This window comes from Pseudorca crassidens, chromosome 10 (assembly GCF_039906515.1).
Source record: "Pseudorca crassidens isolate mPseCra1 chromosome 10, mPseCra1.hap1, whole genome shotgun sequence".
NCBI classification, from domain to species: domain Eukaryota; kingdom Metazoa; phylum Chordata; class Mammalia; order Artiodactyla; family Delphinidae; genus Pseudorca; species Pseudorca crassidens.
Window position 1 is genome coordinate 61,324,413 of NC_090305.1, and position 144,179 is coordinate 61,468,591.

Consider the following 144,179-nt stretch of genomic DNA (forward strand, 5'->3'; position numbering starts at 1 on the left):
CGTTTATGATAAAAACCCCCAAGAAAGTAGGCATAGAGGGAACTTACCTCAACATAATAAAGACCATGTATGACAAACCCACAGTGAATATCGTTCTCAATGGTGAAAAACTGAAACCATTTCCTCTAACATAAGGAGCAAGACAAGGTTGCCCACTCTCACCATAATTCAACATAGTTTTGGAAGTTTTAGCCACAGCAGTCAGAGAAGAAAAAGAAGTAAAAGGAATCCAAATCAGAAAAGAAGGAGTAAAACTATCACTGTTTGCAGATGACATGATACTATACATACAGAACCCTAAAGATGCTACCAGAAAACTACTAGAGCTAATCAATGAATTTGGTAAAGTAGCAGGATACAAAATTAATGCACAGAAGTCTCTTGCATTCCTATACACTAATGATGAAAAATCTGAAAGTGAAATTAAGGAAACACTCCCATTTACCACTGCAACAAAAAGAATAAAATACCTAGGAATAAGCCTACCTAAGGAGAGAAAAGACCTGTATGCAGAAAATTATAAGACACTAATGAAGGAAATTAAAGATGATACAAATACATAGAGAGATATACCAAGTTCTTGGATTGGAAGAATCAACATTGTGAAAATGACTCTACTACCCAAAGCAATCTACAGATTCAATGCAATCCTATCAAATTACCCGTGACAATTTTTACAGAACTAGAACAAAAAATTTCACCATTTGTATGGAAACACAAAAGACCCCGAATAACCAAATCAATCTTGAGAACGAAAAATGGAGCTGGAGGAATCAGGCTCCCGGTATTCAGATTATACTACAAAGCTACAGTAATCACGACAGTATGGTACTGGCACAAAAACAGAAATATAGATCAATGGAACAGGATAGAAAGCCCAGAGATAAACGCACACACATATGGTCACTTTATCTTTGATAAAGGAGGCAACAGTATACAGTGGAAAAAAGACAGCCTCTTCAATAAGTGGTGCTGGGAAAACTGGACAGGTACATGTAAAAGTATGCGATTAGAACACTCCCTTACACCATACACAAAAATAAGCTCAAAATGGATTAAAGACCTAAATGTAAGGCCAGAAACTATCAAACTCTTAGAGGAAAACATAGGCAGAACACTCTATAACATCAATCACAGCAAGATCCTTTTTGACCCACCTCCTAGAGAAATGGAAATAAAAATAAACAAATGGGACCTAATGAAACTTCAAAGCTTTTGCACAGCAAAGGAAACCATAAACAAGACCAAAAGACAACCCTCAGAATGGTAGAAAATAATGCAAATGAAGTAACTGACAAAGGATTAATCTCCAAAATTTACAAGCAGCTCATGCAGCTGAATAACAAAAAAACAAACAACCTAATCCAAAAATGGGCAGAAGACCTAAATAGGCATTTCTCAAAAGAAAATATAGAGATTGCCAACAAGCACATGAAAGAAAACTCATCATTAATCATCAGAGTAATGCAAATCAAAACTACAATGAGATATCATATCACACCAGTCAGAATGGGCATCATCAAAAAATGTAGAAACAATAAATGCTGCAGAAGCTGTGGAGAAAAGGGAACACTCTTGCACTGCTGGTGGGAGTGTGAATTGGTACAGCCACTATGGAGAACAGTATGGAGGTTCCTTAGAAAACTACAAATAGAACAACCATATGACCCAGCAATCCCACTACTGGGCATATACCCTGAGAAAACCATAATTCAAAAAGAGTCATGTACCAAAATGCTCATTGCAGCTCTATTTACAATAGCCAGGAGATGGAAGCAACCTAAGTGTCCATCATCGGATGAATGGATACAGAAGGTGTGGCACATATACACAATGGAATATTACTCAGCCATAAAAAGAAACAAAATTGAGTTATTTGTAGTGAGGTGGATGGACCTGCAGTCTGTAATACAGAGTGAAGTAAGTCAGGAAGAGAAAGACAAATAGATATGCTAACACATATATGTGGAATCTAAGAAAAAAAACATGTCATGAAGAACCTAGTGTTAAGACGGGAATAAAGACACAGACCTACTAGAGAATGGACTTGAGGATATGGGGAGGGGGAAGGGTAAGCTGTGACAAATCGAGAGAGTGGCATGGACATATATACACTACCAAACGTAAAATAGATAGCTAGTAGGAAGCAGCCGCATGGCACAGGGAGATCAGCTCGGTGCTTTGTGAACACTTAGAGGGGTGAGATAGGGAGGGTGGGAGGGAGAGAGATGCAAGAGGGAAGAGATATGGGAACATATGTATATGTATAACTGAGTTACATTGTTATAAAGCAGAAAACAACACACCATTGTAAAGCAATTATACTCCAATAAAGATGTAAAGTAAAATAAAAGGTAATGAGGGCTTCCCTGGTGGCGCAGTGGTTGGGAGTCCGCCTGCCGATGCAGGGGACACGGGTTCGTGCCCCGGTCCAGGAGGATCCCACATGCAGCGGAGCGGCTGGGCCCATGAGCCATGGCCGCTGAGCCTGCGTGTCCGGAGCCTGTGCTCCGCAACGGGAGAGGCCACAACAGTGAGAGGCCCGCGTACCAAAAAAATAAATATATAAAATAAAAGGTATTGAGAAATCACAGATGTAGAAAACAAACTTATGGTTACCAGGCAGGAAGGGGGCGGGAGGGAGGGATAAACTGAGGGATTGGGATTGACATATACACACTACTATAGATAAAACAGATAACTAATAAGAACCTACTGTATAGCACAGGAAACGCTACTTAGTACTCTATAATGGCCTATATCGGAAAAGAATCTAAACGAGGATGAATATATGAATATTTATAACTGATTCAAATTGCTGTATACCTGAAACTGACACAACATTGTAAATCAACTGTATTCCAATACAATTTTTACTTTAAAAAATGACAAAAAAAAAAAAAAAAGGTGAGGAACCCAGCAGGAACCACCTCACACAACAGGGCACACATAACAAAGGGGATGAGGAGCACAGCAGGAACCACCTCACACCAAAAGGTCCTCATCACAAAGGGGATGAGGTACCAAGCAGGAACTACCTCACACCATATCCCACATCACAAAGGGGATGAGGATCCAAGCAGGAACCACCTCACACATAAGGGCCCACATAGAGGAGTTGAGGAAAATGGCAGACGCGTAAGACGCGGAGATCAACTTCCTCCCCACAGACACATCCGAAATACATCTACTTGTGGAACTGCTCCTACAGAACACCCACTGAATGCTGGCAGAAGACCTCAGACCTCCCAATAGGCAAGAAATTCCCAACGCACCTGGGTAGGGCAAAAGTAAAAACAATAAACAGAGACAAAAGAATAGCGACAGGACCTGCCCCAGTGGGAGCGAGCTGTGAAGGAGGAAAGGTTCCCACACACTAGGAAGCCCCTTCGTGGGCGGAGACTGCGGGTGGCAGAGGACAGCACAGCAAGAGCTGTGCGGAGGGAAAAGCGGGCAGATTCCCGCACAGAGAATCGGTGCCGACCGGCACTCACCGGCCCGAGAGGCTTGTCTGCTCACCCACCGGGGTGGGCGGGGGCTGGGAGCCGAGGCTTGGGCTTCGGTCCGATCGGATCGCAGGGAGAGGACTGGCGGTGTAAACACAGCCTGAAGGGTTTAGTGCACCACGGCTACCCGGGATGGAGTTCGAGGAAATGTCTGGAGCTGGCAAAGAGACAAGAGACGTTTTCTTACCTCTTTGTTTCCTGGTGCGCGAGGAGAGGGGATTAAGAGCGCTGCTTAAAGGAGCTCCAGAGACGGGCGCCAGCTGCGGCTAACAGCGCGGACTCCAGACACGGGCATAAGACGCTAAGGCTGCTGCTGCCACCACCAAGAAGCCTGTGGGCGAGCACAGGTCACTGTCCACACCACCGCTCCCGGGAGCCTGTGCAGCCCGCCACTGCCAGGGTCCCGTGATCCAGGGACAACTTCCCCGGGAGAACGCACGGCGCGCCTCACGCTGGTGCAACGTCACGCCGGCCTCTGCCGCCGCAGGCCCGCCCCGCACTCCATGCCCCTCCCGCCCCTCCGGCCTGAGTGCGCCACAGCGCCCGAATCAGCTGCTCTCTTAACCCCGTCCTGTCTGAGCGAAGAACAGACGCCCTCAGGCGACTTACGCACAGAGGCGGAGCCAAACCCAAAGCTGAGCCCCAGGAGCTGTGCGAACAAAGAAGAGAAATGGAAATTTCTCCCAGCAGCCTCAGATGCAGCGGATTAAATCTCCACAATCAACTTGATATACCCTGCAACTGTGGAATAACTGAATAGACAATGAATCATCCCAAATCGGGGAGGTGGACTTTGAGAGCAAGATATATTATTTTTTTCCTATTTTCCTCTTTATGTAAGTGTGTATGTGTATGCTTCTGTGTGAGATTTTGTCTGTATAACTTTGCTTTCACCATTTATCCTAAGCTTCTGTCCGTCCGTTTTTTTTTCTTTTCTAAAAAATTTTTTTCTTAATAACTATTTTTTATTTTAATAACTTTATTTTATCTAACTTTATTTTATTTTATCCTCTATCTTTCTTTCTTTTTTTCTACTTTTTCTCCCTTTGAGTCTGAGCCATGTTGATGAAAGGCTCTTGGTGCTCCAGCCAGGAGTCAGTGCTGTGCCTCTGAGGTGGGAGAGCCAACTTCAGGACACTGGTCCACAAGAGACCTCCCAGCTCTATGTAATATCAAACGGCGAAAACCTCCCAGAGATCTCCATCTCAACACCAAGACCCAGCTTCACTCAACGACCAGCAAGCTACAGTGCTGGACACCCTATGCCAAACAACTGGCAAGACAGGAACACAACCCCACCCATTAGCACAGAGGCTGCCTAAAATCGTAAAAAGGCCACAGACACCCCAAAACACACCACCAGACGTGGACCTGTCCACCAGAAAGACAAGATCCAGCCTCATCCACCAGAACACAGGCACTACTCCCCTCCACCAGGAAGCCTACAGAACCCACTGAACCAACTGTAGCCACTGGGGAAAGACACCAAAAACAACAAAACTACGAACCTGCAGCCTGCAAAAAGGAGACCTCAAACACAGTAAGATAAGCAAAATGAGAAGACAGAAAAACACACAGCAGATGAAGGAGCAAGGTTAAAAAACACCAGACCAAAACTATGAAGAGGAAATAGGCAGTCTATCTGAAAAAGAATTCAGAATAATGATAGTAAAGATGATCCCACACCTTGGAACTAGAATGGAAAAAATACAAGAAACATTTAACAAGGACCTAGAAGAACTAAAGAGCAAACAAACGATGATGAACAACATAATAAATGAAATTAAATATTCTGTAGAAGGAATCAATAGCAGAATAACTGAGGCAGAAAAATCGATAAGTGACCTGGAAGATAAAATAGTGGAAATAACTACTGCAGAGAAGAATAAAGAAGAAAGAATGAAAAAAACTGAGGACAGTCTCAGAGACCTCTGGGACAACATTAAATGCACCAATATTCGAATTAAAGTGGTCCCAGAAGAAGAAGAGTAAAAGAAAGGGACTGAGAAAATATTTGAAGAGATTATAGTTGAAAACTTCCCTAATATGGGAAAGGAAATAGTTAATCAAGTCTAGGAAGCACAGAGAGTCCCATACAAGATAAATACAAGAAGAAACACACCAAGACACATATTAATCAAACTATCAAAAATTAAATACAAAGAAAACATATTAAAAGCAGCAAGGGAAAAACAACAAATAACACACAAGGGAATCCCCATAAGGTTAACAGCTGATCTTTCAGCAGAAACTCTGCAAGCCAGAGGGAGTGGCAGGACATATTTAAAGTGATGAAGGAGAAAAACCTAGAACCGAGATTACCCAGCAAGGATCTTATTCAGATTTGATGGAGAATTTAAAATCTTTACTGACAAGCAAAAGCTGAGAGGGTTCAGCACCACCAAACCAGCTTTACAACAAATGCTAAAGGACTTCTCTAGGCAAGAAACACAGGAGAAGGAAAAGATCTACAATAACAAGCCCAAAACAATTAAGAAAATGGGAATAGGAACATACATATCGATAATTACCTTGATGTAAATGGATTAAATGCTCCCACTACAAGATACAGACTGGCTGAATGGATACAAAAACAAGACCCATATATGTGCTGTCTACAAGAGACCCACTTCAGACCTAGGGACACATACAGACTGAAAGTGAGGGGATGGAAAAACATATTCTATGCAAGTGGAAATCAAAAGAAAGCTGGACTAGCAATTCTCATATCAGACAAAATAGACTTTAAAATAACGATTATTACAAGAGACAAAGAAGGACACTACATAATGATCAAGGGATCGATCCAAGAAGAAGATATAACAATTGTAAATATTTATGCACCCAACATAGGAGCACCTCAATACATAAGGCAAATACTAACAGCCATAAAAGGGGAAAGTGACAGTAACACATTTATAGTAGGGGACTTTAACACCCCACTTTCACCAATGGACAGATCATCCAAAATGAAAATAAATAAGGAAACACAAGCTTTAAATGATACATTAAACAAGATGGACTTTATTGATATTCATAGGAAATGCCATCCCAAAACAACAGAATACAAATTTTTCTCAAGTACTCATGGAATGTTCTCCAGGATAGATCCTACCTTAGATAACAAATCAAGCCTTGGTAAATTTAAGAAAATTGAAATTGTATCGAGTATCTTTTACGACCACAATGCTATGAGACTAAATATCAATTACAGGAAAAGATCTGTAAAAAATACAAACACATGGAGGCTAAACAATACACTATTTAATAACGAAGTGATCACTGAAGAAATCAAAGAGGAAATCAAAAAATACCTAGAAACAAATGACAATGGACACACGACGACCCAAAACCTATGGGATGCAGCAAAAGCAGTTGTAAGAGGGAAGTTTACAGCAATACCATCCTACCTTAAGAAACAGGAAACATCTCGATAAAACAACCTAACCTTGAACCTAAAGCAATTACTGAAAGAAGAACAAAACAACCCCAAAGTTAGGAGAAGGAAACAAATCATAAAGATCATATCAGAAATAAATGAAAAAGAAATGAACGAAACGATAGCAAAGATCAATAAAACTGAAAGCTTGTTCTTTGAGAAGATAAACAAAATTGATAAACCATTAGCCTGACTCATCAAGATAAAAAGGGAGAACACTCAAATCAATAGAATTAGAAATGAAAAAGTAGAAGTAACCAACTGACACTGCCGAAATACAAAAGATCATGAGACATTACTACAAGCAACTCTATGCCAATAAAATGGACAACCTGGAGGAAACAGACAAATTCTTAGAAATGCACAACCTGCCAAGACTGAATCAGGAAGCAATAGAAAATATGAACAGACAAATCACAAGCACTGAAATTGAAACTGTGATTTAAAATCTTCCAACAAACAAAAGCCCAGGAAAGATGGCTTCACAGGTGAATTATATCAAACAATTAGAGAAGAGATAACACCTATCCTTCTCAAACTCTTCCAAAATATAGCAGAGGGAGGAACACTCCCAAACTCATTCTACGAGGCCACCATCACTCTGATACAAAAACCAGACAAAGATGTCACAAAGAGAGAAAACTACAGGCCAATATAACTGGTGAATATAGATGCAAATGTCCTCAACAAACTACTAGCAAACAGAATCCAACAGCACATTAAAAGGAACGTACACCATGATCAAGTGGAATTTATTCCAGCAATGCAAGGATTCTTCAATATACGCAAATCAATCAACGTTATACACCATATTAACAAATTGAAGGATAAAAACGATATGATCATCTCAATAGATGCAGAGAAAGCTTTCAACAAAATTCAACACCGAGTTATGATAAAAACCCCCAAGAAAGTAGGCATAGAGGGAATTTTCCTCAACATAATAAAGGCCATATATGACAAACCGACAGCCAACATCATCCTCAATGGTGGAAAACTGAAAGCATTTCCACTAAGATCAGGAACAAGACAAGGTTTCCCACTCTCACCACTCTGCCCACTATGTTGAATAATTCAACATAGTTTTGGAAGTTTTAGCCACAGCCATCAGAGAAGAAAAGGAAATAAAAGGAATCCAAATTGGAATAGAAGAAATAAAGCTGTCACTGTTTGAAGATGACATGATACTATACATGGAGAATCCTAAAGATGCTACCAGAAAACTACTAGAGCTAATCAATGAATTTGGTAAAGTAGCAGGATACAAAATTAATGCACAGAGATCTCTTGCATTCCTATACACTAATGATGAAAAATCTGAAAGTGAAATTAAGAAAACACTCCCATTTACCATTGCAACAAAAAGAATAAAATATCTAGGAATAAACCTACCTAAGGAGACAAAAGACCTGTATGCAGTACATTATAAGACACTAATGAACGAAATTAAAGATGATACAAATAGATGGGGAGATATACCATGTTCCTGGATTGGAAGAATCAACATTGTGAAAATGACTCTACTACCCAAAGCAATCTACAGATTCAATGCAATCCCTATCAAACTACCACTGGCATTTTTCACAGAACTAGAACAAAAAATTTCACCATTTGTATGGAAACACAAAAGACCCCGAATATCCAAAGCAATCTTGAGAACGAAAAATGGAGCTGGAGGAATCAGGCTCCCTGACTTCAGATTATACTACAAAGCTACAGTAATCAAGACAGTATGGTACTGGCACAAAAACAGAAATATAGATCAATGGAACAGGATAGAAAGCGCAGAGATAAACACACGCACATATGGTCACCTTATCTTTGATAAAGGAGGCAACAGTATACAGTGGAGAAAAGACAGCCCTTCAATAATGGTGCTGGGAAAACTGTACAGGTATATGTAAAAGTATGTGATTAGAACACTCCCTAACAGCATACACAAAAATAAGCTCAAAATGGATTAAAGACCTAAATGTAAGGCCAGAAACTATCAAACTCTTAGAGGAAAACATAGGCAGAACACTCTATGACATAAACCACAGCAAGATGCTTTTTGACCCACCTCCTAGAGAAATGGAAATAAAAACAAAAATAAACCAATGGGACCTAATGAAACTTAAAAGCTTTTGCACAGCAAAGGAAACCCTAAACAAGACCAAAAGACAACCCTCAGAATGGGAGAAAATATTTGCAAATGAAGTAACTGACAGAGGATTAATCTCCAAAATTTACAAGCAGCTCATGCAGCTGAATAACAAAAAAACAAACAACCTAATCCAAAAATGGGCAGAAGGCCTAAATAGGCATTTCTCCAAAGAAGATATACAGGTTGCCAACAAACACATGCAAGGTTGCTGAACATCACTAATCATTAGAGAAATGAAAATCAAAACTACAATGAGGTATCACCTCACACTGGTCAGGATGGCCATCATCAAAAAATCTACAAACAACAAGTGCTGGAGAGGGTATGGAGAAAAGGGAACCCTCTTGCACTGTTGGTGGGAATGTAAATTGATACAGCCACTATGGAGAACAGTATGGAGGTTCCTTAAAAAACTGAAAATAGAACTACCATATGACCCAGCAATCCCACTACTGGCCATGTACACTGAGAAAACCATAATTCAAAAAGAGTCATGTACCACAATGTTCATTGCAGCACTATTTACAATAGTCAGGACATGGAAGCAACCTAAGTGTCCATCGACAGATGAATGTGCTGGCAGAAGATGTGGCACATATATACAATGGAATATTACTCAGCCATAAAAAGAAACGAAATTGAACTATGTGTACTGAGATGGATGGACCTAGAGTCTGTCATACAGAGTGAAGTAAGTCAGAAAGAGAAAAACACATAAATATGGAATCTAAAAAAAAAAAAAAAAAAGGTTCTGAAGAACCTAGGGGCAGGTCGGGAATAAAGATGCAGACATAGAGAATGCACTTGAGGACACGGGGAGGGGGAAGGGTAAGCTGGGACGAAGTGAGAGAGTAGCATTGACATATATACACCACCAAATGTAAAATAGATAGCTAGTGGGAAGCAGCCGCATAGCACAGGGAGATCAGCTCGGTGCTTTGTGACCACCTAGAGGGGTGGGATAGGGAGGGTGGGAGGGAGATGCAAGAGGGAGGAGATATGGGGATATATGTATATGTATAACTGATTCACTTTGTTATACAGCAGAAACTGACACACCATTGTAAAGCAATTATACTCCAATAAAGATGTGAAAAAAAAGGTGGTTGGTTACAAGCAAATCAGAAAAACAAAAAAACAAAACCAACCAGCCAATCCTTCACCACTGAGGGCTGAGAAGCAGCACAGTACATGTTGTTAAAGTCCCAGGGGCTTGGCTGGCTGTTGACACCTGGCTAAGACCCTTGTATTCATCCCTGTGTCATCTGCTGGTCAGAACTCTGGCCTTGAGAGGGCAGCCTCAGTGGGGCCCAGAGACTGGATATGAGCCGACGGGAGTGGAGGTACCTTCCTACCCAGTTCCTGAGCCAAGCAACCGTTTCTGTGGTGGGTCAGCCGCTCATACATCCGAGCATGCAATGCAGTTTCTTCTCCAGTCACAGACTAGTAGCCCAAGGGTGGTGAAGGCCACCGGTGGCTGGACGTCATGTAACCAGGAGAGTCAGGGGTCACATGCTGTCACTGCTACTCTGGGCCTTAGTGTCACAGGTGACACATAGAAGCCCCTGGGGGGACCAAGGGTTTATATACTGGGGGGCTTGGGAGAACGACACACCTGTGGCTTTTCTCTTCTGAATAATGTCCGTAAACTTTAGCCTGCAGTTGGGAGTCTCTGCTACCGACGGCCCCCCAGTACTGCAGCTGCCTGGCCCTAGAAAATCCTGCGGAATTCTGCCCTGCCCTCTGTCTTACCTCAGACGGGGGCTCTTCGAGAGCAGACCAGTTTTTCCTCGTAGTCAGGCACCCTGAGGCAGGGCTGTGTCTTCCCTCAGAATGTGGCCCCTCAGTAGCAGTGCTGTGTTTTCTGAGAGTGGTTTCCTGAGGCCGGGCTGTTTCTGTCATCAGACTAGGGCTCCCTGAAGTCACGGCTGTGTCTCCCCTCAGAGTATGGCTCCCTGAGGCAGGGCTAGGGCTCCTCTTTTTTCTTTCTGGCCATGCCCCTCATGGCTTGAGGGATCTTAGTTCCCTGACTAGGGATTGACCCCGGCCAGGGCCAGTGAAACAGTGAAAGCGCCGCATCTCCTCCTCACTGTGTCTCCTCAAGGGCGGAGCTGTGTCTCCTCAAGGGTGGAGCTCTGTCTCCTCAGCCTGAGGCTCCCTGAGGCGGGGCTGTATCTTGCCTCAGGCTGGGGCTTCCTGAGAAAGAGCTGCGTCTCCCCTCAGACTCAGGGTTTCTGAAGCAGGGATCTCTCTCTCCCTCTTTGAGAGCAGGGCCGTGTTTCCTCACACTGTGGCTCCCTGAGGGTAGGGCGGTGTTTCTTTCAGTTTCTGGCTCTCTGAGGAAGGGCTGTACCTCCCCTCAGAATGGGGCTCCCTGAAGTCGAGGCTGTTTTAATCCTCAGATTTGTTTGCGCTCCCTGAGGCAGCTCTGTGTCTCCCCTCAGATTCCGGCTCCCTGAAGGATCGCTGTATCCCCACCTCCTCACTGTGGCTTCTCGAGGACGGGGCCGTCTCCCCCTTAGACTGGAGCTCCATGAGGCCAGGGCTGTGTTTCGCTCAGATTCGGGCTAAGGAAGGGCTGTATCTCCCTTCAGAATGGGGCTCTCTCAGCAGGGCTGTGTCACCTCTCAGACTGGAGCTCACTGAGAACAGGGCTGGGTCTCCCCTCAGATCTGGGTTCCCTGACGGAGCTCTGTGTCTCCCCCTCACTGTGATCCTCAAGGATTGCAGGGCTGTGTTCCCTCATAGTGCGGCTTCCTGACTTAGGGAGGTGTTTCCCCTCAGAATGGAGCTCCCTGATTGCAAGCCTCTTCTTCCCCCTCAGCTTCCCGCTCCCTGAGCCAGGGCTGTATCTTCCCTCAGCCTGGGGCTCCCTGAGCCAGGGTTGTATCTCCGACACAGACTATGGCTCTTGGACAGCAGGGCTGTGTTTCCTCAGACTGGGGCTCCCTGAGGGTAGGGCTGTTCTTCCATAAGATTTTCTGGCTCCCTGAGGAAGGGCTGTATCTCCCCTCAGAATGCACCTCTCTGAAGGCAAGGCTGTTTTTTTCCCTCAGATTGGGGCTCCCTGAAGTCAGGACTGTGTCTCCCCTCAGAGTGAGGCTCCCTGAGCGAGGGCTGTATCTCCCCCTCAGACTGTGGTTCTTGGAGAGCAGGGCTGTGTTTCCTCACAGTGGAGCTCCCTGAGGTAGGGAGGTGTCTCCACTCAGACTTGGGCTCCTTGCAATCAGGGCTGTGTTTCCCCTCAGAGGGGTGCTTCCTGAGGCGGGGCTGTCCCTTCCCGCAGACTGGGGCTTCCTCAGGGAGAGCTGTGTCTCCCCTCATCTCGGGCTTTCTGAAGCAGGGCTGTATCTCCCCCTCAGACTATGGCTCTTCGAGAGCAGCGCTGTGTGTCCTCATGGCGGGGCTCCCTGAGGAAGGGCTGTATCTCTTCTCAGAATGCAGCTCCCTCAAGGCAAGGCTGTTTTTCCCCTTAGATTCGCACTCCCCGAGGCAGGGCTGTGTCTCATCTCAAAGTCGGGCTCCTTAAGTCAGGGCAGTGCCTCCCCTCAGAATGTGGCTTCCCCAGGTTCCTGTCTTGCTTGCTTTCTCTGAACAGATACTTCCTCCAACTCTGGATTCAATCATAAAGAATAAAGATTATTTTTAAAAGGAAGATGTATTAAAAGTGGGGTGGGTTAATTTCAAAAGATGGAAATACCGTAACATAGAATTTTTTTTGTAAACTATTTTAAAAAGGTGATTTCGGGCTTCCCAGGTGGCGCAGTGGTTGAGTCTGCCTGCCGATGCAGGGGACATGGGTTCGTGCCCCGGTCCGGGAAGATCCCACATGCTGCGGAGCGGCTGGGCCCGTGAGCCATGGCCACTGAGCCTGCGCGTCCGGAGCCTGTGCTCCGCAACGGGAGAGGCCACAAAAAAAAAAAAAAAAAAAAAGGTGCTTTCCTCTGTCTCCTGAGTGTGGCAAGAGGATATTCGAGGTGGTTTCCTCCCCATTCTACACTCAGTTTTTTCACTAATGCCCCAAACCTGTGTGTATGTCATGCCCTTCGCTGTGAATGCCTGCCTTGGGTTCACCTGGTGAACTTAGACCAGGCCTCATGACTTTCCTCAGTGTCTCTACTAGGACAGCTGCCTGCCTTGAATTACTTTCCAGGGAAAAGCACACCCACCTGATTTTAGGATTGGATCATCAGGGCAGGTTCCTTCAGGTCTTCTGCTGTCTCCAAGTGCCCTCTACAGGCCAAAGAAAATAAATCCTCCCAGGATATGGTGTTTTCCAAATGTGCAAAACATTAATTTTTTTCTAAATTTGACTTAACCCCTATTATGATCTCCCAATCAATTCAGGTAATTCAGAGTAACTTTCTACCTCCACCAACTTCTCCCCAGGAAGCACCTAAGTTCTGTGCACCGGCTCTCATTCGAGCTTGGGGTAGGCACGTGTCCACTTTCTTTATCCTGTTGGGAAGCCCCCAGACCATACCTGCCTCTGCTCCCAGGCAATGTTTGGAAGTGAGTCCCACATTTGCCTGGTGCTAGACGCTTCAGGACCTCCTGCGGATATTTCCACTGAGACCCACTTGCTGCCACTTCTACTCTCCCTGTGGTCACTGCCCTGTGATGGGGGTGAGGAGCTGCGCAGGGGTTCTGGAACATCTCCACTTTCTCAATCCCCTCAGGAAATGAGCTTGCCTGTCCTTGGATCCCCACACTCATCTGGGGCTTCCCCCGGACCCTGGACTTGGTTCAGGGACAGGGAAGGCGAAGGCTGCCGCAGCAGCTCCCTCCTTCCTGCATCAGCTTGGTGAACCTGTTTGGGCCCTGGGAGGCATGGAGTGGGGCATGGGGGAGAGGCAGTAAGCAGTAGAAGGAAAAACTGCTAGGTTTTCCATCCAGATCTTTTTGTCCTATGCCAAAACAGATACTCGGCCTTTTCTTTCTTCGTAACTAAAAACCAAGACTTTGACATCTTTATTTCCTGGTCCTCTTTGAGAACTTCCCTTTGGGCCATGGTGCCTCTTTGAGAACTTCCCTTTGGGCCATGGTGCCCTCCGGTCAAGCTCCCTGGGCAGGGGGCAGGGCTCAGATATACAGAAGGAATTTCGTCATAGAACAGGGAGGGGAAAACCAAACCACCTCGAGCAACCCTCTGCCACAGTCACAAGACGGAAGAATGCATTCATTTTCGTATTTACAAAACATATATAGTACGAGGGTGCTTCCCACCTTTTGAGGGTTCCTTTTCTTGCACCTTCCTTTAAAAAAAATTCTTATTTGCTTTTGCAAGAAATAGCTGAAGGTGACTTGCAGAGAGGCAGCAAACCCCTTTATTTTAACCCTTTGGCTAGTCTCTGCTAGGAAATAGGACATGCTTTCACATAGAGTACAAGGACTGAATTCAGGAAATTTAATATTAATACAATATTTTAAAATATACTCCCAATATTCAAATTTCTCCGATCATCCCAATCTTTTCTTGTATAGCATCTTTTCCAATTTGGGATCATGAATTGCATTCGTTGTCCCTTTATTCTGGAACAATTCCTCTTTCTTTCATGGCATTGATGTTTTTCAAGGGAACAGGTACATGGTTTTATAAAATGTCCCTCAATTTGGGTTCGTCAATTTGCCAACTTCATGATTCAGGTTTTGCATTTTTGGAACAGCTGCATAGAAGTGCTGTGTCCTTCCCAGGACATCACACATGAGTGGTACCTGATACCAGTTTGTCCCATTTGGGGAATGTTCAGTTGGATAACTTGTTTAAAGTGTTGCCCGACAGGTTTCTCCACTGCAAAGGTACCTCCCCAGCACTTTGAAAATTAATAAACATCCTATGGGAAGGTACCATGTGTGTAAATATCCTGCTACCTAACAAATTCTTACGCAATAGTTTTAGCATCCACTGTTGTCTAAACGAGTTCGTTTTGCAAAACTGTGGCTTTTCTAACTCTATTGTCCCTTCTACTCAGCATTCTACTTAGAAGCATGCATTCCAGGCTCCTTTTCCCATCCCTCCTCCCCTTGGAATGCCCTCCCCACTTGGCAAATCCTGCCCATCCTGGAAACCCAGATCCAGGGTCACCTTGTCTCAAAGCCTTCCCCGCCCCAGCCGGTAGATTAACCCACCCATGCTCTCTCTCCACTTCAAGCAAGGTGGCTACAGCTACAGCTATCTGGCCTCCCTGAGCCCGAGATAGGGAGACACCGGGGAGGGGAACCCACTCCTCCCACGGCAGGACTCCCACCCGAACTCCGCCTGATCGAGCACAGTGGTTCTCAGAGCCTAGTGAGCCCCAGGACCCCTTGCCGGGCTTGGTGAAACACATACCTGGACCCTACCCCCTGGGATTCTGATGCAGCACCCCAAAACCTCACTGGCTTAACAACAAAAGTGGGTTTCTCCTTCAGAGCATATGTCAAATGCTAGAGGGCAGGGAGTCTGGTCCACACAGAGACCCAGGATAATGGTGGCTCAGCCAACTTGTGATGCCATCATTTCAACATGTGGCTTCAGAGCAAGAGAAGAGCAGAGAAAATCATGCATGGACTTTTCTCTGCTCACAGCTCACTGGCCAGAACGAGTCCTGTGCCCTGCCCACTGCAAAGTGACTGGGAAACATGGGGATCAGAAGGGCCATTTGGTGACACTGGTTTCTCTGCCGTAACCATGCTCCCCTTCTCTACTGGCACACAGCCATGCAGACCTTCTCTCTGTTCCTCAAACACACCACATGCTTTCCTACCTTTGGGCCTTTGCACCAGCTGCTCTCTCTGCCTAGATGCCCGTGTGCCAGCTCTCACATGGTTGGCTCAAATGCCACCTCCTTGGAGAGGCCTTTCCTGACTGCCCAAAGTAGCCAGCCCATCTCTCACGCCAGCCTATTTCAATTCTCTGTTGAAATAGGCCTTATTATGCCATGTTTGGGGTCATCCCTCTCTTATTAACAGTTTCTCCATGAGAGAAACTGATCACTTATCACCATGTCCCACAGATGTTCAAAACACATCTCCCTCAGCTCATCAACCCTAAGGTGTATTACTATTCCCATTTTACAGGTTAAAAAAATGGAGGACCCAAACAGAAGTGGCTTGCCCAAGGTCACACCACTACCAAATGGTAGCACCTGATTGAAATCCATGCCGCCACCACCCACTACTGTTTGCTTGTGTGATTTCACTGCTCCCAAATATTAAGGTGGCAGAAAATTTTATTTTATCCTTTTGTTCTCCATATGGTGATCCTCCACTGTGCTTGGTTTTTAAGTCTCAACAAGTTCTATGGGGGGCAATTTGGCAACATCTATCTGGGAATATATCCTACAGATATGCTCATGTATGTGGAAAATTACACATACGCAAGACTTTTTCATTACAGTGCTGTGAGAGCAAAAATTTGGAATTAACTTAAAAGTCCAAGGGGGTGGGCTTCCCTGGTGGCGCAGTGGTTGAGAGTCCGCCTGCCGATGCAGGGGACACGGGTTCGTGCCCCGGTCTGGGAAGATCTCACATGCCGCGGTGCGGCTGGGCCCCGTGAGCCATGGCCGCTGAGCCTGTGCGTCTGGAGCCTGTGCTCCACAACGGGAGAGGCCACAACAGTGAGAGGCCTGCGTACCGCAAAGAAACAAACAAACAAAAAAAAAAAAAAAAAAAAAAGTCCAAGGGGGTGTGTATGTATTCACAGTGGGCATGTGCACGTGGTGGAGTAGTATGCAGCCCTGAAAAGTGAGAAAGAGCTTCAGGTTCTGATTGGAAGGTTATCTAAGGGAATGTATTACATTAAAAGAAAGGTGGGTTACGACAGAAGTATATGACTTTCGTTTCAGTTCCCCCAAGAGCTGCATACCTTCAAGTCTTTCATAGAGATTGTCTCCTCAATGAAAAGAACAAAATACAAATCAGAATAGCAGTGTGCTTTCCATCATTTGAACTTATTTTATTGGTACTCACTAGCAAATAAAATTTAATTGTTGATTTTGGATGCATTACAACACACTTTTTGGTAGTGGGTGCACAATGTTGATCATTTATTAACTATACTAAATACTGCAACCTCCGAATCGTTGATTTTTACACGGGTATTTCCTTTATGATGATGGGTGGCCCCTCTCTCTGAATACATAAAATGGTCCGTTCCATCCATGGTTTTCATATTCCTTTGTTATTCTACCTACGGCTTTAAAATACATTCAAATAAAAAGACATAAGTTCCTTGCAGTGAGTGCACACATACCACAGCGAGGAGAGTTGAAAACACAATTAACCAACACCCTCGTGTTCAGAGAATAAATAGCATGAAATCATAGGACCAAAGCTTGCTCCTGGGGACTTTCTCGAAGTATCTTCAGTGGACGTAAGGTCACACTCACTCAACTGAAGGATACGTCTTTTGCCAAGGGTGGCGGGAGGAGGGTAATGGGGGGTGCAAATGACAATTTCATTTTCCTATGGTGCTATCCTTCCATAAATGTCTGGAAGAAATGGCCACAGAGCACCGTGATATGCAGTGCAGTCCTCAGATCAGAATAAATAAATGACCTGCTTGGATTGGAAAGCCGCAGGCGCACCGTAACCGAGCTGGAGAGGACAGAAGATGTTTGTTTAAAATACAGCACACACAAATAATAAATAGAAGTTTGAAACTGAGTCAGTGACGGCGATGGGACCAGACTCCCTGTCCGTTCATGGTTCTTCTCACAACACCTCTACCTTTTCCTAAGGATGAAAAGTGGTACAAGGACACAAAGGGCTTTTGGGGACCGCTCTGTTCTGAAACAAGAGGGCAAAACGTGTTCTGAGGGCATCGAACGGCTGCAGAAGAAGACCACAGACATGAAAGCAGGCTCACCAGTCTAGGGTCCAGAACAAGGACCAGAACAAGAGGACCGCCAAAGCCTCATTTCTCTGTGAACCAGTCTGGTGTTACCTTTGGCCGCGGTTCTTCTCTTTTACTGTTGACAAAATTTCATCCACCACCTTTCCCCAACCCCCTTTCCTTATGATCCTATTGTTAAAATCGCCTTGGTCTTAATTTGGTTGTGACACTGGGTCCCAGAAATAAGCTGCTATCTCATGAGCGGCTTGGTGTGTCTGAAACTTGTATTTTGGTGTCACAGAACCACAGAGAGAACATTCACTGCGACTTCCCATCTAGTACCATTACTTCCCTGCATATATTAAAAAAAAAAAAAAAAAGCAGAAAAAGAAAACAAATCACACAGAACACACAGGGGCTGCCAAACGGGGCAGCAGGAGTGTAAATACATTCTCTTTCAGGTCAGACGTCTGGCCCGACGGTGGATTACAAAACACGGAGGGATGAATTCAGGTTGAAGGCATGAGAAGAAAAAGTCACAGCTCAAGAAAAGAAGCGACCGTCCGTTGGGGCCGAGCCGTGATGGTCTTGAAGAAGCTGGGACCCAAGAAAGAAAGAACAGCTCTCCCATCGTGAAAGCTACGGCAGCTGCACGTGGCAGCGGACGGAGGCCCCTTACGCTCTTACAGGGAGGGTGAGACGAGGTGCCCAGTGACACCAGGCGGCACAGCCACTGTGCTACGTGACAGCTCAGGATGTGTGGCTCCGGCAGCCAGCCACTTCACTGGTTTCCTATCCATGGGATAAGAACACACGTGGGGGTTTCAACGCTTCTCAAAGGAAAGAAGGAGGAAAGACACCAGGCTGCCCCTGCCCCCGGCCAGCACGGGCCAAGTCCTCAAGAGAGCGATGTCGGTGCTGGGGTGCTTCCCGTGGGATTCGAAGGAAGGGCAGGGCAGATACAGGTCTCCGAGTCCTATGTACACATTATACAGAGTCTCCACTCTGCCCCCATTAGGCACGAGGTTGATTTGTCTAGCTCAGGAGGGGATGGGCAGAGGAGAGCAGAGGAAGCGTGCGCAGTGAAGGGGGAGGGGAGGGAGGGGAGAGCAAGACTGGTTTCCTCTAGGGGAAGGGCCTTCTCCCAGCCTCACCGTAAGCTAGTTTGTTTGGGGAGTTTAGCACCCATCAAGATGCCCGAGGTGAGCGTCACGGGGGCTTTCATCTGCATGCTGGACCCCACCATGGTGGGGAAGCTGCGGTTCCGTCGGATGCCACTGTTGAGCTGGAGCCCGCCGATGGCACTGGTGACAGTGGGGCATCCAAGGGGCAGGCCCTCAGGTACCAGGCCTCCGGGGACAAGGGCCTGCGTGGGGCCCGGGGGCCCACAGAGGAGAGGTCCCTGGTCCTCAGTCAAGGTGGGGACGTGGGCTCGCCCCGAGTTCACCACTTTGGCCACACCAAACCTCCTAACTTTGTCCACGAGGTTAAGGTTGGAGACAGACACATCGGTCTGGCTTTCGCTGCTCCGGACAGGCTTCTTCTCCCTCACCTCCCTCAGGATGGAGCTGGCTGGCTTGGAAGCCAGGAAGTTGTCGTAGGGAGGGCTCGTGCACTTGAACTCGAAGGAGGGCGGGGAAGACATGGGCGACTGCATAGGCGAGTTGGGCGGGGTAGAGGGGATCACGGCCATCCTGGGGGTGTAGGAGTGTAGGAGAGAGCCCCGGCCGGCCCTGTCCCAGCTCTGGGGGTCGTAGACAGCCGCGGAAATGCCCCGCTCCTTCAGCAGCCACACCAGCCCCAGGGATGTGCTCATGGTGGTTGTGGACTCACGGACGTTAGTGAAGGATTCGGCCAGGCTCAGTCTCCGCGGAGTGCACGGCGTGGCCACCGGCGTGGACTTCAAGTGGCTGCTGCTGCCACAAGCTGGAGTCGGGGCCGAGTTAAGGCTGATAAGAAAAGACAGGTCATTGATCAGAAAACGCCCATGAGCACCAAGGAAGCAGTCCGTGGCCAGCCGCCTGCAGGGGTGCAGCGCAGGCCTAGGACATGCTAAGGGGACTCCCCCAGCCCAGGCTCCCCAGGTGCCTCTTTCCATGTCTGCTTTTCCTCTCACCAAAGGGGCCATGGATTCCCCGAAGTGGGGACGTGGTTTAAGTTAAGGAAGCTGCATGTGATTTCCCTCTTTCAGCCCTAGAGGGTGGGTACAACTGCCCCCTTTGCAGGTGAGGGAACTGAGGCTCAGCTTAGGTGACTTACTCAACGTCACACTCAGCTACTCAGTGGAAGACCCTGGATTTAAACGCAAGTCTGAGTGACCCCAAAGATAAGGGGAGGAAGGCCTTCAGCAGAGAGGCTTTCTGTCCCTACCAAATTTACTCAGATTCCTGCCCTCCTTCCCAGTAGCCGCTTCCCTGAGGCAAGACGTTAACCAGGGCTACGGGATATGGGAGTTTATCCTGGGAATGGCCGAAGCAGGTGGGACATCTCGGTGGAGGACCCTAGGACCTCTAGTCCTTCTCCCGTGGGTGCCCAAGTCCACCTTGATGAGTGGAGTTATTGGGACAGAGCCACGTCACGTACTATCAGACCTTCATCTATGGAACCAGCTAGAAAAAGGCCCACTGGGTGTATGAAACCTGGTTACTAAAGGAAAAGTGGGAAGATTCTTCTACTCATGCCATGCTGACTGAGGACCCACTATGTTCCAAAAGCTGGTATCCAGCAGTGAGGGAGTTAGGGCAGAAGGTGTAACAGAGGGGCAGCAGCGGGGAATGCACTGCTGTCTGCCTGAAAACCAGGAGAGATCCACTTTTAACTACTTCAGGGATGGAGGGAGGCCACCCAGGCACAGAGGCCCTGAGCTGCTGCTGGATGAGCAACTGAGCGGCACAGAAAACACATCCCTCCTGACGGTCTCATGAGATCTGCCCTGGCACCTGCCTAAGGACGCAGCAGGGGCTGCAGGTGCCCCTGGGGACAGGCAGCTGGGTGGTCTGTGGGAGCCGGGGGATAGAGCCCTCTCTCCCCAGCCTGACAGGGGACAGGCCACATACCTTGGACAAAGCACCAACTTAGGGAAAGGGGAGGAAGGGGATGGGCTCTGGAGCAGGTCCTTGGAATGAGTGGAGCAGGGCACCCTCCTGCAGGAGGGACAGGTCAAGGGCAAGTACAAGCGGAGGCATCACTTGGCTGCACACTCAGGTGACCTCACCACTGGCCAGTCTGCACAGGGTGAGGAACCCAGAACAGGCCTGTCTCACACAAGCTCGGGACTGGGGATGCTGGTGGGTCGGGAGTACTCAGAGGAACATGGGATTAGAAACCACAGCAGATTCCTAAGGTTAAAAGGTGGATTCTTCAAAAGGCACAGGTGGGGCTTCCCTGTTGGTGCAGTGGTTGAGAGTCCACCTGCCGATGCAGGGGACACGGGTTCGTGCCCGGGTCGGGGAAGATCCCACATGCCGCGGAGCGGCTGGGCCCGTGAGCCGTGGCCGCTGACCCTGCGCGTCTGGAGTCTGTGCTCCACAACGGGAGAGGCCGCAACAGTGAGAGGCCCGCGTACCGCCAAAAAAAAAAAAAAAAGGCACAGGTGGAATTCTACAAAATTGACCTACAAGCAATAGAGGGCCCAAAAAAATCTGGACTTAAAATCTTGTTCACAGAGCCATTCCTAGGGAGATTCTCTATTTTGTTTCAAGCTGCCATTCTTTCAAACTCAGGTAAAAAGCCTTTTCTTACTACTGACTTCTCAGGCTTTTTCATCCCTGACGAGGCCAGAAGGACTTAGAGAAGAAGGCAGGAGTGTGGTGCTGAGTCCTACGGCTACAGTCAGAAGGGCACCAGGATGCCAGCCTCTCCCAGGGCGAAGCTCTGTCCAGTGGTTTTAAACACGATCTCTTCAAACATAAAGCTGAGGGATAGGGAAGCCGGGTTCTCCAGAGGCAGGAAGGGAGACGGAGAGACAAGCTAAAATTTCGAGGTCCCCTTCCGGTGAGAACCTCAGTTAGACCTGTATTAGTGCTGGCACTCGGAGTGACTGGGGCATTTAGACAGGTTAGGGGTATCCGTTGTCAAGGCCGAGTTAGCCAGGCACAATCAGAGACACATCCACGCCTACATCGTGGGTTAGTGGCGGCCACGCGTGTACACACAGCTCCTTCACGGGGCCCTGCTGGTGGTGTTCTCACCCCCTGCCTCGCCCGCGGGCTCACTCTCTGCCCTACATCTGCTCTCAGCTCAACGGGGCCTGGGGCTGCTTCGTCGTCCTCCTCACATGACCTGCGGAGAATTATTCATCATTGAAGGTGCTCCTTGGGGCAGCTGCTCCCTCCGAGCTGGCCCTGCTCGCCTCTCTCCCGTAAGTTACCTTCCACTCACCCTGCCACCTCGTACCACAGAGAAATCAGCTGATGGGGTCACGCTACCACGTTGGGGGAGACCATTTTCCCTTTTACTGGAAGCTCTGAAATCCAGCCAAGCAGACCGCACCCCACCCCACCCCCGCCCAGGCCATACAAGTCCTCTCGTCCTATGGTACCAACTCTTATCACTTCTCGGAGGTGCCCAAGGGAAATGGACCACGCTGGGCATGTGGTTCCATTCAAGTTTTATCATTTCGGTCATTACAGGGTGGCTGTGATGCATGGCCCCTGGGGCCATCGCCAGAGGCATAAGTGCTACCACAGGGCTCAGTAACTCCATTCCGTGAAAGAACACGTTCTACTGACAAACTTCGGGGCAAAAAGCCAACAACTTGGACTTAGGGGCTGTGGTAGTGCCCTAAACTTCAGCTGGTTGAGAAGGGACGTAAGAATCTTCCACGGCCAATAAAAGAGCAACTAAAAGTGGGTCCAGGTCTCTCTATCTGTGCTGGATCTGAATCAATAGGGGTCTTGATTCAAAAAGAAAGAAAGAAAGAAAAGAAGATGGGACTCAGAACAGGCGACTGCAGTGCTTGGGAGATGCTTCCACTGGCTGGGGGCAGATTTGAAGGAGCCTCTCTACTTTGGCTTTCCTCAACGTTAAGTCTCACAGGGAGTGTCTCAACCTCACCCCACCCTGCCCACCCCCCGGCCGGGTCCCTTACCTTGGTGTGACCCGCGTGAGCTCGTCTGAAGGGTGCAGGATGCGACAGGTGGTGAAGGTGAAGGTGGAGTTTGTCTGTGACATGCACTTCCCAGGATGGTGGGCTAAATCGGGGTGGGGGGGGAAGGGAGGAACAAAATATAGTCCTTGCATCCAAGTACACCCATGAGAAAAGTCAAAATCCCGCATGACCCTGGACAGATGCAAGAAGCGATGGGCTACCTTGTGAACTGGATCTGGGCGAGGAAGGTGAAACGCAAATGTTCTGGATCGAAGGTGGTCCCTCAAAAATAACCACACTTTTGAGCACTGGTGTGCAGAGCATCGAATTCCAGCTTCCAACCCAGTCCAGACAGGGTTTCCCATCAGCGTTCTTTGGCCAGTAGTGGATCCAGTTTGAAGGGCTAATGGGCCCTTGGGGGTAAATTTGGGTTCCCTCCTCAGAGGTCCAAATCGCCTTCCTTCTTTTGTTGCTTTACTTTTCTTTTCATTGGCAAGTAGGTGCCAAACTCTGCCAAGGGGAGGGGAGAGGTGCAGGGCAGGGAGGGGCACTCGCGCCTGGGAACAGGGCAAGGCTCACGGGCTCCCTTTTCTGTTTACACAAAAAGGGGCTTGAGGAAGCTGGCTCCACTACTGTCTAACTGTGGTCGACAGGGAGGGAGATGGGGCCTCAGCTGCCTCAGCAACAACGTGGCAGGAGTCCCAGGGCCTGGGTTCTCCGTGGGACTGAAGTCCCAGGACCTGGGCTGGGCTGACACACAGCGGTGCAAAGCAGCACCAGTCCCCCTGGGCTGCTTTCTTGCCATCTCTAGGATGTCTGCTTTCTGATGAAAATGAGACAGAACAAGTCGTCCTCAACTTATTTCCTCTGAAAGCTCCAAAGAGTTGTTAAGGCAGCTGAAAGACTAAGATCTGGAGCGAAGTAAATCACAGAAGCGTTAGGACCATGCACCAGAAAGCCGGCAGGGGATAAGGAGGAATAGAGTCTACGGGAGACATCATGATTGTAGAGGTCATCCTCATTCATAACTCAAATGTAAAAAAAGAAGAGAGAAAAAAAGGAAAAATGATGCTGCTCCCAATAGCATGCAAGGTGAGGTCTGGGTCAGCCCCCCTCCCCACCCACTCCACCCCTGTAGCCTCTCAGCCCCCAGAGACCTCCTTGGGAGACAACAGATTAGGATATTGGAGGCCATGAGCACGCTGAAGATTCGAAAGGCTGGAACTAGAATCTTCTAGCTCTTTATGGCAAGTTTTCTCTTGGATTTGACAAAAAGGAAAACAAACCAGAAGAGATCGGTGCCCCGAACCTACAGATCCACACACGGGTGATTGTATCTTAAAACAAAAAGAAAAGAAAAGAAAAAACTAGAACCCAGATGAAACAAACGAACAAAAACATATTGGAGACACGCAAATTGAAGGCAGGCAGGACACAGCCAAGGCACAAAAATGGTGGCGGTGACTCAAGAGCTACGCAAGGCTGGTTTCCCGATTATTGTGGTCCAATCCATGTCTTTGTGTCAAGGAAGGCTCCCGTGGCCCCTGGCATGGCAGCCAGCACCACGGCCACAAAAGCAAACTCTCAGCCACTGGGAGCTCCAGGCAAAGCAGGAGGGGGGTGGAAAGCACACGTAGAAATAGCCTTTATGCATCTTGGTTTCTCAAGCAAAAAAGTAATGGTTTAGGAACTCAGATAATTGAGAAATGACTGCAAGCAAAACAAAAATGTTAGAAGCTATGAAGAAAAGGCAACCAACCAATCACGATTCTCTGATTGCAATAAGGTCTAGAAGCAAAAGCAACAAAAAACCTGAGAAAAGCATTCCAAGTAACAGGCGTGAGGGGTTATTTGGAAGGGAGGAAAGAAAAGTGCAGTAAGTAGAAGTAATTAAGACAGAACAGTTGAAAGAGAGAGAACATTTTTTTAAAAAATCAAACAAAAGCAAGGCTTGATTTAAACTTAGAAGTGTACCCCATTTAAATAAATACATGGCCAGAATATCAAATCAAAAGGTCACACGTGTTCACCTTCTCCACCCCATTACATATCGGATCTTCAATCGCAACAGTTAGTGTGAGATGGACATTTTAGAGAGACAGTTGCATCAGCAGAAGCAAAACCCATCTTATTGCAAATGGGTTTTGGGAATAGGAAAAGGCTGCTAAAATTCAGAGGTCATCATTCCCCAGAAGCGATGGACAGCTTTAGAAGACCAAGGAAAATCAACAACAAGGATCAAAAGTGCCAAAGCCAGAGGTTCGGCCCCTCCGCAATACCACTGGGACGCCTGGACCGGCCAGCTCTCCGAGTCACCACTGCCCACCGGGCCGCTGCAGCATCTCCCTTCCTTGGGACACAACACAGAGACAGTGAGTCACCCGAGGCTCCTTGAGCTCCTGGGGGCTGATTCCTACAGTTCTGTGAACAGGAGAGAGCAAATTCCCAAAGCAGGAGGCACTGACAGAGTCTTCTAGGCAGGGAGCAGGGGCTCAGTGGGAGTGCTCACTACTGCAGTCACCACTGCACCCCAAAGCCCTGCCTTAGGTGCTGTGGGTTGACCGCATGCTGCTCGCCTGGGGCCTCCAAGGACAGGGGTTTGGGATTTAATGTTCTGACTTCCTACTTAAATCCTCATTCCTTTTCTCGGTCTGACTGGAGGACTGCAGTGTCGTGAGCCAAAAGTGTTAACACTGACAAGTACTTTCATCAAGTATTTTATTTAGGAACGAACTTGCATTTCACGCCCTCAAAAGACCCTAACCTTTATTATTTTTCTTTGTTCCTCCCGCCGTGGGTTCTGAAACTGGTACAAAATTCTCATCTGTCAAAGAGAACCTTTAAACTTAATTAATCCTTGATTATTCAAGACCGTCTACGTTGGTGAACTGCCTACAGGTAGCTACCGTGTAGATTTTTTGTTCTTTAAAATGTGCCACGCAAGCACACACCCTGCAGCCGAGGTGGGGTTTCGGAGGGCTGTATAAGGAGGACAGTGCCCCTGCCCACCTGCACTCTGACCGACCCCGGTGTGCTTTCTGCCCAGAGCAGGTGCACTTGGTAAATGGCTCTGACTGGCTGTGCTCCTCTGGGGGCACATGGTGCCTGGTACCGACTGCAACATTGGGTGCTTGGGACCTTGCCGCCGCAGCCAGTCGTGAGGGAGCCCTGGCCCAGCCCTGAGTCTCCAGTGAGTTGGGGCTTCCTTCTTGGATGCCCTGAAGCCCACGCTGGGGATTATCTGCAAGTGTGCTACCCAGACCAGGTTGACTGCTGCTTGGGGGAAGGCTCGGGTCTCCAGGGAAGATGGGCAGGAAAGCCCAGGGCTCTCCTCGCAGCCCAGGAATCCAATGGTGAGAAGAGGAAAGAAACACGGATAAGGTTGGGTATACCGGCAGGGACCTGCAGGGTGACTGGGCTCTGCAGCCTGGCCGTCCACGCGACGAGATCTGTTCACACGAGCTCATACGTGTCGGTCAATTGGAACGATGCTTTCCTTCCCCCACCCACAGGGAAGGCCAGGCTGGGAATGTGCTGGGGAGACCAGAAACTTCTCTCTCTAAAGGCCATCGTAGCATCGTCCTTAAAAGAACCCTCCCGGGAACCCACACAGCTGTCAGGATGCAGCTCACCTACTGAACTCTATGGGGAGCTAGGACCTACACACACACACACACACACACACACACACACACACACACACACACACCTTCCAAGGGGATCTCTGAGGACAGAGGAATGCTGGCCATGCTACACATCCAAGCTATTTTTTGGCTTACAGAAGTAACTTATTAAAATATTTTCTTCAAAATGACAAATCCATCCCAAAATCTTGGAAAAAGGGGTTTTATCTTTGTGACATACTGAGAGCCTTCCACATTCTTTTCCCTCTCTTCATGGGAAGAGGCCAACTTGTGTAAAATAAACAAAATGCCTTGACCTTTTTCCCCTTTTCTTCATTTGAACATGTCGTGTGAAGCTACCATCACACGACTTGGATCTGCTCTGCCATTTCTATAAACTCATTCACCAACACACACACACACTCCCCCCACCTCCTTTAATTCTAGTAGCTGCCACCACAGCAACAGTGGCATCCACCGGCCGACCTTTTCCGTCCAAGAAAAAACAAACCTATTGAAAGTAAAAGCATTGTCCATCCAGCTTAAAGGCATGGCTTGAAAGCCCTGCAAACATCAGCACTTTTTTTTTTTCATCTTTTTACCAGCTTCTAATGACTTTGTTGTTTTTGCTCAAGGAGTAACCACAGTGGAGGTGGGACGCGTATCCTTGCCTGTCAGCTACATGCCCCCTTTTTTTTTTTTTTTAAAGCAATGTTTTAGAATTCTTCCTAAAAAACTAAACTCTCAGGGCATAGAAAAATGCTCTAAAGACTTTTTCTATCACTTCTTTATATAACTCTGCATGTGAATTTTTCTGGAAAAAAAAGTTGATGAGTCCATGTGGGAAAAACTCCATAAAACCTTTGTTTGCCGTGTGCTTCATCATTTACATAAATGTTACATAAAAGGGATTAATGTGGCTTTAACAAGTGTTTTTCTCTGGGAGGGTAGGGAATCAAGGGCAGTTTCAGATACAGCAGTACAGCTTCTTTTCTTTTTTTAAAAATAAAAGTGATATTAAACTACACAGTATTACAAGATGACATTTTTAAGCCCTTAGTTCCAGGCTTAACATGGGCCTGTGACTCTTTTTCTCTGCTTAAGCATTTCTTTTATACAGCCCCTGTCTGGTCCTGCAGCTCTAGGGATCCCTGAGCCCCCATGCAGACATCCAGCCCATAGGCACTGGGGAGGTTTCTGGCACAGAGATTGCGAACCACATCACAAGATCTCTTCCTGGTTTCTGTACAACTTGTGTTTCCTGCAAAATTTTTAAAAATAAAAAGTCTACTTGTCCCCCTACACCAAGCTGTCTACTCTGTTTCATCTAAAAAGTGACTTAACAGAGGAACAATCTCACGGAATGGCAAAGAGAGGACCAGAAATTCCCTCAGGTGGCCCTTGGGGTATCTTCAGGAGATAAAATGACTTAAAAAAAAAAAAAAGATATATTTATTTATTTTTGCCTGCGGCAGGTCTTAGTTGCAGCACGCAGGATCATTGTTGAGGCATGCAGCGTCTTAATTGTGGTGCCCGGGCTTCTCTCTAGTTGTGGCGTGTAGGTTTTCTCTTCTTTAGTTGTGGCGTGCAGGCTCCAGGGTGCATGGGCTCTGTAGCTGTGGCCCGCCGGTTCCAGAGCACATGGGCTCTGTAGTTTGCGGCACGCAGGCTCTAGCTGAGGCGCGTGAACTCAGTAGTTGTGGCACGCCAGCTTAGTTGCCCCGCGGCATGAGGGATCTTAGTTCCCTGACCAGGGATCGAACCCATGTCCCCTGCATTGCAGGGTGGATTCTTTACCACTGGACCACCAGGAAAGTCCCCAAATCACTTTTTAGAACGCTGTTAAAATATCAAAAGGGCAAACGCAAGAGTCTCTTTGGATCCTTCGGATGCCAACAAAGCTGGACCCTGCGCCCTCTGCCTTCATGTCCGTCCTGTGGCAAACACCAACAGGTGCTGGGAGCGGGCCTGGCTAAGCGGCCGCAAGTCCATCATCCAGCTAGTGCTACCAGAGCCTGTTCAAGAGCGTACTTCTCCCGTGCGTCAATAGGCGGCGCAACTGGACAACTCACCGGAACCTCAACCCGCACCCACGTGCTACCTCAAGGGCCCTCCACTTTAGAAGAGGCATTGTGCAAACAAACGCCCACTCAACAATCCAAGTGGGTGCCCCTTGGAGCACGGCAGTGCCCTCCTATGGTTTTCAGAGGTGAGGTTCCATAGAAAAAGCGACTCCAGCAAGCGGGCTTGTTCTGGAAATGTTAAGCAGGGTTGACTCCGAGCTGTTTGGGACGAGTCAATTACGTGATTCTTCATTCATTTCTCACTTTGGGCTGCACTGGCCTGGTTCCGGTTTACTATACATTTTGATGCAAGAGCACAGGGCTTCCTCAGCATCTCCTAATACAGGGGGGTGAGAGCAGACCCCAGCTTTGTCCGTAATAACCAAACTCCTGTCACTGCTACACACCAGGGTGGGGTTGAAAAGTCTTCTCATTAGAGTGGGATCTCTTTGTCAACTCCCTGGGTGGAGATAAGAAGGAACCTTCCCAGAGGGTCTGTGAATCGAATGTATCAGACTTTCCCTTCTACCTTCATCAGGTCCTCACGGCCAACGTTCCCTCACAAGCCCCTTTGGGTCCTGCTTCTGCAGTGGGACTGACAGTGCAAGAGGATGCCCACCCGGGGCTTTGCTCACACCAGCCCCTGCCCCAGAGGAGGCTGGAGTGATACACAGTTCCTCGAGCTTTCTGTCTGCCTCCTTTCAACCACCAGCTGTTCCCTTCTCTTCACGTAACCTCTCCTGAACAGAGCCTGGACCTACGTATCAAATAAGCAAGCTACAAAAGAAGCTAGTTCCTGGCTTTTGCTTCTGGGGGCCCAAGTGCTGCAGCTTCAGGGATTTTCAAGGGCACTTTTGACCAGATGTGATTTTTGCCTTCAACGCTCAGCCTCAAAAATGACACACAGCTCCACTGCGGCACCACTGCCAGATAGGCTGCCATGATTTATCGGAGCCTGTTTTAGGATATTTCTCCCACTGGAAATGGTCTCCATGTGTATAAGCATTAAGTAAACTGACCTTTGCTTTCTTCTATGCCTCTGTCTCTCCTTTAAGAATCAAGGCATCCACGATAATTCACCTGGACTGTCCATCCAACCATCTGCTGACCTAACGGTGTGACTTTAAACTCGGACCTTAATCCTTTACCACACGCAGCCTCTTCTCTACACATAAATACCTAACATTCAGAACACTGGCAGTACGAGATTATGTCTATTTCTGATAAAAGTGCACTTTCTATACGACTTAAAACATAAAATATATGACTGAAATAAAGTAAAACTGTAATCTAAAAATTGTTTTACATAGTCCATTTTAATCATCTAAATTATTTACAAATATAACAAGGATTTATCCTCTTTAAAGACATGGGATTATAAAAATCAAATAATGACACAATAATACATTAAAATATATTAATAAATATTTTTCAGTACTCAAAATGTTTTCTCCATGAGAGCAGGCTCTAGACAAAAGTGCCTAATATACAAGTTTTCCCAATTTCCTCCCATAATACCAGTTGTTAAAAAAAAAAGGTTAATCACCTTCTGTCTTCAAAGGTTCTCCCTACTAAGTCTTGCCAGGCAGATGGCAGCTCCTGGAACTGTGCTGTTTGGCAACAGGAAAGGGCAGACCAAGGCAGGAACCAGGCCAGCAGGCGGTACAAATTCCAAGACAGAGGAAGCCCCAGGCTTTCCCAATGAAACTTATCTGTCTGCCTGTGACTCCAAGATTGTGTGCGTAATGCCACTCAGGGTCCCTGGGATGATGTATGTAGAGTGACGTGCTTCTTACATTCCTAGAATCAAAGTGGTTCTGTCATTCCCCACAGGGAAAAAAGAGCCAGATCATTGTCCGTGTCTTTCCCTCCTGCACTGAGCTTTTATCAAGTCTTACCCAGAAAATAAGCTCGAAAGAACCTTTGCCGAGATGATCAGACCTTCCCTAAATTACCTTCAGCAATCTATATAATTCTTTCTGGTTGCACGCTACCATTGTGACTCCTCTGTAGTTTCCACTGTACGTCTGTGTGCCTCTCCTCCAAGTTGCTGGTATGGATTTGCTGCAGGTTTGAGGAAGGTGGGAAGAAGCAATGGATACGCTTTTGTGTGTGGTAAGGAAAATGGTTAGGACTTAGCTCCTCATAACCGGTCCCCTTGCTCCCTCTGTCCTCAGAGAGATATTCTTAGCTGAATTGATAAGCTTTAGTCCTTCTCTACAATTTCTCCAAGAGAAACCGAATGGTGCTTCTTTAAATTTACAGGATTCACCTTCTAATCCACCTGCAAGGCTGCAGGGAGGGGTCACCACACTCAACACGATGCCTGCCCCTTCAGCCACAAAATTAGCAGACAGTGTCTCCTGTACCACGGTCTGCCTTCCAGAGGGGCACCAGTGCCGATGACACAGGGAGGTAACAGTACCGGAGGGAAAAGGGTTCCTTTTCTTAAGTGAGAAGACCCTAGATAATGTGCATTTTCATTCCCTTGCAAGCTTAATCTGGTAACTCAGTGGCTAAAAATTAAAATAAGACATAAATAAACCCAGGTGCTAAATAATCCTTTTTACTTGATGATACGTCTAAAGTTTATGTCAAAGAAAAAAGAAAAGTTCCTTGGCCAGAGGTGTGTGAACTTAGCCAGGGGATGGGAGACACCACAATGAACCTCAGCTCTCTCCTGCCCTGTACTCTATGGGGTGTTGTACCTCTCAGGAACGAAAATTATCAGTCACAAAGATGAACGGCCTCTCCTCAAATCTGGTGGCTTGGGAATGTCATGAGGATGACGACATTGGGTTAATTCATCTTTTTCTGGGTCTCTCCCCTCAGCCCAAGCAGCCAGGGGGTCCAGGAAGTCTGGGGTAAATAGTAAACCACGTGACCCTGTGATGCCAGGGCCCTGGGCACAAAGCTTTTCATCCCAGTGAGGCCTAGGATGTGTACTTCTGCAACCTCATGGTCATATCTTTAATATTGGGGTGGAGGGAGGTGGGCACAGAGATCAGCCAGTGCTCTTTCCAGATCCATCTAGAGTTCTCTCTCTAAAAAAGCTTACTGACATCCTCTCAGGGTTTGCTGGATTAAGGAGTATTGCTAAAACACTTAAAAAAAAATCTGCTTTGGGGCTTCCCTGGTGGCGCAGTGGTTGAGAGTCTGCCTGCCGATGCAGGGGACACGGGTTCGTGCCCCGGTCCGGGAAGATCCCACATGCCGCGGAGCGGCTGGGCCCATGAGCCATGGCCGCTGAGCCTGCGCGTCCGGAGCCTGTGCTCTGCAATGGGAGAGGCCACAACAGTGAGAGGCCCGCGTACCACCAAAAAAAAAAAAATCTACTTTGAACACATGTATAAGCTGGAAAGAAAACACATACGCCTTCACTGCAGTTAGGAAAGGGAACAGGCTGATCTATGAAGTGATCTCTGAGATCCCGAACACTTTCTGGGCTTCTTCCAATTTTAATGCATCGTGTAGGTAACAGATCCTCTCATTCACCTTCTGAACGATCCAGCACTCATAACTGCCCCTAAAACTGCCCAACTCAGCTCAGCTCAGTTTGGAAGTCACCAGGGGACCCGAGAAGCTGCCTTTTAGACAAGGGGAGAGAGCCAGAACAGGAAGGGGGAGCTGATGCTCGGGGCGGGTAGGGGGCAATAATCCACTTCTTTTTAGCAGCCTTTCCTGCTCCCCTTTAAGAGCCCACCGGGCCATGCACCTCCAAGGTGGGCAGGGAGCCGCACCTATCTGTTACAAAAGGAGGCATCAGACTCTATTAAAAAACGGAACCGCACAGTGGGAACGCTTTCATCATCACCCACACAGACGAGCAGAAGCTACAGACAGAGAGCCACTACGGATGGCGCTTGGGACAGAAGTGAGAATGGCCCGGAACTCTGCCTCCGGTAGAGATGCCAGGTTTACAGGAGTGATCGCGATGCCCTCACCAGACCCCTCCTCCTCCTCGGCCGCTGGCGGCTCCTGCATCTCCTCTGGGAAAGCCTGAGGCCGGCTCGGGTAACTTCTGCTGTCTGAGACAGTCACGCGTGCTCGGGACCTCTCACCTGAGGTCTCTGGGTGCTGAACTGGCGTGGAGGTAGCTAGGCCCGGGAGGGAAATGTGGTCACCTGTGTCATCTTCTTCGAAGTCGTTAAGGCAGTACACTTCGTCCAGGTCAACGTCCAGCGTCCGGAAGCCCTTGGTGACCACACCAGGCCGGGGGTCCAGGATGCCCCCGAGGTGAGGCTGGGCCAACTGCTGCCAGTGGTGAAGGGTGGCAGAACCTTGCAGGAGAAAGGGCAGAGGGGGCGACAGGGAGAAGAGAGGGTTAGGACGGGGGTCTAAGCGGATGGCTGTTCACCACCCTCCAGTGCGGAGCGTGAGCCCCAGGGGGCCCTGGGTGCCACAGGTGGACTCTGGTAGGGACACCCATTGAGCTTCCCTTGCCCCTCCTGCTGTGCAGCAGGTGCTAATCCCCTTCCATGCCTGGAAGGGGCACCAATTAAGGAGGAAAATCAATTTTTTTACAAAGTAAAATTAACGCCATACTATGTGACAAGGATGTTTGGTGACAAACTCTTTATTTTAATCAACTGATGTCAACCCCCAAATCCAACACAGAATCACTTTAGGAATAGAAGAGGAAAAGATAAGTGAGGCAAGCACAGAAGAGGGGTGGGAGGGGGGAATATGTATAGATTCTATACCAAGTACACACAGCTGGGAACAGGGAAGACAGAGCAGAGGCAGAATAAGACGATGTCAAACCAACTCTAGGACCCACAACAAGAGAAAAGCAAAAAGAAATTAAAGGAGCACACAGAGAAGTGGTGGGCACGGCCGTTACCTCCTTTACCTAGGTTTTCTGTATTCCGCCAACAAGCCTGACAGGCTGCAGGCTTTGGGGAGTGGGAACTGGCTTAAAGAGACGTGATTTAAGAACACATTAGTCCACACAGAGGTCTGAAGCAGAGGAGCCCATCTCCTGGCTGACACCAGAGCCTGGGACTCGGATGACACCAAGCAAGGTCTGTAATAACACCGGAGTGCGTCCTTGAGGACCTGGAAGGTAAACCCGGTGCTCCCAAAGAGAGGTGTTCCAAGACCAAGTCTGCTTAGGAAACTTTGGTTAAGAAGTGTATTTACTGAGGCACTACATCTCAGAACCTTTAGCATGTTACTCTGTGCCGGGATTCTGCCCAACCCATCTGCTAGAGCAAACCTTCTCCCCCTTAGGACACTTAATACCCCTCACATGGCCCTGGTACTGTGGGTGCCCCGCCCGTGGGCATTCTATCCCCATTCCACAGATGAAGAAGCTAGCCACACCAATAACATTCCACGCTCAACAGAGAGACTTTGAGAACAGTTCTCAATGAACTCCCAGACACTCACTGTTGGTTTCCCGAGGGCATCCTCTGTTGGGAGGGCAAGAATCCCTCCCGACTACCAGCATGCCCTGGGGAACGTCAGAAAGGGGAACCAGGGATGCCAGGGGCCAGCAGCTCAGGAGTCAAGATGAAAGAGAAGTGAAAGGCAGGCAAGCAGGCAGTGGGCTCAGGAAGTGGTCCAGGAATGTAACTGAACTCCCCGACCCTCCCCTGTGCCCAGTGAGTGCACTGCCTCCAAAACACTGCTGGGAAATAACTCTTCATGGGGCAGTCTCGGCCGAGGAGTCTTGAAAGGATTTTGCAAATGGGCAATTTCAAATCCACTTAAAAGAGAAAAAACTGTACACACTTAGGTGTCTCTCCCGGTTTTAAGTGTCCCAAGTACGATAGCAATCTACGTAACCCCAACCTATTGACTATAACTAGAAAGTACTCTAAATGCAAAAAAGAAAAGAGATGCAAGGTACATATAATGAAACAAACCTGTGCGTGGGATCCTGAGTCCCAGGTGCCACGGCACTATTTTTTAACAAGCTACCCTGTATGGAGGCATACCAGCAGGGCAGTTTGGTTTACACGTTATCACCTAGACTCACTCCTCAAAATCGCCCTGCAAGGTTAAGTATTATTACCCACACCTCACAGACAGAGGTTCACTGAAGTTACGTAACTTCCAGAGTCACTGAGTTAGCGGCAGCATAGCCAGGGTTCAGTGCTAAAGGCCCAGTTCTTTCTGTAAACTCATCCTGCCTCCCTCCTCAAACCATAGGTCTGAAAACTAGCCAGGAACCTGGGCTCAGTGAGAATATGGAGGAATAAATGGCGGGCAGGGCAGCTTCCCCGTGGGCGTCCAGGGCCTGCCAGGAGATGCACACTCTCCCACCAGTGGGGTTTCTCCTGCCACTCCTGGGGACCTCCACGCATAATAGTCCAAAATGGGCCCCCGGTTTGTGTGTTCACTGTTCACATGTCCACATTCCTGGCAACAAAACTGCACTGGGGAGAAATTTTAAACAAGGCAATACGACACCCAGCTTGGGGCGGTGCATCCAGGTCTTAGAAGGAAGATGAGAAATCCCCAGATGCAATGTGGCCATGGCCACACTGGGGAGGGGACTAAAGGGAAAGTCAACACAATGCAAAGTGAAGAACCATGTCAAGGAAGTGGCAGATCTCCTCATCCTTCTGAAGGGGGTTCTAGATGTTTACAACGCACCGGGAAAGAACTCATTGAGGCTGGAGGTCTGGGCCCGGAAAAGAGTCCTGTGGGCCTCCATTCTCTATCTGTTTAACAGGTTGCCCCACCTCTCCCCACCCCATGCATGAGTCCGAGAGAGAAATGAGGCTACAGAGAGTTGCTATTTGGAGTTAAAGAGGCTACAGAAGTACATGGAGTTTTTTGCATCCCTGAAAATGCAGAGCAAGGAAATCTAGTGAGATTACAATGGAAAGGTTATGCGGAAAGATGCATAACATGTGCCTTTTTACCCCACGCCTCAGGCCTCCTTTACTCATGGAATAGCCAAACTTTACTGAGCACTGAGGGCCAGGCTCTCTTCTAAGACGCCTACACTTACTGACTCAGTCATCAGGATAACCCTGCCATCCTCACGTTACAGATGAGGAAACCGGGCGCAGGGAGGTAAAGTGACTTGCCAGAGGCTGCACAGCCAGGCTTTAAACCCAGGCTGGCTCCAGTGCCCAGCCTCTTACCATAAACACCACCTCTCAGACAGCACTGAGGAGGCCTCACATAATGTGAGCCTCAGAACTCAGGTCAGTAACACACGTGAATGGTGTTCTAATTCTCAAACAGGTGTTTTCTATTCTACAAAAGTGACTATTGGTGAAAACCTCTGTAAACACGACTGTCATGTGAGTTATGCCATGCAGGGAGCTCATGGACCATCTCCACTCCCGACTGGTTCTGAGGGCCTGAGCAAACGTGGTGGTCCAGGCGTGGCAGTGGATGGGAGGTGGAGTGTGAGGGGTTCTGCCTTATTCAGAGCCTTTGTTGTCTCTTTCCTATCCCGTTTCCCCAGCTCCCCACCACCTCCCGTGCCCACCCCTCCTGGCCTCCTTTATTTGTCAAGCACAAAGCAGGAGGATTGCTGTACTATTAGCTACCTCCCATTACCATCACCTTCTCCCACCCACATGAGAATGAAGCTGGGGTCAGGCAGGCAAAGAGGGGAACCTTCATGTTCCTAGCTGGCACCAGGATGGTCTATGGAGCAGGGCGTGGACAGCGCAGAAACGTAATTACGGTCACTGCCCCTTTCCTTCTGTTTGCTTTCTTTCCACACCCCACTGTTCTAACTAAAAGGTTTTCATGTCACCAAAGGAGAAGAAAACTAAATCCATGTATGTCAGCAGAGCACCTAGGGCTTAAAAGTTAGAACTAAACCTGCTGGATAATGTACAGCTTGGAAGTGTATGCTTTTCCCTAATTACATATTAACTTGTTTATATTTGGAAATACTATCTGGTTATAATCAATCAGAAAGGAAGAGCAAAATAGAGGGGAAAAATACTGCCTGATTCATCCTTTTAATGCCGATATATCTCTTTCTAGTTTGAATATTTTGTTTGTCCTTTACCTGCTTAAAACGTGTAAGATAAGATGAAGAGACAAGAGTGCTAGCATTCTTAAACACCTAGCCCAGTTATTTTGGCTGACACCAATGAGCAGATAGCAAGATTAATTAAATAGGTAAGGGAGACACAGATGGACGACACAGATTGGCTATCTGCTATGATCCCAGCCAACATTCTCCAGGGGCCTCACCACAGGTACATTTACCTGGGCCACTGGAGAGCATGGGAATCCTATCAGCTTCTTGGTGGCAGTGGAAAAGGATGTAAGAACACTGGCCCCAGCAAAATACTGGTCCAGGTCTCAACACTGGTAAGGCTAGCCCTTATACCTGAATTACTGGAATAGGGGCAAGTTCAAGGAGCCTACAAGTTAATAAGCACCTATCAGATGCTGGGCACGATAAAAACACATCACATTTATTCCTTGACACAATCTTGTGTGGCAGATGTGAGCCCTATTTCACAATAAGGGAAACAGGACTCAAAAAGGTAAAGTAACTTATCCAACACCACAGTTAGAGCTGTAATGAACCCAGCATCAGGCAGACTTCCATGTCAGCACTTCACCATATCAAATTAAACATGGTAACACAGAAGTAATTGTAGAGGAGAGGAAGAAAAAAAATATTGGTTGTATTTTAAACAACTAAGAAGTCAGAGCACTACAAAATGGAGCCAGAGGGACAGATCTCTATCATGAGGATACCTTACAGTCCATAGTGATAAGACATGACTTTTTAATGGTAGTGATATGGGTTCCTAGTGAGCAGGGTACTAGAGTTGAAATTTATCTTGCAGATCTAATGGGATTTCTTCTTATTCTATTATCACAAAACTACGGCTATCTACGTCACAAGATTAAAAGAGAAAAGGATGAATTGGTCAAAATAACTTTTAAAAAAATCTCTTCCTACAAAATGCTTGGAAAATGAATCCAAAAACATATCCTTAGATGATCTAATGAAACACAAAGTAAAATATAGAAAGCAGACAAGATAGAGATGATAAATTCCAATGACCTCTGAGAGACAAAGGAGAAAAAAGAAAAGAAAGGCAAAAAGTAAAATTGCAGAAATGGAAGATTTTATTGAAAGAAAAACAGACATAATTATGGATCAGAAAACAATCACCAAGCTTACAACTGAATAAACAGTTAAAAAAAGGATGAGCCATCCCTCTTCTGAAATCTAAGAAGGACCTAAATTATACAATTAAAAAGTAATTATGAAAAAAGAATGTTCGCCCACCCTCTTCCTTCCTTTGGAGAGTTACGGCATCCAGCATTTCTTGGGTCTTTTACAAGTACAACCTCATCTTACGGCATGCATCCTAACAGGGGTGATACTGCCCCCCAGGGCTGAAAACTGGGTCTTCTGGGGTGAATAACTGTACTCTCTTTAGGCACAGATACACATATAACACATATATCTATGGCATTAACTTTTCTGGGGGGGGAGGGATTGGGAATTCATGTCTAAAATGGCTTCTTAAAGAGGGTAATAAAAAAAAGGTGAGAAATACTGCCTTACAGAAATTCTGATTTGGCTTTGCGTTAGATACATAGTAGAATTCTGAAATACCTTCTCAAACTCTCTTGGGTTTCCAAACTAAAGAAGAAAAAAAAAGAAAATTACAAGCACTTAGTGGCTCTCAGCAGGGTAGCGGGAGGTAAGGGGAACACATGTTATAATGCCTAAAGCAAAAAGAAGGAAAAAAGGGGAGTTTTTCCATGGGGTTAATCATCTAGGGCGTCCATGACACTAGAAACTGAATTGCCCCTGGAAAAGGTAGGCTTAAAGAGGGACAGGACTCACTCGCCCCCACAGCCACCCCCTTCCCGGCCCCCAAATTGTGGAGGTCTACAAGCCTTGCTCAGAACACTGCATCTGCGGAAAGCCACACCCTCTTTATTTGAAGACCAAAGCGGAACATGTGAGTCAACAAATAGCAAACCGCGTTCACCTGGTTATTGAAAAAAGCAACTTACAGCGTTTGCTTTGCACACCCCCTCCCTGACACCAAATTTTTTGAGAAGTCAAAGCATCAATTGGCTACACTTCTCACACCTCCAGGCATGTCCTGATTAACCTCTGAGGATGTTAGGAGCGCCTCTGCCTCCCCAAAAGATTTGTACTTCTAAGGTCCTAAATGCAAGAGAAAGAGAACTAGGAAAACCGGCGCCAACACGTTTTCTTTTCTTTGGCTGTGTTGGAGGTTAGTCTGGGCTGCCTGTGTGTGCATTTCCAAACCTGCACCGGGAGAGGTGGAGGCCTGGGCACTTAGAGGAACTCAAACCAGCAGCGCGGGTGGCTATCTCGGAAGAAAAACGAGTAGGCGTTACAGAGGTTGCCAGCTTTCCGGTGGTGGATCAGGGACCACAGAGAGTCGCTGAGGAGGGCAGAGAGGGGCCGAGGCCCCTTGTGATCACCTTCCAGCGGCTTGACGATCTGCAGCTTCTCGGGCAGGTAGGAGCGGCTGCTGAACGACATGCCAGAGAAGCCGGTGAACTCCGAGAAGCGCGAGTGCGTGCCCAGGGACATGATGCTCTCGGTGGGCGTCAGGGAGCCGCTGAGCAGCTCGCCCTTCTCCGCCAGCTCCCTGAGCTTCCGCTCCTGCTCCTCCTCGAAGAACCTCCTCTCCGAGAGGTAGTTCTCCCGGCGGAGGGACAGCCGCCGCAGCGCCGTCTCCAGGTCGTGGGAGCCCGGGGTGCCCGGCGTGCCCGGCTTCTTGCTCCGCTCCTCGTTTCTGGAAGGAGGGGAAACGGGGTGGGGGTGAGCGCGGAGCACCCAGCAGGGGGCGCTAGACAACAACGGCCTTACTGCTGGTTTCCAGGTGGCAGCTGCATCTTTTAAGGAAACCAAGGCAGTTGAAATTTAGGCTAAAACGGGGAAACAAATGCCTGTCCAGAATGACAATTCCCTCTGTTGGTTCTTTTCTTCCTCAGGGAGGTGAGGAGGGAGCACTAAGGTGCATTGCAAATTTGCACACACTACATAAAATCCAACCCCTACAAAACATCTCCCTCATGATGCCTTAGGAAGAAAACTTCTTCAGGCTGATAACCAATATTTTATAATAACTCTAAGTGGGCTATAACCTTTAAAAATTGTGAATCACTATGTTGTACACCTACCTGTAACTGACATAATATTGTACAGCAACTATACTTCAATAAGAAAAATGATAAAGTCCAGAAAAACCCAAAGTTCTGATAGAGCAGTTTCCAACTGTCTAACCCATCAGTCAGAAAAGCCAATTTTGTGAAGTCACAGGAAAAGGATGGACAATGAAATGGCGGTGGTGCTGGGGTCCTGCAGAACTTCAGGATGAGAGGGACAGACCACCACTGAAGAGGACCCATCCCAGTAGACACCCTGCACCCCACCTCCTGAAGCGAACCAGATTCTGCTCACAAGACCCAGCCTGAGTCCTCCTCAGCCTTTCAGAATCCAAGCTACAAAGGGGTTCATGAAACGAATGTCTGGTCTGTAGCCTAACAGATAAAGGTTAACAGAAAAAAACTGTCATTTCTCCTCTCCTCCAACATTTTACAGGAAAGCCGACTTCTGGTGCATCCTGTTATAACTCTTTAAACTGGTTAACACAGCAGCATCAAGATAAGCATAAGCTCAGCCGGTTGGATCACAGATTTGAGAACTGAAAAGTCTACACTTTTCAGGCGACTCTTATCAGCCCCCCTTCTTCTGATTACCGAACCTGTGTTCAATCCCCCCTACCTGTCCCCAAAGCAGAAAGATAAAAGACCCTGGCTGGCTCACCCCAGGTCTGCTGACTCTGCTTCCAGGATGATGCTGTTGGTCTTGTTGTCAAGGACGACACTGCTGACATCGCTGCCGTAGAAGCTGGACCGGGGGGTGCTGACACAGCTGGACAGGAGGGAGTTCATGGCCGAGGACTGGTTGGAGCCAGGGATGTTCATGGGGGACGGGGTCAGAGACCTCTGCTTGACGACCTGGTTGATGTTTCTTACGGTCTCAAAGACTCGCTTCTGGTGACTGGGGAGAAGGCACAACATCATCCATGACTAAGCAAATGCAGGAATGACCCTGGAGTTCAACCCTCCAAACACTATCCACTGAGAAGCCAACAGGCAGCTGGCCCACTGTGACCCCCAAGCAACCCGACACCCTGTGCCTTTCACGTGTTTCTTAGGGTGTTGGTTGGAATTCAAGAGACTCAATACCCACAGAATTCAGGGCTCCACTATGTGGTTGTGTCCTAAAGTTGATACTGCTTCCTACCGGAGCACAGGCTCCGGATGCGCAGGCTCAGTGGCCATGACTCACGGGCCCAGCCGCTCCGCGGCACGTGGGATCTTCCCAGACCGGGGCACGAACCCGCGTCCCCTGCATTGGCAGGCGGACTCTCAACCACTGCGCCACCAGGGAAGCCCCTACAAATATATTTAATGGTAACTTTTGTCTCCCACCTAGTTTTCTTCTCTCATGATAGTCTCTAGAAAGCAAATTCCAGGAGGGCAGTGTTCACTGCTCAACACATAACAGGGCTCAATAAATTTTTGCAGAATGAGTCTTTGTTGACCATTCATATTAAAAAAAAAAGTAAGACTTAAAGTTAGTCTTAAAAACTTCTATAATGAGATGATAAACACCAAATTAGTCTTTTTTTATTTCCTGGAAACTGCCATTTCTAAGAGCAGAACCACATTTTGATGCTCATTTGTTCTCTTTTAAGAAGAAAAAGGTAGGTATGTTTCTATAATGGCTGCTTCTTTCTGGGCTGCAAAGGGTTTCACATACGCACCGAGGCTTAGGGACTGGTCACTTCCAGGATCCCGTTTAAGTTCTGTCTATGGGATTTGGGTACAGAGAAAACTTGATGAAATCAGATCCACAGGTTCCTTACACCTCTGAGCAGGCCAAGTGCAAGGTCTTAAGTTAGGAAGAGAGATGGCACAGGCCGGTATGTATGCAGAAAGGAAACGGAAGCCTTGCTCACACCCCATCCCCCAAAGAGCCCTCTGTATCTCAGATTGCATCTTATTTTTCTTTTCCTGACAGACGTCAGAATTTTTTTAAGTAACATTTTCCACTGAAAAGAAAGATAAAAATGAGCGGTGGTGTCAAGATGGAGCCTGTGTGAAGAGAGATGGGAAATACATCCGTCCTTCCCTAACTTTCTGCAAGTTCATAATATATATTTAAAACCCAACCAGAGGAGGACGGGGGCTGTCAGCAGCATTCTCTAATTTCCCTTAGTCTAGACTGTCTGCGGAAGGATCACAGCGATCACTGCTGCCATCTGAGGCCCACCCCACAGTCCCTGGGAGCTGAGAACCAAGGCCGTACGCGATGTCTGGCGACTCGGGCTCTTCCAGCTGCAGCTCCTTGCGCATGGTTCCCTCGATCTCCGCCGCCAAGGAGTCCTGGGAAAAGCCGGGAGACACACAGTGAGTGAGCAGCAATTCAAGTGCTCTGTCTTTAGAAGAGGCGCCAAGACAGCCTGGACACAGCATAAACCGAGGCCTCGGAACACAGGGTGACAGCATCTGCCACGGGCAGAATGCCGGGCTGAGCGATCCCCATGGAGCTGAGTGTAAAGCCCCTTAGTCCTATGAACTGAGGGTCTGATAGCAAACCCTACGTTCCCTGGGCTAAACCATGGAGCTGTGGCGGTGACCACAAGAAGAGGCAGAGAGCTTGCGGGGGAGGACCTGAGTGATAGGTGCTGTCATTTGGGCTCTGCTCTTGTGATCCCCGGCCTCCGGCAGGGAAAGCTCCCGTGCCCACCAACCATCTGCGGCCCACCCACCTTTAACAACCGGCTCACATCTCACTTCCGCCAGGAATCCTTCCTCTCCTCCCCAAGGAGACAGCAAACACACGAAGACCTTGCCAGTTCTCTGAACACTCCACTTGCGTCTTTCTCTAGCCAGGTTGTGAATTTGTGGGTCTGGGGAAGACCAGTCATTGAGGACTTCTCACCTCCTGGATGGGCCAAGCCCCAAGCTCAGACTCAGCAATGGAGGGGCCTGCTGAGTACCCCTCTCCCTGAACCGCCCACCAGGCCAGGCCTCACTGGGCGAAGCGGGGCCTGACAAACCATCCCTCATGCTCATGCAGGTGGATGCCGACAGGACCAGGGTGTGCAGAAAAGCACCCGCTGAGGCCTCAGAGGAGGACACCACCTAGGAGAACCTGAAGAGAAGGGCTAAATGCGTGCTGAACAACAGAACTTCCTGCGGTGACGGGAATGTTCTCTTTCTGCACCATCCAGTATGGGAGACACTGGCCACACGTGGCTACTGAGCGCTTGAAATGTGACCAGTGTGACTGAGGAACTGAGTTCTTCTTTTTTTGCGGTACGCGGGCCTCTCACCGTTGTGGCGTCTCCTGTTGCGGAGCACAGGCTCCGGACGCGCAGGCTCAGCAGCCATGGCTCACGGGCCCAGCTGCTCCGCGGTATGTGGAATCTTCCCGGACCGGGGCACGAACCCGTGTCCCCTGCATCGGCAGGCGGACTCTCAACCACTGTGCCACCAGGGAAGTCCGGAACTGAATTCTTAACTGCACTAATTTTAAGTGATTTAAATTTACATAGTCACTTGTGGCCAGTGGCTTCCCAGCTGACAACGCATGGGGCCTCCTCCAGGGTTTCCACCTCCAGGGCCCCCCAGTCCACTGGGGATGCTCCCGTCTGGAATTTGTAGTTTTTAAACTAGTTTATTTTTCTTAATACTGTTTACATTCCAAGTTCTGCACAAGGGAAGGACCTTCATACCACTTAAGAGAAACAAGATACCAAACTACTAATGACACTGCTGTTCTGAAGGAAAGTCACAAGCAAGGTCTGTGACATTTGTGGCCATGATCCCCTCTGGGCCATCTGGAGATGAGCATGGATCCCTTCTCGGAATAATGATCTTAAATGAATAAAATAATTAGGATTAAAGAGGAAGCCAGATATACTGAGTTAATTACTAAAATATTAATAACTGCAAGTATGATAGAGTAACACACAGGATCGGGTTTCAGGACTGGTAATGACTGAAGCGGAGATTAGCACAGGTGGTGTCTTGGGACATCTGTGGCCACTGACATGTGCTATGAGAAGAGCTGTGATTTCGATGGATGACAAAGTCACGGGGATGCTAATATCGCTGTGGTTTGTTACCTACCTTCATGAAGGAAGGAAACACCAAATACAGTTAGGGATTAATGAACATATAAGATATCATCCTCCCTCGACGTTCAAGGGCCCACTGAATCCTGTCTGTAGATCCCAGATTAAGAACTCTTGGCCATAACGCAAGAGAACTGGGAACATACTTGAGCAAAACCTGCTACTCACTGTTTTATTCAGCCGTTAGAAGGGCTGGGAGCAAGAGAGGCAGAGCCGAGTGTTCTGCTCCAGAGACACAGGCATGATGCAAGTTTTAGATTGCCTTAAATACCTTTCATGCATAATGCACTTTAAAAATAGCCGTCTTCAAAAACTGAGCTCTGCCAACAGCAGAAAACGGGCAAACAAAAGGTCCACCTCAGCAAATAATAAACACTGAGAATCAATCTCTCCAGAAGAAACCCAAGTGCAGACTTTCAATTCAACTTTTCTTACATCCTGGTTTAGCTTTAAAGGGCAGGTCTGTCCTTGAGAGCAGGAACACAGGAGAGTGAACCCCAGGCATGCAAGAAACAAGACAGCCCCAGGAGATGTGAAACCGGGAAGGAGGGAAAGGGAGGCAGGGAGTGTACAAAGCTACACGGGCCTGTCTGTGAGCCGAGCATAGGCAGCTCTAGATGGGGATTCAGGGGATATATTGTCCTTTGCTGCCTTCACTGGGATTCTTGGAATCACTGGATCACCAATCTGCTTCTTGGAAAGCTGACTTATTTACGTTGTGTCTTTCTTTTTGGTTTCCCTTAGATTTCAATCAGGTGGAGAGAGAGCGCCTGACTTTATATACGAAATCAAAGAAGAAAAGGAGATCATGATTTAGAAAAAGTGGTTCAGACAGCAAGGGGTTGGGTGACAGTGTCTGCAATGGGGAGGGGGAATCTGTGAAGAAAAAAGAGCCCTAAGTAAAGGTCAATTTGAAAGGGACCAACTTTCACAAACATTTATACAGCCCTCCACTCCTAGTTCACTTAGGGGAGTTTCTCTCAGAAGTTCTTCTCTCCTCAGAGAGAACTGGTATCTCATCAAAGCATGGAAATGGAGCCTGAAAAGTTCTTGGTGGTTTGCTTTTCAGTCTGTTGATCCAGTCATCCAGATCTAATACCTACAATATACCAAGCACTGTGCTAGGTGCAGAGTATTAAAGAGAGGGAAGGAGGAAAGAGCAAATAAGACATGGTCCCCACCTTCAAGGGGCCCTAGTCTGACAGAAGAAGATAAAATGAGAAAGTTCCCCAAATACTACTGGAAAATGACCAGCAGAGGGGCACCACCCTGTGCTGGCCATAGGGAGAGGCCAGCCTCCTGGAAAGCCCCCTTCTCAACCACATTCCCCTAACGCTTAAACACGAAACAGATCAGGCCAGGGTGAAAGAAATAGGATTGTGGGGAACTAAGACGAAAAATATAAAAACGTCACACCCAGCATAGAGGGAAATCTTTTTTCAGATCACAGATGCCGAAAGCCACCAGAACGGTTAATAAGCATACAAAGAACCAGCGGAAGCTTAAGGCAATTTAAGAATTCTCGAATGCGCTTGTGAGCCCAAAATAGCACATACGCTAAAAAGCTGGGGGGGGGGGGAATAATGTAGACTGCCTTCCCAATACCTGAGGTGCCTACTAAACCTAGTTCCTACTAAATTTATCTTCCAAGGGCAGGAGTAGAAAAGACAGATTCAGAGGGACGGAAAATAAAGGACCAATTCGTCTCACGTGGTTAAGAAGCCAGGGGCTGGGCTCGCGAGCCCTCACCTCAGATCCAGATCCAAGCTGCAAAAGGAGAAGCCACCTGCAGAGGCTCAGCTCCAGACCCGCCCTCCTCCCAGGAGCACCCGCTGGCCTGAGGGTGGGAAGTGGGGGTCAGGCAGCAGGCGAGCACTCACCATGGGAAACAGGCCCAGCGAGTGGTAGCGCCTGGACGTGGTGTTGGGCATGGTCTTGTTCCGGAGGTTCTTGAGCTCTTCCTGGGCCTCATGGAGCATCTCCATGCACTCGGCGTACTTGTCCTCCAGCTCGCGCAGCTGCGGGACACCAGGAAAGAGCAGAGGGCTGGGATGTGAGACCTGGTACCGCCCACCCACCCACCAGGATCACTACCAGAGGCTCCCGCCCTCCACAGGGACCAGCTGCCCTGTGTCCTGAGGCCAAAGAGTCCTCAAGGCACAGTTTTTCTTTTACTTGCAGACTCGGAAATCTCCTAAAACACTAACGAGCAACTGAGAGAAAACAAACGAGAGGGCGAATCATCACTCCCTCGTTTCCTGCCACGTCTTTGAACGGGGCTCCTCTGACATGGCGTGCTCTGTGTCCTTTCCCTTATTGGAACGTTTGTCGGGAGCCCGTGAGCGCCGGGCTCCAGGCTGGTGTACAGCCCAGCCTCCCAGGTGCTCACGACCAGCGTCAGCTCAACTGGGAGCTGCCTTAGGAGTAAGAATGACATTCAATTCAAAATCAGAATGGTTGTTAAGATGGACGGGACCCACACAGCCTGCTGGAGGGAGGCTGATGTACCCCAGCTGGGACCGGGGCCCTGATGAAATGAGGGAGAGCCACTCACCTCGGCCGTGAGCTGCCGCTGGGCATCCTTGGCGGCCCCCAGGTGTTGGACAAGTTCTTCATTTTCCACTGCACACTAGAACGTGGCAAAGGGAAATCAGCTTCTCTTTTAAGACACGTAGAAAAGTCTAACTTTTCCCCTCTTATTCCCTGATCCGTTATGATCCTATCACACGTCCACAGGGAGATTTTATCTTATACTGGAGTAAAATTTTGTCTTTTATATAGTTTGGAAGGCAGCGTACTTCCTGTGTCGGCGTTCATTCCCTATCGCTTACCCCTCCCCTCCATAGTCACAGCCGCTCTCTGGAAGCATTTCACCTCAGGCTTCTAGCAAAGGCCTGACGTGGGGAAACTTAATTGTTTTTCCGCTGCTTCATCTTAAATCTAAAGGCGACAAGGTTCTACTGCAGAATATACAGATGCCCTAAGGACAAATACCAAACGGGATCATTCAGACTTTGAATTCCCAAACTCTCTGTTTACAGCCCCTTTACCTTTCTTAAAGAGTTCTATTCATTTGCAGATTTTTCTTCGGAGGTAAGTGGTGATAAATGTGATCCCCTTGCCAATTCAGGGCAACAAATTTTATGCTATTGAATCCGCTAAGCTTTAGCAAAAGCTCTAAAGGGACGGCACAAATTCCTAAAATATGAATCTAAAGGGCACTGTCTTTGGGGTAAATGCCCCTTCTCGATCTCAGAACAGCTAGTTTTGCATCGGCCAGAGAAACAGAAGCCTTACAGCTTTTGCCTTCTTCTGCAAATCAACTATTTGAGAGAGCAGGTGTGTGATCTCCTCCTGCTGGCGGGCAGCATCTTCCGTCTTCTTGGCCAGTTCCTCCGAGATACTGGCAATCTGCACGTTGGCGTCCCCTTTGACCAAGAAACGACAGTCACAAGAGCCAGAGAGAATGGTTTCTTTGTGGTTTGTCCAAGAAAACAACATCTTTATTACAAGACAGGGGGGAGTAGTGGAGAGGGCACGTGAAGATGGCTTGGAGGGAGAGTCCCCATCTTCCTATATGGGCTCGGTCTGTCGTGAGGAGGAGCCGGCCCACCGGCTGTGGCTCGCAGGCTCTGTGTGGGTCCTCACCCCACTGCCCAGAGCCACCTCCCCAGAGAAAATCGGGCAGGCATTCGCAGTCAGCCCGGAGGTGCTATAGCAAACAGAAGACGCCTCTGGCCAATTCTGCACGTTCCACACAGGAACACACCCCCATCAGTAACAGGAACCCCTGCTGCACTCTGTTCTAGAAAGGAACTATCGCCATGCACAACACAATTCCCCTGGGCGTTTTCAACCCATATTCAGAGCCGTAACTCATTTGACTAGATTTAAACATAGGGTGCGTTTCATTGACTTAGTGTTTCGCGGACACTCAGAATACTGTGTTGCCCGTTTGTCTTAACGTGTAAACTTATAATGGAGAGGGTGGGGGGAAGCACATCGTATTTGCAAAGCTGAGAACTCTGGCCTCAACGTTTACACATCAAATTACTGATACTATAAGGCTGTTCTTCCACATCTTCAGCTCAGGACTCCGATGCTGGACCTAACTCAGACATTCGATAACCAATATTCCAGCAGAAAGCCAAAATTAAAATTAATTTTAATTAATTGCGAGAGACTGGGAATGTATGGCTGACAACACCGCACCCGCTGTCTCATACACGAGGGTGAAGGGAGCCACACAAGATCAGGGGAGGCCTCTAGTTTTCAGAAAAAATGCTACTGAGCCCAGGCTGGCAGGAAGACCACACTCTATCAGGGGATGCAAATCCGTCTGGTCTTAATGATGGCAGGTGGGCAAAGTAAAAGCGGGGGACAGGAGGGGCGGGGGGCAGGCCATACTCAGCTCCTTCACGCAGTCGTTGACCAGCTGCTGCTCCTTTTCTTCATAGGTAATGGTCTCCGTCTTCAGCTGGCAGGCCTGTGGACAAGGCTCAGGTCAGAGACCCCACAGTCGCACCTGGACAGCCTAGGGGATGCAGCAAGGGCTAACCTGGGTCTGGAAAGCTGCCCTTCAGCATCTCCCCAGCTGTGACCCACTGAGCCCTCAGAGATAGAAAGTCAATCCCAACCACTAGAGGGCACCACACGAAGCAGCTGCTGAAACTCTTGTGAGCGCCCCCTCTATCCGTCGGCCTGTCTATTCACGTGTGTCTGTCCTGGCTCACAGTCATGGACCCCCTTGTGACCCAAACAGTGGCTATGACACAGCCCTGCCTACCGTGGGCATTCTAAGGATAATCACCACCACAAGAATGGCTAACACTTAGCACACCTACTACGTGCTGGGCACCATCCTCTGAGTTTCTGAGTGGGAGTTAGACCTGTTGTATTCAGCTGAGTAAAAACAGGGTAGAATATGAAAGCATTAAAGTTCAGAGACCCAAGAGCTACCCCTCGGACTCTGGATGGCTTTGCTCCTGGCTGAAAAGGTGGGAAGATAAGACACCTGAAGGCCCCAAGAAAATGCCCCAGTTAGAGAGGTATCTCTGAGCCCTCAGGTCCTGGCCCCAGAGATGCCACAGTCCTGAAAGCCAGATGCAGGAGCCGGAATCTGTGGCTGGGATCAGATTCCCTCCGCTTGCTTTAGGGGAAGACTCCGACACAGGGACAAATTGCTGTGTGCCTGGGGCTAGAGCATTTACTTGGGACAGATGCTGGAACTCAGAATGGGGAAAACTGGACTGTCGTCGTGGCTCAGCCACTGCCTGGCAGAGAAAGCTTGGTCGCACTGGGCTTATGTCTCCCATCAGTAAACGAGAGGCTGGAAGAGTTGATGGCTAAGAGACACGAATGACCCTTTCCTCAGGCAGAAGAGCATCCTGTTAAGCCCAGACACGAGGCTCTTCCCAACACGTGAGGCAAGTTCGAGGTGACAGGTGGTCTGCCCTACTGGAGGGACTTTGGGGAGCCCTGGGCCAGCTTAGGTGAACATGCAGCCCAAACTTGACAGACAAGGGCCTGATCGATAGGGCTGTACCACACCTCTGGCTAGAGAGCATAAACTCACTGATAATTAAACAAAAAGTACTAAATTTGCATGCATCTGTATTTCTGGATGGGGTAGTGGGTGAAGGGAAATAATGTGGGGTTTGGAGCCACAGAGACTTACAAACCCTGGCTCTGTTGCTCACTAATTTGCAAGATCTTCGGCAATCAAAACACTTAGTAGGGCTTCCCTGGTGGCGCAGTGGTTGAGAGTCTGCCTGCTGATATGGGGGACACGGGTTCGTGCCCCAGTCCGGGAAGATCCCACATGCCGCGGAGCGGCTGGGCCTGTGAGCCATGGCCGCTGAGCCTGTGCCTCCGGAGCCTGTGCTCCGCAACGGGAGAAGCCACAACAGTGAGAGGCCCGCGTACCACAAAAAAAAAAAACAAAACACTTAGTAGCCTGGGTCCCGGTTTTCCCTACTGTAAATGAGAATCAGAGTAACCGGCTTCCAGCCTTGTTGTGAAGATTTTTTTAAAAAAAAGAATGCAGGCAAAGTACCCACCACAGTGACTAGCCAATCAGAAATACTCAAAAGCACGGGTTTCCAAGCTGCCTCACTCAGTTCAACCTTTTTAAGTTAACTGTCTAAGAAATATGTCTCCAAGTTCTCGGGTACTATTAGGGCACATCTGACCTGCAGTAAAGTGAAAACGAGGCTTTCACACCAGGCCTCCAAGTCACTTCTACGTCCGAGCTGGAGACCACCACGGCAAGGCCCCACTTTCCAGGAGCTTTGGCCCTGACCGAGAAGGAGAAGGGTTTGCCACTCTTACCCAGCCTCACGCTGCATAATTCGCCAGTCCGTCTGCTGCAGCCCGGACAGTATGTGCTGCCCTTTGAAGACAATGCCCAGCTCATAAATGAGGCACGCCCTCTGGGCACTTGGTGTGGCTGTGACCCCAGGTCCACATGGCTCTTTCATAGACCATCACCCTGGAGGATGGCGGGGCTGTAATCACTGCTATTCTCACCAGACATGCAAAACGGGACCACCACCCTTGCAGAGGGGACGAGGGCAGGGAGTGCACTTCACCTCTGATCGAAGTACAACGTTCTCCTCTTCAAGGTCCTTCAGCTTCTTCTGGAGAGAATCCAGATGGAAGTAATTCTGGACGGAGGAGGACGACTCATTCCTCTTCAACCTGGGGGAGAAAGTTCACTTTCTAGGGAGGGAGGCATTTCCTCCGACCACCTGGCAAGCCATGGAGAAGCACAAAGAAGGGCCGTTTCAAGGAAAGCTCATGAAAGGTGCAGGGGTAACAATGACCCATCAGGCTGCTCCCTCACCACCAGGAAAACAGCACAGGCTTACAACACTTCAGAGCCACATCCCAACCCTTTGCTGCCACTTTGCCTCAGGTTTCGGGGGAACCAACTCTATTTGAAGTCTACACGATCTGGGATGCCTTCTATGTGCCAAGAACTATTTTAAGTACTCTACGTGTATGAACCCATTCAGTGCTCACAGCCCTAAGAACTGAGTACTATTATTATGCCCACTTTACAAATGAGGAAACAAGCACAGAGAGGTTAATAACTTGGCCATGAGCCACAGAGCCAAGATCTGAACTCAGGCCATCGGGCTCTAGAGTTCATGTTCCTAATAGGAGACTCTGCTGACACAGAGAAGCCCCTCCCCCCAGGCACCCCCCAAGGACCCACCACAGCACTGGTGGCTCCAAATGCAGAGTCCAGCCTGTTACTCCTTAACAGCCAGGCCAAACCAATCTGAACTGACAAATAAGCAGTAAGACCCAGGAAGAGGAAAACTAAAATCCCATCAGAATAGGAAAATCCATCTGTCGGAGGCACTCAGAGATGTCTGGCTGAGAAGGCTGAGAGCAGCTGACCTGTGCTGCCAGTGAAGGTGATGCTGTCTAGGCAACTCCAAGCACATGGACCACAGCCAGCCAGTGCTCTGGCCTCTAGAGACAGGCCCTTGGGTGACTTACGGGGTGGAGCACACAGACTCCGGCTCGCTCTCCTCTGCGGCGCTGGTGTAGAACTGAAGCAGCTCATCCTTCATGGACAGTTCATGCCGGAGCTGTGACACCTGCACAAACACAGCCCGTCACGCGCTCTCTAAATGTGACAGCATCCCCACTCGTGCTTAAACACTTATTGCTCACTGACAACATTTTTTAAATTCCTCATTCAACGTGAAGGCATGCCACTGATTTTGTGCTATTCAAGGAAAACAAAGGGTTGAGTCTGATCCCATTCAAGAAAAATACAATCAATTACTTTTTGGCAAAAATCCCTCTGTTTAAATTTGTAGTTTTTACTTTGGTACAAAGAAGAGGTGAGAGGGGACTAGAAGGTGCTAGAATGATGGCTGGGGTGGGGGGGGGTGGGCAGCAAGACAGCAGAGGGGCTTTGCAAGTAAATGGATGACCAGCTGGGAAAACACTCAGAGAAGCGGACCATGTTACCACATGGAGGAAGAGGCCATTCACTTCTGCCAAAACCAAATCCCATCTCGGACCAGGACCCCTGGTGATGTCAGTTCCGGGTGGGCAGCTACAAGCAGCGAGCCCGGCAACCCTTGTTCTCCCGGCTTGGAAAATCTCCTAGCGCCACCCTGTGACTGCTACACCCTCACAGGAATTCTGGCCAAGCTTGGCCAGACCTTGCTTTGTACTCAATGACTACAAGATAGGCATTCCAGATACAGGAAGAAAAGAGGCAACCATGAGGAACTGGCCGTACCGACTACTCTGCAAGGATGGCTCTGCAAGTCGCACTTATTTATACTTCAGGTTTAAAATAAACCTGAGCCATAAAAATTTTCACCTGCCCTTTCACCATTCAGCACCGATGAATAGGCAACCAGCACGGTGAGCGAGGATCATAATCGTTTTAATTCTTTCTTGTTTCTAATTTGATTTGGGGTCTATAGTTTATCCCAACTTTCCTACACAACACCGTGAATATATTTTATCTTCCATGGAGAAACCAGCTTTATGTGCATAAAGGCTTCGGATTCAACACCTAGACTGATCATTTAATGACGTGCCCAGGGGAAACAGTTTTCAAACTCCAAGGTTTCCCAAGGGGACAAAAAGTCACTTCCACCCCCAAGCGCAGGATGCACTTTGTGTGAGGAAAGGAAGCCCCAAGCAAGGGCAGCACCTTGGAGAAGTAGCGCGTGAGGGGCGACGGGTGACCATTTACTGGTTCCTGATGGCATGTCCCTCTGCTCAGAAGGGGCCAAGTAGGGGGCCAGGCTGACCTTCTCCCATACTTGGGAGAAGGGAGATTCAGGTCATGATGCTGGAGGCCAGGAGAGCAGGGGTCAACTTTATTTCTCCTTGAACACGACCGTATCTTACCTCATCACCTTTTAAAGAAAGCCCAGGATTAAAACTTGCCTTTATACAGTGCTGTACATCACTTATATCTCAGTAACACCGGAAGGGGAAAAAAAATCAATAAAAATTACAATAAACCCTTAAAAAAATGTTTTCTTATCGAGTGGCTACTCTGTTTCATCACATTAAATGATTGGTAAACACAGACAACAATAGCTGGGAATATCTTTAATGAGGAAAAAGTCTGAATACGTCTTAGGGACATGAATAAGGGCATCCCCGTCGCGCCCCCCCCCCCAACTAAGAAAGTTTCTGATAGAAAATAAGGGAGAAGAAATGAGAAGAAGGAAAGCCAATCAAAGTCCTCACAGTTCAGATTCACTGTTCAAAGGCCAGTTAGGGGGTTTCCCTGGTGGCACAGTGGTTGAGAGTCCGCCTGCCGATGCAGGGGACGCGGGTTCGTGCCCCGGTCCGGGAGGATCCCACATGCCGCGAAGCGGCTGGGCCTGTGAGCCATGGCTGCTGAGCCTGCGCATCCGGAGCCTGTGCTCCGCAACGGGAGAGGCCACAACAGTGAGAGGCCGGCGTACCGCAAAAAAAAAAAAAAAAAAAAAGGCCAGTTAGGATGATGGCAAAGACACTAGCAAGGGGGGCCTGGCTGTAAGCTCCTAATGCTGGTTGTAGCAAACCCGCCCGACTCTGCAGCCTTCCTCCTCCCGACCACACCGTATTCCTCCCAGAAAACCAGTGCCGCTCCTCTGAGACCTCAGCCCCTAAGTTAAGCCTAAAATGTTCTTCCCCTGCCCCCCACCCCCCATAATGATGGGGGCTGAAGATATAGACCAAGATTTGTATCATTAACATAGTAGGGCTTCGATCATGAAAACAATAGGCTATTTTTGGTTTTGTTTTAGAAACACAAAATTATATTGTGCTGATGAAGGGGCAGTCACTGCCTCACTCTGCAGCATGGCTGCAGTTCCTTCTCCGCCTGCCAACGCCCACCCCGGCTCAGGAATCTCCGCTCATTGTTGGAATAGCCTGTGTGCCCTTCAGCCAGCTCTGAGTGTCTTTCTCAGCTGACATGATGATCTAGACTCTTGGAGGACACGGGCTGTAGCTGGTCCACACTGGGGGCCTACTGACCATGTGAGGGCTGGTCCCAGCCTGGGTGACCCATCCACACTGTCGGAAGGAGACACAGATGAACAGGAGGGGCAGCAGGAAGGCAGCTCTCCATGTCCGGGGAGGGCCTTCCCCAGCGGGATGCCGTGAAATCATCACCTTCCTCAGGCACGCCTTTTGCGGCACCCAAGCCCCTGCAGACGCCCCTGCTGGCAGGTCCTCACCTCCTCCCTGATGTGTTCCACCTGCTCCTCCAGCAACTCATTCCTCTCGGTTAGTGTCTTGTTCTTCTTCAACAACGACTGGCCGATCCGAGCAGCCAACTCTAGATCCCGCTCTTTCTGTGAAAGGCAGAAGCGAGAGCAGAGGTTGAGAAAACCCGTGCTTCCAGCAGGAGCCCACAGAACTCAGGGTCAACTGAGGAAAACAAGGGCGTTCAGCAAGGACAAGGGAATCAACTAATTCACCATCCACGCACCAGCGTCTGATACCTGTTCAAAGAGGAGCTCACTCAGCTACCAGGGCCCCAAGCAATGAAAGGGAACCTTCCGATCTAATGAAAACAAGTCTCTTCCTACAGGAAAGACATGCTTCCAAAAACCTTTCTATCCAACTGCTTTTGGTCCTTGTGTAATCATTTGATAACCTATCTCTCTACCTGAAGGGCTGAGCTACTGTATCGCCAGCACCCAGCACAGGGAGACACTCGGTAACTATTTGCTCAATGAATAAGTGAATCCAGAAATTCCAAAGTGCACTTAAAATAGCCAAGGCAGCCTCTCTGGCACACGTTAAGCTGGAATTTACTGAGTTCCTTAGATTTACCGCGTATGAAACAAAAATGTTTAAAGTTACTCTAAAACAGGATACAGTTATGTTTCTTTTACTTACGGAAGGTAGGCTACTTAGGCTTTATTTTTTTAAAAAAATAGCTTTAAAAACAGAGAAACAATGCATAACATTGCCCTACTTCAGAAACAAAGACTGTTGCAGACAGAATTTTCTGTTAGCTCAGTTGCTGACATTTAGAGCACAGCAGGGCACAGAGGAAAATCTTTACTGGCATACAAAGATACAGCTGCCTTTATGGGAGGAAAGTTGTTGCCTGACAGTGGGGACAGCGGGGTGGATGCCGTCACCAAATGCAGACTCACTGATCCTTGCTGGTGAAACTGCTGGCCATTACGAGTAGATGCACTTGCTCACTTTTAGGCGGGGATTGGCATGGGGGGGAGAACTCCGGAAAATGAAATCCTTTTAGAAGCCTACGCTAATTATTCTGCTCATCTGGTGTCAAAAAGCAGAAGAAGAGGGACATGGGGTTTTGAGCAGAAAAAAGCTGGGGATTCAGGAATCCCCGCTTCTGATAACCATGTAGTCTTATGGCTTCCACTCATCCCAAACACAGACTAGAAACCATCAGTAGGTTGAGAAGCATTTTAGTCATGGCAACCGCCATTTTGTTTTAGATGACATTCAACAGCATAGAACTGAAATACCAAAGTGCGTTCCACATAGTAAGGTTATCACTTCATGCTTAAATTTTGCTTGTCACACATTTACCGACAACCTAAGAGGCATTTCTTATAGCAGGTACCCGTCAAAAGTTTAACTGCTCCAGGTGAACCGTTCTACCCTAAAATTTGAGAGTCTGGGTTCTGATTCAACATCCCTGGGGCCCAGTTCCCTCGTCTGTGAGATGAGGTAGGGTGGACGGGCAGACTTGCTGAGGGACCCTTGGAAGAATCTTCTAGCGCTATGATTCATTGAGTGGTAAGATATTTCAAAAAGCATCTTTTGTTTCTAACTTTTTATATATCCACCAAATTATACCATGCAACAGTAGCACACCTTCCTTTGCTCATCATGGGAGTTTGGCTGAATTACGAGCAGAGCACTGGAGGTCAGAGCATGGTTTGGGGGGACTGAATCCAACAGCGATTTGGCTCTCTGGAGCTCTTGCATGAATGATGGTCTCTCTCCCCTAGGTCTTCCATGGTCCTGAAACCTGTAACTGCTGTCCCAGAAGCCAGCTGGGTGTCAAGTGAGCCATAAATTCCTCCAACTCTTTCCCAATCTGTGCCTCCCCCTCATGCCCTCCCAGGGAACAAAGGGGACCAGTGAGTCTGCCCAACGAACCGAGACGCCCCTCTCTGTGCATTCATCCGTGCCGGCTACTGTGTCTACCAAGGAGGGTCCTTATCTCAGCGGCCCTTTATTACTTTTCAGACACAACGGTTGTGCGTATTTGGTACTGGGAGGAAATGACCCACAGGGATTGTGTGAGGGAACCCACTTCTCCAGGGGCCGTCTCAAAATTAGCAAGTAGTGCAGGTGGTTTCAGCTGGCTAACTCTCCGTGAAAACTGTAGTACCACCGTCCATTTCCCTTTGGAAGTGTGGTCTCCATAAAGCTCTCACTCCAGTCAGTTAGATCTTTCTACTAGAGCAAGCCCTCAGACTGAATACCCAGCAGGTGCTTCACGCTCGCTGGTTCACTGCCTACCGTTCTGTGCTGCTTGCCGTCATGCAATCCAGCTGCTAAGCTCCAGCACACACAGACATTTCATAGGCAGATTTCAGTGCAAACGAATCAAGCCAGAATCATAATGATGAAGACAGGCTGGGCAAGGCACCGATGAGCACGTGAAGAATGCTGAAGGCGTCCCACGGCACACAGGGGCCAGAACCCAAGAGGAATGGGACGCAGGCAGGGGAAGGAAACAAATGCTGAGGGGCTCGACAACGAAGCCCCTCCCCACTATACCCCAATACACGTCAAATCTCAGACTTGAGGGCCTCCTTGCCCTCCGGAGGGGACAACTCTCACTGTGTCTACACTCAAAATCTAATCTGTATAGTAACATAAAGAAAATGCTCTGCTGGAAAAAAAAAAAAAAAAGGAAGTTAGAGTAAAAATATTCAGAGATGAAATGAAATTCTTAAACAAAAAAGTCATCAGAAGGTCTCTGGTTTTTCAAAGGCAAAAGGCCAGCTGGGTTTCTCTTTAAGAATTTCAGTAATCGGGCTTCCCTGGTGGCGCAGTGGTTGAGAGTCCGCCTGCCGATGCAGGGGACACGGGTTCGTGCCCCGGTCTGGGAAGATCCCACATGCCGCGGAGCGGCTGGGCCCGTGAGCCATGGCCGCTGAGCCTGCGCGTCCAGAGCCTGTGCTCCGCAACGGGAGAGGCCACAACAGTGAGAGGCCCGCGTACCGCAAAAAAAAAAAAAAAAAAAAGAATTTCAGTAATGAAAAGAGTCTCATTTCTTACAACCAGCCAACATGTGATAAATATTTACTTCGAAAACCAGGAAAACAGCTAGGAAATGACCACTGGATCAAACTCCAGTGAGAAAATGAGACATAAATAAATCTCAATTGGGAAATCAGCTATTAGAAGAACTGGTTCTTTTATTCCCCAGGAGATGGCGGTCAGGTGGGGCTCATTCTGGCTCTCCTAGCTCCCTCTCCGCAGCTATGTTTCGCTGAAAACTTAATGCACTGTAGGATATACGTATCTGTATGGCTGATTCATTTTGCTGGGCAGTAGAAGTTAACACAACCTTGTAAAGCAACTATACTCCAATAAATTTTTTTTTTTAAAAAGACTGTGGCTTGTGTCTCAGCCCCTTTTAGCAATGACCATGAACACTCGAGCCGCCTGGCACGGCCCCAGAGACGGAGAGCTGCCTGCCTCCCACGCTGAGCAGCTGACTCATCTCATTCACCCATTTGGGGATAAAAAAGCATGACTAAGGAGCTCCTGGAATAACCCTCTCCGTAACTGGGGAGGAGACAGCTTTGCCCAAAGGTAAATTCCGAACAGCAGCAGAAGCCAGGGCGAGCTGCAGAATCCTCTTTAACCCGAAAGCAAACTCTTCACATTGGCCAAGGGCTGTGCTCCGGCATCCCGTGCAAATCCCGCCAGCACCCCGCCTGCCTGCGGCAGCCGTGCAAAACCAAAGCAAACGACCAGAGGAAACGGAACCAAAGCCAAGAAAAGCACAGCATGGCACAACCTTCACGCGACTGGGGCAATTAGACTTTAACCAGAAAACCCGCCTAGTTCCAAAGAAAGGCAGCAACTCAGATGTGATTCTCATCAGGAAAAGGAGAGGCACAGCGTTGTATATAAAACACGCTGATGCACACAGACCATGGCCATGGTGAGCTGTTAAAAATAAAACAAAAAAGCACAGCAAAGAGCCACCTGAAGAGACTGCCCCACAAATATTCTTTTGAGCAACTCAGTTTTTTTTTAAAGATGACAGCATACTTCTTGATACAGTGACACTCATTTAAGCAATGAGCTATGAAGTGTTGATGACCAGGATCTCCATACAGGGCTGGAGTCCCAGGCTCCTCTGACGTGGTCCTCAAACATCCAAGCAGAGACGGGTCTGGCCCTGCAAAGTCCTCACCCAGCCCTGCCAGCTCACACCCGGCAGAAGCCAGGAAACACGGGCCATGGATACTCACTGAAGCAGCATCCCATTAAAAAAAAAGTTATCCAGTTCATGTTTTTAAAGTAAAAATGTCTCATTGACAATCAACTCACCATACTCCCCAAAACTAAATAAACAGGGCAGTAAACAACTACAGCCAAAATCAACAGGGCCACGTGCATAGTGGTTAAGGGCCCGGGCTGGAAGGCAGCTGAGCCACCGGGTGTCGCCTGTCCTCTCAAATGTAGGTCCCCTCACAGTAGGATGGGGGAAATAGTGGCACCTACTTCTGAGAACTATCGCAGAATTAATGAGATGATGCACAGACGACATGCAGCTCTCAAAGTTTACCCTTAATTTTAAGCGTGACCACAGAGGCAGACACTTATCAAAGGCCCATCATTTCCAGGATTAAAAGGGCGAAAGAAATCAGGACCCAACAGGGTCCTCGCCTTGGAAAAACTTCTAACCAATCCAGTTGGATGAACAAAGCCAACAGAATGACAGGGTGGCTCCCGAGCTCAGGGCTGGCTGGGGCACGGACTACCTGGGGCTGGAGGAGTGTGAGAGCTTCAGAGATCCCCAATGAGCCCTGCAGTATGACACTCAAGGCAAGAAAAGACAGAGGGGCCAAATGGCGCAAAAGGTCACAGGTGGGAGAGCAGGAGGCAGGTCCCAGTGATGAGTATTAGGAGGATTCAGGAATGTGATCAAGTGTGTAGCCTTGAATGCCATGCCAAGGAGTTCTGAGTGTCGCGGGAAGCCGAGGTCATTAAAGAGGGCGTGGGAGGGTGGCAGCTGCAGGGAAGATGACAGCAGAGAGAAAACTCAAATCTCACTGCCAAGGCTCCAGAAGCTGGAGTGGTGGCCTTGGAAAAAAAATAATAAAGGTACAGACGTAGGACCTCCCTCAGAAGACTTGAGGACTAACTGGGTATGGAGTGAGGAGTGGATTAGAAACAGGACAGTGTTGGGGAAAATTGACACAGCAGGAAGGGGGAACATGGTAAAAACTATTTTCAAAAGTTGGTGGTGCCAACCAAGCTAGCCTACGAGGTCAATAATGCCAGCCGCCAAGACGGCTGCAACTGGAGAGTCACCAGAAGGCCAGTGCCCTAAAATGCCTCACCAATGGCCCTGTCACACGGCCAAAAAATCTAAACTCACTTATTCGGGGCTGAGGAGTTTGTAACTTCCCTGACATGCAGGTGGTCAAGCGGGTCTCGGCTCCTGCCCTGTCTCAGCTTCACTGGGTCTACCCGTGGGTGGCCTTCAGGAGAATGGGAGGGGAGTGTGTAGCAGGGCAGGTGAACCCTCAGGAACTTGAGGTAGGGGTAGGGGAGTATTGGAAGGGTCCAGCCCTCAGAGCAGGTAGGAGAACACTGGATGTGCAGAAGGGAAAAGCGCAGGGAAAGAGAGAGACATAAAAATGGGGTGAAAAGGGCTTCCCTGGTGGCGCAGTGGTTGAGAGTCCGCCTGCCGATGTAGCGGACCCGGGTTCGTGCCCTGGTCTGGGGGGATCCCACATGCCGCGGAGCGGCTAGGCCCGAGAGCCGTGGCCGCTGGGCCTGCGTATCCGGAGCCTGTGCTCCGCGGCGGGAGAGGCCACAGCAGTGGCAGGCCCGCGTACCGCAAAAATAAATAAATTAATAAAGGGATGAAAAGATGCCCCCCACCAAAAAACCTCAGGTCCCACACTCCTGCTTGGTCCTGTGTTTCAACTTCGTTCTGCCACTGGCTGAAAATGATGATTTCTGTGTCTCTCATATCTTTCTACTCTCTTCCTCAAGAAGGGCTAATGAAGAGTCACATGACCCCAAATCATTCTAGATTCTAGAGCAGAAACCAGGGTCTAAAAGTCAGCACCTCTGGGACTTCCCTGGCGGTCCAGTGGTTAAGACTTCGCCTTCCAATGCAGGGGGTGTGGGTTCGATCCCTGGTCAGGGAGCTAAGATCCCACACGCCTCAGGTCCAAAAAACCAAAACATAAAACAGAAGCAATATTGTAACAAATTCTATAAAGACTTTAAAAATGGTCCACATCAAAAAAAAAATCTTTAAAAAAAAGGTTAGCACCTCTGCATCTGAGGTCTGATTTTGTGGGGAGAGTGGGAGGTAGTGCTTTAAGATGGGCACTTATTCAATAAATACTGAGAACCTACCATGTTCTGGCCTGTTGAAGGCATGGGGATACACACATTACACTCATCTGCTTCCAGAGGCCACCAAAGCACCTTAATTCTCAACTGTCAACAGAATGCTGAGAAGAAATTGAGAAAAGCATAGTCTCTAAACTAACTGCAGCTCATCTAATCCCAAGCACGTTTCCTAAATTTTCCTTGCCATGCTTGTTTTGGTTATTTCCATGCTGACACCGCATAATAATATTCCCTTAACCTGATGTAAATAAAAACATAACAAAATACAACTAAAACATTACAAAGATGGATAATGATGTATTTTTCTGACATTTTTTGTATACACTTAACATATATCATTAGTATATATTTTAAGGGTTTATAAATCTTAAACAGGGTATTCTACAGCAAGCATTTAAATGCCACCCTATTCTGTGTCATTAATACATTCCTTTTAAAATCCAAAATACCTCGTACAAAGTTACAGTGACAGAAGCCAACATAGCTCTCAGTTCAAAAGATAAATAAAATAAAGCCACTGAATTCTACCCTGAGAGGGCTCAGTTGCTGAGATCCTTCACCGAGAAAGATAGTAATGTATGCTTTAATTGATATAAATTATAATCAGCTATAAATGACTCTTTGCCTTGCCCCAAATCACTTACCTCCTCAAGAAGCCGAGTTACAGAATCTATGTCATTATATGTCTTAGTCATCTGGCCAACTCTTTCAGCACATAAAACTGCAAGAAATAAAAACGACAATGAAACTACTGATGCTGCAAGCCTGCCAAACAAACAACCCACCTAAAAAAGTGACTAAAGTCGTACTGGGCATAAAGGGTGATTGGTTTTGCTGGGTTCAGCCCCACCAGGTTTTGTTCCCCGGTTCCAGAGAAAAGATTCAAGCTGTGGGGTGAGGGGGCAGGGTCTACTGTTCACTGCAAAGCCTTGACGCCGCGTGTGTGTGTGTGTGTGTGTGTGTGTGTGTGTGTGTGTGCGTGTGCGTACGTGCACATACGCACGTGCACACTCGGGGGTGGTGCTGAGGGCAGGGCGCTGGAGTGGAAGGGGGTCTGGCTTCGTATACGGTCAGCAAACCAAAGTGGGTCAGCAGCACAGCGACCGAGGTATGAACCGACAGAAAGATCTAGAGGATCTCGAACCCACTCACTGTACAGACCCCACTACGTGGATAGGCTGGGTCCTTCCCAAAGCAGCTCTTGGTATGATTATTAAACAGCCTTAGCTGATAATTTCATAACGGCACACAGCCCACTCTTCTAAGGCTATGCAACCGGTTTCCAAACCGTGAAAACCAGGGTGACAGATTTTGTTTTTTTAATCCACACTCCCACCCAATACTCTCACATATGGTATTTCATGACATATGCCATTTGCTTAAGAGGCCTTAAGAGGCGGTCTGCGGGCCACTTTAGGACTGTGTTCTTCCACTGGAGAAAAAGGGTGTGCACTGAAAGGAGGTTTTAGTCTCCAGAAAAGTCTCAGGGTGGTTTTATTTTAAATCAATGGCAAGGAATTGATTTGTAGTCCAAATACCATGAAGGTAGCATGGGTTTTATTCTGAGGAGGAAGGAGTGAAAGCAAATGGATTTAGGGCCAAAGTGTAAAATTTTTTGAAACCAGCCACTTAGGGGCTACATAATAACTTGTTAGTAACTCCTCATAACTAAGACTCTAGAAAATCATTCTTTTAAGCGTAGAGGACTTAGCTTTCACAACAACCCACTTGCAGTCACAGCCCATGCAAGGCCTTTGGGAACTGAAGTGTATTGCTAAACCAAACTCAGTAGCGTTACTAATGGCTAACTGCAACTGGAGAGCGATAGGTCTCTAAATATTTTATAAATCCAAGTAGAGATCATCCTGGTGGGTGAGCGCAGAGAAATCTGATCTGTTGGAATGATTTTCTAGCTTAAGGAGGAGACCTGAAATCTGGTTCCAAATCTGAAACCCTCCCAACACAGGGCCCGCAGAGCTGGGGGCTGGGGGGATGAGCAGAGGTTCCTTTGCTGGCCTCTCCTCCACCCAGTTTATGGCAGGAACCCTCCAGCCACTGGAGGGAGCATTGCCTCAGGCATCTTCCTTCTCTTCCCACAAGGAAAAGCAAGGGAGATGTACAGGGTTGCTTTGAACCAGAATTTAATTTGATGGAGATGGAGTCCAGCTCAAATTGCTCTAAATAGATCATCAGCTCCAGGTCACAAGAAATCCTTAAGTGGAGATTCCTGTGCCTCGGACAGGAGGTGGTTTTCATGCTGCACAGCTGTGATGCTCTGCAACGGTACAGCCAAGACCCGGGAGCCCTCTAGCCAGGTCCCTCTAGGATGAGCATGGCGTCCCCTGTCATCTACCGGCGGGTACAAAGGCCTCTCTGTTGAAGCTTGTGCTGCGACTCTAGGGCCAGCTAATGTCTCCCTTGCTCTCCTCAAAGGACCAAGTCCTCTGCTTTCCTGGAAAAAAAGACAACCAGGCTACATTTTAAACTAATCTTGGTTCTGTGTCACCCTAACATAAGAGAACAAGATTCAGAGCAGCTTTTTGCTCTGGGATTGTATTAAACGGAAATTACACTTATATTTTTGAAGCTATTTTTTTTTAATTGAGATCACTGTCGTTAATCACGTGTAGATAATCAGATGCAGATGTCAGAAATAACACAGAGATCCCATATACCCTTTAAGTGTCACCCAACAGTAACATTTTGTAACACTACATTCACAACCAGGGTACTGACATTGCTACAATCCAGGAACCTTACTCGATTTCCCCATTTTACTTGAATGCGCACGCGAGCGCACGTGATTGTGAGTGTGCATGTGTGTGTGTGAATATTAAGCTCTAATGATGTTATCGCCTGTGTAGTTTCTTGTATCCCCCAGCACAAGGACCCCTTGTGTCGCCCTTTTATAAAGCTAATTGTAGAAATATTTAACATGCTTTAACAATTGAACCCGATAAAACGTACACCTGGGCCAGGGTTTTTTCCAGCATTAACCAGTCAGGCACATAGTGTCACCACGTACACAGTGACCGGAGGCTTGGGGTGCAGAAGATGCAGGGAGAACCTCCGGGAGGTTCTGAGGTCTTTGACAGAGCCCACTTACAGAAGTCAGAGGCAGAAATGAAAAACTCCTACGGAAGCATGTGCACTATTATTCCAGTTATGTTTTCAAAATACATATAATCTCACCGGCGGGGGGGTGTCCGGATTTACAATACACACAAGAAAACAGCAAAGCCATTAAAAACACTGATATTTGGATAGAACTTACCAATTTTAATATTCTTTTTTGTGCTTAAAAATTTTTTTTTGTAGTGATCATGCACTGATGGGGAAAACATTACTTAAAGTATTTTTCAAAAAATATGCAGTTGACTACAACAGAGGGTCCTTCCTGAGGTAACTTTTAAGAGAAATTAGTAGCAGCAGCAGCCTACTTTTACCAAAGCATGCTGTCTACAGCCTGGCCTTGTTCTTAGCCCTCTAGATGGATTATACCATTTATTTCTCAGAGCAATAAATACTACAGGGTAGGCACTCACATTAACCTCATTTTACAAATGAGAAACTGAGACCCAGAGAGGTTAACTAACTCATCCAATGTCACACAGCTCGCAAATGGCGAATTTCAAAATAAAAGGAGACTCCTAGCAGGGGCAGCAGCTAACATTTATGGAGGCCCTGCTACGTCCGGGGATTTAATGTGCTTCTTTCGTTTACTTCTCAGAACTATCTTGCAGGGTAGGCGCTGTTATGATGACTACTCCATGGATGAGGAAACTGAAGCTCAGAGAAGTTAAGGACCCGACCAAGGTCACAGCAAATGAGGTTGCATATGGAGGGAACTGAACCGAGGCCAGTCTGGCTCCTGAACTAAACTAAGGAGCCACAAAGGACGCCAGGGCAAGGCTGAGGTCAGCACAAATCAACAAAGTTTAAGAAGCACAAAGAAAGCAAAAAGCATCTGCGGTGTAGGTCAGATCCCTGACTCTGTGGCCCTGAGGCTGAGGTTTTCATAGGAGACTCTACCAAGGTCATGAGGCCCTGGGCAAACTCCTGTAATTGTGTGTCTTGGGTTTCTCTTCCGAGAAATGAGGAATAACAAATGACTCTTTAAACAGGAAGACAAACACAAGCTGCACTTTTCAAGCACCAGTTTTCTAGATACTCAATCTAAAATAAACCGTCACAAGTTTCTCTCTCCAGGAGAACAGTATTTCAAATAGAAGTTCCACTTCTGACCAAGGGAGCTCTACCAAATAAATCCACTTCCCCCAAAAGGTGTCCAAAACAAACGAAAATGTTATGCTCAGTAGAAGCTAGACATAAAAGACCATCTATTATATGACTCCATTCATATTAACTATCCAGCATAGGCAACTTATAGAGACAGAAAGCAGATCGCTGGTTCCCTGAGATTAGTAGGAGTAGGAATGGGGATTAACTGTAAACAGGCACGAAGGATCTGACAGGAGGGAGATGTGTATGTTCCAAAACCGAATTATGGTGATGGTTGCCAACTCAGTAAATTTACTAAAAAACACTAAACTGTGCACTTAAAATGGGCGAATTTTACAGTATGTAAATTATACCTCAATATTTTAAGTTACCACCAAATAACATGGAAACAAGCATCCCTGAACTACCTATGCCATATTCCAGCCACGTCCCCATAACAGGACAAGGTAAACACATTCTTCCACGATCTCATGACGGAGCCTTCCTCCGGCCACAAGAATGTTCTCAGACAGCAAAACTGTTTAGGAATAGCAAATCATCCGTTCGAAAAATCAGCATGATGAACGGCACATAAATGTACTAATCTATCTCACACAGACTATTTTTATTTTTTATTTTATTTATTTATTATGTATTTATTTTTTATTGGAGTATATAACTGCTTTACAATGTTGGGTTCGTTTCTGCTGTACAATGAAGTGAATCAGCTATATGTATACATATATCCTCTCCCTCGTGGACCTCCCTCCCACCCCACCCCCCATCCCATCCTTCTAAGTCATCACAGAGCACCGAGCTGAGCTTCCTGTGCTTTATAGCAGGTTCCCACTAGCTATCTATTTTACACAGAGATAGTTGTCATAAATACTTGCTCAGATGGCAGAAGAATTTCATGATACGTCCATAAGAAAACCGAGAGCCAGCTCTCTCCAGTTTTACTCTTCCACCCTTCTCCCAAGTTACAGCCACTTCTTGGAGATTCAGCCATGCCCTTCCTTTGCCTGTTGCCCTTCAACATCTATCTTCAAAATAATTTAGACTTGGCCCCAAAACCCAAGTGTATTAACTACTAAGACCCATAAGACACACATGATTTGCCTTAAAAAACAAATAAAACCTAACTATTTTCATGCAGCCCTTGAAGTGTGTACAGGAGTAGGGTGAGGCCCACAGTACCTGGTAATAAAAAACAATGCTCATTTGTCAGTAATTAGAACAAAACGAAAAAAGGCAGAACAAATGCTTTGTATTCTTGTTTAAATGGCTTCACGTCAAAAATGGCCAGAAGCATAACGAACCCAATTCTTACAAATGTCCCAGGTCCCTTCCCACCTGTATAAGTCACATGATGGCAGCTGAGTCTTATTCATTTGGGGCCCGACACATGGTTGATGCTCAAAAAAAATGGAAGGTTTTGTTTTACTCCCAGACCAGTCTTTGCAAAGAAAGGCTCATTTCTAAGCAACCAGAGTGCCCAGAGAGGGGTGAAAACATAAAAGCCTGGTGTATAGCTCATCACCTCCAGAGGAGCATGTGTCTTGGAAAGGGGAGGTATCCCCTCCCCGCCAGGCTTCCTGCATGACAAAGAAGCCATCTGGAAAGAGGCAGTCAAGTTCAAATCCAGTGTGACACAAAGACATGATGAGGCACAAAGCTGCGAAGAAAGAAGCTGCATTAACAGAAAGGCATCAACTAATAAGCCGCTGTGGTCTTAAGCTAGAAGCAAATGGGCAGGCTGCTGGCTACTACGACCGCTCTTAGGTGGAAGGTGCTGGTTTATCATGGCAGCTTCAGGGACGGTCTGTGGGACGGCGTGGTGGCAGAGGCCGGCCTAGAGCCCAGTCCATCGCGAAGAGGGGTCTGTTTGGCCACGACCAGCATCTGCATGGTGCTGGGTCTGTGCACTGGGAGGCGGGCGCGAGGTGTCTTGCCAAGAGCAGAGACCTGACCGTACAGCTCTGGCTACATTTACCTGCCCATCAACATCACCATCAGCTGAAATTTTAGTGTGACGGTTGCACAGGCTCACTTCCCCTTGTCAGGGTAGTCTGAGAGCAGGGCACCAAAGCAAGTTACTGAAGAGGCCGGGAAGAAGAAAGGAAATAACTATTAAGTATTTACAACATGCTAACTGCTACCATGGGCATTTTACAAATATTATTTCACTTAAAACCCAGAATAACCCGATGACACAAATATGACCCCTGTGAAACACCATGAGACAGAGAGAGGGGCTAAGTGACTCGTCCAAAGCCAGACAGGACATAAGCATGTACTTGAACCTGGTCTGTTGGGTGCTATAACCATCCACCCTTCCCTAACCTTGAACACTCAGAGTTGACCTATGGTGGCCATTCATCACCAGAGCATTGAATGAAGGCCTCCTTGGTAATAACCAAGCTTCTCACTTATGGACCGCTCACTGTGTGCCCAGCACTCTGCTAAGTGCTAGATGTCTAAGTGCTGGGTGTAGACCCTGCCTTCAGGGTCTATCCTCATCCTAGGAAGGAAGTAATACTATTACCCACATTTTAGACATGAAACTGCACAAGGTCACAGAGCTATCATGAGAGGGTCTGATTCTATTTGACCCCCAAGTTGGGGCCCTTAACCACAGCTGAGTAAACACATGATTCCTACCCTCGAGGACTTCGAGGCCTAATTGGGAAGGTCAGACACATGTATAAATTCGTATGGAACAAGCAGGAAGTACCAGGTGACAAAATGCTCTTGGGGAGTTCAGACACAAGATGGCTGGGGACTGGGGGACAGGTGCCCCAAGAGGGCAGGGCAGAGAGGGGACCCCAAAATGCACAGGCTGTTGGCCAGCTTTGCCCATGGCCAGCCCTGGGATGATGCTGGTACCCCCACCCCAGAAAGAGAACCGCCCTGAACAAGGGACGTCACCAGAGGCCCGCGTGGAGTAGCCATGGATACTAACAAACAAACCCTAGGCTGAAACCAAGGTGATGAAAACCATGGGCAGAGAGACCTTTGTAACAGTGCTGAGGTCAGTGCTGATAAGCTAGGGCAGCTCCTTTCTCTAACGTGACCCTACAGGAGACAGTCCTGTAGGGACTCAGTGCTGCTGGCCACGCTGAATCTATACAGACCGCAGGGCCCAGGCCTGATGGCTCTTTCCATGGGGTGGACATTCCCACCCCACAAGACAGCACAACCACCAGCGGGACGTGGCACCATTCCCCACATGGCCCAGCCTTGCCCCTGCAGCCCAGGATGTCCCTCTCAAACTGGAGGAATGAGCTCCATTTGCACTGCTTCTTGTGCTTCACCTTGGAACCATCTGGAGAATTTGGACACGGGACGTTGGCCATCGTTTTCATCTCAGCTTTTGCAGGTGATAATTACTGGTTAGTGCTCAGCACCTGCAAACTGCCCTTTGTGCGGAAGACTGACAGCAGCCGCCTCTGAGGAGGGGACGTGCGCTGTCCCACGGTCTCAGTAAACCCCAGACCATGCCACATGCTCTTTTCAAATCCTGCCACCCGAAGGCAATCCTGAATGACGCCTGCCAGGAACTGAGTGACCAAGCTTGCAATTGGGTAACAGCCTCAGAAGCGTCCAGGTGAAAAAACATTACACAGTCGGGCTTCTTCAGGCCTCTCCTTGAGAAAGCTGAGGGAAACTGCCATGCAACAAACTACAAGGGAGTGATGACAAAACTCCACTCTTCACCAGTGTTTTCCTGGTGTAGGTGCCGCCACTCGGGCACAGAGGGGGTGTGACCACCATGTCACTCAGCATCACTGCGATTCCCCCCGCTCCAGCTCGTCCTGAGCAGACGGGATGGGGGAAAACAAGCAAAGCCTGTCTTCAAGAACACCACTCAGTAAGAAATCACTTGAGATCGACTCAGTTTCTGCACAACGCAAGCCTCCAGTGACCAGAAGACACAGAGCCCAGGTATTTTCTCTCCTGAAGACAGAAAGAGCAATGCTGCCTCTGACAGCTGTGTGAGCCAAGCAAGCTGCTTCTCCGGGTGCCTTGTGGGTTATGAGGATGACAGGAGGTAATGGGAGGCAAGGGCCCGAGGCTCTACTAGCTGAGAGCCTGGGTGTGGCGGAGGGCAGACCCCAAGGCAGGGCGAGGGCCCTGCTCTGTGCTTGTGGCCCTGGGACTCTGGACGACATATCTGAGCCTCAGTCTCTTTGAGTGCAAAATGGGAGTAATGCTTATTTCAAAGGCTGTTTTGAAGATTAAACGGGTGACACTGGGAAGCCTATCACCCCCACAAGGTGACCTGGGAGGGAACAACAAATGTCTCCTGTATCCATGGCTACCAATATGAGTGTTACCCCAAACTCATTTTGTCCTTCAGTTTTCAATCAGAAGTATCTCTTTTAGAACCATTAGTGGTATAGAAAACCACCTAGATCACCTCAGAATCCAGGGAACATGGTTACATCCATGTCTTGCACATATTCTCACTATTCACAGGGTCAGAAGAAAACAGGGTCCCGCCCAGTGAACACCTTGCTCTGGGATACAGGTCAGGCTTCCAGCAAAACTGGACACAGAAACCAAGCCTTCCAAACCAAACCTCTGTCTTCCTGATCTACGCCACAGACTTCCTTCAGGCCGGGAACAAGTCTAGTGAATTTCAATTTACAAAGAAAATTAAGCATGTTGACAATGAAGTCTAGTTGGCCTTCCATATCCACGGGTTCTGCATATGCAGATTCAACTAACTCCAGATTGAAAATATTCAGGAAAGAGAAAATTCCAAAAAGCAAAACTTGAATTTGCCACACTGGCAACTACTTACATAGCGTTTACATTGTATTAGGTATCATGTGTAGTCTAGAGATGATTTAACGTATACGGGAGGATGTGTGTAGGTTATATGCAGATACTATGCCATTTTATATTAGGGACTTGAGCATCCGTGGGTTTTGGTATCCAAGGGGGTCCTGGAGACAATCCCCGGCTGATACCGAGGGGCAATTGTATCTTTCTTTTGCAGTTACTGTCCTGAAAATATTATTTTCACCTTCAGGACAGCTAAAAAAAAATTTTATTACAGAAAGGAGGGAAATTGGTTGGGAACAAAGAAGAGACAAGGAAGAGAAATGTAACAGTCTATCTTAAGACGGCAAATACAGAGACTGTTCCCCCCCGCCCCCCGACCCCTACCATCGAATGTGATCCCAAAGTAGAGACCCTGTCATCTGTGAGATGTGGACCAGCACAGGACGAGGTGCACTGGAATCACCCAGAAGGTGTGTTAAAACCCAGATTGCTGGGTCCCACCCCAGCATGTCTGACTCAGCAGGTCTAGGGCGGGGCCCAAGAATGTGCATTTCTAACCCGTTCCCAGGTGATGCTGCTGCTGCTGTGTAGGGACCCTACCTTGAGAACTGCTAGCACAGTACCTAAGAGCAGTCTATGCAGGGCCCTAGAGCCAGTCTATGTAGGCTGAAATCACCTATGAGCTGTGTAACTTCAGAAGAGTTGCTGAAGCTTCCTCTTATAAGTCTATGAAATGGAAAATGATAACAGTACTTAATCTCTTATGGTTATTTTAAGGATTAAATGCATGAATCCACTTAAAGTACTTGGAATGGTGCCTGGCACATGGCAAGTACATACTAAACACTGGTATCATCATCATCTGGCTATCAGTTTAAAAAAAAAGTTCAAAATATATAGATATATGTACAGAAAACACATACAATATGATTTTTCTTCTCTTGACGAGGATATATGATACTGCTCTAGAACCTAGTGAAACCTTTCATTTTAGAATCATATGGTTCAATAATTGATTTTAAAAATGATCTTACTATGCTTTTAGGCAGCAGCTCATCTCATACTTTAATGTGCATAGGAATCCCCTGAAGGTCTTGTTGAAATGCAGATTCTGACCCAGTAGGTCTGGGGTGGGGCCTGGGAGTATGCATTTCTAACAAGCTCCCAGGTGATGTGGGTACGCAGGATGCACGCTGAGCGGCCCAGCTTCAAGGGACACGAGCTGATCCAGTGAAACGTGGGCTGGCCCTAGTTCTTAAGAGCAGAGGGAGGCCTTTCTCTTGATCACTTCCAGGAACCCAACAAATGAACAGTCCCAGTCGGTCTTTCACTCCTCTCTCCTTTCACCTCCACCATCTCTTTCATGAAAGGACCAGGCAGGGGGTGCCAGGTTTCAGCACTGCTCTCCCCTTTTCTCCAATTAAACACTTTTAACTGTCCTATAGGTGAAGTGTTAATATTTTCAGGGCAGTAACCTCAAAAGAAAAACACTTTCAGTATATAGCCAATTGTAAACCATTTAAAAAATAAAAAGTTATTCTGAGACATGAAAACAGGCCATCACAGAGGAGAATTTTGAAAAAGTGTTTTGATTGTTTTTACTCAAGACCTAAAGAACTTCTTGCAGTCACTCTTTAAACATTCTTTTTCACAATACCCCCCCCAAAAATCCCTTTTTCCGGGCTGTGAGTGAAAGCCCCAAAAGCCCAATTAGGAAACTCACACTCAGCATTTAGGTGTATCTTTATTTAAAACACTCCCCCTCTTCTCCAAAAGCAGCACCCCTCTGATACAGCCTGGTGGTGAGTTCCCAGGTAATTTCAATGTCAGCCCTTGTACTTTTCTATTTGAAATATTTCCAAACTTTTTTAAAATCCCTATTTCAAATTGGTGATTAATAATTTTTTAAAATAAACAATTTCCTAAAGTAAACAAAAACGAATTATTTAATAATGACTCAGTTTCTTGTCCATTAACCAACCAAAAGCCATTCAGTCAGAAGAAAACAATGAAAACTCTTAAAACAGAGTGCTGGAATGCCGTAAAGTGTGTGCATGCGGGGGGACTACCGACGTTTGCAAAAAGTATGAATTTCAGGGCTTCCCTGGTGGCGCAGTGGTTGAGAGTCCGCCTGCCGATGCAGGGGACACGGGTTCGTGCCCTGGTCCGGGAAGATCCCACATGCCGCGGAGCGGCTGGGCCCGTGAGCCATGGCCACTGAGCCTGCGCGTCCGGAGCCTGTGCTCCGCAACGGGAGAGGCCACAACAGTGAGAGGCCCGCGTACCGCAAAACAAAACAAAACAAAAAGTATGAATTTCAAAGACCTCGGTTAAGCAACAGAAGCTAGACAAAATAATACACACTGTTTGATTCCACTTACATAGATCGAGAACAGGTAAAACAAATCTAAGGTGATACAAGTCAGGACAGTGGTCTCCCAGGAAGGAAGTGTAAACTAGAAAGAAAGGGGGGCAAGGGGACTTCCCAGGATGCTGGAAACGCAGCTTCTCTCCTGGCAGCTTTACATTCGCCACGTAAGACGTGTGTACTTGACCTTATACCCCACTACGAAAATAAAAGACTGCTGTGAGATCAGTGAAACAGCCAGGCCTACATAGACACTGAGAGGGAAAGGATCAGACTGGCACAAAGAACAGAATTTACCCTCCTCCAAGAGGTCCAGGGTTTCAGGCTGCTTGTGGATGGGCTTCCTCTCTTCACCCTGGCAGTCACACTCAAAATATTCTTCTTCTCCTCCCACATCTCTTAGGGACATTGCTGAAGTCACCCCAAAGCCAAAACATCACCCAAAGGAGCGGTCCCTGAAGGAGCTCCTGGCTGCCCTCCCGGAGGAGGCATTGGGGCCAGGGCCCCCGGGGCGCACGCTGGGCCTTGGCTGGGGCCACGGACAAGCCCTGGCTCAGCCGAAGTGGAGAGTGTGCACAGGGCCACTGGCCCATTGGCACCCAGGTGACCCGGAAGCGGGTGGCTCCCACAGAAGGAGGCGGGGCGGAGGGGGGGGAGAAGCACCTATCGGAATGGGAAAGCCCTGCCCAGCCCTGGGGTGGCCCTAACGGGTGCTCTGGAGTCAGAAGGAAGGTGAGCAGGCAGGTGCACGGCCTTGGGCCAGCTCTCTGCATCCAGATTCTTCTTCCGCTTTTGCTCCCCCAGAAGCAATGAGGAATGGTAGCTTCCTGGAAGTTTCGCAGCAACTGCACAGGGCAATACCATCCATGCCTCAAGCAGGCACACCTATCTAAAGGTGGAGCTCTGGCGGAGGAGATGCCCTGGTGACTGATTGCCCAGTTCCCTCAGGTGAGAGAGTTCCTGTGGGCGTGCTTCAAAACTTGAGACAAATCTGACTGTGACAACAGCATGACACAGGGCTGAAGAGGGAAGGAAAAGATCATTCTGGTTTCTAGCAAGAGGAAAAGAAAAAACTGCAGTGAGCACTACTTGTATTAAGCTTACTTCATCCCAGCTTTTCTTTGGTAATAATACATTGCATTTGCTCTTTTTTAAACTGCGTTTTGTAAATCACACTCTCACCCTACATCTGTGTATACACAGCCCAATTTATAAAGATCTTTTCTAACGGCAGGATAAGGGGAAAAAAATCTACAGCCTAATAGTTTGCAAAGTTGCCTGAGAAAAGAATCAAGTTTTATTGCACATCTCACGACCAATTCCTCTACACGGTTTGATTTTGCCTGTAACAGTGAAATGGCAGGTCCTTCCATCAAACACACTGAAAGGTGGCCCGAAGCAATGGTGTCTCAGAGAATCATGGCACATTCTACAATTCCTTTGCTTCAGCCACCTCCCCGCTACACTGTGGCACGTCTCCCTGCTCCTAAAAGCTATACCAGCAGACCTACACCACCTCTCTGCCCAGTCACCTCCCTCAGGTAACCAAGGAGGCCTTTAGCAGAGGCCAGATCGTCAGCAAGAATTCTCTGCACAAGTTCAGGAACCAGGTCTCATCCATCTTTAAATCCTCAGGGCTGCAGATCCTGCTAAGTCGGCTAAAAATGTCTGCTAAACTGAATCGCTACCTCCATAAAAACCAACAGAAGACCACAGACCAGTGTCTATAAATACAAAACCAGAATAGAATAAAGATTTTATTAAGAAATTAACACCTAGAGACATACTCGTTGCCAGGTTACTTTTCTGGAACCTGAAAATGATTGCTACATTTTAGGATGATAAAAATGTGTTCTTTGTAAAACGTAGGGTCAGGGCTTCCCTGGTGGCGCAGTGGTTGAGAGTCCGCCTGCCGATGCAGGGGACACGGGTTCGTGCCCCGGTCTGGGAGGATCCCACATGCCACGGAGCGGCTGGGCCCGTGAGCCATGGCCGCTGAGCCTGCGCGTCCGGAGCCTGTGCTCCGCAACAGGAGAGGCCACAACAGTGAGAGGCCCGCGTACCACAAAAAAAAAAAAAAAAAGTAGGGTCAGTAGAAATTCAGTAGCAGGGAGTTCAAAATCACATTTCGAAAATCTTCATAAGCTTTAAATACAATGTTTATAAAGGCAGACACTCAGGGGAAAAAAATCGTTCTTTAACGATTGGGGCTTGTTAACTCAATGCAAAGGACAGTGAGTCTGAAGCTCTGGGAGGGGAGGGAGGGAGGGAGGAAGCTCCACTGTGCATTATTCATTCGGCAAGTATCAGATTGACTATAAGATGTGCAGGCTAGTGGGAGGGGCTGTAGTATATATAAATGAAAAAAAAAGCTGATTTCATATATTTGAAAATACTTTTAAGTGATTTTACTCATAACCAGTTGGTTATACTCATCTTTTAACTCAATTCTAGGCTACCTTTAGCAAATGATGTTCAAGTCTCTATATATTATATAATTAAAGTATATATACATGTAAATTAAAAGATAAATTTAGGACATGGCATTGTGAACACAAGAGCATCCTAGCCTCCCCATGTCACCCCATTTCTCTCATTCTTCGGGGTACTCCCCACCTCAAACCCTTCCTCCTTCCCTCCCTCCCTCTGCAGGGGTGTGAGGGAATTCTCCAACCTCATCCCCATCTGCATTCACTTCAAGGTTAAAAGCAGAGATGGGACGAAGTGTACCTTCTCTGAGAGAACAGCTTTCCAAAAGTCAAAGCAGAACAGACCCCTAAAGACCAGCACGAAAGCCCGGGAATCCCTGTGCCAGGTGACAGATGGACCATGGGACATGGACATGGGAGGTGGAGCTGAGGGTGGCCCAGCTTACCCCGGACAGTCAAGCAGCGACAGTGTGTGCTGTCCCAGAAGTAAGGACTAGAGCCGTGGCCCAGAGCAGGGGCGCAGGGCACGGGTTCTGACCCACGTCCGGGAACGTTCAAGGCCACAGAAGGCAAGTGGCACTCGCCTCCCTCCAATCAGAGGGAGCTCTTCCTGTGAGTGTCCTCTCCAGATTTATTCTGCACACCCCACAGAAGTCCACCCTCCGCTGCCCAAAGAGTGGTCACGAGCCACTAGGGCTACTTACATTGAAATCTCTATTGATTAAAATTAAATAAAATCCAAAATTCAGTGGCAGTAGCCACATTTCAGATGCTCCATAGCCACATGGGGCTAGTGGCTACCAAACTGGACAGCACAGAACGTTTCCATCATCACAGAAAGTCCCACTGGACAGGCACGCCCAAGGATGCCCCTCGTCTTCAGACATGAACTTGATGCTCCTCAGCCAGCTTGACCTGCTTTTCCCCTGCAACCTGTTCCCGCTGACCCCCCCTCACCCTCTGCCAAGAGTCTCCTTCCCCTCTGTATCCCATGCATTCTGCTCCTCTCCACGAGCCTCCCTGTCCTTTTACTTCTCTGCCTGTACAGAGCAGGGTGGCCCGTCACTGAGGGTCACTTCCCCAAGGCCCTTACTTATGCTATTTTAAAAAAATAAATGAGAAACACAAAGCTTGGGCTCTAAGCTCCCTCTGGCCCTCTCACCAGTCCTCTAGTCCTCCGCTTCCACATCTGAGGGAGGACGTTATCTCTGCTTTACCAAAGTTGCTGATAAAAATGTACAGCTACGTCATACATTTACATTTAGTTCTTTTTTTTTTCTTTTAAATCATCTTAACAGCCATTCAGAAGACTGCTGAGTTGGAAAGGGAAAGTCAGCCTCTACCTCCAATGGTGCGTCCCACAATAAACACACATGAAAAATGGGGCCTGTTTACATGTCTGAACACAAGTGCAGGAAAGTTAGAAAAGCATCTCAAAAGCCTAGTAACAGTTTTTCAATTAATGCTTAAAATACCTCTGACAAAACTTCGCTCGCAAACCAGCCACCCTGAGCCTGGGTGACATTTTAGAGGTCACTGCAGTCCGGGAACAGCACCCGTGCCACCTGTGTGTCATGCTGTGGATTTTCATTATGGAATAAGAAGTCCTAAAAACAACCACTGCGCAATCTGCCTGAGTGTCCCCATTTATAAAACCAGTATGAATTAGACCACCTCCTGCTGTGACATTCAAACCTATAATGTTGTAAAAGGGGACACGACGGTGGATGATTACAAAAGAGATTGCAGCAAGAAACAGGTGGTCAAGATACTACACCTGTTTTTTTTTTCTGGCTGCGCTGCACAGCTTGTGGGATCTTAGTTCCCCGACCAGGGACTGGATCTGCGTCCTCAGCATGAAAGCGTGGAGTCCTAACCGCTGGACCCCCAGGGAATTCCCAAGATACTATACCTTGTTCAAAATACCAATTACCTTTCGAAAGGGATTTTTAAAAAGAACTTAATAACTAGTACTATTTCTGAAAAAATAAAATTAAGCACTGGCCTGGCACTTAGCCGATCACAAAGAGTTTTTACTTTATTTACACGCATTACCCTCCTTCGCGATGGTTCTGGCCAACGTAGTTACCCCCATTTGCCAGATGAGAAAGCTGGGTTGACAGAGGCTCACTGGGGTCCCAGGATGTACCCAACCACTGGTAAAAAGAAACAACAGGCCCCAAATGGAGTTGCTCGTGCTAAGCCCCAGGGCAGCCAACCAAGACTTAATACCTGACCTAAACGCAGTTTCAGCCTCTCCCAGGAATGGAGTCTTAACCAGTCCGTCTGGAATTTCCCGGTCAGCAGTAATGAGGTAATCTGCCCGATAGACCCCATCCATCCCCCAAAGAAAGAGAGATAATCTGCTTTTTCCCTGTCCCTGCTCCCATCTGTCTATAAAAGCCTTCCATTTTATACAGCTCCTCAGAGATCCTTTCCACTTGCTAGACGGGATGCTGCTCAATTCATGAATCGCTGAAGAAAGCCAATTTGATCTTTATATTTATCCGTTGAGTTTTGCTTTTTAACACCACACAGCCATGCAGAATGCAAAACAGGCCCCAAAGGCAGACTCCAGGCCAACACTCTTTTCTGGCATTCTACCTATTTCTAGAATAACTACAAAAGTGCACTCCAGGGCTTCCCTGGTGGTACAGTGGTTGAGAATCTGCCTGCTAATGCAGGGGACACGGGTTCGAGCCCTGGTCGGGGAGGATCCCACGTGCCGCGGAGCAACTAGGCCCGTGAGCCACAACTACTGAGCCTGCGCGTCTGGAGCCTGTGCTCCACAACAAGAGAGGCCGCGATAGTGAGAGGCCCTCGCACCACGATGAAGAGTGACCCCGCTTGCCACAACTAGAGAAAGCCCACGCACAGAAACGAAGACCCAACACAGCAAAAATAAATTAATTAATTAATAAACTCCTACCCCCAACATCTTCTTTTAAAAAAAAAGTGCACTCCATTTCTTTAACTTAGGGACATATATAATTGAACCCAAGCCTTTCTGAAAATTAAAAAAGCCTCACACTCTTTATAAGCATACTTTTTTTAAGTGACCAGTGTAGCCAAGAAACAACATAGGATTTCGTGACAGACATAAAGAATTATCTTCCAGACCCCTGTGCCCAGGAATGGTCTCCACTCACACTGGCATAGTTTCCCAAACACACCTGATGTAAGGAATCACCGAAAGCATGCACTAAAGATTCAGATTTCTCAGGGCCTCTCCTGGTCTGGAGTTAGTCTGGGAATCTGCTTTTTTAATAAGCGAATGATTGCCATTATTTGCCAGCTTTTAGAGGTTCCTGCAATGAGAGGTGGGACACAGCCAACGTAGGTAACCAGGACCCTTTTTGACGCTACAGTTGTTGTTGTTGTTTTTTTCATTTTTATTGGAGTAGAGTTGATTTACAGTGTTGTGTTAGTTTCAGGTGTACAGCAAAGTGACTCAGTTATACATATACCTATATCCACTCTTTCTGATGCTAGAGTTTAAATGGTAAACACTGAGTACATGTGTGAAAATTCTGCAAAGACCACTGCTGTACTCTGTTGATCGCTAGCTATTTCAAACCTCTAAAAATTACCTTAAGGTATTGGGCAATCAACCCCTCCAATTTCCTACTATTCTAAGCCCCTGCCCCATACCCCTTGTTTGGGCGGTAGTGGGGGACACAGAGTATTAGACTCCACAACTGAAACTGATTAAGGGGGAAGGATACAATCAGTGGACTGAATAAAGCTCTCCTAAACCTCAAAGAGGAAAGAGAAAAGCAGCCATTTCTTAATTCCACCTTTAAAAGAGGGGTCTCTAATCATCCTGCAATCTATATTCCCACCCATATGTATTACTTTTTCGGTGCTCACCCTGCAATTTAAGTGCGAGTCGGTAACTCTGACATAAATGATGATTTTGCATCTTTTTCAAAACATATGACTTATCTTTTGTTATTAGTATGGAAAGTTCCCTAGAAGCTTCCCTCACTAAAGATTCGAATGGCAAATAATAAGAGAGACAAAGCAACGCTGTGTGTCTAACTCCTACCTGGCCTCCTCACCAGGAAGTTCAGGACCAGGAGATGAAAGGGTTACTCAAAGACTGATTTGCAATTTTAAAGATGCATAAACACAAAGGCAAATTGCCTTCGTTTCCAGACTAACCTGCCGAGGTCAGGAAAGAACCCTAGTTAGACACGTATAAACAAGTAACGACAACATTAGCATATTCTTGAATTCCACCCCCTTTTGTGGGGTTTCCTAAACCAGATTAGTTCTGAGCTTCCATTCCTTTAATTCCCTGCTTTACTTAACTATCTTTAAAACGAAATGTAACGGGGATTACGAAAATGTCAGTTGCCACAGTAAATTCCGTCCCAGTGGCCTTCTCTGCTTCATCTAAATTGGGATGGAGGATAAAGGCAAGTATTTTACTCAACATAATTCCGACAGTAATTGCAATCAACATTTATTTACCCTTGGACAGATGAGCTGCCTCTTCTTCCATTTTCCTTTTCTGCTGCAAGAAGAGAGATCTGGCTGCCTCGGGGCCAAAAGACTCAACTGAGAAATGGCTGGGTAAGAAAATCCTTCCGATAGACACTCAGATAAGAGCAGGCCTCCTCTCACCCTTCAGATTAACCACCGAGAGTGACTGGCTTCATTTCCTCAGACAAGAGTGTAAACAGAGCTGGACGGTGTCGCAATGGGGTCAAGACAGTAAGAAACCTTCCTCCCTCACTTCCAGGATGGCTCCGTGGGAGCCATGGCCACACCCAGTGTATCCCCGGGCTGTGAGACAGGCCCTCTGCTGTAACCAATGCTCCGTGACCCTGTGGTCCATACTTTAAAAAGTTATGGAGGGTTCAGCGAGTCACAAATCACCAAGAAAACTTCAAGAGGTCAATGATGGATTATGAAAAGAAGCACCCCTATAATTGCCTCCTGGAGTTGGGTAATAGGATGGGAACTTGCTTCAAGAATAATATACCCAAAAGAGAAAAAACTGAGTCATCTTTTCCCCTCATGACCCTGGAAGTTGCCCACCATCATCATTACTCAGGATGTTTAAAGATGCACAGGGACTCAACATGGCAAGGTCTTCATCTAATGCTTGGGGATGGTGGGGCTCAGCTAGGGAAGTTTCTCAGCACATTTAAATATCCATTCACCCCCACTAAGAAAGGCTCTTGGCCCTTTTCCTGCAGCCCATAGTCAAGGCACAAATCAGCAGATAACGAGGTAATTATGTAGTTCTTAGCTTACTAATGAGGTCAGGTCCCAGCCTGTTACATCATTCAGGTTAATCAAATGTAGTCATGTTAGAGAGACTGAAACTCCAGATTCAATTAAAAACCAGATAGTTACCTTACCTATTACTGGCTCGTGTGAGGCTGGGAACGTATCATCACTGGGGGAATGGACCCTCTAAGTATATATATTAATTGTGTCCTTTTTGTGTGTGTCTACGTAAAGGCATAGATTGAGTCACTTTAAAGAAGAAATTAAAGACGACAGGTTAACTGTGTCATATACAATTTGATGCGAACAGCACAGGAGCCCGAGGCTCCTCCCCTGTAGCCTGAGAATGCACCTCAGTGCAATTTCCTGATGCCTAGAACCTCCTGAGGCCGATCCAGCCACATAAACTCCACCCAGTCTCCTCTGGAATGTGCCACACCCTCCCTGCACACACAGCGGAGGATACAGGCTCTTCCAGCCCCTCCCAACATCTCCGACCCCCATCTCTGGGAGCCCACAAGGAAAATTCATTTGACTTGTCTGCCAGGTGGGAGGCTGCTTCTGCCTTTTCTCCAGCCTCCCCTGTGCCCCCAAGTCTGGGCTCAGAAAAGGGTGGATTCTCCCAGGGCAGAGGACCACTTCCTGAAGACACTAGTCCCTGAACCCTAATGAGGACCACATCTCCACTTGCGCGCGCGCGCGCACACACACACACACACACGCATCACCCCAGAGAGAATCCAATCACACTGAAGTGTGATGTTCACAAGCCCATCACACACCAACACCACCTCCAAACTGCCAAGGAGCCTCCCACAATCACGAGCCCTGCCCACCTGCTGTCTCCTCCACCATGCCTTCGCAAGGGTCAGAGCCATGCGGTGCTGGTCCCGTGGCCCTCCTTCTTCCCGTCTCCCCAGGAAGATTCCAGGACACCCCCTCCCCCGAAGGAGACAATGGCCCTACACATCCCCGCTCTGTTCTGCAGGAGTCATAATTACCGTCCGAGCATTCTTCATAATACCAGTCTAGTTCATAATAATCCGCTTCGATAAATTTCTGCATAGTCAGTATTCTTGCAGAGGAGAGAATGCACTTCACGGCGCCATCGACGTCAAGTGAAACGCTGCCATGCCTCCCCGCCCTTCCAAAACACTGGGCAGAAGAGCGTCCCAAAACACGCCAGAATTAAGCTGTGCATTCTTAATGACAGTCTGGAGCCAAAACAGAAAAGGGGCAGTGAAAAGAAAAATTGTGGAGGGTCGGAGGAGCAGAAAGAAAGGCAATTTGCAGAGCTATCAGAGACCCTGGCAGCCCCGCTAATAAAGCGGCACCAGCCAGCAGCCCTGAATGGGAGTAGCCAGAATCGTCCTATCCAGAAGCACAGAAGGTGACGTCAGGGACACACACCACCACCCTGAGGTCTCACTCCAGCCTCGCCTCCCGCTCCCGCTCATCTTTCAATCTCACAGTTGCCATAGAAACAGGCCGGCTCTGAAAAATGATGCAGAGATGGAGGAAATGTCTTCCAAGGATGCTGGGAGCAGGGGCTGAGAGGTGCCGCGCTGGCAGAAAGGAGGGTGCAGGTGGAAAAGGGGGGCAGCACCAGGGACCTTACCACCATCGTACCCTCCAACAAATGTCAGCACAAGTTTATTTGCTTAATTCTGGGTCACTACAGAATCTGCATTTGAAAAGGCCACCTTTAAAAATCTGCAACCATTACTTCTTTCCTCAACCTGATTTTAAACATTAAGCGTGTTTTCTTAAAAATTTTAACGACCACCTAAAGGAAGTGTAAAATACTCAGAAAATGGAAACATTTTCATTTAGATACAGTCCTGTTCTCTGCTCATGCCTTTGCTCAAACTCCTAGAAAAAGAGCCTGCAACATACAAATAGAGGAGAAGGCCATTACAAAGGGGCCCGTGCAATACAATAGGCTGTTTTCATGGACATTCATATGTGTAATCAAGGTACAAAAATACACACCCGAAGGAAACAGCCCACCCTCAGGAAGGTGGTTCCCTCTGGGGAAAGAGTGAAGGAATGGGACTTTGAAACTGTACTTATAAATGCATCGGTAACGTTTTATTTATTAAAAAAAAAAGTGAAGTTAACATTTATGAGTCCTAAGTGTTTGGCATGTTTGAGATATTTCTTTTAAATGGGTAATGGGATAATTAAACAGATTTGAGACTTCCTATAAGTTAAACTCACTCCCCAAAGCAGGGTTTCTCAACCACAGCACTACTGACATTTAGGGTCAGATAATTCTTTGTTGCGGGGCGCTGTCCTGCTCTAGCAGCATCCCTGGCCTCTACCCATTTAGGTGCCAGAAGCACCACCCTCTCTCTCTGTAGATGTGACATCCAAAAATGTCTCCAGATGCTGCCGAATGACCCTTGGGAGCAAACTCTGCCTCGGAAAACCACTGCCCTAAAGCAAAACTACCTATAGAACCTCACCAGCCTGTTAGCCAGGTACTGTAACCATCTGTTGGTGGCAACAGCAACAAGTGTGGCCTTGATTCAGTTTTCCTCTTCACTTTCTACTCAAGACTGTATAATTTGTGAACGAGTAATAGTAAAAGGACCCTTCAACCACCACTGGGAGGGCAAGCTTCCTTCCTTCCACAGTGACCAAACGGGGACAATTTCCCTTTATCCTTCCAATGGCATATGATACCTCAGTGAATGAACTTGGAGGAAAAGGCATCCCTCTAGGGCAGGGCTTCCCAGGCTTTAACGAGCATGAATTACGTGGAGCTCTTGCTAAAGTGCAGATTCTGAGGCAGCAGGTCTGCAGTTGGGCCCAAGATTCTGCATTTCTAACAAGCGCCCACATAATAGCAATGCTGCTGGTCCCCAGACTACACTGGATGGCAAGGCTCTTCAATGGAATAGACAGATTGGGGTGGGGGCAGATTTTACAGTGTGTGTGTATATATGTGTGTGTGTGTGTGTGTGTATCTGCCTGTCTGTCTGTGTGTCTGGTAGAAAATTTAGAGGAAAACTATATATGTGTGTGTGTGTGTGTGTGTGTGCGCGCGCACGCGCGCGCACGCCCTCCTCAGACCCTAACTTGTATACACATTTAAAATTTTCTAGGACATTCACCTAATTAAAGTCAGCAGCCAATGATTTTAATTCTTGCTGTAACTGCCCCCATTATCTGAACATATCTCATCTCTCCCTTTGGTCCTTATCATGTCTCTTCCTGGCAATGATGGCACGTCTCAAGAGCCCCACAGCAAACCACTAGGCGACCTCTCAGATGTCATTCCTCATGACAGGTGAGCTGAGGCTGGTGTCCTAAGGTTTTCCGAGACTTTATTTTTTTAAAGTTCCCTAAGGTGTTTCTAAAAAGATGATTATAGGCCTCATAAATAAACCGATCAACAGTTAACAGGTTCCTCAAAATCAGCATGTTCAACAAGTTCAATCCAATATTCGGGGTGGGGAGAGTCCAATATTAATTTTCAAAATGAAGATGTAATAAAGGAACGGGAAATGCAAACTCCACAAAGCATCATAGAAAAGTTAGGTGCAGTTAGAAACCCCTTAAACAAAGGCTGGGCCCATTTACCTCACAGTGCTACAAGTTTCAAAAATATTTTATTCATCCCACATCACCATAAAAGCAAAAAATCAATGGATGGATGGATGGTCAACTAATGGCAGGCAGTTTAGCTTCATAGCTAAGAGCAGAGCTTCTGGAGTTGGGCGGCCTGAAGTTTAGTCCAGGATCCTCATTTCCCATCTCTGTGACTTCTTAGACACCTGAGTCTTATCTGCTCAATGGGGTGACTGTACCTGCCGCATAGATGGGGCGAGGCGTTAATTAATTAATGCATGGCAGAGCACTTAGCACAGTGCCTTGGGACAAAGTGAGTTTGCGATAAATGTTAGTTGGGATCATCTTCATCACTCTAATTCCTTAAAAAAGGAAACAAGCCAGTATGAGCAATTAAAAAGAGAGTACAATTTTCTAAGCTGTAATTAGGGAAATGAGGTAGAAACGTCATTTATTAGCTTTTCCAAGCATAATTCATTAGAAGGCATTGAGTTCACAGTAATGAGCAGAAGTGGCAATCTGGGGGTGGGGTGAGGCCATTTACAAATTACTGAACACAACTTACATCAAATCCGAAGGCTGCATATACCCAATTGACTTTTTTTTTTTAATTAATTAATTATTTATTTTTGGGGGCTGCGTTGGGTCTTTGTTGCTGCACGCGGGCTTTCCCTAGTTGCAGCGAGCGGGGGCTACTCTTCGTTGCGGTGCGCGGGCTTCACATTGCGGTGGCCTCTCTTGTTGCGGAGCACGGGCTCTAGGCGCACGGGCTTCAGTAGTTGTGGCTCGTGGGCTCTAGAGCGCAGGCTCAGTAGTTGTGGCGTACGGGCTAAGCTGCTTTGCAGCATGTGGGATCTTCTCAGACCAGGGATGGAACATGTGTCCCCTGCATTGGCAGGCAGATTCTTAACCACTGCGCCACGAGGGAAGTCTCCCAATTTACTTTCTTAGAAAATGCGAAAGAAAGCAGAATGTGTATGAATAAGGAAACAGCATCATTTATGGGTGAATTTTATGGGCCTTGAGCAAATTTTAAATTGAACCTCTATACCAAAACTGCCATGTGATAGGCTTAGAAGGATGCAGTAATCCATCCACAACTCTGCAGAGATGGTTCCGAGGTTAAAATACAGGTTTCTCTGCCTTCAAATCCACACTTTCCTCCAAAATTCCCACGACTCGAGAGAGTTACAGCCCTTCCTTGGCCCAGGCTTACTGCAGCTGAAAAAGCACCTCCTCCTCCGATGTTCCTGGGCTCCCCCCCATCACTGCCCCACCCCAGGAGGATCAGGAATCAGGACTGGTCCCAGGAGCAGCCTCAGAGGAGACACCCTCACTCACCTTCATGTTCACACAACACTATTTAAGAAATGCTGACTGCACATCAGACAACAGCCCTTTACAGCTCACTCACGCCTCAGACCCCTGCTACCTAATACCCCCTCATTGGGCAGACAAGGAAAGGGGGCTCAGAAAGTTGAACTCACTCGACCAGGATCACTCAGCAAAAATCAAGAGCAACTGAATCCAAACCGGGCACCAATCACCTCCAAAGCCTTTTCTGTTTATAATTGAGAAAACAGGCCTGGGCTCTGAGCAGCGGCGGCCGGAGCGCTGGGGCGGGCCGCTCTGCTTTCCCAACGCCTCCCGCCGCGCCGCCGCCTCCTGCTCGGCCAGCCGCCGGCTTCTCCTCCCCAGACGGCCCTCAGCCCGCACGCCAGCCGGCTCCGTTACGGCGACCCGCAGTCCCAGCGTCGTGATTAGTGATGATGCACCAGGTTATGACCTAGATTTATTCTGTAGACCTAATCAGTATGCTGAGGATTTGGAAAAGGTTTTTATTCCTCATGGACTAATTATGGACAGGGCGGAACGGCTGGCTCGAGATGTGATGAAGGAGATGGGAGGCCATCACATTGTGGCCCTCTGTGTGCTCAAGGGGGGCTATAAATTCTTTGTTGACCTGCTGGATAACATCAAATGAACAGAAATAGTGATAGATCTAGACCTATGACTGATTTCAACAGACTGAAGAGCTCCTGTAATGACTAGTCAACAGGTGACATAAAAGTAATTGGTGGAGATGATCTCTCAACTTTAACTGGGAAGAATGTCTTGACAGTTGACGATATAATTGACACTGGCAAAACAATGCAAACCTTGCTTTCCTTGGTCAAGCAGCATAATCCAAAGATGGTCAAGGCTGCAAGCTTGCTGGTGAAAAGGACCCCTCGAAGTGCTGGATATAGACCAGACTTTGTTGGATTTGAAATTCCAGACAAGTCTGTTGTAGGATATGCCCTTGACTACAATGAATACTTCAGGAATTTGAATCATGTTTGTCATTAGCGAAACTGGAAAAGCAAAATACAAAACCTAAGATGAGAGTTCAAGTTGAGTTTGGAAACATCTGGAGTCCCACTGAAATCACCAGGAAAATGATCAAATGTTCTAGTTCTGTGGCCAGCTGCTTAGTAGAGCTTACTGAATGTATCCTCTAAGAATTTTATCCGTTTTGTATTTTAGAAAGGTCAGTGGCTGCATCCGCGAACTCTTTATTTGCACTATGAGCCTATAGACTCTCAGTTCCCTTTGGGTGGGTTGTTGTTTGACTTGTGAATGAAAAATCGCTTAAACCACACCACTATTTAATGACAATATTGAAATTGTATCTGTAAGAAACATTTAAAGAGAAGAATATATTAGTTTTTTAATTGGTATTTTAACTTTTATATATTCAGGAAAGAACAGAAGTGATTGAATATTGTTAATTATACCACTGTGCGTTTAGAAAAGAAGCAGTCAGTTTCATATCAGTGACAGCATTTAGAGGTATCGTCATGTCGGATAAACCATATGTCCTGGAATTATTTTAGTAGGTTTCAGTAGTATTAACTGTATTTTCCCGTTTGTTCAGATTATTTCTGGCGAATCTTTGTCAACAGTTCCTTTTAAATACGGGTCAGTAAGTTCTAAAAACCTACCACTTTTTGAAGTCTTCAATGTAAAAATCCTTAAAATAAAGGCTGTCTCTTTAAAAGAAAAAAAATAATTGAGAAAACATTCAAGGAGTATTTACAAATAAAATTTGAAAGAAAAAAAAAGAAGGAGTAGAATTAAAGGAGATAACTCAAGTTGGCATCGCACAGAGAAAACAAATTGAAAAGATATTTTTAAGAACGATATTAAAAATGATCAGGAGAGTAAGAGTTAAGTTAAAATTACCAATGTGTCTTTTGTGATGTTAAAAAAAATTCTATAGGTATACCTCAGAGATCCTGCGTTTTTGGTTCCAGACCACCACTTTCATAAACCAAATATCGCAATAAAGCAAGTCACATGAAATTTTTGGTTTCAAAGTGCATATAAAAGTTATGTTTGTATTATACTGTAGTCTATTAAGTGTGCAATAGCATTATGTCTTAAAAATATGGACATACCTTAATTTAAAAATAACTTATTGCTAAAAAAAATGCTAACCATCATCTGAGCCTTCAGCAAGTGGTAATCTTTTGGCAACTGTAACATCAAAGATCACTCATCACGGGCTTCCCTGGTGGCGCAGTGGTTGAGAGTCCGCCTACCGATGCAGGGGACATGGGTTTGTGCCCGGTCTGGGAGGATCCCACATGCCGCGGAGCGGCTGGGCCCGTGAGCCCTGGCCGCTGAGCCTGTGCTCCGCAATGGGAGAGGCCACAACGGTGAGAGGCCCGCGTACCGCAAAAAAAAAAAAAAAGATCGCTCATCACATCACCATAACAAATATAATAATAATTTAAACTTTTGAAATATTGAGAGATTTATCAAAATGTGACACAGACACACAAAGTGAGCAAATGCTGTTGGAAAAATGGTGCTGACAGATTTGTTCGTTAAAAAACCTTCAGTCTGTAAAAAATGCAGTTATCTGCAAAGCACAATAAAACGAGGTAGGCCTGTATTGTCAGCTCTGTCAAGAAAGCGGCCCAACTAGGACACTATTCCACCCAGCCCCAGCACATCAACATTCTGGTGCCCAGATTTGGGTTAAATCTTAACAGAGCTCCTTGGAGAGTTGCTGATTCCACGTCTTTGGGCAGGAAAATTCAAGACAGGCCTGCAGTAGCATGTTGCACAAAAGCAAAAGACCATTCCAAAAGGTCTGGGGTAGAACTGATAAGGTATAGGCACCTGCTTAAAAGGACATCACCAGCCCGCTTGTGATAATTCGAACACCAAAAAGAAAAGATAGCTAATAACAGTTAAAGGAAAGGGGATGAGTCTGTAAAGGCCACAAACATCAATGAATATGAAAATAAAAAGGGCAACCAAGTGAACAAGGCAACTGATATATTGCCTTAGGGAAAGGGGAAAATAATAGAGAGACATTTTTAATCCATCTTAAGAGGTAGGGGAGGGCGGGTGTGTATGACTGTTCTCTTTCTGGCACTAATACCTTTTATAAAGCACTGTATGAACATTTCTCTAAGTAGGGTGGCTATGAATAAGCCAACCGCATATGGAATGAGGAGGTAGGTAGAAGAACAGAAAAACCTCATGTTGTGGCCACAACTACCCCCAGGTAGGAGGAGGATCAGATCCTGGGCTGCAAAGTTAGTTATATATTGTCTTTTGTGAGCATTTAAGAGACTCTAATAGATTTGGTCTGCAAAGTTAAGAAAACTCTAATTAAATAAACCTGTAATCAAAGTTAAATGTGTACAAGAATTTAATAAAATTTCTGAGTTTCTAATTATTAGTTGTGTGAACACATAAGTATTCATATACACATACACAATTTAATAGACCCATATGCATATATATATACATATAAGAATTTTTAAGTTATTCAATCCATTTTAAAAATGACTAAATGCTAACAATTTTGGATTAAATTACTACTGATGCAGTTATGAGTTTGCAGATAACTGCAAATTAAGATGAGTTTCTGATCTTAATTTTTTAAAACACTGCCACTACCAGCCACTGAGCTTCTGTGGCAGAAGGCAGGCTGCTAACGAACAGCTTGCTGTCAACTACCCCCTCCCAAACCATCTCCACCTCATTTCAAGCACAGGAAAAGCAGGCACCCGTCCCACCTCCAGGGAGAAGGTGGGGACAGAACAAAGGCAGGAGACGGCACCCAACAGAGACCTACAGACTCAAGTGCACCCCAGCCTGGATGCAGTCCTCATTAAAATCACTCATACATCTGAGAAGGATACAGAGAAGAAACAGAGTTCGGATATGTTGCACGGTTCCAAGTTTGCTTCCTGCAACCTGGGAGGGCTGCACAGGGCATCTCACACCTGGGACCAGCAGGTCATGTAGCAGACGTCACAGGGTTCAAAACACAAACCAGAAGCTCAGAACACAAACCGTACCTCAGAACCACTACGGCCTGAGCCCATCACCCAGGAGGGGCGGATGGGCTACAAGCTGAGCTGTCATGTCAATTTCCCACCTGAGTCCGTTCCAACTTTGTCTTAGACATGCTGGATTCACATGAAAAGGAAAACGGTCAATCTGTACAGAATCGCTTGCCAAGCATTTCTGTTCTTAAAAGAAAAAGCAAAGATAAATCAGCATTGGAATCTGGAATGATGAGAAAGAGTGAAAGCTGGCAGGTGGCAGGTGACAAAGTAGGCCTAAGGGTCACCGGGTAATCTGCTCACTGGGATAAGTAGCTGGCTGCCCTGCTCACCAGACACTGTGCCCAGGGCTCCTGGTCCCGGTCGGTACCCTGCACGGATGTGGCTGTTTTGGACCTTCAGAGATAAGCCCCTTCAATTCTCCCGGACGCCTGGTGCCCAGGCCCACGCCTGGAGGGGAATGGCAGGGAGGCAGTGCCTTGACCGCGTGTCGCTGACATGTGGGGAGTGATGGTGCAGCCAGAGCTTCTCTGCTTCCATAATGGTTGGACTAGATCAACGGCCTTTGATTTTTTTGCCGTTGTTTAAATTAAATGTTACAAAATTAAAATGGGACGGAGAGCTGGTTTAACATGCAGGTTCCCAGACCCCATTCACTCCTCCCACACAAGCAAGGTAGACAACTCAGTACAGGATGCCAACGGAAGGCCTCAAGGGCATCTTGTGTTGGCCCAACCTGGTGCAAAGTCCCTGGTTAGGTAATGAAAGAAAATCAATAATCAGATGTCTTTGCTTCCTTAGCCAGAAAACCTCAGCTGAAACTCAAACAAGTCAAGCTCATGAAAGATTATAGGTACATAACAGGCACTCAATAAATACCTGTTGACTGATTCATTAATCATACTTTACAGCAAAAGCAAACAGTGAGATGCTATCTTGAAACTCTTATTTGCTTCATAACCTTCTCTTCTTAGGAAAAGGATTGTTCCAGATAAACTCAGAGGTGAAGTTGTCAGCAGATCATTTGCACTTGATACAGAGAGAGATTTCTTCTCGCGTCCAATGCTCCTTAACCAAAAAGTTAACAAAAAGCAGTGCTCTTAGAAAAGGAATCAGAAGGAGGCGTAACTACCTACATACCAACACGGCAACCCTCATGGCTGGTGTCCACTAAATGTTATGAGACTAGAAAAATTTACAGCACACAGAGTCATCTCCACTTGAGTTCAGGGAAGCATAACCTACAGACCACAGGACACAGGGGCAAAAATCACAGGAAAGAAGGAAACCTCATCTTGAAACTAAGCTACATCAGGCTAAGTTTCACTTGGGACCGTGACCTTGAGTGAAAGAAAATGAATTTTGAATACGTCGGACACATTTTTATAAATAAATAAGCTACTGACATATTCTAAAGCTGAGGGTTTGCTTTCTTCACGTTTACTAAATGTGTTTTATTCCTAAACTAGAATTTTTTTCTTATTTAGCTTCTCTGAGAGAATGGCTAATTAAGACATAAAGTGAGACCAGACAACCTAGGTTTGAAACTCAGCACCCCACCTTACTAGCTGTGTGATTTGGGGCAAGTTCCTTAACTTCCCTGAACCTCAGTATCCTCATCTGTAGAATAGGGAGAGCAAGACTATTTTATTCAGAGGTCACTGTGAGAATTAAATGAGATACTTGTAAAGCATTAAAAACAGTGCCTAGAGGCTTCCTTGGTGGCGCAGTGGAAGTCCGCCTGCCGATGCAGGGGATAGGTGTTCGAGCCCTGGTCCGGGAAGATCCCACATGCCGTGGAGCAACTAAGCCCGTGCGCCACAACTACTGAGCCTGCGCTCTAGAGCCCGCAACCCACAACTACTGAGCCCACACACCACAACTACTGAAGCCCACGCACCGACAGCCCGTGCTCCGCAACAAGAGAAGACACCACAACGAGAAGCCCGCGCGCCGCAACTAGAGAAAGCCCGCGTGCAGCCACAAAGACCCAACACAGCCAAAAATAACTAAATAAAATAAAACAGTGCCTGGCACACAGTAAGACTATCCTTTCTTCCTGTTGCACCATCGAATCCTAAATGCTCCATATTTATGGGTACATTTGCTGTGTGGGTCATTTTCATTTTCTGTGTTTCTCAGACTCAACAGGACTGAAAATCCACTTGACTGTTGAAATTTGTCTGAAAAGGTCATTCTACCACCTGGTAAAGGTGGAAACCCAAAGCTTTCTTGCCTCTTCTTAACAAGCCAGGTGAGGGCCAGATTTAAAAGGCAAAGCATCGTTTCTCTCCTCTGGGGGATGACATGTAGGAAAGGGAGATGAGTTTTATCCCACCCAAGGTGTCCACTCTGATCTGTGTAGCAATGGTGTAGGTGACCCTCTTGTCCAATGGTTCTCACCTGGGGGAGCGTATCAGAACCCCCTGGGGAACCACTTACCCTGATTCCCAAAGAGAACCACTGCCCTGATTGATGCAGAAAATAAATCTAAAATGAAAGGAAGGTTTACGTTGTCTTCCCACACACCTCACGACTGATTTAATACGCTGGTGAGTCTCAGTGGTGTGAACCATGGCGTGTCCTGGGTTACACGTGTAAACAAACAGATGAAATCCAAAAAGGACACCAGGTACAGAGCAGGGCTCCTAACCTCTGCTTCCACCGACCCCTGGGCCAGTCCGGCCAGGCTCACAGACCCCGCCTCAGACGAAAGATTTAGAGACGTAAAATAAAATACAAAGGACTACATAGGAAACCAATTGTATGTCAATGCAGTTATTAAAACTTCAAAAAGAAGTCTGCGATATACGTGCCTCTTTATCAATGCACATTAAATAACAAGATCAGCACATCTAATAACGAATGTAATTTCAAAGCAGTGATGAGTAAGGACCTTATTTCTTCTGTATCTGCTTCTTCTGTAGCATGACACGAAAATATCTGTGATTTCTACTGGTGGCAAAGTCACAGGCCCTGGTAATACCACTGTGCTTCGTTTTGTCTATGTTCACAATGAAAGTAAATGCTGCATTTCAGTTAGAAGTTTATGAAATTAAGGATGTCATTTTTTTTTCCTTTACAAGTTAACAGAACTCCAATTTCTCTCTACAGACTCTTTGGGGGTCCCAGGACCTCAGTTTGAAAGCCCTGCTCTAGAGGGTGCTGTATTTAAGTTAAGAGTTAACGCTTGATCGTTCATTTAATTGATATTTAGCAAATACCCACTTTGCTCTAAGCGCACGTACCACAGAAGAAAATACAGAATTAAGGTTAGACTTGAAGGCAACCATGCTCTAAGAACTTTCGGAATCTCTGCTCAATGTTTATTTTGATTTTCTAATTTTATCATAATTTGTGTTATGCACTGCCAAATCCAGCAGGATTTTTTTTCTCTCTCTCCTTTAAATATATCACTAGAAGCAAAACAAACAAATAATAACAAGCCACAATGTCTGTTCAAGTATACTGTTAAAAGGATGTTAGAAGCTATAGATCAGTGCTACGGAATAAATACTACGAGCCCTCCACACCTCAATTTCTTTGATAATAAAATCAGCCTGGCCCAAACTGTAGACATTTTACACGGATGAGATGAGCCAATTCATATGAAAGGTCTCTGACAACAGTGAAGTATTATCCTTGGGTGGTGTTCCAATCATACTGTGAATGTAAGTGATTAATCAGTGTGTGTATGAGGGACCCGGCAGCCTCCCTCAGCAGAAATGGCCAAGCGGAGTCCTGCAGGATCATAGGAGGGTCTGTTAAGGAAGAGTAAGTAACACACAGGGATTTCTGGAAAAATAACTCTGCTGTGAATTCTACTGTGAAGCAGTCTGGAGAAACCAAATACGAAACCTACCAGGGAGGTCACCCAGGACGCGGTTTTCCACACAATACCACATGTCCCTGGGCATACAGATACCGTGAGTAAACAAAAGTGACTTGTAATGAGCCTCCTCTAGGCTACAAGATACACTGGAAGTTCTGAAGCGTCAACTTGACCATTAGTTCAAGTCTAATGTGCTTCATCTCTGCCCTGGTGTAGACTATTCTATTTTTACTCCTATCAAAACTGACCGTCTGCAGTGCTCACAAACAGACTGTAGGGTTTGCATGAAGTATAAAAACACAGGCCAATTTAAACAAAATTCCTTCCTTACTAATATCTAATAGAGAAAAATGTGAAAATAGCCCAGATACATGCTAAAGAAGAAACTTGCAAGTTCGACTTGTTTATTATTAATGACTTCACAAATTCAAGAATATTGGAGATTGGTTTGTATTAGCAAAAATAATTACAGAAAACTTTACAGATGCACAAAACGCTGGGGTTTTTTCCCCCACTTTATTTATTTATTTATTTATTTTGAATAAGTCGGTTTTGAACCAAGTTATCTCGAAGTAGAAGCAGGACTGCTGTACTCTTTTTTTTTTTTTAAAGGTGACACAATGATACATGGATATGTAAATGATGTCACTTTCAAAGTGACATCACTAATTTAGACTAGGTTCAAATTAACTTGAATTTTAAGTCAGGAGGGTCAAAACAAAAGAGAACTGGTCTTCCCAATCTCACAGGGCTGCCGTGAATTTCTAAAGAGAAAAATTACATCAAAATTACATCTTGAGTGAACATCAGAGATATCATTGGTATGTTGTAAATCAACTAGACCTCAATCTAAAAACAAAAAAAGCAATATCACTGGTGTGAATTTTTTTAATTATCGTATATTTTTCAAACCTGCAAAATCAAGTTTCACATCCTTGTCATCACAAACACACTGAAAGAAGCCCCACCTAGTGTACTGCTCACCCTAACAGGTGTCAGCTCTGCAGCCCACGGCAGGACCAGTTTGCTGCTGCAGCAACATTTTGCCTCTCCTGAATAACCAGCTTAGTGGGCTTTCACACAGAAATCAGCAGCCTTGATATGTCAGGCTATGTCCTATAAACACTGAGCAGCCTAGAGATTCCCAATACCTTGGGTTTTAAATGCAGACAAGCTCCTCTCCAACACAAGTTTCTAAGGATTTACATGGAAGGAAATGGGAGCATTTTTTTTTTTGGCCCTGGCTAGGGAAGTCCCTGGGAGCATTTTCTTTTTTTTTTTTCCATCTTTTTTTTTGTTGTTGTTAGTAAACTTTTATTTAGTTAGTTTTTGGAATTTTATTTATTTATTTTTATACAGCAGGTTCTTATTAGTTATCTATCTTATACATATTAGTGTATATATGTAAATCCCAATCTCCCAATTCATCCCACCACTGCCCGCCCCCGCCCCGCTTTCCCCCCTTGGTGTCCATACGTTTGTTCCCCATATCTGTGACTCCATTTCTGCCCTGCGAACGTGGGAGCATTTTCTATTCTTCAATATGGTTAAGAGAAAGCTGGTTTAAATGAAAACTCATCCTTGTCCCCACTACTCTGACATTTCTATCCAGAAGACTCAAAGTCAAGGCCTTTTATGGGGCTAAATCCCACAGCCGCATTTCTTCAAGTACTTTCCACAGATGGCAGGCTGCAAGATGCAGCGGCCAGGACAAGCGCTCACGTGCGGCCATGGCTAAGGAGGACAGGGCATCACAAGAAAGGGGAATCACTCACGGAAGTACTTCAGCGTCTCCTCAATCTGCTCGGTCGTGAGGTCAATGTTGGCATCTGGAGAAATGAGGGGGGTATGAAGCCAGTCGTCGTGGTCATAACCGTAGATGGTGTCAGCTCTTAGCTTGTAATGGGGCAGCTGCTCCTCCAGCAGGCTGATGATCTCAACTTCCGGAAGGTCAGTGCTGTTGCACACGTCTGGAGGGGACAAGATGGAGAGATGAAAGCCCGACCTGGTGGTGGCCCCGCCGCTGCTGGTGGCCTAACCCTGGGGCCTACAGCCAGTGTCTTGGCTACTTACCCGCAGCACAGAGAGGCCAGATGAGGCCACATCAGAGATCCTTTTCCAATTTAAATTCTACTCTTGAAACTAGGAGTTATGCATGCTTACTGCCAGACCTACCTGAAATAGTTCCTGCTTGTTTAGCTGCCCACTTTCTGTGATGTAAAGCCAAGTTTCTTGCGCTTTCACCATTTGGGCTAAGTCTTTCTTTCCAACCCTTTCTCTGGCCATTCTCTCAATGACTCTACAATTAAGCCAAACCAGTTATAATTTCACCAATAGGCCAAACTTCTTCCTGCCACTATTCAAACCGTGTCTCCACAGAGATAAGATTTTGCCTTTGTTTGACTCATTCATTCACCTGTTCATCCTCCTGCATTTCCTTCCATCCACCGATCCATCCATCCATCACCATCCAACTACATCCTGAGTCCCACAGTCACAGGAGACGCGATGCAAAATGCAACAGTCATGGTCCTGCCTTTGCAACGCTTGTATCCTCATGGGGCTTCCAGCCATTAAACCAACAAGTGCCCCTCCGTCAAGGCACAGCTCGAATACCACCTCTCCCCCGACAGAATGGTGTTTTGAGCATACCAGGCAGTATTAACCTGTCTTCCTCAGGAAGAATGTGGACACCTTTGCCCAGAAGAAGGGCTATGCCAGAGACTTACCAAAATCCCCATCTCCTTCGTATTTAATAAGAAGGCTGCACGGCGGCCAAAAAAATTATGGAATCACAGGTAAAGAGGGCGTTCAGCGGCCAACCTCCCCCCTTCTGGGGCAGGAGCCCAGGGAAAGCACCTGCTAGCCGCCCCCCCCCCAAACCTCCTACCACTCCACGCTAACCGTTCTTGCTTAACTCAACATATAAAGCTTCACTGCAGGACATTTCGACTCAGGAAGTCCACATGGCTTTTCAAGTGCTTGTGGAAAGAGTTATAAGTGGAAAGTAAAGACATCTCAAATTTTCCTTGGAGCTCTGGGGACTGGAGGGGGACATGTGAACGCTCAGGATTCTCTGTCTCATGTGGGAAATGTCACAGCCAGCGCACTTGGCATTTCAGCCAGCCCCCACCAGGCTGGAGCTGCTCAGACACTCTGCAAAGGTCTGCGGAGAACAGAGAGATGCCCTCCCCTCGGTCAGGGCCAGCAGCCCAACCTCGAGGCAGAAGATGCCTCATATCTCTTTATCATCTCCCACCAACGACAAAACACCCTCCAAAAGGCTCCAGCTGAGCTCCTAACTAAGGAAGTACTTCCTCGTCTCACAGTCGAGTGGGGAGTAAGTTCCCACAAAGCTCATCTCGAGGTGAGGCCTCACAACCATAAAATGACGAGCATCTGGCTGAGGGGATACAGGGTCAAGGAGGGATGACACCCAAACGATGGCATCTCTTGGCTCACCATAGATCTGCTCCACAAAAGCCCACGCCAGCCTGTCCCTAGGAGAACGGGCAGGGTACCAACACATTCCTGCGTGACGCTCCCACACGACAGGCTAGAATCTTCTGGTGTCACTGCCATTTGGTGGTGGGAAAGGCAACGGACTCCAAAAAATAAAAATAAAATCCCTTCTAAGAACACCGTGTTACTTGTGAGCACACTGGCAGCTGCTCAAACGCTGAGACTCCCCTGTCCTTCCAGGTTCCCAGGGCTGAAGGTCAACATATTTACAGTGTGGGTCCTTGTGCCCGAGAGGTATCGTTTTCCTTAAAGTGTTTGATGACCAGTGAGATCAAGTATCCAAAGGTGAGGCTGTGTCAAAAAGCCTTTTTAAAAAACTCTGAATGTTTGATTTTTCCGTAATGTGACCCGCCATGTAAACGTCAACAAGTTTTCAGCTGTGTGGCAGGCCCAGAGAATTAGGAGACGATTATAAAGACTGCCCAGGGAGCTTTCCTGGACCCTGGCTGCAGGGCTAGGGGCCCCAAGGACCCCCTGTGGAGCGGGACACCACCTCTGCCACATGGAGAAGACACATCTGAGGCCTGAGGTTGGGTAAACATAATATGAGAGCCTTTGAGAATTCCCCCGGAAGGCTTTCACCGTGCCAAGTACCAAGCCAGGAGCCTTCAGTGCATTCTCTGACCCTCCCGGCAACCCGTGACGTAGCTAATATTTGCTATGACTGATAGGTGAGGAAGCTGATTCACAGGAGCTGTGGAATATCTTGTAGGGCAAGGTCACCTGGCTAAATAAGTGGTAGGTTGTGTGCGAGAAGCCTCAGCCGTCTGACTGTGAGCTGTGCCCTTCCCTCTGCCATCTGCTGCCCGTCTCCCAGGCGAGAGCACTAGAAATGCTGGGGGATTCCCAGGCTATTCTCAACGGGAAGTTTTCGTTCTCAACAGGTACAGATTTCCTAAGTATGGTAGAGGTGTCCAACTAGACACACTGACAAATCAGGGAGGTGTCTGGATGATTTTTCCTTCCAGAGCGTAGGAAGTAGAGACAAGAACTGAAGTAGCTTGTCTGCCAACCCACCCCCACCCCTGGCGCTTACTCAAGCTCAAGTGCGTGAAAGGGCACTGCTGGCCTCACCTGGAGGAAAGGAACCTTTGAATGCTCTCTACGGTCATCATTTCTCCACTGCTCCAGCTCACACTATTAACAAGCTATACCATGGAGTCTCGGGTAAGTCTCAAATGAAGGGCATCCACCTCCTGAGTGAACCCAGGCCCCGAAAGGTCCATGGCTTCTGGCAGATCGACAGCAACAGCAGCCCGGAACCCACCGACCCCCAGCCTGGCAAACCATCGAAGGCCAGGCTCACCCAGGCAAGTCGGGTGGACTTAGGCTCAGCATCCTCCCCTTCTCCAATTACAACAGCCCCATGGATGCCGGCTCCATCTGTGAAAAACACTTTTAAAATCACAGTATTGCCCTGCTTTAAAAACCTCCCAGCTCCCTATAAAGTGCTTCATGATTCAGCCCGCACTTTCCCAAGACAAAGTCTACTGACTGCTTCCCGATATCCAATTTCTGCTTCTTTCTTTCGGTAAAGTCACCCCGAAGGTGTGGCTGGGCACGTGGCCACGCAGCTAAAAACTACATTTTCCACCTTTCCTTGCAGTAAGGTCAGTCCATCTGCCTGGTTAACAGGATGTAAACAGAACTGCCGAGTCAGACCCTATCCAACTGTCGAAATGCAGAGATGGGGTGGTGCTGGAGGAGCCGCCTTCAACTGTATAAGTAAAGGCAGCACCTAGGGGGTTACCAGAGCAAACCTGGGTGCCTCGGACAAGCAGGCAGGGGCAGCACTCCTGGGCCATCTACCACTTGGACTTTTAAGAGAGAAAGAAATACACGTCTACCTTATTAAAGCCACTTCTCAAGTACCCCTTCAGTGAAGCCACACCAACTTTTTGCCATCCTCCAAACACATTTTTGCACAGACCTTGGTTTGGACACCAGCTGTTCTCGCTGTCTGGAATGCCCTTCCCTGCCAGCAAACTCCATCGCAAAATATCACTCACATTCACCCCATATTTCAAGCTTCCCTTGACCTCTCCCCTCTGGCTATGTGTTTAGTACAGAGATTATTTCACTACAATGTGACATGCGTTTTCTAACAGAGAGTCCCTGGGGAGGAGCTCTGAATTACCCCTTAACATCTAACCCAGCCCTCAGCATCACGCTGGGCAACAGGAAGTGCTCCGTAAGCGCTGGATGAATGATGGGAAAAAGGGAGGAAGAATCAGCAACGGGTGGCAAGCCTAGTCGGACAAACACCCAGCCTTTAGCATGGGGGAGGTGGAGCCATCTAGTGTCCATGTCTTTTCAAGTCTCGCTCAGTATCTCCGTCCAGCACAGAGGAAAGTCCCCACGGGGAAGTGAATGTCGCCTCAACCACTCAGCAAACGCAAATCCAATCCAATGTCCAGCATTCTTATAGCACCGCCCTGGGAGCAGAATGTAAGACCTCTTTTCACCTCTTCAGAGCTATAACCCTTCCTAGCTTTCTCCAAGGCGTAAGTTTGAAGCGGGTCCTCCTGTCCAAGGATGGGGGCTTCACTGAGGGCTGTGGGAGGTGGGAGAGGGCCCTGAGGGTCTGGGGCTGTAGGTCCAGCTATGTCCACTCTCCACCTGACTTGGGCTAGATCCATAACCCCCAGACGGGGCTTGAAGGGGACCCCTCCATCTAAGCATTTGCACTGATGCAAAGGTGACACGCCAGGTTCATGAAACGTGCCAGGCGCCCCAGATGATGCATACACTTTACAGCAGAGACTGCAGCTCTAAATTAGTGTCCAACGTTTAAAAATCAGAGAATCTCATGCAGAAATACAGATCCCTAGCCTGTTGGAAAAAGCCAGCATATCTAGGACCACACAGTTATAGGCTCTGAGTGGTGGCCACCTCCAGATGGGCGGGGGGGTAGCTCCACTGGGGTTTCTGGGCCTTCTGCCTGTACACAGGAGCTGAGGGCGCTGGGCCCAGGAGAACAGAGAGCTGCAAGGGAGAGGAGGACAGTATCCTGAACACTCCCCCAGGCTCCGGAGATCCTAGGAAAAACAGCAGGGGGAGAGGCGAGGATAAAAGGAGGGAGAGAGTGCAGTGCTGGACAAAGGGGAAAAGCTTGGCCAGAGAAAATCTGGCAAAATCAAAGTAAGAGAGGAACAGAAGGGCACAGGAAAGGAGGAAGGAGGAAAGCCAGACCCTGAGGCAGGCCAGCCAGCACCACGACTGCCACCTGCTGGCAAGTGCCTGAGGCCCTGGATGCAGCAAGAGCGGCTCCAGGAGTTCGGAGAATGGGCTCCCAGCCCTGGCCCTGCCCCCAACTTCGCCATGTCACCCGCAAGTCACGTCTTGGTTTATCTGGGACTTTGTCTCTCCATCTGTAGAACAAAGGCATCAGGTTGCAGAAAAGCTCTTTTTCTACCCAAAGTGTCTCTGAGCCACCAGGCTGTGTCTGGGGGTGGCCGCCACTCCCAGCACACCCCACCTCCACCGAGGGGGGCCCATAGCACCTGGATATGCCGACTTCTTCTGAGAAGGCGGGGATCTGTATTTCTACATAAGATTCCCTGATTTTTAAATGTTGGACGCTAGTTGGGAATTCTGTAAATACCTGAGGTCAAATTAAACACATGTGCCTCCGGTTTGCACGCCGGGGTTTCCCATCCTGGTGTCTAACTCTGGGCCTTGGGAGAAGGTTCCAGACTGCACTAAAGGTGACAAGCAAAGAACGTGACCCCAGCCCGCGCTTGAAGAAGTTCTGGCTAGGGTCCTAAGCCCCTGTCATTACCCATTAACCTTGGCAGTGACTGCAAACCCATAGCCATGTTTTAAAGTCTTCACAAGACGAGGCAGCTCACCTACTCAGCCGCCTGCAAATCATTCTGTACAGACTTGGAAACAACGCCTTTTTCTGGAGTTACTAGGATTAAAGGGCATGGGCTCAGAGACTCACACACAGGCCATACTGGTGCCAGGGACACACCTGATACTTTGCAACTGGTATCTGCCAGACGTCCTTCTGGAAAATTCTTCTCTATCATAGGGTCACATAGTTAAGAGCCTCACCTAAGCTTCGTCGGGGAACTCAGTGTTAGTAATTATTCTCTAGAATACCACAAAAGTTATGATTTCACCAACTACAAAGGGACCTTTAGAACTAGAAATCACTGGCTCAACCACGTCATTTAATAGAAGAGGGCTGCACTCAGAGAGGCTGAGGAGGTGGCTGAACGTCACACAGCAGCCAGTAACAGACGTGAGACCGAGGCACGGTCCGCTGCATGGCCCCCCGCACCAGGAGCCTCAGGAAGCGGCAGGACCACCCCGCAGGCTGACATTCTCCACTGTTTACCCAGCACCTTGCCTGGTAACCAGTAAAATGCTCAATAAACATTCTGCTGAACGATACAAACCACTTGTATCTACTCCTGCATTTCACTGCCTCTCACAAACCAGCAGGCAGAGCAGGGGGAAGGGCGGGAACACATTTACAAACCAGGAAACCACGGTCCCAAAGGTTACACGAGGAGCCCAAGTCATTCCACTAGGAAGGGACTGAGCCCACTGCACACGCACCCCTGCCCCCCAACACCGTCCCCCCAACTCTAATCCACACGCGACTCGCTGCTACTCTCTGCGGCCCCTTGAGAGGATCACCTAGGGAAGGAACCTGCAAGAAAGCATTTCTCCTCCCTTCACTCGTTTGTGGGCATTTCAGCAGAACTGGGGGACCCTCCCGAGAACTGAGCCTGGGGTGATGGTGCCCCGGGGCAGACAGCACTTCTGTAATGGGCTCTTTATATGCTCCTTCGGTTCTACCACAGACCTTCTGTGCCAGGATCTATGACGGTGGGATCCAGGAGCTGGCTTTTACGTCAAGTTCTCCAGGGGGATCTCGCCCATCAACATTTGAGAGTTGACAGCCCCTTGTGATTTTCATTAACTAAATTTGCTTTCTTTAAAAAAAACTGAGAAATAAGGCCTGTGGCTCAACGTTCAAACGGTCTAAAAGGGCAACGTGGTCCCCTCGCGCGTCCCTCCCACGCACCTGCACTCTCCCCACTTCCACCGGAGACTTCTCAGACCCCTCCCCAGGGCTGGCGTGAGCTCACACCCAAGCCAGCCTCTCCCAGCCCTGCCACTTACAGAAGGGGACACTGAGGCCCTGCCAGAGGTGCGGGGACCTGGGCGAGATCTCGTGGCTGAGCAGTGTTGGCACTGGACGCCAGGTCTCCCAATGCCTTCCTGTCCCCACCATCCTGAGTTCACCTCCCGCTCACATTCCAGCCCCACAAGGACATGACGGGGACAAGATTTCTCTCCTCTTCCTTGATGCCTCGCTGTGAGCAGTAACCAGTGTCTCCAGAGACACTCGCATGGAAGCAGAGAGGCCAAGGTAATCAGGATTCAGAGAGAGAAACAAAACCTGACGCTGGAAGGGCCGTGGCCTTACCTGCCACCAGAAGTGACTCTTTCTAAGAAAAAGGATAAACAATGACCCCGGTTCAGTTCCACACAGATGGGGTGTCAGGTTCTGAGCAGTGGCTTGATCACACACGACACCAGCTCCCCATGACAGCAGCACAAACGGAGACGGCCGAGCCGCCCAGCGGCCGCCTTCACGAGCAGGGTCTCCAACACAAGGCTGAAGTGCCGCCTCGTGCAACTGAACGTGGCCCCGTCCACTCAGACTCGCCAGCGTGTTGTGCAACCAGAGGGCAGGAAGAGGCGGGACAAAGCAAAGTCAGAAGAACCCTGCTATGGAGGCCCCCGGATGTCAAACTGATTGCAGTGTTTTGCAGAAATAGTGACTCCAAGGGGCTTGGCACAGAAATCTACAAAAGCAGACGATACCACATTACAAGATAGATTGATTCTAACACTAAGACATAAAGCTAGAACTGCACAGAAATTTTATTTTAAAAGGAAAAATTAATGTGTTAATTTTGAGTTAAACCTGCAGGAAAATGCTCAAAATATGGGGTGGGGTGGGGTGGATTAATATTCATTTGAATTTGTTTTACTAGGAAATAAATAGAAAAAAATACTTTGGTTTTCCAGTTTTCTTGATAATTTCTCTTAAAAGCGTACATATTATATATCTTATAATTATTAAATTAGCAGGCGAAAATATTTACATGAAAATAGCCAGTGTCAGTGTGATTGTAATTAATGCGCTCACAGCTGAATTAGTGTTTAGCCAGATGGAGCTGGTGGAAATTGGAACGACACTTGCAGTAAACGGTTTGACAGCATGTTTGGAGAACCAAAATTCTGCCATGACCCTCAAACAAGTAATCTCCCATATGGGATTAAAAATGAGAGCGGAATCCAAAACATCTGAAGGGCAAAATACATAAGTGTGTTTATAGTACATACCTGATAAAGTTAAAAACATGCACAACCAGGTTCCTTGAAAAGTTAAACAGAATTACCCTATGATCCAGCAATTCCGCTTCCAGGTATATACCCAAAAGAAGTAAAAGCAGGGACGTGACCAGATATTTGTACACCGGGTTCATAGTAGCATTATCACAATAGCCAGAAGGTAGAAGCAACCCAAGGGTCCTTTAGTGGGTGAACAGATAACAAAATGTGGTAGATATGTACAATGGAATATTATTCAGCCTTACAAAGGAAGGAAATTCTGACATAAGCTACGATATGGATGGACCTTGAGGACGTTACACCAAGTGAAACAAGCCAGTCACAAAAGGACAGACACTCTGAATCCTCCTGTGGGGGCTGTTAGAGGAATCAAATTCAGAGACGGAACGCAGAAAGGTGGCTGCCAGGGGCTGGAGGAGCGGGGAAGAGGAATCTGTGTTTAATGGGTGCAGTTGCATCTGGGGAAGATGATGACGTTCTGGAGATTTACAGAGGTGATGTGTGCACAACAAGGTGAAGTGTACACTTAAAAATGGTTAAAATCGGGCTTCCCTGGTGGTGCAGTGGTTAAGAATCCACCTGCCAATGTAAGGGACCTGGGTTCGAGCCCTGGTCCGGGAAGATCCCGCATGCCTCGGAGCAGCTAAGCCCGTGCGCCACAACTACTGAGCCTGCGCTCTACAGCCCGCGAGGCACAACTACTGAAGCCCGCGTGCCTAGGGCCCGTGCTTCACAACGAGAGAAGCCACCGCAATGAGAAGCCCGCGCACCGCAGTGAAGAGTAGCCCCCACTCGCCTCAACTAGAGAAAGCCTGCTCGCAGCAAAAGACCCAACACAGCCAAAAAAAGAAAGGCTAAAATGGTAAACTTTATGTTATGTATGTTTTACCATTATTTTTTAAAAATAAATAAAAGATGACCACTCTACTCATGTTATCTCCCAATGTACGGTTTTTGTTGGTTCTGGTTACAAAGTCACATAACTCCTGTTCTTTTTAGTGTCCCATTTTGTAGAACACAAAGTTTTTCAGAAGCAAATATATTGTGCTACAGCAAGAATGCCTGTATAAAGTTTAATTTTTGTGCAGTCAAATTTTTTTCCACCAGTTTTACTGAGATATAATTGACTTACAGCACTGTATTAAGTTTAAGGTGGACAGCATACTGATTTGACTTACACACATCATGAAATGATTATCACAATAAGTTTAGGCAACATTCATCACCTCATATAGATACAAAATTAAAGAGAGAAAAAATTGTTTCCGTGTGATGAAACTCTTAGGATTTACTCTCAACAACTTCCATATATAACAACAGAGTTAATTATATTCATCACGTTGTACATTACACCCCTAGTACTTATTTATCTTATAACTGGAAGTTTGTACCTTTTGACAGCCTTCATCCAGCGCTCCCTCCCCCGAAGCACCCATCCCCCCCTTTGGTAACCACAAAGGTGATCTCTGTTTCTATGAGTTTTTGTTTGTTTGTTTCTGAAGTACAACTGACCTACAACACTATGTTAGTTCCTGTTACACACAACATAGTAATTCAGTATTTCTATATATTTCAAAATGATCACTAGGATAGGTCTAGTCACAGTCTGTCACCAACCAAAGATACTACAAAACTACTGAATATACTCCCCACACTGTACATTTCATACCGTAAATCATTTGTTTTGCAACTACAAGTTTGTACCTCTTAATCTCCCCTTGATCATTTCCTTTGTAATCCTAGCCTTTGGATGGCCTTCCCCATCTCAAGATTACTAAAATATCCAGCAATATTTACTTCTAGCACTTCTATGGTTTCATTCTTAACATTCTATCTTTGAATCACCTGGATTTTATTGGGTTTGAAGGAGCTATATAGGGATCCAGCTGTACTTTTTATAACGATAACGAACAACAGCAATAATAATGGCAAATGTTTATGGATGCTACCATCTCCAAGCATTTATCTCCACTGACTCATTTAAACTTCCCAACAGCCCTAAGAGTGGAGACTATTATCATCCCCACTTTACAGAAGGGGAAACTAAGGCACAGAGGTTAAGTAACTGGACCCACATCACGCGGTAAGTATTAGACCTGGCTTTCTCACACAGAGTCTGGACCCATTGGCCACAGCCACCACCCACGCTGCCTCTGGCCCTCTGGTCGCACTGATTAAATAATTCCTCCGCGTAACTCTCTTTTCTCTAAATTCTCCTCCTCCTCCCAACTTCCACTCTCTTGAGTACTTTGCTTTGAGACTTCCTAAAACATAGCACATCGCTAAAGCTTTACTTTTGACCCATTCAGAGACTTTGTCTTCAAATGTCAGACGTAACTGATCTTACTTTTGTCCTGCCTCCTGGTGGTTCTACTCTCGAGGTTCTGTTAGTTACCTGTCTTTTGTTTTATAGAATATGTGTCAGCAGATTCTTTTTTCTTTTCCCTAGTGATTTAGGGCTGAGTTTCCTCCAAGTGCTGGGAATGGAGGGTGGCAGGCACTAGGCAGGGTGGCCTCCAGCTATGAGTTACCATCACCATTTACCTTTTTGTTTGTTTTGCGGTACGCGGGCCTCTCACTGCTGTGGCCTCTCCCGTTGCGGAGCACAGGCTCCGGACGCATAGGCTCCGCGGCCATGGCTCACGGGCCCAGCCACTCCGCGGCGTGTGGGATCTTCCCGGACCGGGGCACGAACCCATGTCCCCTGCATCGGCAGGCGGACTCTCAACCACTGCGCCACCAGGGAAGCCCACCATTTACCCTTTGAGCTATGCAAACATCATCATTTTCTTATGGGGGTCATGTTGTGAAAGACAAGGAAACACTGATTTGGAAGGTTCACACTATCTTTAAGATATGACACCTTATGATATCACACCAAAGAGGCATGGTAGACACTGCTAGTGGCTTCCCAACCACCCATCCTCTCCTACTTTCCTTAGTATCAAAGACCTGGGAAGTCTACATTTCTCAGCCTCCCTCCTAGCAAGGTATGACCAAGAGCGTTAAGTTCTGGCCATTGAGATTTAAGCAATGGAATGGTGAGGCTTTCCCAAAGGCTGCCTTCCTACAGCCTGGAACTTGGACATGATAGCTGGAGCTTCAGCAGCCTTCTAAGACCATGAGGTGACCTTAAGGATAGAAACCATGAGTATGGTGGAAATGAAGGACAGGAGGAGCCCAGGCCTTTGAGGACAGGAGGGCCACACCAGCACTGCAGAGCCTCCCTCTGAACTTCTTTTACGTGAAAGAAAAATAAATCCTATCAGGTGAAGGCACTGTTCTATGCAGCTAAGCTTAAGCCTTGCTGATACAGGTAGTTACCTTTAAATTACTAGAAGGTAAATCTGTATTTCTCTCATTATCTGTAGCAGAAATAGGATAACTTGCTTATACTTCATCTCACTAATCTTCCTCCCCCCTCTTAGGTTGTGTTGCTCTAATCTGGGGGTTCAGATCCAATTTCCTGTTTTCAAATTATTAACTCTTTACACTTAGCCTTTGCTTTCTGGTTTCCAAAAACATTTACACCCAATATTTACAGTTAGACTCTCAAAGACCTTCAAGGCAGCCTGAGCAGCTACCAGAGTTCAGGGCCCAATCCTTCTGTCCATCCTCTCCTCCCCAAAGTCAGCCCTTACCAAGGAACAAAGGAAGTCAGTTAGCATAAGGGATAAACTTTGAGATAAAGACTTATGTGCCAAATCACAGAAACTTTATTTTATTAATAGAACAAAATTTTGTGAACCCGAAATTCCTGCTGTGCCTCTACCATTCAATGCAGTCAACTGTCTTATTGTTAATCTAAACTAACTTCCGGAACAGGAAATTCTGTTTATAAATGAACAATGGTTACTTTTTCAGAACATCACATGAGATCATCTGGATATTAAAAGATTTCAAACTCATCCAAGAACAGATCACTACAGCCTGATAATAAACAGTTAAAACAGATGAAACAATAAAACCTGGGCGTGAAACGATTCCACGTTACTTGAACCAGGTTTCAAACCAACACAAATGTAAACTCAAAATGTAGAAAATTACAAAGGATAACCTCCTACAAAGAAGAATACACATGAAGAAATATAAGCCTTTGTTAAATATAAATAAATAAAGGAAAAAAAATTAAAGTTATCTCATCAGGTGACGTATGTATGATACACAAGTGTCAGGAGCAGTTAAAGTTCCTCTGAGGTGCGCACTTGAATAGCATGGATGACCACTCAAGATTCCTTGCTCAACTCCCCAACGCCAGGGATGAGCCAAGAAAAGCAAGGACAGCAGAAACCAAAAAGCGACTCTCTGAAAGCTTATTAAAAATGCAGGGCTTCCCTGGTGGCGCAGTGGTTGAGAGTCCGCCTGCCGATGCAGGGGACACGGGTTTGTGCCCCGGTCCGGGAAGATCCCACATGCCGCGGAGCGGCTGGGCCCGTGAGCCGTGGCCGCTGAGCCTGCACGTCTGGAGCCTGTACTTCGCAACGGAAGAGGCCACAACAGTGAGAGGCCCACGTACCGCAAAAAAAAAAAAAAATGCAGCCACACTGGGAGACATGTGAGTGTATTGGTGAGTGACAGCTAAAGGGCCTGGGGTGTCTTTTTGGGGTGATGAAAATGTTCCAAAATTAACTGTGGCGATGATTGCACAACCCTGTGAACATACTAAAAACCATCAAATTATACACTGTAAATGGGTGAATTCTATCTCAATGAAGTGGTTACTCACACACCAAAAATGTAACCCCACAAGGAATGTGAAAAAAGGTCTCTGGGCACACCTACCACCCTTGGGCATGTCTCCAAATCTCCTGCCAAACACTGTTCATGAAAGACGTATCTGAATCCATCCAAAAGGTTAAATCACCTTCCCTATCATCCTAGGAAAGCCCAAGGAATTTCTAATACCCTTCACTGCCATTTCTACTGAAAATGGGTCAAGCAAAATGAGATTTCATGCTTAGAAACAATAAACTCTGGCTGCCTGGAGACTCCAACGATAATGGAACAACTGTTCACGGCTTAACAATGCTGAGGGGAATGGGCTATTACTGGACCCAACAGGAGCCCTTTGAATTTTTATTTTTGGCTTCTCAGCTAAAAAGGGATATTTCTCTCTTATTGTTAAGTTGAAGTCCTGATACAGATCAGGGCTTGAAGGTCTAGACCAGCAGTCCACCAACTACTGTCCACAGTAAAATTCGGCCCCCTGCCTGTTTTTATAAATAAAAATTGCATTGGAAAAGAGCTACGCCCATTCCTTTAGGTATTGTCTGTGGCCGCCGTCAGCTACAACAGCAGAGACCACGGAACTGACAAACCTAAAATATTTACTCTCCGGCCCTTTAGGGATAAGTCTGCTAGTCCCTACTCTAGGCCATTGGAGCCCAGGTCCTTCCCCTACCCACCCCCACTGAGTTCCCTAGCCCAGCAGAGCTAAGAGACTAGGCAAAGGGCTTAAAGGTCACTGACACCACTTCAGGGGCTTTCCTGAAGACCACCTACATGCCTGTGCCATTCAAGACCACTACTGCTACCTGAGGGTCTCCTAAAATCCAGGCTGATCTTCCCTCATTCCCCACCCTTGCTATGGCTCACTTTGAATGAAGTATCATTTTGCAACTCAGTGACCTTGAGCTAGGCCATGGAACTTCCCTGGGCCAATGGAATGTGTCACTTACTGCATGTCCAATCAGAGGCTATGACTGTGCCTGTGTGGTTACATTTGTCCCCTTGAGCTCCTGTCCCCTGCCGGGAGAAGAACACGGCCCTACACAGCTGCTGCCCGTCATCCCAAATCTTCAAATGAGACAAGTGAAGCAGACCTGAACTGAAGCTCAGGCATGGAAACTTAAGACAAAGAGCAAGGAGTAAATGTTGCAGTAGCCACTGTGAAATTGGGAGTTGTTTGTTACCCAGCATTTCTACAGCAAAACCTAACTACTACACACACCCAATTTAAAAGCATGTAAAGTACGGCCACCGATAACTAGGAGGATAAAGTTCACTGCATAGGACTGACATTCCATCACCATCAGGATCTCCTAACAAGTAGTCTAAGCAAGGAAGATGTGGCCACTCTTGGCTTTCATAACACCCTCCCTTAAAAAAACAACTCCTGGAATTAACTCCAGCAAATAGCAGATGGGAATAAAATAAAATAAAGGTGGGATGGACCAAGGCAGGAGAAGAGATGGGAGCAGATTTCTTTTGTTCTACACATCTAAAGTTGCCGGCCCTACCTGTCATACTCTTTAGACAAGTAACTCCTCTCTCCTCCAATCCCTTTCAAAAGTTGCACACCCAGGGCACTGCAGGTGTCTGGTCTCAAGGTTAAGGCTACCACTCCAGTTGCTAGTGCTCCTCTTGCCCACTAGGTGGCGCTGCATCCGCACCTGGGCAGGCCCACACCCTCCCGCAGGTCCCAGACAAAGGGAGGAGAGGACACCAGAATGCAGTACTTCCAGGCCTGCCTCAGACTCAGACTTGACCATTCCCATTTCTACTCTCCACAAACCCCTCCTTAAATAGAAATGAAATAGCACTGAGCAATGGAGTTCAAACCTACAGTTAACGACAACCTCAGTTGTCTGTTGTGAGGTTTTTTCAACACCAAAAAAAAAAGTATAGTTATCAGATACACTGAAATCTAACGTGTTGGGTTGGGTGTGAGAACTGAATTCCTACCAAAAGAAGAGAAGGGAGGTCAGCGTTCCCATGCCCATCGGCTCTGCCTCATCATCATGTTTCTAACCATTAAGAAGCAAGACCTTCCTTCTCTCCCACCAAGAACATGACCCACATGCACGGTCCATCATGTAGATCAAAATCCAGTTTAGCGCTGAAAACCTCCTGGAAGAGGAAAATTCGAGTCTTGCCCTAAGCTGACTCTCTGGGGGTCTGGGCTTCGTGTTGGCAATCTCTGACTCCTCTGGCCATACCAGGTCATTTTCTTCCACCTGCCTTAAAAAGTCCTTGCTAGCTTGAGACTGAAAAATGGAATACTGCCTGCTATATCAGTAAACAAAGGATGTCACAGTCATCACCGATTGCAGCCATCACCAGACAGTGAGCTGGCGAGCCCCGAGGGAACTCGGGAAGGAAGAGAATACCTGCCATCTAGCAGCCTTCAGACTGCAGCCACTCCCTACCGTGAGCCCCGAGGAAACTCAGGATGTGAAAACACAGGATACTGGCCCCAGATAGCTGAGATGCCTATCAAAGGAATGATTTCGGTGAGCCCAGACTCTTTCATCTTCCCATACATAGAGAAGTGCTAAATTCCTTAACTTGGGATATCTGTTTGTTTTTAATTAACAATTATCTTTTTTAAATTTTATTTATTTATTTATTCTGGCTGCAGAGGGTCTTCCTTGCAGCACACAGGATCTTCCTCGCGGCATGTGAACTCTTAGTTGCGGAATGCACGCGAGCTCTAGTTCCCCCACTAGGGGTCGAACCCAGGCCCCCTGCATTGGGAGCGCGGAGTCTCACCCACTGGACCATCAGGGAAGTCCCATAATGATATTCTTTTTTTGTGTGTGTGTGGTACGCGGGCCTCTCACTGTTGTGGCCTCTCCCGTTGCGGAGCACAGGCTCCGGACGCGCAGGCTCAGCGGCCATGGCTCACGGGCCCAGCCGCTCCGCGGCATGTGGGATCTTCCCGGACCGGGGCACGAACCCGTGTCCCCTGCATCGGCAGGCGGACTCTCAACCACTGCGCCACCAGGGATGCCCCAATGATATTCTTTTGACATTCAGACTACCTGCCCTTTGTTGCAAAACTTCTATACAACCTGGCTCCCCACTTGCCTCCTTGGAGCAGTTCTCTCAGGGTTACTTGAGATGCTGCCTCTGGGTTTGAAGTCCTAAAAATTCCCACCAAATAAAACATAACTCTCAATCGTTAGGCTGTGAATATTTTTGAAGTCGACAAGACTCACGCTGCCCCTGGCTTGTGCTCACTTGTCCACTGCCCAGTCCGTCCCCCTGCGGCATCAGGCTTGCAGTCATCATCCCCATGACGTGATGGGCATGTCACCTCCAAGCCAAACACCGTCCAACTCCCCACCGCTCAACTCCTGGACCCCATGCTCCCCCTCTGCCAGCGACCTCTGAAATCTGAAATCCACACATCTCCCTCCCTGCCCACAACCCCCAGTCCTCACAGTTCTCAAGACCCCCTCCCCTTGATCCCCCATATCGCCTCCATCGCCTCTTCCCATGCAGCTTCAACCCCACAGCCCACCCTCCCTCCCTCCCTCCCTCTGTGGTACTTTCGCGGCACCCACAGGACAAAACCCAATTCTGCACAAAACCAACAGTCCACCTTACTCTGCCCTGAAGCTGGGCTCTGGGGGGTGAGAGGTAATCACAAAGCATGATGGGCAGACGGAGAGCCCTAGAATGCCGTGGGCTCCCAGGCTCACCGCGCTCGGTACCCCAGCTCCTCCTCCAGCCCGGTGCCCAGGGGTGCCAGGGAAGAAAGTCCGATGGGCTGGGTAGGGTCTGAAACAGCCTCTCCCTGGGCGGGAAACTAGGGTAACACAGCTTCTGCGCAGCTTCCAGGTGCCCAGAGCGGAGGCGAGCTGGTCCTCTCTCCTTTCCTCCTCTCCCAGAGGTCACTTCCCTCCCGAAGACTCCCAGAACTTCCAGCCTTCAAGCCTCCTCTTCACTCCATTCCTCTCCCAGCACGTTTACCTCCATCCAAGAATTCAGAAGATGTCCTGCCCAGGGACTGCAGGCAGAGTGAGACAGGCCCTCCTCCCTCCATCCCCTCACCTGCAAGCTCACACCTTCACGACAAACCCCTGTGTTTCCCAATGAGCATTACAAAGCCCTTCGTTATCACAGGAAGCCTGTTACCTAAGACACTACAGGGAAAGGGCCAGCTTTACAACAGGCCAACCTCACCTCTCCCACATGCTGGAAAACACCAAAGAACATTAACGCAGCACTCCCTGTAACCTGCTGTCTTTACCTAAGAGGTTCTGACTGAACGGAACGGCGAGGCTTACCAAGTCTTCACCAACCGAGATCCACCTCCGTTGTCAAATTGTTTTACAAGGCAAAAAATTAAAAACTGTAACTGTTTCTTTTTATGCAGTGGGGGAGGGGAAACACAGGGAAAGGAAGGAGAGAAGGGAAGGAGTAGCGAGATGGGGAACAGGTAGCACGGAGGAGAGAAAAGGAGTGGGAGGAAAAAGAAAGAGGTGGAGAGAAGAAGGGGGACTCAGTGGCGAGAGGAAGAAAGAAGCAAAGGAGAGAAGAAAGGAAAACTGAAAGCAAAAGTTCTCCAAGAGCGCCCTCTGGAACCAGAAAGCCTGCTGGCCCCTGTCTCTATTCGATTTCCCTATTCCGGACATTTCACGTGTGACCTTTTGTGTCTGGCTTCTTTCAACGAGCACACTGTTTTCGAGGGTCATCCATGCCATAGCATGTATCAGTACTTCATTCCTTTTTATTCCTGAACTATATATACTCCATGGTATGAATATACCACATTTTGTTTACCCATTCATCAGTTGATAGACATTTGGGTTGCTTCTACTTTTTGGCTATTGTGAATAATGCTGCTTGGAACACTCCCATAAAGTTTTGTGTGTGGAATTATGTTTTCATTTCTCTTGGGTACGTAACTAGGAGTAGAATTGGTAAGTCAAACAGTAACTAGTATGTTGAACCTTCTGAGGAACTACCAGACTGTTTTCCACAGTGCAAGCTTTCACCTTGACTGCAACATCATGAGGGACCCTGGGACAGAGCCACCTAGCTAAGCTACTCCTCAATTCCTGACCCGCAGAAATATGTGAAACTATAAATGTTTGCTGTTTCAAGCTGCCAAGGTTTGCGGAAGTTTTTTACACAGCAAGAGATAACTAACAGATGAGAATTAAACGAAGTTAGACACAAAAGGTGTTTAGGACAGTGTCTAGCACATAATAAGTGCTCTATCAATGTCAGCTACTATTATCACAGTATCTTCCCACCACAGGGCCTTTGCTCATGCTATTTTCACTGCTTGGAATGCTCTTTCCCTCCCTCCCTTCCTGCTATCTCCTACTTATCCTTCAGATTTCTGCCAAGACTACTTTCCCACAGAAACCTTCTTAGAAATGCCACTTCAGGGAATTCCCTGGTGGTCCAGTGGTTAGGACTCTGCACTTTCACTGCCAAGGGGCTGGGTTGGATCCCTGGTCAGGGAACTAAGATCCCACAAGCCACGTGGCGTGGCCAAAGAAAAGAGAAAGAAATGCCACTTCAGAAATCCCCTTTACACAATCTCTTAGCACCCTGTACTTCTGTGAATATCAAACATAGTCATAGTTAAATCGTATTTTCAAGACATTTTTTCCTCTTCCGAAATATAAAAGAATCTCAACCTGGCACACCGCCCTACCCTCTGTACACACAACGATATCTCAAGAATACCTCTTAAAGGCCAACAACCCACCAGAAAAATGAGCAAAGACAAAAAACAGGTTGTTTGCAGAAAATGAAATAGAAAGGAGGCAGAGACTCATTCATAATTAAAAAGAAACAAAATAAGATGAAATACCATTTTTTATGACTATCTGATTAACCATGATGAAAATGGTTGATCAAACTCAGAGACTGCCACTTCCCCACGTGGATGCTGGGCACTTAATGGGGGCAGGCTCTCTGGAGGGCCGTGCTGCGATGCACGCAAAATCCTAAATGCACGTTTCCTGTTAGCCCACAGACATGCAGGATAAGTGACCCAAAAGATGTACACGCAAGAACGCTGTTCCTTGGAGCACTGTTAAAAAGCAAACACTGGAAACAACTTAAAGCATCCGTCAAGAGGGGACTGACAAAAAACAGAGGCTCTTTTTTGGCCACTGAGTGGCGAGTATGATGAACTCCCTGCCCTCATAGCTGCTACTTGCACAGCAACCCTGTCTGCAGGGGCAGTGCCTGCCTGCTCACTACATACCCTAATGAGGCCAGGTCCACACACCTACAATCAGAATCCAGGCTCCATCATTTTAATTTAGTTTCTCCTTTACATTACAGTAAGGCATTACACTGGTTCTTCTAAGATGATGTGTTTAGAGGGATTCGTTACCTATTAATTTCTGATTAATAAAGGAGGAACTACAGAATGTTTGTTATAAAAAAAAATCATGTCTGGGAACAGCTGGTTTAAATAAATGGAGATGATAACGATACAGCCAAATGAGTGACTATAGAGCCATTGCAAAGCATAAGGCAATATTCTAAGTACTGTAATGAAACAATCATAAGTAGTAGTTAATTTTTTTAATGCAGATTAGGGTATATGGTATGGTCCCATTTGTGTATTTCTAGAAAAGGAATTATGTGCATAAAAACTTCCTGGAATGATTTTTTTTAATGGTTAAACTGTACAGATGGACGAATGATTGTTACCCTACGTTGACTATGCTTTGGTACAATTCCAAGTTTTACAATTTGCATGTGTTACTTTCATCATTTAAAACCCTAGTTAAATGAAATTATGAGAAGAGAAAAATCCACAAGGAAGGAAGTTAAATAGGGTCAGAAAACACTACTGGATTGTAAACCCAAGGATGCCTGGTTTCCATGAGAGGACAGGCCACCCCACTCTGCACCTCCTTAAAGGTGAGGGTGGTAACAGTACCTGCTTGGCAGGATTGTGCTGAGAAAAAAGTGAGTTTCCAGAGCAGCGCCTGGAAGCCTGCCAAGCACAGAGCAACTACTCAATAAGTGTCAGCCATTGCTAGGACCTGTGATGGCTGTCAACTTGACTGAGCCATGGGGTACCCGGATACCTGGCCAAACATTACTCTGGGTGTTTCCGTGAGGGCGTTTTTGGATGAGATGAAGATTTAAATCGGTAGACTGAGTAGAGCAGATTCCCCTCCATGATGTGGGCAGGCCTCATCCAATCCACTGAAGGTCTGAAGAGAACAAAAAGGCTGACTCTCCCTCGAGTAAGACAGAATTCCTCCTGCCTGACTGCTCTCCAGCTGACATCAGCTTTTTCCTACCTTTGGACTCAAACTGAAATACCGTCTCTTCCTAGGATGGCGAGCCTGCTAATCTCTGGACTGGAATTACACCACTGGTTCCCCTGGATCTCCAACTTGCCAACTACAGATCTTGGAACTTGTTAGCCTCCATAATTGTGTAAGCCAATTCCTTATAGTATGATATATATATGTAATATTTTATATATATATATATATATATATATAATCTCCTGTCGGTTTTCTCAGGAAAGCCCTAATACAAGATTTATCAAATTTGATTTGTTCCAGGTCTAATTACAGTTACAAAGTTTCTGTTCATAATAGTTTCACTTGATTTGCTCAAGTCTGTCAATGTTCACACAAGATCAGACGTCAGAGAAGAAAGTCAAGTTTCTCTGGGCCGTGAGTCCCAGAGTCACCAGTGAACTGTGCGGCTGGGAGAACATCCAAACCCAGCTGCAAGGCACACCCAGCACCCTCTCTTGCTGAATCCCTGGGAAGCCCCTACAGCAAACCTCCGCAGAGTGGGACAAACAGGGTGCTGACGGCAGAGGCCCACATCTGGCCGCTCCAGTCCCACTAGAGAGCATCTTGAACGAAGTGTGTGTGAAGTGACACTTGCTCTAATACTTGTAAAACAAATTAATGTAAATCCGTTATGAAAACTTGGCATCTAAAAGAACACCCTTAGGAATACTATTTGTGGCTGGGACCAAAGCACCCCTGATCAATTCTTTAATAAGATTACTCTTTACTTTTCTTGTAATTTATTATTTGGCAGCTTCCTAAAATGGTTTAAAGTAGGCAAGGGCTAACACCAATACATTAGGTGCATTAAAAACTTGCTTCAAGTTCAGAACGAAACCAATTAGGAGGATAAAAATATAGCAGGCACCTGCAACTGTAACCTCCCAATCACATGTCAAGAATCTTACTAATACATTTTAACTCAATTTTACAGTATATGTCAAAACCTTGTGTGATAAACATTCTACCCACTCACCTAAGGATGAGAAATGGAGAAGCAAGGTCAGCTGGTAACTCCCAATCTCATTTACAGCATGTTTAAAAGGCCAATGCGAATGTTTTGTGTTTTGCTGAAGATTAAGTGTTACCTCTAAAATCAGCACAACAAGGTCCTCCTCCTGCACTGCATTTGCAAAAACAAACCAACTGCTAAATAGGGGCCATTCCACTGAGAGAAGAAGCAAAGAACATTTCTAAATGATAAATCTGAAAAAAACTTGTAATTCCCTAGATTCTAATTCACGTTTTCTCTCTCTGTGAAAGAAGAGATGTTTCACTGTCCATTCTTTTCTGTTTCACCCAGCCAAGTAAGTACGATTTACATCATATATTTTCAATGGAAAACACAGTAAAAGTTTTATTCTAGACAGGAACTGACAAGCAAGATTTTACATTCAATTCATAAAAGAAGTCCATAATACTTTAATTTGAGCATGTTTTCAGAGGACAAATCATCAACTCTGATGGCTTTAAATCAGTGACAGAAAAGGAACAAATCTGAAATGGTGGCCCTGTGATGACAAGGACACCAGACAGGACAGTTCCCGTAAGCATAGTGGCAGCAATCCTGTCCGGGGTCACAGCGAGTCATTTCCACCGCTGCCCACCTCCAGGGCTCTGAGGGAGAGGCCAGAGCTCATCTACGGACACCAGCAAAAAGCTGGCCTCGAACAGATGCCAGTTGAACAGAATTATTGAACAAGCCTGAAAATACTTTAAATATACAGACACACACACACACACACACACACACACACACACACCCCACAGCATCTCCATTATCTCCCATCCAGAGTCTCATCTGTCTTGAAACCTAAAACTGAATAGAACAGGGCAAGAGGAGCTCATGCCGCTGAGGAACTCACTGGTTTGTGGCCCAGCAGATTGTGAGTAACAGCATATAGACAGGACAGAAACCAGATGGGTCATCAATCATCAGACTCTGATCAGCCTGGAGGAAGCGAGGAGAAACGTCAGCCCCACATCAAGAGACAAGCCAGAGCAGAACTGATTAGCAAGCTCGCCGTCACCGGGGTGTGGATGGAGGTACAGGGCCAAGCACATTTAGTGCAGAAAAAAAGAAAAGTGGGGCAGAAAAGAGAGAAGGAGCGGGGGAGACACCCTGCCTGACCCTGTTCTTCACCTGAAAAATTCCTTGCTGACCCAGACACCAGGTGAAGCTTTAAGAAACCAGGATAGGACACAGGATCAGGAAAATCAGTAGGAGAGGCCAGAAGGGGCCTCAGAGATTGTGGTCAGTCGCTGCAGAGAATTTCAAAGAGCAAGGTGGTGGAGTCCAGAAGCCCGGTCCCAACTCAGACCCACTGCTCATGGCCCTGCAGGGGTCACCTGCCTCCCCTGAGCCTGGATGAGGGGCTGAGGGGTGAGCAGCCTCCGAGGTCCCTCTGCTCTGCCTGTCAATAACTCGATACTGCAATTCCCCACCCCAGGTCCAAGGACAACCTGCCAAGCCGAACAGAACAGGAGAGAAACAACTTTCCCCGTGGCCTTTTCACCCTTCCGGCCGCAACTTTCACAAAGAAAAGCAACAGCGGACATGCCGGGCAAACACACTTACCACGTGAGCTTGTCCGAATGAGCCTGCCTGGGCAGAGTCTTGGCAGAGGCTGGGCCCTCACGGGCTGCTCAAACCGAAATACCAATGCCATGTGCAGAGAGAAACTCCAACGGCAGTTCAGAGCGAACAGCGATCCCCCATCAGAACCCAACCCAGGCAGCACCTCAGCACAGCCAGCTTCTGCACCTACTCAGCAGTTCTCTGAGCTTGCTTGTTGGGGCAAATCCTAAGACTGCTCGCTGCCCTGGAAGCACAATGGGTTACGTAACTAGAGGCAGCATGGGCACCCTATCGGCTCATCTTGTTAAACTGCCCCAAGAAGAAAATGACGCACCCCAAAATGTGATATCTCTAGGTTGAGGATAAGGGGAGGGAGAGGGGGAGCAGGGCTTTGTGACGGGCATTTGGGCTTTGCCTAAAAACTAAAGAGGAACAAAAAGCTTGCTGTTCATCTCAGCGCTCCCCAGGAACTGTGGGTGGCGTGGATTTATGAGAGGCCGGGTGCCAAACGGTCTCCCAGGACTGCACTTGGCAAAGCCCTTGGAGTCCACATACGCATTCTCGGAGAAACTCCAGATCTCTGGGAAATGTTTTCTGTTTTGTGTCTTCCTCTCAGTGACCGACAAATGAGACTTTAACCTGAGCGTGTTCTGCGTTGTCGGGCTGCACCTTAAACACGTAACCGTGTCTGTGTTTACGCTCCTGTTTAACAAGCCACTGCCAAACGTGACAGCACTGAGCTGCTTCTCAGCTGTCCTATGGTGCTTGCTACAGATGTTCCCGCAAAGAACCCCCAGCTACCATGCCCCATAGCCTCTGAAGTTTCAGCACTGCAATTCTGCCATTACTTTGCCCTCGGTTGTCATGTTCAAAGCGAAACGACTTTAGCAAGCTAAATGTTTCCCGGATTTCACTGGCACAGATGCCACTAGAATCCCAGCGATTAGCTCACGTGTTTAGACAAATGAAGATGCAGTTGGGACACTGCCTCCTCCGAGAAGCCCTCCTAGTCTCCCGGATCCTTTCCCCTCCAAGGCTCACCCAGGCACCCTCCTTGATGCTCTCCCGTGTGCTGTGCTTATCACTGGTGTAACCATTCTGCACAGCCTATTTCCACTCACTCATCTACGTCCCCACCCAACTGGACAGTATTCCTTGGTGGGGGTGGGGGGCAGGTGGCAGGGAACGCATACCCCGGGGGTCATGACCTACACGCAAGCCCCGCCCCTTAGAGCTCAGGATCTTAGGCCAGATGCTGAACCTTTCCTGATTTAGTCTCTTTACCTGTAAAAACAGGACAACAGTCTCCATTTAATGGGGATGCAGTACTAATTAAATGACACAACTCATTCATTCAGCAAATGTTTACTGAGCACTGGCCACAGGCAGGCGCTCTTTCAGACACTGGGACTCGGTGGTGCACAAAGTCCTTGCCCTTAGCGAGTTTCTATTCTACTGTAAGTTTGGTCAACGAAATACAAACATGTAGTACTCACGGCTAAGTATGGGGAGACAGCTAAAGCAGGTAAGGGAGATGGGGAAGAGGGGTGTGGACCACCCTCTATGCAGGGGAGTCACAAAAGGCCTCTAAGGAAATGCCATTTGGAGAAAGTAAAGAAGGAATCAGGAGGACATCTAGGGTTAAGGCGATCCAGGTGCTGAGCAGCAGCAAGAACAAAGGCCCTGAGGTGGGATGTGCTGGGTGTATCCAAGAATTAGTGAGGAGGCCAGTGTGTCCGGAATGGAGTGAGTGAAGAGGAGATAGGTCAAAGGGGCACAGGCAGCTCTGTCACTTAGGCCACGGTCAGAAGGGAGCCCGCTGGAGGTTTGGAGCACAAGAGTTAAACCACCTGACGTTGTATTTAAAAAGCCACTCTTTTGGCTGGGCAGAGATTGGATTGCACAGAGGCAAGAAGGGAAACAGGAGGCCCAGTTAGGAGCCCACTGCAATGATCCGGGCGTGAGATGAAGGTGGCTTGGACCAGGGTAGTTACTGTGGGGCTGGTGAGAACCAGTCAAACTCTGGACACACTGGGAACAAAGAGTCAAGAGACTTCCCAGCAAACCAGGGTCTGAAAGAAATACAGAGGTCATGAATGCTTCCAAGGCTTCTGGCCTGGGCAACTGGAAGGATGTAAGTACCATTTAGAAAGACTGCAAAGAAAGCAGGTGGAGGGAGAAATCAGGAGTTCATTTCTGGCCAAGTTAGTCAGAGATGCCCAACAGGCGTCCAAGTGAAAGTGTTGTTATGTGGAGTCAGACCGACACATCTGGCCTTCGGGGCAAAGGTCCAGTCTGAGGACAGGAACTGGAAAGTGCTCAGCGTAGAAGCAGATTCTAAATCCCGGAGCCCGCGTGAGATCACTTAGGGCGTGGGTTACCCGAGAGAGCGAAGGGCTGAGCCCCGGGGCCCCCAAAGTTCCCAGAGGGGAGCAGCTAGCAAGGTTGGGACCCAAAGCCAAGGGAGGACCGTATTTCCAGGAGAAGGGGGTGGTCGGCCGTGTCAACTCCTGCTGAAAAGGCTAAGGATGGACCCCTGAACCGAATGAGGCCGTCAGCACTGGGGGCACGGTGGGGTCACAAGCCTGCTCGCGGTGGACACAGGAGAAAAACAGGAGGAAAAACAGAGCAAACCGAAGAGCAGAGACACAGGCGCTAGCTGCAGGGAAAGCAGAGCAAAGAAGAATTCTTTTTAAGAAGGGAGCGACGATAGCATGCTTTTGTGCTAACAGGGAAGATCCAGGCACAAGGAGAAACGGATGGTGTAGTAGAGAGAGGGCGGGGGCCGGAAGCGTGTCCTTCAGGGCCCAGGCAAGCAGCAGTAGGATTTAGTGCACACGTGGAGGGGAGGCCCCTGGTGCCATCGGGAGCTCAGGGGGTCAGCACCCAGGCATTCGGCTGGGATCCCGGCACCTCCAAGCCCCTCACACCCAGGAAGCTCTTGACGTGGGGTGGGGCTGGGGGCCCTCAGTGCCTAACTGGAGAGAGAACAGGGGAAAACTACACACCATTCCCACTCAGAGCCCCCTCCTGTGAGGGCTCCAACAGTTGTCTCAATGATCCCTTGAGGAAAGACACAAACGAGAGCTCCGTTACAATGTGCCTGAATAGCAGATGTAGCCAGTGCGCTGGGGGATGAGCGCCCTGTTCTCGAGACACTGGGAAGGCATGACTGACAAAACTCGACAAAGTTTTTGTCTGTGCAAAACTTGACAGTGTACAAAGGGTGCTGCAGGGAGTTCCCCATTGCCGCAGCCCACAGCATCATGGCATGTTATTTCCATTACACCTATCTTATGTCTGAAGAAACAGCCTCAGAGAGAGGGGCAGGGGGCCAAACTACACTGAGCCCCGCTACGGGCCAGGGACGCTGCTCAAGGTTCAGTGATCCCGTCTTTAACCTTCACGACAGTTCTGTGAGGTGCTGTCTTCATCTCAGACAAGTCAGTTCTGGATGGCCAGTCTCACGATCCCAAAGCTCAGACTCTTTGCACTTCGGTAGCCCCTCCCCACTCTCCACATCCCTCCCCGGGACCCACTCCTACGGCCCCACCCTTCCCCGGTCCTCACTGCCTTCCCCGGTCCTCACTGCCTTCCCCGGTCCTCACTGCCTTCCCCCGTCCCTGGCAGGGAGAGGCGCCCTTACCAGTGATGGTGCAGGCATCCCGGTACCCTCTGCAGCCGGGAGCATCTTCCACAGCCTCGCTTACATAGTGTTCCTCAGGGATGCCCGGGCTGCAGGCTAGGACTGCATGGTTGCACGCCTCCAAAGGGGGCACGGAGTTGGCCAAAGTGTCGTCGTGCAGAGCTGTGGCGTCCAGCTTGGCAGGTTTCACGGGGAGGTGCCCACTGCCATCGGGGACCCCGCTGCCGGAGTCAGGGGCAGTCGGGCAGACGGCCCCCAGGAGGTCTGGCACACCAGCAGCGGCTCCTCACGGGGAATCTATGGGACAATCCAGAGAGAGGAGCTCAGTGACTTAGAGTCTCTGAAAAAAAAAGAACAGAACCTTCAGAAAATAAGGACCCCGAGATGATGTGGGATCAGACTGTAAATTCTGTTTCCTTCAAGCCAAGGTACTTCCAATTGAATTCTTCAGTTTCGATAAAAGAACTGCAAGTGAAGTTCCATTCACCCAATCAGGTCCCAGTACAGAACAAAATACAGAGTGTGTGGCTTCATTTACTACCTGAAACCTGTCTTGAAGCAGCTCTAAGCAAATCAACAGACTGGACCACAGCTGAAATGATGACACCTACCCTGAAATGAGCACACCCAGGTCACCTGGCAGCCACATGGAGTGTGGGAAGAGCTATGCACGAGCATCCTGGGGAAGACATGCACCCCTCTAAAAAAAAGCCATCTTTTTTTTTGTATATTGAATTATGTAAGATGTGATACCTCTCTTAAACCCTTTCCAACCACCGTATATTCTCAACTCTCCAAGAGCTTGAAGGCATGCCGCAACCTTAAGCTACAGCATGAAGTTAGAAGACTTCTTTAAGAATATGATGCAAACTACAGACCTTAAGCCAAAAAAACACACGCAGGTTCAGGAAAATCAGCCCATTCATAGGCTCTCAGGAATCTAAGGGCAGCAGGTGAAGGGTCTGGGGACTAGCAGGTCACTCTCTCTAGGGGCCATTCCAGCAACATCAGCCTGACCCAGGGTCCACACCCCCACGTAAAATCTGGATGGGCCTAAAAAATACCTGCTAAAAAAGGGATGGTGCATGGCAGAGGCTACTGAGAACCCCACTTGGTTCCAGTAACAGCAAACCTACATGCAAGAGATGTCTCCACACGGTTCAGGAGAGCGCTACTGCCTTAGACATTAACTTTCAATTCAGCTACGCCCCTTTCCTCCCAGCCCACCTCCACATACCACATACTGTAGGTATGCACACATATACCCAGAAAAAATGCCAAACATGACCCTTATGAACAAGACAGAAAGCCTGAGAAACATTCTTCAGCAGGACAGTTCTCAAAGTGTGGCCTGAGAACCCCTGGGGTTCCCTGAGACCAGTTTAAACGGTCTGCAAGGTCAAAATGATTTTCTAAGGTACTTTCACTATCATTCTCTCACAGATGGTACGATGGAGCTCTCCAGAGATTTCCATGATGTGTGATGATACCTTTGTTCTGAAGGTTAACGAAGGGAATGTGTACTTCTGAATCCTTGTGGTTTAAAATTTTCTGTTTTGATTTCTAATACAATATATGTAAATCAAGGTGACACACATGAACAAAAGCTCTTTGGGATCCTCAATCATTTTCCTGGGACCAAGAAAGTTTGAGAATTATTGTTCTAGTAATGATATATTTACAGTTCATTTTTTTTTAAATAAGAAAAAAAGAGAAAAAAGAGGAAAGTTAACAGAGATTCACTCAACATGGTGCAGTCAGTGATGAAGGGAAACTACAGCCCTCAATATGAAGTTATTTACCAAAATACACCAAGAGTTCCTATTGTAAATGGTGATAAACTCCCTGCCCTCATTAAAATGAACACACAAATATAAAGTAGGAAGAGGTGCGGGAGCCTGTACATCCCTGGTGAAAAGTGATAGGGAACCAGAGATAAAAAACAGGATTGTATCAACAACATCTCCTCAGTGATTCAAGTACAGGCAAACGGAGAAGCCGCCCAGTAAGAAAAAGCCTGGAATTCTCAAGAACTCCCAAAATACTGTGGGCAGCAGAGGCCTGAGGGCGTGGACTAGAAGACCTTCCAGAAGGGAACCAATTAAGCTATTGTTATAGGGTACTCTGAGATATTTAAAGACATAACGACCCCACTCTTCCCGAGGAGCTGCAGGTGCTCGGACCACACCTTGTGAGCTATCACTATTAAACAGATGGACAAAAAGAACTCAGAGGGGGGGAATACAAGCTAAGTAGGCACGGCAGTGAAATTAAACCAGGGACACTTAAAAGAAGAAAAATGGGCAAAGGAGATGAAGATTCTCTCCCCTCCCCAAAAAAGAAGTATACAAACACACACACCAAACATTTTCAGGACCCTTAATTGTGATCCAAAAAAAATCTCTTTATCAGACTGACCAAGATTTAAAAACTATAACAATGCTCAATTTGATAAGACTTTTAAGAAACTTATAGTGGAGCGATGGGTAATAAATTCAGAAGGGCAGCTTGGCTAAATGCATGTGGCTTTTTGGCCCGAGGATGCACAGACCAAAGGTGCTTATCACAGTGAAAGGCTAAGAACAAGCTAACACGTAACAAGAGTATGGAGCTAATTACGGTGCAGCCACAGAGACGTGAACTCTGCCGCTGCTAAAAGGAAGTCTCAGAGCAGATATGAATTGATCAGCGTGGAAGGATGCTCTACGCAGAGAAATGGCAGGTAATGAACATGGGCTCTAAAAGGTTTTGAAAACTCATTAATGGATTGGACCCTCATTCGAATTTTCTTTAATCTGTACTTCCACGCAGTCTATAGGATCCTTACACAAAAGTTTGAAATAGTTTCTCCCTTTGTAAAATGCCACTGTCCCCCTGAAATCAATAGGGTTTTTTTAATTGAAATATAATTGACATACCATATTTTGTTAGTTTCAGGGGTACTACATAGTGATTTGACATTTGCATACGTTATGAAATGATCACCGTAAGTCTAGTAACCATCTGTCCCCACCAATCAATGTGGTTTTTAAAACAAAGGGTCAAAAACATAAAGATTTCTTAAAGAGAACTTCAATCATGGATTTTACAACGTTTGCTTTCATTTTCTATAAAATGAGGGAGTTGGCCTAAATCCCGATCACCAGCCCCAAATCACTACTGTCCCTCCTCCTAGTACCTTTGCTTCAACTTACAGCTCTCACACACTAACTCAGAAACACAGCCGAATAGTTCAAGTAAGTGCAAACATTTTCTCAAAAAAACAAATTTTAGAGACACCAGCCCGTGCTCACTCAAGCCTCAAGGGGAACTCAAGCAACCACATTCAAGTCCAAAGTCCCCTTTTTATGGGCATCAACTGGCAAAGCCTTCAAAAGTTTGAGAAGCCCTCTTTTTCTTTTTTTTAAAGTAGAACAAAACTACTCCAATTGATTTTTTTTCATCTCAAACCCCAGTTAAAATAATTAAGCACACAGATGTGTATATTCACATGCATACCAACTTGAAGTCCATCATATCCCATGATTTGTGAATTTTAATTCTCACCGTATGCCTTTTTTGCCAAAACAGTATTTTTGTTTTATTGTGGTTAAAAACAAACACATAACATGAAAGGTACCATCTTAACCATCTTTAAGCTCAGGAGTGTTAAGTACATTCACACTGTTGCACAACCCATCTCCAGAACACTTTGCATCTTGCAGAAATGAAACTCTGTATCCGTTAACCAATAATGCCCCACTTCCGCTCCTGCCAGCACAGGGCAGCCACCAGTATGCTGTCTATCTGTATCTCTATGAACTCACTACTCTTAGTGCCTTCTATAAGAGGGATCCTACTGTATTTCTCTTTTAGTGACTAGCTTATTTCACTTAGCATAATGTCCTCAAGGTTCATCCATGTTACAGCATGTCAGAATTTCATTCCTTTTTAAAGCCTGGATGATATTCCACTGCACTGAGAAACCCTTCTTGAAGTAAAAAGATCAATCTTTAGCCCATGAAAATCTAGTGGGAAATAATCTAAATCTCTATCAATACAAAAGCAGTTTATAAATTATGGCCCGCCCAAATCACTGGATTTTATAAAATAAGATTATCCACATAAGGCACTTACATCCATGCCAGGTACATATCACATTCTCAAAATAATCATTATCATTGAAAGTATCATTTCCAGACTCTCGGAATCAGGCACCTTTCTGGACTCTCCGCCAACATCCATAGGCCAACATTTCCAAACCTATTATATCACGAAACCTTTTGCCACAGGATGCCTGGTCCCATGGCATTTATTTCATGGAACAGACTTTGGGGAAAGCTTCTCTGTATTTGGCAAACCTCCATGCCTTCATCACCCCCTGTCCAGGACTCATCTCTCCCACAGGCTGTGGGAGCTCCTTGAAAGCATGGGCTGGCCCTAGCACCTGTTAGTTACTGAGTAAATATCTGCAGAATAAATAATAATGAATGAAACAAGGGGTTTGGTCCAAACGACCTGAGGATTTCCTGAAGCTACGAAGCTGTAGTTCTATGATCCATACAGGAACCAAAGGGTCAAAACTCCCAAATTACACACAGCTAACCCTGAAGATTCACAGAAATCAATGGGGAAACTTTCTGAAACACTCCTGAGGTGTTCCGGGGATGCAGACCCCCTCCCATGGGCCCTTCAGAATGGCCTCAAATGAACCGCACTTCATCCTTTCCAATACAGATCAACAGACACCAAATGTGATGTCATGATTAAACGTGTAAGATCATCCATATACAATAATTCAGGAATCAGGAAGCCTCATTTATAGACCACTCAAAATCTGGGTTGCAAGTCCCTCATCCAGTTTCTAGAAGAAAGAGTCACAGCAGGTACCCTCTGAGGAGACCCAGGGACCGTGCAGTGCTGAGTGGTGCTCAGAAGGACATCGTTAAGGACTCAGTTTCCTAGGACAACTGTTTGTCAGTGTTTTTATTCATAATGCATTTTTTCTGCTGATAACTCAGGATCTCTAACAGCTCAAGGATCAGAAATAAACAGAGCCAGGCATCTGATCAGACTCGCAGAGAAGGCAAGCATCCACTGTGGGAGAGACCGCCTAGCACATGGCGTCAACGACCCCAAAACATCGTTTGGGGTGAAGAGGAGAGAGATGAGTTCCTGTAGGTCTCCAGCCTCAGTCTCCTCCTCTCTGAGGTAATAATACCCACACCTCTCGGACTGTTAAACTGATTACGGACACAGATGCAAATAATGTACCCAGCACAGTGCTAAGCACACAGCAACCCTCCAAGTTCACACACTCTCAAAGTGGTCACCTCCCCCTCAAAATGATTCATTTACTGTCTAAGAGAAGTGACCCTTGCATGTTCCTAAATTTTCACAATTTCCCACACCAGTATTCTGTAAGGAGGTGCACAATTGTAAAATCTTAACAGTATCAACTTTTGTTGAGACTTATGGTGTGCGCCAGATACTATGTCAAGTGCTTTGGAACCTCTAACTTCTACCACCTGCCGCTGGTCACCTCTCTCTTAGCTGCGTACTGTTACCAGTTCCATTTTACAGCTGAGGACAAGAATGCTCAGAGAGGTTCAGTAACTTTCCAAAGGTCACAGAGCCAGCAGGAGGGGGAATCCAGGTCTGAACTGAGATAAGTGATGGGAACCCCATGGGAAAACGATCCTTGGCACCTGGTTACTGCCCCTCACTCTAATGGACGCAGGCATTTCCAAGACTTCACACAGGGTTCAGGAACAAAGCAGCCACAGCCCTGGATGCTCTCTGGCTCTGGCCAACCCTGGCACACCAAGCAAAAGGCTTCTTTCAGGCAGAGGGAACAAACGAGGCTTAAGCAAAGTGAGAGTGGATGGCCCTGAGAGATGAAAGCGCCTCTGTCTTATCGATTCTGCTTGGGGAGCCTTTGGGAAGGAGAGATTTTTCTTCGCAGAGGAGTGAGAAATTCTGCAACCTGGTCAAATTTTCAGCAAAAGAGGTACCAGGAAAAGAAGCAGGAAATAGTACCCAAGGAGGCAGGCTGTTTTGCATTTGAGCTGAGAGGGACCTCCTGCCTCTCGCCTGGGGCCCTTGGCCCAGGTCCGGTGCCTCACTCTTCTCCTCAACTGTGATCAAGATTCCAGCCCCTAGGCTGTCAAAGAGTACTGACCAAGCTGCTCAAGGCTAATGCAGTTTGCTGCTGACAGAATACATGTGTGCACGATTTCCTTCCCCTCCAGCATGGGATTTTTGAGGTTCAGAACCTGAGCAAAAACTCCAAGAGCTGTGTGACACTGAGGGGATGGTGTCACTCCTCTGGGCCTCAGCCACCCCATCTGAACAAAGAAGAGACTGAATGAGCAACAAAAAGCCAGTGGCCTTGCAGATAAGCCATGCCAGGAACCCCAAGTGCAGGCAGGTGGAGCTGCAGGAGGGCTTCTGTGTGATAGTCAGCCCTTCCCCCACTGCCCCAGTGCTATTAGCATGAACCCTCTGCCACCCACGTGTAGGCAACTTCTGGCAGGAGAGCCAAGTGATACTGTGCAGACAGAGCTGTCCTTTGTGAACACAGATCACCTGTTTCCCAAGGGCTAAAGGAGGAGCTTCCTCCAGGACAAACTCAGAGGCTGTCAGGAGAAAACCAGAACAGAGCTTCGGGGTTGGCGGCCCAACAGGTGACAAGGAGAAGCCCGTGCTGGGTGACCCCCCTCCATGGTCAGCCAGGTGCCTGCGCTTTCAAGGTTTATGTTTGGGGGGTAGAGGCAGCCAATGTATCTGGGGGACTGGCTTACTGTCACAGTTCAGCAATTCTGAACAAACAGGTCCCAGTGCAGCAAAAGTTTTCAAAAAGGGACAAATTGTTCTCCAGGATCGTATCAGCCCTCTATTGCTATTGTGACAAACTGCCACAAATTTAGTGGCTTGAAATAGTCATTTTTCAAGTCACAGTCCTATAGGTTAGCAGTCTGACACGAGCCTCGCCGGGAGCCAGCGGAGGCGTCAGCAGGGCTGCGCTCCTTCCTGGAGCTCCGGGGAAAAATCCGTATCCAGGTTTATTCAGGTTGTTGGCAGAAATCAGTTACTTGTGGTTGCAGGACTGAAGACCATACTTCCACGCTGGCTGTTAGCCGGGGGCTGGTCTTTGTTCCTAGAGGCTGCCCGTGTTCCTTCTCCTCCTTTCCTCCTTTCCATGGGCTCCTAGAGGCCTCTCTCCAGTCCCTGCATGCGACCCCTACATCTCAGAGCCAGCAAAGGCATGTCGAATCCTTCACACACTCTATCTTCTCCTTCTGCTGCATCTTTCTAGTCTCCTCTTCTGTCCTTTTCTGTTTTTAAGGGCTCAAGTGATCACACTTCAGATAATCCAGGACAATCTCCCTATCTTAAAGTCATGTGACCAATAGCCTTAATTCAACCTGCAAAGTCCCCTCATAGCAGTACCTAGATCATTACTTGACTGACGAACCAGGCGACAGGAGCCTTGAGAGAACAACTTCAGAATTTTGCCGCCCACAAGGGCCTTCGGTTCTAAAGGCACGTATGCCTTAGAAGCCCCCACTAGCCCCAAGCCTAGTGAGAAGGCAGACGAGGGTCAGCCCACAGCCTCCCAGGCCCTTTCAGCCCCAGAGCAAGATGACTCAGATCCAACGATGGGTACCACACAGGACTGGGTTTAGTCCCAGCCCAGCCACCCCCTACTGACTGCAGTCCCGGGTCAGGTTCCAAGACGTCCCATCTATAAAATGTGGGTACGACCGACGGTTGACAAGCTGCCGGAAGAAGCAGACACAATGAAAGGAAATGGGCTGCCAGGCCTAGGACGGCAGGCCTGAGACCGAATCAGAAGTCTGGAGACCCGCCTTAGGGATCACAAGCATTTAGCACCTGGACATGCAATGGAGGCGCTTTTTCACCACATTGTTTCTATCTTAGGAATAATCACATGAGGCCAAGGAACTTGCAGGCTGTGGATAGTCCTAAAGGAAAAGAGCCATTTGAAATCAGGGTGAGCACCCCAGAACCTTGATACCTGCTTGAGGCCGACACGCTCGCAAAGGATCTTGACTAAGGCATGACTAGCACCCGGGTTCCCCCCTCTCTGGCCAGGGCTATTTGCTTTGATGCTATCTTACAGCTACTTCTCTGAGCAAACGGCTGCCTGCTGACATGGTGATAAGACGAACATGTGCTTTTTGAAAGTGCAGAGAGCCCCAGCACTCCTTGCAAAATGAGCTACAGGTCTGGCACTGGGCTTGTTCATTTACATGCATGATCTCGTTTAAGGATCACAACCTATGAAGTAATATCCGTATCTGCTTTTTACAGGAGAGAAAACAGGCTCAGAGAGATTAAATTACTCACCCAGGATGTGAACCTAGATTTGAATGGCTCCAAAGATGTTGCTGTATTACAGTTCTGAGTGTATTGTGCTTATGTGCTAAAGTTGTTCGAAGTCCAGTGGAGAATCAGATATTTCATGGGGTCCTCGACCAATGATCATTCTCCTGCATCTAGCCACTGTCTCTCAAAACAATGCTCTTGCCATAACAGAGGCAAAGGAACTCAAAGCGAAGACCCCACTGAGACCACTCAAGCCTGTATAAGAAATATGCACACCCCGAATTCAAAAAGAGTCATGTACCAAAATGTTCACTGCAGCTCTATTTACGATAGCCCGGAGATGGAAACAACCTAAGTGCCCATCATCGGATGAATGGATAAAGAAGATGTGGCACATATATACAATGGAATATTACTCAGCCATAAAAAGAAACGAAATTGAGCTATTTGTAATGAGGTGGATAGACCTAGAGTCTGTCATACAGAGTGAAGTAAGTCAGAAAGAGAAAGACAAATACCGTATGCTAACACATATATATGGAATTTAAGAAAACAAAATGTCATGAAAAACCTAGGGATAAGACAGGAATAAAGACACAGACCCATTGGAGAACGGACTTGAGGATATGAGGAGGGGGGAAGGGTGAGCTGTGACAAAGCGAGAGAGAGGCATGGACATATATACACTACCAAACGTAAGGTAGATAGCTAGTGGGAAGCAGCCGCATAGCACAGGGATATCAGCTCGGTGCTTTGTGACCTCCTAGAGGGGTGGGATAGGGAGGGTGGGAGGGAGGAAGATGCAAGAGGGAAGAGATATGGGAACATATGCATATGTATAACTGATTCACTTTGTTATAAAGCAGAAACTAACACACCATTGTAAAGCAATTATACCCCAATAAAGATGTTAAAAAGAAATATGCACACCCCAAACAGCCCAAAGATGGGGGTCTGACCTCCAGGGCCATGTAGGGCTGGCGGACAGCTGATGGGCGACTGTGCAGGTCTTCTCCTCTCCTACTTCTGCATCATATCACTCCCCACTTCATCTGACTTTTCTGGCCAACGGGACAAGGGGCTAAGGAGTAGAAAAGATCATGTAAGAGTTGAACAGCTGGAGGAGGAGGAGATGAGTTGCAGTTTTGCAGCAACGGTGTCAGGAAAGAGCAGGACCGCCAAGAAGCAGCCACTGGCCCTACAGGACAATGCTGCTCTCTGTGGGCTTTCACACGCGTAACGCCATTTGTCCCGTAAAATAAATCTATGCCATAGCTTGGTAGAACCGTTCTCATTCTGTGAGGTGGGGAAAGATAAAGCGACTTGCTCAAAGTTTACTCTCAGATAATGGCAGAAGCATCTCAGATAATGACGGGAAGCATTTCTTATTTACTCAAAAATGTCAACTACTGCTATACCATGCTGCAAAAGGACGGAGCATCTTGGGAGAGGGCATGTGTGACCACCCACAGAATGAGGAAGAATACTCGGAGGAGCTGATATCAGCAACTACAGCCAGAAAGTCGGAGCCACGTGAGGTAACCAAAGGCACAGGAAAGGAGATGCCATATGGTCTCCAGGACGGCAATCAGGGCTCTCTGTGAAGTCCTATGAGCACGCCTGAGGGTTCCTAAAAAAGGAGAGGCCAGGACAGCTGGAGACTAAGGCAGATACTGTCAAGGTTTCCACTAGGATGACTGAAGGGAAGAACTTGAGCACGGAATGGGGGCTGCACGGGTGTGCCCGTCACATATGCCCAACACCTGCGCCTGTCACTTGTGTCTGTCACGTCTGCCTGACCCGGACACCTGACAGGTGTGCCCGTCACGTGCGCGGTGCCCATCACGTGCACCCGTCATGTGCCCCTGACCCGGGCACCGGACAGGTGCGTCAGTGCTCCCATCACGTGCGCCCAAGACGAGTGCGGTGCCCTCACATGTGTCTTTCCTCCCTTGCTCTCTCTCTCTCCCAGGCTCTCATGCCCAGGCACACACAAGCACCCACAGACACCAACATACACGTGTGAAGTAAATGCCACTCTTAAGGCCATACTGTTCTCTAGCTCTGAAGGTGAATCCCTCCGATTTTTTTTTTTTAATCAAGAATCACTCAAAGAAAATTTCCATCACTCAAGTCAAGTGGAGAAAAATGCCTCCGACCCAGCTTAGTCCCATAACTCAGCCTTCTCTTTCTAAACTGTGCTGAGGACAGAAGCAAACCCACGAATACAAGGCACTGCCCCCCGCAGATGCCTACGAAGTAAGGACAAAGCCATTTCATCGGTCAGGTCTCACTGAATGAAAAGTGTCATGTGACCAAATTCCCCGGTTGCCAAAAATAATTCTGCTACAACCCAGAGCACTGAAGTGCCCAGCCACGCTGCCTTCTGTAAGCCCAGTGCCCTCTCCCAGAATAAGGAAGAAGGGAGAATAAAAAGGCAGCGCGCTCTGGCAGCCTTACGTAACAGTCCCTGTCTCTCCGGCTGGCAGCAGCAGATTTATAATGTGCCATAAATAGCTCCCTCTCCGGGGAAAGGAGACCACGCTGTGAGGCTGAGCTGCAGAGCCTCACTGACAGCCTGCCTCTCCTCTTCCATCCCCAACGGAACCTTCATGCGTCTTGCAGCACAAAGCGAGTTCAGTGAGAGCAGCTGGCCCGAGCCCAGCGCAGACCTAAGAGACCTGAGTCACCTAAGAGACCCTAAAAGCTGAACAAGACATTCAGGGAGCACCGTGTAGCACAAGCCAGTGTAGGAGCCGTAACTACAGCACGGTCCTCTGCAGACAAGCCTCCCCGGTATACCAGGCCGACAGAGCCGCTCTGTGCTCCCAAACCAAGTCGGGACAAACAGCAGCCTCTGGACGTTTCATTCTGCCAGCCGGAGAGCGTAAGCCACCCTGGCAGGTGGCAGGCAGGCTGGAGGCGGTTCTCGGTGGGGCATCACGGCCCGTATGCTCCCTGCCCCAATTCGAACCCCCATCAGAAAACCCCGATCTGCACCAGAGTCCTCTCCACATTCCCAGGTCCAGGGAGGAATCCTAGAGGCTGGCCAAAGCCAGGCAGGGTGTAGCAGGAGTGGGAAGCTCATCTCAAATCCCTGTGGGGTGGCTTGGTGGAAATCTCTGTGATTCCAGGCTGGAAAGTGGTTGCTCTGAAGAGGAAAACTTGCCCTGAGAAGACTCAGATGTTTTAAATGAGGAAGCCCTGCAGCCCACACTGCACGTGCTGTCACTTCGAAGGGGCGTGGGGTGCAAGAAACGGGGAGAGAGAGAGTCGGGATCCACGGGGAAGGCAAGTACGTGAGACCTGTTAGTGATAAAACCTCACCCAGCCAGAACAGTGGCTGCGGAGCTGTCACGCTCAAGGATAAAGGTAATATAATAACCAGACTGAGGAAGAGGCCTGGGAATGCGGGGCAAGGGTGAGAGAGGAAGAGAGGGAAAGAGAACAGTTCTCTGTACGGGACCCCTTCTTGGGTCCCGGCTTTTACTGCACTCACTCCCCGGGTGGAGTCTGGCTTTAAAAAAAATCATAATGACTCCAACAAGGAAAAGAACACGAATGCTTCCCGGTTATTGCAGTGACCGTGAGCCCGGCCAGGCCCGGGTACATTACCCCAGGGAATGCTGACCTAAAACTCAGGGCAGCCTGCAGGCCTGCGTCATGGCCCTCCTCCAGTTGCCGATGGGGAAACTGGGGCTGGAGGCAATGCCCCACAGTCCCAAGAACCTAGAGGCGGGGCCGGTGTTGAACCCAAATGTGTTTAATGCCTCAGCACATGGCAAACGCGCCAATAAATGCGTAAGGACAACGTCAACTTAGTTCATGGTATTGTTCTCTTACCACTTATGTAGATCTAAAATTTTCAAAGCCAGTTGGGACATAAAAAGGAGCGATCCTACATGAAAAAGAAAGAAAATTTTAAGATTATAAGAGAATGTCGATTTCAAGACAAATGCTTTCAAAGAAACCATGAAGATTATTTTACACTGAAAAATGTTAACCTCCCCAATAAAAATACTCATGTAGGAATCATTATGAGAGAAAATTCAATAATAGTTTTCAGGAGAGAAATCACAAGTAATCAGAGAAATGAAAATGAAAACAAGCATGAGATACTCTCTTGTTATCTATCCCACATGCACACCTTTTCCCCCTAGTTATAACCTGTGCCTCTGACCATATGGGTAAGGAGGTCACTCACACCCGGGAGTACGCATCAAAAGCAGTTCCACTTGTGGCTTCCTGGTGGCTCAGTGCTTAAGAATCCACCTGCCAATGCAGGGGACACGGGTTCGAGCCCTGGTCCGGGAAGATCCCACATGCCACGGAGCAACTAGGCCCATGTACCACAATTACTGAGCCTGTGCTCTAGAGCCGGCAAGCCACAACTACTGAAGCCCACGCGCCTAGAGCCCATGCTCCACAACAAGAGAAGCCACCGCAATGAGAAAGAAGCCTGTGCACCACAAGGAAGAGTAGCCCCTGCTCGCTGCAACTAGAGAAAAGCCAGAGCCCAGCAACGAAGACCCAACGCAGCCATAAATAAATAAATTTATTTTAAAGAAAAGAAAAGAAAAAAATAGCAGTTCCACTTCTACAATTATTTCCTAAGGAAAAGTCATAACGGTGCACAGAGATTGAACTTTCCTCTTCCAGCACTGCGTCACAGTGAAACACTGGAAGATAAAAAATGTCTAATAATATGGATTTCAATGAAATAAAACATGGTCCATCCATATAACAGGTCTGTACATGTTCCATTCCTAATGATGCTGCAGAGAAACCCACGGAAGCCAAGAAAAGGTACTCGGGATAGCCTGAGTGGGAAAAAGGCAGCTCACCAAACAGGGTATAGAATATAGTGTCTCTGTTTCAGTAAAAATGAGACACATACAAATATAATTGAAGAGTATCTCCAGTAGAATTTCATCTCCGCAGGCATCCTTTTCCCATCCACAGAACTACACCCAATAACCCTGTTACCCCTCCTTATTAGGTCCTTGGCTGTCCTCCAGCACAACAATCGAGCCCTCACCTCTCCACACTTCAGCACCGCTGCACCGTCCTACCAGCCCACACGTCTAAACAGCCTGGATATGAGCACATTTCCTCACCATGGCCACAGAGGTACAAATGCCATTTCCTAAAGCACATCCACTACAAGTTCAACCCCTCTGGGGACATTAGTCACTATGGGATGTTAAGCAGGTGACATTAGTCACCATTAGTCACTATGGGATGTTGGGCAGGTCAGTTTAACTTCTACAAGCCTCAGTTTTCTCATCTATAAGATGGGAAATAATAATAGTACCTAATGATGCAGGGCTCTCACAGGGATTAAAGGAGATAATACACTAAAGTCAAATGTCCTCTAAGCACTTAGTAAATGCTCAATAAAGCACACCTCTGCTCAGACCTCTGAGAAAACTCCCCAGAAGCGGGGGTTAACCTTCTGGGGAAATGGACGCCCTATTTCAACAGGCACTTTCCTACAATCAGACTTTATAAAAAGTTCAAGCACACATAATTTAAATTCCATGCCTCCTATAGTATTGGCAGAAACTGAGTAAAATAAAAACTTACTCCTGTCTGTTTTGTTCACTGTTGTGTCCCCAGTGCCTGGAACATAGTAAAAGTCCAGTGTAGAATGAATTAAGTGATTCACCCTTTATGCTCAAACCTACTGAACACAACCAACCCAACTGTTCTATCTTAACCACAACTACACGATAGGCTAGTCACCACGATAATTGTGGTGACATAAAGTACAATGGATTTCCACTGAGTCATCTGTCATATTAGGAAATGAGAAGGAAATGTGGGATCTTCCCGGACCAGGGCTCGAACCCGTGTCCCCTGCATTGGCAGGCGGATTCTCAACTACTGCGCCACCAGGGAAGTCCTTAAATTGTGTTTTGAAGAAAGCTTCATTTCCATTTCCATATGAGCTTCTCAGTGTGCACTGAACCTACAGTGAAATCATAGCCTTGTGTTTTTGAAAACAGATTCCGCAGCTATGGAAACAAGTTGTCACTGTATACTGACTTCACTGTAGGATCAAGTGAGAAGAAACATCTCAGCTTGGACACAGCTACTTAGCTACAAACATTGTTCTTTTCAATAAAAGTGCTTAACCGTAATCAATAAAGCCCTTAAGTTCCTAATTCTCTAGACAAACTGTAGCACATAAAAGTTCCTTCAGCCAACAGTTCATACTTCAGGCACATGTGTAGTAAAAAAAAGTGTCCCATTCCTGATTTTATTAATTCTAAATAATCCCCCGAGAGGCAAGTGGGTTCCACTTGGTCCACATTCAAAGTCAGATTCTAGACTTAAACCAGCCTGACGGCAAAGAACAAATTCTCTATAAAGCACTAATGCAGGCATGTGGAAATTACCAGAAAGGAATGGGAAATCTTAGCTCAATTTTTATCATCCACTTTCAGTAAGTAATCCAAAACAGACCTTGGAATTACTCATGAAGTAGCACAAATAATTAGGAATGTGTGGTACTGACAGCAGAAGCCTGAAGTCTCTATATAAGAATATCCCAGGAAGCAGTGAGGTCAGAGATCAGAGCCACCAATGGGCTGAAGGAAGCACGTTTTTCCCCCAGAAAAAGGCACTCCATTAGTCTTTCTGACTGAAATTAACAGGGCCGTTACTAGGAAACTCGTCAAAACAGCCATGCAAACATTGAGTGAACACTGACAGCTGGGCCTTCAGTCACAGAGCTTCCTGGGATGGCTGGATCTCACTAGGGTGAGGGATTATGGTTATAGTACAATGCATAAAGGCAACAGCAAGACAGGAAGTGAAAGGAGGAAACACACCAGCTAGGAACTGGATGGCGGGGAGCCGGGGGGGGAAGGGGGCAGGGAGGACTGAGTCATCCCCAAGCAGAAGAGGGCTGGTGCCTCACTAGTCCCCACCAGACACCACCCCCAAGGGTGCCAACTGCAGGAGGCCCCACAGAGGCACCCCATCTGACCGTTGATGACCTTGCTCAGAGGGACCAATACCCACATGCAGCTCTATTTAGCAAGCCAAGCTATCTCTTTGTCTCTCCATCATATTTCCAGAACAGAGCAAGCAGCGTCTCTGCACAGCCTTGGTGGGTCTGACACACCTCACAGCTCCTCTTCACAACTTAAAGTTGAACAGCAGACCCAGCTAAGACAGCTTGCTCATAGCTTTAAAACACCACCACCCACGTGGCCTCAGGGGAACTGATGGGGTCACATTTTTACAACTGTGTTATGCTTTGCCTACACTGTGTTTTTAATTTTTGGACTAACTGCCAAGTTTTAAAAATCATAAGTTTTCACACACAAAAGTCTGGATCGCTCAGCCCCTCTTGATAAATGTGGAGATCCGGCTACTTGAGGCTCACATTCGTGAGATTTTGCTGACAAGTAACACTTGGTCAGGACCTAGAAAGCAGCTGCCCTCCAATGTGCCAAAGTCCCCACCCACTCCCTAGTACCTGGTACCCAGTTGATCTCATCCCTTTGTGTTATCCACCTGGCCTCTGTTAGCATGTTCTATAGGAAAAAAAGGGGGCAACATTCTGGAATAGCTTTGCTTCCACTAATACAGAATGATTCCAATCTTGGCAGATCTCCTTTTATATGTCAATGTCATTTGCAAAATTCCAGTTAAAAAGAATCTCCGGAAAGGGGATTGGTTTTAGGTAGAGTTCTGATTAGTTTATTGTTTATACTTACAATTGTGACGTATAACCCAACATAAAGATTTTTTAAGAAATCCTTAAACTTCACATCATGAGAATTTTCTCCAACAAATTCTACCGTTCAATTTACAATCAGAATCTTACAGGAGATCTATTAGACCTTCAAAGACTAGATCATCCCAATTATACTTAAATTGTTCCAGAGCAAAGGAAATGAAAAAGAAATCCATTTCTTTTTATGAAGCACATATAACACTGACACCTAGGTACTTCCCTGGTGGTACAGTGATAAAGAATCCGCTTTCCAATGTTGGGTTCGATCCCTAGGACCCCACATGCCGCAGGGCAACTAAGCCTGCACGCCTCAACTAGAGCCCGCGTGCCGCAAACTACAGAGCCCACGTGTCCTGGAGCCTGTACGCCACAACTAGAGAAGAGAAAACCCACATGCCACAACTAGAGAGAAGCCCGTGCACCACAACGAAGAACCAGCAGGCCGCAATGAAAGATCCCACATGCCACAATGAAGAGCCTGCATGCCGCAACTAAGACCCGAGCCAAAAATAAATAAAATAAAAATAAATAAATAGGGACTTCGCTGGTGGCGCAGTGGTTAAGAATCCGCCTGCCACTGCAGGGGACGTGGGTTCGGGCCCTGGTCTGGGAAGATCCCACATGCCGCGGAGCAACGAAGCCCGTGTGCCACAACTACTGAGCTTGCACTCTAGAGCCCGCAAGCCACAACGACTGAGCCCGCATGCCACAACTACTGAAGCCTGTGCGCCTAGAGCCCGTGTTCCACAGCAAGAGAAGCCACTGCAATGAGAAGCCCGTGCACCGCAACGAAGAGTAGCCCCCACTCGCCGCAACTAGAGAAAGGCCGCACACAGCAATGAAGACCCAACGCAGCCAAAAATAAGTGAACAAAAATAAAATTTATAAAAATAAATAATAAATCTTAAAAAAAAAAAACACTGACACCTAAACCAGATAAATACAGCACAAAAAAATGTAAACTAGAGACTAACCTCACTCATGAATAGCAACACCTTACTCCACGAGGAAATGCCAGCAGCATTCTCAATAAGGTTGGCGACAAAGTTATATCTATACTACTCTAATATCTCCACAACTATGTAACAATGTGCACAATAATCAACAGCCTTCATCAGTAACCAGTTAGAAGATGCAATGGAAGATAAAACGCCAAATACGACAACAAAATATAATACTCAGAAGTAAATTGAACAAGATATATGTAAAACACAGGAAAACATTTTTAAAAATCCAAGTTATTCATTATGACACAAATTAATTGTAAGAGTAAAATACTGGAAGCAACCTCAATGTTTACATATAGGAGTTTATACCAAACAATGGAATACTACGCCGCAGTAAACAGAAGAATGTATCAGGAAGATCTCCGTAAACTGATTCTAGAACAGTCTCTGGAATATACTGCTAAGTGAAAAAGAAAAGGTTACTACTTTCTCTACAAGGAAAAAGGGAAATAAAATATTCACACATAAGTAGCTATTTATTTTTACAAAAAGAAATAAGGAATAAACTAACAATGGAAAATGGATTACCTTTGGGGGTGGGTAGGAAAAGGGTGAAAGATTAAGAAGGTCATGAGCCACCTTTGGGTAGAGCTTTTCCTACACTTTGGACTTTGGATCATGTTAATGTTTTACATAATCTAAAAATTTAGTTAAGCCAATGAAGATGGAGACTCTAACACTGAATATAAACAGAAAGAAATGGACATAACCAGAGAGCAAACGGTAACAACCTTGGCAACCTTAGCACTCAGAAGAAAAGAAAGCATCAATCAATGTCACTAGTGCATACAATACTCTTGTATGTACTCAATGAGATACATTCTCTAAGGGTCAAAAAGAACTGCAAAAAGTAAATCTTGAATTTTATATAGTAGGTCTGTTGATGGTAGTGGTATGGGTGTAGCCAATTTTTAAATTATTTGGGGTGCAGTGTGTAAATATATTGGTGTTGTTTATAACAAGGTTCGGGAGTTGTCAGTTTAGTTGGAAGGGCAGAGAAGGCATTTTTGGCAGAAGGCACAAGAAAACCGTAAAAAAGTTCAACGTGGGTGGAACTTAAGATTTGGGGAGTAAAGGTGGAGAGGCGAGTGCAGACGCAGGCCACTTCAGCACACAGCTCCGGGGGGCTACTACTCACACTGTAATCTATGTAATCGTACACTAAGGTGGCCCTGGCCTCGTGCCGCATGCTAAAAAGAGCTCGGCCTTTGTCCAGAGGCAAATAATCCACCATGGCAGACATTCTCTCGGCTGCAAGTTCACCCTGAGATGCTCAGTGATTTAAAGGTAACCATGGGCTTTGACATGAGAGCTTCATGGCCTGGAGGTCAGGAATACTCAGTATAAACCAACACTGCCAATTCAGATCTGCAGAAAGACATGTATTTTAAAACCTATTCTAAAACCTATTCTAGAATTTCCACAATTCTGTGACCTCTGATTAGACTCAAACAATATCAAAGCAAACGGCCTTTACCCAACGTAACTACTGAAAAAAATGTGGCTACTTAACCCATTGAAAATATATCCTTAATATTCTAAGGTAAAATCAATTCATAGATCATTTTCAGAAAAGCGTTTTCATTTCCCAGAAGAAATCTAGCACAAATATTTTAACTTCAGTATTTTAGGAAACATTCTGTAAGCTGCTTAACGTCTTTACTTTTCAATTGCTTTTCCATGATAAGTTCATAATAAAGCAAGATTCATCCTGTCCTTATTAGTCTAGAATCACACGGTAGCTTCCCAGATTCCACTTGAGAACATCCTAAGAGTTCTTAGGAATTACATTCAGGTAACTCAGCAAGTTCAGAAAACTGTTTCACAACTCAAAAGTCCTCCTGCACTGACTTGGGACTGTCTGTGAGAGAATTCACATTTTTGTGATGTGTCACCATCACCCAATCCAGGAGCCTTCTGTGGCGTGTCCCCCAGGTCCTATCTCACCTTGGTCTTGGGGTGTTTCAGTTATCTACTGTTATACAGCAAACCACCCCAAAACATAATTGCTAAAAACAACGACGACTGACTATCTCTCACATTTCTGTGGGTGTGGCAGAGGCTCAGCAAGATGGTTCTTCTTCTGGTCTCACTTGGGATCTCTCACGAAGTTGCATCAGATGATAACAAGGGCTAGGGCATTTAAAATGAGTTCCCTCACATGTCTAGCACCTTGGCAGCGATGCCTGCAAGACTGGGACCTCTCTCTCATGTGGAAACATGTTGTTTCCACCATTGGGCTTCTCCAGTGGTGGCAGGAGCGTTCAAAGTATGAGGCAGAAATCGAAGATCTCTTTAAACTCGGTCTTGAGAGTTACACAGTGTCACTTCTGCCACAGTCTACCGGTAACAGTAAGTCCCAAGGCCAGCCCAGATTCAAGGGGAAGAGAAACAGACTCCACCTCTCCACAGGAGTGTGGCAAGAATCTGGAGCCCAGCCCAGATTTGTATAAACTCCTATATGTAAAGACAGCATCGTTCCCCTCGGACAATAAGGTACAGCTGTGCTGCCCCTGCCTGCTTTCTCTTCGTTCACCATATGGCTCACAAGAGAGTAAGAACTTGGGACTTCCCTGGTGGTCCAGTGGTTAAGACTTCGCCTTCCAATGCAGGGGGAGCTAAGATCCCACATGCCTCGCAGCCAAAAAACCAAAACATAAAACAGAAGCACAATTGTAACAAATTCAATAAAGACTTCAAAAACGGTCCACATCAAAAGAGTAAGAACTCACAAAGTCACCAAGTCTTTCCTGCAAGAAAAGTCTGATTCCACAAAGAACCTTAATGCTTCTTCGGCTATGGTCAAGGACAAGAGTTGCCAAATTTTTTCTATAAAAGGAAAGAGAGTGAATATCTCAGGCTTTGAAAGCAATATGGTCTCTGTCACAACTATTCAACTCTGCCGCAGCAGCAGGAAAGCAGCCGTAGATAATATGCAAACAAATGGGTATGGCTGTGTTCCAATAAAAGTTTATATACAACAACAGGTTGGAGGGGGATGGAGTTGACCTACAGGACTTAATTTGTCGAGCCCTGGGCTAGGAGAATGAGTGCTGGATTTCGGACTGGAAAATCAGGCCTGGAATTCTGACTTTTCTCACTAACCATGTGACCTGAGTTTCTTCAACTTTCTGAGGTTACCTTCTTCATCTAAAAGGTAGAGAAAATGCCATTCATCTTCTGAGGCGGTTGTAGGAAGGGCTATGCGTGAAAGTGCACAGCCCCTTCCCTCAGTAAGAAAAACATGCCTTAGTTCTAGCCTGCAGCGCCTGGAGAACAACTCCTCCAGAGGGGGGTCCCAGGGAAATCTAGCTGGCAGGACAGAAGGACTGTCCACCACTGTTTCCCAATGAAATGGAACCTTCACTGATGAAAATTGTATTTCGCAGCAGACTGAACAGTCTTTGTTAGAGACCTGGCCCTGTTTTGCTCTTCCTCAATAGCAAAATATCTTGTTTTAAGGCATATAGACAGTATGGACACAGATGGTTTTTCACAAACAAGTAAGCATACATGGTCAGCGAAAAGAAAAAACATACCGAAGTAAGCAAGCCTCAGAAGTGTGATTACTCAAATAGAAAGTCTGTTCAGTGGCACAGCAGTATAATCGTATTGTAGTTAATCTGGTTTTGTAGCTTCTGAAAGGTTAAACAAAAAACAGTCTCTGAGACAAGTATATAGATACATTTTTTAATGCTAAAGGCGTAACTGGAATTTTTTTAACATGGGAGTGCAAGCTTTACTTTTCTAAAATTGGCCCTGATAGGGAAAAACAAAGTATTCAAAAAATCTATTCTTAGCCAAAAGGAATTTAAAGCATTAAAGTACTTTGTTTGCATCTCCCCTAATAGGGCAGTGCTTTGTAATACCAATAGTCCTCTAAGAAAATAAGAGATTTCTATGTAGCTGGCAGCGTTCTACTCCAGCTTTCAGAAGATTCCATTCATCCACAGGAAAGTAGACAGATTAGAAGCTGAGTGATTTGTCCACTGTCAAAACCTTGTCCGCTGTAGGATTTTCCCGCAGCACCCACACGAGCAGGATCTCAGCCATGGCCCCTCTTGCAATTTCATCGTCCCCTTCTGCCACAGCGGTGTGGCCCTGGCCAGAGCAGCTGTCCCAGTCTCCAGGAGAGACAGCTGCGTTCTGGGGGGACGGCGTTAGAAGGGCGTGCGTTCCCTCCCAAGCCCCAGAGTGAGTGCCAATGGCTGTCATCATTTGGATTGAATGTCCCCTTCCAAAGCAATCTGGATTACTTCCAGAGCAAAATACTACTGAATAAAGTTAAAATCTAGGCAAACGGATGGATGGAAGGATGGATGCTTCGGACTTGTTGCTCCTGATCCATAAATTAATAAATGGATGCATATTGTTGGTCTTCTGAGTCAGAAATGAGATGGAAAAGAAGTGAGATGACTTAGCATGAGAAAAGTGAACATTCGCAGATTCCCTTGTATTTGTACTTGAGCGGAATGGAATTCTCACATGATAGCTGGGATGTCTATATTAAGGATCTCAGGCCAATCTTCTACTAAATAAAGTTCCAGTGGCGTTGAGTTCACATGATACCCAGAGCTCTCCAGACAGCTGCTTGTTCTCCCCATATCTCCCGCTTTGGAACTGCAGCTTCAGAGTAGCTCCTTGCCTGCTCTTGCCATGGCCAGAGTCCATGCTGTAACCAGGAGGTGTGAGGGTGATGAGCTATCAAAGGACTGACAGATAACAGAGCTGCCTCTCTCACGCTCTCTCTGTGTGTGTGTGTGTGTGTGTGTGTGTGTGTGTGCGCGCGCACGCACGCACATATGTCTCTAACTGCCTGCATATGTACACATAAACCCACCACTGAAGGTCGATGGGTATGTAACGTGTTAACATCAGGGGAAGATGGATCAAGGGTGTGTGGGAACTCTCTGCACTCTTTTTGCAAATTTTTTGTAAATCTAAAATTATACCATAATAGAGGGTTTTTTTAATAAATAAATAAACTTTAGGTCAACTTGAAGCCTTGAAGCATATCATTCCAGTTTCCAAAGGTTCCTTCTGCATAAGGAGATGAAGCTGATCAGGTCCCCAAAGGACTGCAAAACACACCTGACATTCTGTGGCTGTTTAGTGTTGACATTAAGACGTTTCCCCCCCTCCCCGATGGCAGGCTGCAGCTATACACTAGTGAGATTGCTAAGCGGAGTCCCACCTGCAGGACAGGCAGTCAACTGCTTATTATGTTCCTAAGCCTTCCCACACTGTCGGTGCCTCTGCCTCCACTCTCCCAAACGCAAAGGGACAACAAACATCAAGACGTGACAATGCGCAGGGGAAGCAGAGGGGCAGTATTCACATGTCTCCTTCTTACCCACAAGAACCTTCCTCAGGAGACCGAAGCAGACTGGTCCTAATTGCAACGGCCCGTGTCAAAACCATGGCGGGGGGTGGTGGGGAGAGGGTGGGGGGATGGAGGGTATGGGGGTGATGGTCACTGGGGGTGGAGGGTGGGGGAAATGGGGGCGAAGAGGTGGGGGGATAGGGGAAGGGGGGGTGAAGAGGTGGGAAGGGATGGGACCACGGTGATGGGCCTGGACCAGTCAATGCCTGCTCATGCCTCCCCCTCCCCCAGCTCCAGGTGTGGCAAAGCAGGAGGCTAAAGAGTGGAACAAAATCCGGATTCTGTTAGGAAAGAGGAAAGGGTAGTAGAAGACGGATATGTGAATTGGCAATCGGTTTCTGCTACTCCCATCATTCATTCGCTCCTTCATTCATTCAAGCAGCACGACTGTGAATCTGCTGACAGTCTGTGTCTTGAAAACTCTTGCCCAGAATTGGATTCTAGCCCTCCAGGAGCTTATGGTAGAGCCACATTTGCATAAGAATATTCCATTTCTCTGATATTCAAAGTAGCACTGGATATCCCAGGCAGTCTAAATACCAAAGAGTAATTTACTGGTTTCAGAGTGATTTTAATTACTGCATCGTAAAATGCACCAGTGCCCCACTTCCCATCTCCATGGTCACTGCTGGCTGGGAAGCTGCTTAATCTGAATCGGTTGAGGCAGCAGAAGGTGCCCTTCACCAGGCCCCATCCTATTAATAGCAGCTGTACGTGACTCAGGTTACAGGTTGGCTCAAATCCGTATCAAACTGGCTCCTCCAACTGAGGCAATTTTGGTACTTAACTTTGTCTCTCACATGAGATTCTTATTTTTAAAACCCAAGTACTGGAAACAGAAAAGTTGATGTTGAAGTATATTAGAAAGGATATAGAGCAGTCTATTATTACAATTAAGGCCAGAAAAAAGTAAGCACTGTGATTTTCAAAAAAAAAAAACATCCCAAGTACTCCATGTTGTATCCTCATGTGGCACACAGTTAAAGCTTAAGATACGAAAAACACATACTATTATGTTGCATTTGGGACATTAAAAAGCAGGATTTCTTACCTTGCTTCTACAAGATTTCTGAGTGAATAGAACAAAAAAGAATGCTTTTGATTTTACAATTTCTAACATTCACCTGGGTTAAACAAACTAATGTCAGTTAACAAATATACTATCTATAATTTTAAAAATCAATGATACAAGAGAAAAGGGTATATTTCTATTTATGTTGAAATATGGTAAGCATTTATTGCAGGATACCTAACCCCAGGTATATTTCAATTAAACAAAATCATTTCAAAGGTTTGCATGACACAAATGGCCAACAGGCACATGAA

At 47.1% G+C, this 144,179-nt stretch overlaps 1 protein-coding gene and 1 pseudogene across 19 annotated transcripts; one reads left to right on the plus strand and one right to left on the minus strand.

The window, feature by feature from the left end:
• Positions 1–17,012: 17,012 nt before the first annotated feature.
• TRAK1 (trafficking kinesin protein 1) lies at positions 17,013–120,665 on the minus strand. Of its 19 annotated transcripts, none has more exons than XM_067753968.1 (17): positions 116,737–116,940; positions 94,011–94,205; positions 61,071–61,147; positions 54,048–54,164; positions 51,340–51,440; positions 50,421–50,529; positions 48,238–48,316; positions 47,128–47,258; positions 46,385–46,459; positions 45,711–45,848; positions 41,997–42,073; positions 40,446–40,682; positions 39,095–39,411; positions 32,626–32,961; positions 22,996–23,098; positions 22,097–22,187; positions 19,719–19,855 (listed from the first exon to the last, which is right to left on the minus strand). In XM_067753968.1, the coding sequence occupies exons 1-17, from the start codon at positions 116,825–116,827 to the stop codon at positions 19,850–19,852; spliced, it is 2,280 nt and encodes a 759-aa protein (XP_067610069.1). In that variant the 5' UTR covers positions 116,828–116,940; the 3' UTR covers positions 19,719–19,849. The 19 variants fall into 19 exon arrangements, with proteins under 19 accessions (XP_067610068.1, XP_067610059.1, XP_067610060.1 ...); XM_067753969.1 differs by having other exon boundaries at positions 32,743–32,961; positions 116,737–116,939; XM_067753970.1 differs by having other exon boundaries at positions 32,806–32,961; positions 116,737–116,938.
• Positions 84,780–86,098, plus strand: LOC137233090 (hypoxanthine-guanine phosphoribosyltransferase pseudogene; annotated as a pseudogene).
• Positions 120,666–144,179: the final 23,514 nt, after the last annotated feature.

What these genes read in the sequence shown, in the direction of transcription:
- TRAK1 (XM_067753958.1), bottom strand. Translation starts at nt 116,827, where the DNA reads ATGGCATTGGTATTTCGGTTTGAGCAGCCCGTGAGGGCCCAGCCTCTG. An exon ending in TAACTCGGCTTCTTGAGGAG is followed by an intron (nt 54,165 to 61,070) that starts GTAAGTGATTTG and finishes TGCCTTTCACAG; the next exon opens with AAAGAGCGGGATCTAGAGTT. An exon ending in GATCGTCAAGCCGCTGGAAG is followed by an intron (nt 32,962 to 39,094) that starts GTGATCACAAGG and finishes TTCTCCTGCAAG; the next exon opens with GTTCTGCCACCCTTCACCAC.